The 142,450-nt window shown below is 46.9% G+C and overlaps 4 protein-coding genes and 1 long non-coding RNA gene across 11 annotated transcripts; 3 read left to right on the plus strand and 2 right to left on the minus strand.

Annotated features, from left to right (window-relative positions):
- The first annotated feature begins 4,249 nt into the window (after window positions 1-4,249).
- On the plus strand, window positions 4,250-13,385 carry LOC311217646. The gene is made up of 3 exons (XR_014619054.1): window positions 4,250-4,342; window positions 12,971-13,112; window positions 13,249-13,385. It is a non-coding gene; the product is annotated as an uncharacterized lncRNA (long non-coding RNA).
- On the minus strand, window positions 9,459-26,710 carry TEF (TEF transcription factor, PAR bZIP family member). Its single transcript, XM_084299870.1, has 5 exons — window positions 26,498-26,710; window positions 21,038-21,361; window positions 19,364-19,584; window positions 18,584-18,795; window positions 9,459-16,621 (listed from the first exon to the last, which is right to left on the minus strand). The coding sequence occupies exons 1-5, from the start codon at window positions 26,685-26,687 to the stop codon at window positions 16,600-16,602; spliced, it is 969 nt and encodes a 322-aa protein (XP_084155996.1). The 5' UTR covers window positions 26,688-26,710; the 3' UTR covers window positions 9,459-16,599.
- A 12,180-nt stretch (window positions 26,711-38,890) lies between these two features.
- ZC3H7B (zinc finger CCCH-type containing 7B) lies at window positions 38,891-81,487 on the minus strand. Of its 6 annotated transcripts, none has more exons than XM_084298043.1 (23): window positions 81,282-81,487; window positions 75,509-75,569; window positions 73,886-73,919; window positions 73,314-73,511; window positions 72,294-72,452; window positions 69,195-69,275; window positions 67,739-67,795; window positions 66,266-66,308; window positions 62,305-62,564; window positions 61,628-61,976; window positions 61,013-61,122; window positions 60,054-60,216; window positions 59,806-59,967; window positions 58,849-59,054; window positions 58,010-58,110; window positions 57,103-57,284; window positions 53,480-53,565; window positions 48,629-48,762; window positions 47,262-47,367; window positions 46,034-46,142; window positions 44,367-44,500; window positions 43,522-43,685; window positions 38,891-42,749 (listed from the first exon to the last, which is right to left on the minus strand). In XM_084298043.1, the coding sequence occupies exons 2-23, from the start codon at window positions 75,559-75,561 to the stop codon at window positions 42,557-42,559; spliced, it is 3,084 nt and encodes a 1,027-aa protein (XP_084154169.1). In that variant the 5' UTR covers window positions 75,562-75,569; window positions 81,282-81,487; the 3' UTR covers window positions 38,891-42,556. The 6 variants fall into 6 exon arrangements, with proteins under 6 accessions (XP_084154169.1, XP_084154172.1, XP_084154170.1 ...); XM_084298046.1 differs by having other exon boundaries at window positions 61,064-61,119; window positions 67,739-67,798; XM_084298044.1 differs by having other exon boundaries at window positions 61,013-61,119; window positions 67,739-67,798.
- Window positions 81,488-84,018: 2,531 nt separating this feature from the next.
- RANGAP1 (Ran GTPase activating protein 1) lies at window positions 84,019-103,122 on the plus strand. Of its 2 annotated transcripts, XM_084301875.1 has the most exons (17): window positions 84,019-84,124; window positions 84,243-84,281; window positions 85,795-85,931; window positions 87,155-87,282; window positions 88,216-88,275; window positions 88,950-89,129; window positions 90,145-90,279; window positions 91,127-91,285; window positions 91,450-91,563; window positions 93,054-93,153; window positions 93,870-93,954; window positions 94,381-94,534; window positions 95,002-95,115; window positions 95,476-95,578; window positions 97,109-97,197; window positions 99,029-99,150; window positions 101,629-103,122. In XM_084301875.1, the coding sequence occupies exons 3-17, from the start codon at window positions 85,820-85,822 to the stop codon at window positions 101,696-101,698; spliced, it is 1,725 nt and encodes a 574-aa protein (XP_084158001.1). In that variant the 5' UTR covers window positions 84,019-84,124; window positions 84,243-84,281; window positions 85,795-85,819; the 3' UTR covers window positions 101,699-103,122. The 2 variants fall into 2 exon arrangements, with proteins under 2 accessions (XP_084158001.1, XP_084158002.1); XM_084301876.1 differs by lacking the exon at window positions 84,243-84,281 and having other exon boundaries at window positions 84,075-84,124.
- A 2,403-nt stretch (window positions 103,123-105,525) lies between these two features.
- CHADL (chondroadherin like) lies at window positions 105,526-108,277 on the plus strand (the record flags this gene model as incomplete). The annotated part of the gene is made up of 4 exons (XM_084306009.1): window positions 105,526-105,672; window positions 105,755-107,419; window positions 107,631-107,797; window positions 108,067-108,277. 4 exons carry the CDS (start codon window positions 105,526-105,528, stop codon window positions 108,275-108,277), a joined length of 2,190 nt encoding a protein of 729 aa, XP_084162135.1.
- Between the last annotated feature and the right edge of the window lie 34,173 nt (window positions 108,278-142,450).

A 142,450-nucleotide genomic window follows, 5' to 3' on the forward strand; every position in this document is an offset into this window, starting at 1 on the left:
TGACTAAACTCTTTTTTTCCCTGTTGTGTCTCAACCCCCCTGCAATCATTTACCTGAAGCCTGCAGCACCTCTTGCCCTTGGACACGTTTCTGGAAAGAGGAACCCGCGGCTGTGCCCGCCCCATCCCTGCCCCGTGTTTGCTCGGCTGGGCCGTGGGTCTGGCCGGGAGCTCGACACCGGCCAAAGTCGATTCCCCCTTTCCCCTCGTGGCTTCTCCTGGTCCCGTTTGCCCCTCGTGCCCTCTCTGGCTGCCCATGGCAGCTGCTGCAGGAGCCCAATTAGGCACTCAGGTGTTGCCACAGCCACTGGCAGCGGCCCAGGGGCTAATGACAGAGCAGGTGACAGAGGCGAGGGTTGCAGAAGCGTGGCTGGAGCCGAGGGGAGCTGGCTCCAACAGCTTGTTCAGGCCAGTCCCCGCTGGCCGCCCGGGACCGTGGGTTTTGCAAGGTGGATTCCTGCTTTGTTGGAAGTCTCCAGAACACCCCGCTGCCTTTGAAGGGTGCCTGCAGCTGCGTTCGGCTCTGCCGCCCCTCCCAGGACGCCCCAAATTACCCCGGGATTCCCGGGGTGACCGTACCCATGCCCACTGGTTTAGAGAAGGAGGAAAACCCATTACGCTCCAGAAGGGTTTAATCAGAAGCAAGGCGGCAACAGGGCATCGCCACGTGGCGGGTGCTGATGCAACGCGATGACAGAGGGGCACAAATGGCCTGGCCTGATGAAAGCTGGGTTTGTCCTGCTCAATTCCTGCGCTGCGACTGCTGCAAACGGCCTGAGGCGCTTGGGAGCCACTGACCAGAGGCGAAGCTATGCAGGGGAGCTGGCAGGGAGGAGAGGAGAGGAGAGGCTGCAGGGTGGCAGCAGAAGCTGCAGAAGCACAGGAAGAGCTCAGCAAGAGGCCTGCGAGATGACAAGCAGGAAAAGCTTGGCCAGACTCCTGAGCGGGCTGCAGAACTGGTTAAAAAGAGGCGCAGGGCTCCGAGCAGAGCTGCTGGTGCAGCCTGACTCCGGCTGTGCTTACAGAAGCGGGAGGTTGCGTGCTCTTTGTAGGCAAACAGGATTATCTCGAGCCAGCTAACGCCAGCAGTGGGTTCGCTTGCCAATGGAAACGTTGGGCACGGGCGAATTGCTCAAGCCGAAGGGGAGGCAGGTTTCTGGGATCAGCAGGCTGCGTTGGCTGCGGGCACTCAGAGCTCCTGCCGTGCGCTGGGTAAAGCAGGGGCCGGGTGCAGCTCAGTTTGCTTATGCTCAGAGCAGCCGGGATGCTTGAAACCTCCAAATCTTCTCTGTCCCGAGCTCTTGTCCTTGCTGCCCTTCACCAGGCCTGCGTCTCCCCTTGCACTCAACACCCACCTGAGTTGCCTTCGATGGGAGCACCACAGGCCCTTGGGCGCCAGCCCCCACGCAGGCTGCGAAGAAAAGGGGCGAAAGCTCTGCTCCCGGGTCTGTTTCACCACCTGGATGCTTCTTCCTCCAGTGGCTCCAAAAATGTCTTCAGGAGCGCCCCTTGTCACGGCAGTACAGCCCCGGCCTGAAGAAGCTGCGTGGCTGGGGGCGTGAGGGCCGCGGCGCTGCGCTAATAACCATAATTCTGCGCTAATGCCGTGCCGCGGGAGGGAAGGCAGAAATGAGTAATTAACGTGGTGGGGAGATAGGCAAGTCAGGAGAGCATTACTCAGGCGCAATTGAGCCGGGAAGCTGCGATTCACGGCTCCGCTATGACAAAAATACCTCGGGACTGAGCTCACCCGGCTTCGCCGCCGAGGTGCCAGGCTGTCGGCCCACCTGGACACGGGCTGCCCGCCGCCGGGCTTCGTCTCACGGCCAGGAAACAGCTTCAGGGTGGAGAGGACTTTGGGGTGCTTGTTAGCTTTTTAGTATTTTTTTACTGACAGCTCCAGCACTGCTCTGGCCAGCGGCCGCCACAAGTGGTGAGCGCAGGGCAGAGAGATGAGGCAACGTGGGGAGAGGGGAAAGGACAAGGACAGAGCAAAAGAAATGCTAAGAGCAAAGTCTACCCAGGAGAAAAACTGCACGGAGAAAGCAAAGGAGATGGAAGGAAGGGAAATCCCAGGGGGAGAGCTGGAGGAGCAACAGCAGCCCTCTGGCACCGTGGGGCAGAAAAGGGGTGCAGGAAGGAGCAGGGCCTGGGAGGGGAACAGCTCCCACACCGGGCACACCTCCCTCCTGCTGTTACTGTCATGTCTTGGAAAAGATGAGCCTGGCTTTTTCTGGAAATGCTTATTGAGCAATTAGCACAGGTATCTTCCCTGGCACCTTTGTGACCCTTTCAAATGAGATGTTTTATGTTACCAACGAGAAAGGCGGTCCTGTGAGGGTTTGAAGAGGGAGAAAACTCTCCTGGTGGCCTCAAGGGACGAGAAGATCCCCCTGGAGGGGCGAGTGGACCAGGGGAAACCCCTTTTACAGGGAGACACAGCTGAGATCATCCATATCGCTGCTCCGCAGGTGATCCCCGTGCAAAGCCCTGCTCCTTCAGCTCCGCTCCCTGCCAGGCAGGACACCACACTCACTGGTGAGCTGCTTTCTCCATACCCTGGCAGCGCCTGCTCTCGCCTCAGCAGGGCAGGACGGTGGTGACGCTCAGCCTAACCCCGGCGTGTCCCCGGGACCTCGAGTACCTGAGGCTTGTGTGGCGCAGCCCTGCCACTGTCGGTGCCAGGGGGAGAGGAATTTCCCCAAGCCTGTGCTCATTCACAGGCCAGGCCCCTTGGCAGGCCGGGCTGAGTGATGCTGAGCCAGGAAGGGCATTTGCTGGGGCTTACTCATTGCTCTGGGATGTCGGTCCTAATGGAAAACATCAGGGAGTAGTTAGAATATGCCATAAATATTTACTAGTGAAGACATCCATTTCCTAACAGTTGCTGGAAGCCTGCAGCTGCCTGAGGTTTCAGGAGGAGGTTCTGGCTCCCGCTCCGGCACCGGGAGAAGCTGAGCACACCCCAGTGCCAGCAGCGGCTGCAGGTGATGCCTCCCCCGCTCTGCCTGACAGACCATGGGGAGCAATACGGGCACCTCCTGGGCAGCACGGTGGGCTCGTGGTTTTGGAAACAATTCGGGTGGCTCGGCCCTCCAGGTGTCAACTCCAGGCCCCGATGGCGCTTTCCGCCTCAGCCCGCAGCGCGCAGGCACGTGGCTGGCACTCGGGAGACACGCTTTAAGCAACCGGCCTGCAGTGACTCACGCGCTACCCAAGGCGGCCTGGCTGCCGGCTCGTGCAGCGTGAAAGCCGGCGATCCTTGGAAGCAGAAGAGGATCCCGCAGCGAGCAGACATACGGCTCAGTTCCTGGCCAGAAGGTGGGAGGGGTGGAGGTGTTTCTGCAGGAGATAGGCTGGGAGGCTGAGGCGCTGCCCTCCTGACCTGCCACCGCACGCACGCACAGCCCTGTTTGCTCTGGAATTGCCCCAAGTCAGCAGTATTCGTGGCTCTGGGCTGCCCCAGAGCTAGGGACAAGGCATGTGGAGCAGCGCCAAGCCCAGACAGGGCCAGCCTGGGGACAAGGCGTGATATTTTGCCCTCTGACACCCCAGCCCTTCCCACAGCCCACTCCCCTCAAGCAGCACAGCCAGCTCGGCGGCTCCGATCTGCTCCTGGCTTTGGCAGGGCTGGGGGCTGGGATGCGCCAGGTAAATGTCACGTCGCTCCCAGCCTGCAGACATGCCTGCGTGTCTCCTGTTATGTATCTTGCAGTGCAAACGGGAGCTGGGAGGCCTCGGGTCATGCACACATGGTGTATGACAGCTGAAAAAAATGAGAAGGGGACTTTTTTTTCATCTCCTTTCCATCCTTTCCCAGCTCTTCCTTCAGCCCCAGCCTCAGTCCAGGCTAGCCATGCAGGGGCAATTGGTGCCGGTGGCTCTGCTAAGCCACTCCTGAGCAAGGCCTCCCGTTGCCACAAAGGAATGAGCAGAGGGTTGGTGGTACCTGGCAGAAGCATCCTCCCCCAGCCCTTCTGTACTGCACACTTCCACCTCCCTCATGCTATGTCCCTTCCTCTCCAGCCCCTCTCCTCACCCATAAATATTCCCCTGCCTTCCCACCTCTCCTTCAGCCCCCATGCTCCTTCTTGCCTCCCCTGCCTTGTTCTCTCCCTGTAACTTTAGAAAGGTCACTCCCTCCTCCTCCAGCTGCCAGGTTATCGCAATCCCTCCAAGCAAAGTGGAGGGGATCTCAAGGGGAAAAAAAAAAATCTTGTCATGTGGAAATGTGAGACCCCAGTGCCACCCTTTCCATCAGAGAGAGGGCAAGAGACAGACAGCCCAGAGCAGGGGCGTACGGCGCCTGACACAGCCCTGTGGGTTGTCTCCTGCCGACTGTGGTAGGCAATGTTAATGGGCAATATTGGTGGGAGGTGGATGGTTGGACCAGATGGACAAGAGGTAGAAGCTACTGTGTATGCAACTTGGGCTCCGCATGGAGGTACTAAGTTCAAGGACGTGCCTAGCAAAGAATTTTCTGGTGAGACAAACCACTTCAGACAGTATTGCAGAGGCTGGGCTAACCATCCGTCTTCAGGAAGGGTGGATTTAACCCGTGACAGGTACCGAGCCCAACCATTAGGGGAAGGGGAATTTGGCAAGCAGCCATTGTGCATGCATGGCTTGCTTAGTCTAAAACAGGAAAGGCTGAGATGGGATATGCTCTGTGCATCATAAATACATGCTAGGACAACAGTCTCACCCATACTCCTAGAAGCTCATGTGGATCATAAATACATTGAGACTTAAAATTAGAAAGAAGTTCCTAGCCAGCCACGGTATAAAATCCTGTGACAGCCTGGCAGGCTGGAAGGTGGGCAGAAGCCTAGTTAAGAAACGCGGCTGGCTGGTAGTGACTGCATGGCAGGGGGAGAGAGATTCCTCTTGAGGAATGAGCCATCCACGTCTGAAATTCTGAAATAAAGCCTGCAGTTGTGTCCCCAGGCCGGTCCCCAGAGGGCCAGGTACAGAGCTGAAACCTCGGTGTGTAACATCCTCTTCAGGTGATGTGTGACTCTGCTTCCGTGTCCGCCTGGATCCTTGAGGAGGCAAAGAGGAGGTCACCTCTCTGCCTTTTGGGTTTTTAGGAAACTGTTTCATTTCCTTCACCTCTGTAACCTCCCCGGCCAGGGCTAGCCACAGGGGTTGGGTGAGGCACGGGGAAGGAGCAGGGCTGCTGCCGAGGGCTCTTAGTCACGCGCTGGGTGTGTTGGTTTGTTTTGCCCACGGGCTCAAGACAAAGCCAGCTGGAGGGCCAGGAAGGCATTTCCCTCGGGCTTGGTGTGCTGGGGCTGCCTGGGGAGCTTGGGCAGTTGCTCACTGCGGGGAGCAGAGCCCTTCTGCGAGCCCGTGGCTGCCTCGTCCCCGCTGCGGGACCGGGGTCGCTGCAGACACCTTTGCTCTCCCCTGCGCCACGTTCGCACCCTGCAGCGCGAAGCGTGACGGTGGGCAGCAAGGGCTGCGTTCAGGACAAAGTGGCCAAGCGTGCCCTGTGCCCGGACACGGGCAGCGAGCCCACAGATGAGGGCAGGGCTCCCAGCAGAGCCGCCCCGAGCTGCGAGCCCCGGCGCTGCCCGCAGCCGCCCGGCTCCCCTCGGCTCCTGACGGGGCCCTGCGCGCTGCCCCATCGCCACCTGCCGGCGGGCCGCCATCATGGCGCCACCCCGCCGCCATTTGGCAGCGCCCGCTCCCTCGCGGCCGGGGTGCTCTAGGGGATCTCTTGCCACCTCTTGTCATGGGAAGGGACACCAGGGGGATGTTAAAATGCGTTAACCTATGGCTCAGGCCTGGCCTTGCTGGATAACAACGCAGGAGATGCCCTGAAAAACAAGTCTAAGCTCTGGTTCTTCCTCGCTGCCCGTGAAGACGTGGACAGGGGTGAAAACACCACACCTGGGCACATCTCAGGATAGCTGTATTTGACAGCGGAGCTCTGGAAGGGCTGAAGATACCAATTCCCCCTGTCATCAAACAGATGGGCACAGGCAGAGGAAGCAGCTCTGCTTTTTTTGAGCAATTCTGCACTGTCAATGAGGGTGGCAAGCCCACAGCGTGCAGTGGCTGCTGCAGACCATGCTGTGTCCCAGCCCACAGGGCACTCAGAGGCCCTCACCAGGTCTGGCACCCCCACGCCAGGCTCTGATGGACACTTTCTGCCCCCCCAAATGGTGGCACACCACAACAATGTGATATTCATCCATTCCCAGGAACCATTTTGGGTCAGCAGGCCTCGGGAGTACTAAAAGTAGTGAGCTCTCCGTGTGGTGAAGCTACTTGTATGGCACACGTCCTTGGCTCTGCAAATTGTCCTGATCTCACAGATTTTGGGGGGACTTGTGCTATGTGAGGCAGCAAGCACATAAGACAGGTCCTAGCCACCTGGAAGGCACATGCAGCAAGGCCAAAAACCTCATGTCCCACAGGAGGCCTGTAGGCTTGTACTTTGACCGAGTCAAGCTTAGCTTCAGCGCGAGATGGCTTTGCAAGTGGTACCTTTTCCTGGGCTGTAGCAGTGTCCCAAAGAGGAGTGTTGCACTGGAGCACCCACTGCTTGCTTAATTGAGGCCGCGTATCAGTCTATGAGAATGCTAAGGAAGCTACTTCTCCTCAGTTTAAGCATTTCACATATATATAGATAACATAATGCTTTAGGAGCAAACAAGCAGCCAGCAGGATAAAATTAATGTGCTGACTACAAAGACTGAAGCTGGCTGAAGCAGCTGCTCCTTGGGAGGAAGCAGCTTTTCACAGGCAGCTTTCTCAAGCACAAGCTGGCTGAGAAGCATAGTGGCATGGGTGTGCACAAAAGTCTGGAGTGGGGCAGTGCAGACATCTGGCCCCTCACTATTGCTGGCTACAAGGCTTCCTGCCACAGCACACTGCTTCTGTGGGGCTCACTCAAAGGCTTGCTGCTCCAGGGCTCAAGCAGGACTGGGTTGCTGAGCCTGTTTTCTCACAGGCTGGAAGCAAATTTCAGGATTAAGGCATTCAAGAGTCAGCTTTGACCTTATTAAACTTGTGAGCAAGCACAAGAGGGAAAAGGTACATGAACTCACTTCTTGCCACATCTGGAATACCGCCAGTGCATTTCCTTCTACTCTGCATAACAACCCATGTTGCCTTTTTGCTATTATTTCCTGGGACAGCCCTGCTCCACACACCAACATAAACGGCCAACTTCTGGCTTGAATCTCTCCTGACTGGTTCACTCCATTTCCTTCCATTGCCTTTTCATTCCTCAACCCTGTTCGGGTCTCCCACGCAGCACTGATCTCCCTCCCCACTTCTCTCAACTGCCTTCTCCTCCTGGCATCTCGGGCAGGGCAAACAACAGCGTCCTGCTCTGAGGCCTCTTTCCACAACCGTGTCACCATCCCCTCTGTTTCCCCTTCCAGGACAGGTGAGGGGCTGTGCTGTCATACCACAGGTAGCGTTGGCTGGGGAGCCTGGTATATACACAGAGTCTCCAACAATGTTCCACCTAGCAGCTGGGATGCCCACCCTGCTGCAGGTCCTGCTACTTCTCCGCACAGTGGGCTGCCTCCCAGCTTTGGATATCAGCAGGGAAGGTCTCAGCCTGGTCTTGGTTGATTCCATTCTTCTTGTTTGAACAGGGCTACAATGCCATAAAACGACTGAAGGGGAATTCAGGGGCAAGTGGAAGTTGAAATCACTTTTGCTGCCTAGGCACTTTTGCCTCTCACAGCCCAACAGGCGTCCCAGCTTTAAGAGTTTTATTATTTGAAAGCCACGGAAGATACTTAAAATGTTTTCTTTGCTGGACACATCTAACCATGTGCCACAACCAAGAGCAAGTAGGAGCAGAGCAGGACAGAAGGAACAAAAAGGAACACGGTTTGAGGCCTGAGGTCTGCAGCTTCCCCTCAGCACAGGACAGGAAGGAGGCTAAGTAAGATGTTGCCTTTTTTCCATCTTTCAGATCACTAACAGCTACAAACAAGAGAAAGCACTTTCATTTCCTGAAGGGAACTAGCAATACAATGTGCAGAGTTGGCACATTCATCAACTCACCCCCCACCCACCCTAGAGAACATACAATCTCCCCGAAAAGAAGGCACTGCATAATGCACAACATTCATGCTGCTGCCAGCTGTTCTCATAACAGAGAACAAACACTGAATATCTTCCACTGATTCTAGTATTAAGGCCAAGAAACGCCAGAAGGATACATCCAACACACCGTTGTATCCACTCAGTTTCTGCTGCAATTCCTTGATTTGGCCAGGTCACGTCCTTGACCTTCGGTACATGGTACAGGTCAGGCTCCTCCCTCTAAACAGCTTTTAGCTTTTATGCACAAAAGGCCTGAGTCACTAATCATTCCGTGGCTCTGGAAAATAGCCAGAGAGCAGCAACTCATTTGCACTTTCTTCCCACTCCGAAATTATATGAACTTATTTGCTAATCCACCACGGTAGGTTGCAGGTAGTCATCTTCACGTATACATTTCAAGATTATCCTGACGAACAAGAGGCCGAACCAGTCTTCATGGACCTTACACAATGCCTTGACTAGATACCTCTTCCCTCCCTCAAATGTCAGAAAATTATCAGTGATGAACACCCATGTGGATTAAATCCCTGCCTGCACGGTTGGATCAGAAATCCCATCTCCCCCCTTTCGTCCTTCCTGTTTGAAATACGACTGCCTTCTTACCTGTGCCCCCCATCACTAACCATAAAAAAAATACTTTTAACAAAAGCAAAGAACCAAACTATCTTGCTGTATTTTCTCGATACGCTAAAACACTCCAGATGCACTACAATGCCAGTGGTCTCATCTTCCCTGAGTGCGTAAATCTCAGGTAGAATTATTACAGACCATAAGAGGCCAAGGAAACTGAATACATCTTTCTCTGGAAGCTGCCCTTTCCAGTCAGACACCGAGCATATAGAAGGCATTTCTTACTCCTCCTTTCCACTAGGTTAAAAAGGGAAGGAATGAAAAAAACTGTCCTCATATTCAAGATTTATTTACTCTAAACTCCGCTTTTTCCCATGAAAGAAAGAAAACTAAACTCTGATTATTTCAAGGCTGTAGTCAGCCCCAAAGTAACAGACAACACAAGGACAAAGTTTCTGCAGCTAACTACTAGTTGGGATTTCTCCCCCTGCCTGTAAGAGCTCAACATAGAGTCACTACAGGAGGACCGAAAATGGGGTGGGGGGGGGATAATAATAAACATTGCAATGTTTTTGAAATCAATTCATTCGGAAAAAAAAAAAAAAAAAAAAAAAAAAAAAAGAGGTGGAATGGTATACCTGTTACTTTCACATCTACTAGTTAACACATGGGAAATAGCAAGAGACTAAACACAGAAAGTGGTAGACATGACACAGCTGATCAATTTTAATGTGAATTGCAGGTGTAATGCTGGCAGGTTGAGGTGTACAGCACACAGTACGCTATCTAGAGAACAAAACTACTGAATCTCAGTGTAGTGGAATATACATTTTATTTCTTAAAAAGGAAGGGTACTAACAGAATTTAATACAGTCAAAATTTTACAATTTTAAACAAAAGCTTTTCTTTTTCTTAAAAACCAGTTATGAGCAGAGAGGTGAGAGGATTTAAACTACTCACAAAATCCAAGCTGAAGACTTTGAGAATTCAAATCTGTGGTTTATACATTTAAAAAAGTGTAATAAATGGAAATATAAAATAATATCAACTCTGCAACAGTGAAATGCCCTTTCCTCATTAGACTGCTGTTTAAGCACCTTTATTTTCACCTATCAGCTGCCAGGAGTGCGTAGGTTTATGTACAAAATAAGCAGTTTGGGACAAGAGATTCATATATAAATTAAAATCACTTACGGCAATACAGTTTTACCCAGCCACTACACAATCTTTATTATCTCTTTCATTCCTATAGAATCTTTCAGTCAGAATGATCTCAAATGCACTTTATGGACTGCTTTGAAGAGCAGCTACATTTGTAGGAATTTAGACAACCTCAAGGAGTAAATACCCAAGAGATTAAGCAACTTAACACGCAGTAAAATTAAGATTAATTTATTATCTTTATATAAATACTGTGCACATTTATCATCCCACTGAATGACTGGGACAGATCAGTGTCACGTCCGAAGCCAAATGCAGTATTTCTATCCAAGAGGAAACAGAATTTCAGGCCAAATCTAGCAGGTAGGAGTTCCCTCAGACTATTGAGTTCAAAACTGAATGCCTCTGAAAAAGCTTTACAGGAACAGAATTTTCTGAATAACCTGCATATACGTTTAGCTATTTTATAGCCTAGAAACATGGGTGGGTGGGGGGAAGGAAGATGTCATCATCTCTGCCCACTACAAAAGGTGCTGTAGCTTTGTCATTTATGGAATGCTGCAGAAGCAGCTGACACCAGATAGGAGACTGCTCCAGTGCAGCATTAGAGACGAAGAAGTTATGTTATGGCTGGAGAAGGCATTACCACAGGCTGATCTCCTAGCTGAAGGCCAACGGACCAGTCTCCTCGCCACCTCCTCCACAACCAAGCGTTCATACTTCCTAGCAGACTGCTCACGATTCTCACTCCACTGTTGTTTTTTTCTTTTAACACAAGATAGAACAGGTCATGAAAGCTGATGAAAGTTCCAGCTGTGCAGCACCCAGTGAACATGCACTCAGCAAAACCTCAGGTCATTAATCACTTTCTCTCTCCAAACCAAGACAGGATACCTGTGTCAGCTGTGCACATAATACAACTAATGTATGTAAGATGTAGACCATCTAGGCTACAAATGAGCTCCAGTAACAGTCACTCTCACTGTTTCACTGCAACTTGCTGCAGTCTGAAGGATGGAGACAGAGCTGTTTAAGCCAAAAGAGAAAATACTTTAAAAAAACACTTTACTTTTCCTCAATCACTAAGTGTTATGAGTCACTTAATATTGCCACTTTCCAAATGCTACTCACAAACAACAAAATTAATTGGTCAGCTAATGGGGTGGGAAGAATAGTTATCAGTGTCATCAGTGACTACCATTAAAGAAAGACTGGACGAGAATCAGTTCCCTCAAATTCTCAGTTTCTCTGCTTAAGTAGCTCATTTTTTAAAACATGTTTTTCTCGATAGAAAGAATCACAACTAGACTAGAATTCCACAACATCAATCTTGGTTTTGATTTCTGTAGTTCTCTAGGAAAAAAAAGTAATCCCAAATCAAGCTACATGAAGCATTAACAATATTCAGGTATTACAATGGAAGCACTTATTTATTACTTCATAGAACAGATCAGTTTTAAAAGTGTATTTACATGTTCTAAGTTATACAAAATACAGTATTTCAATAATCATGTTAATCACCATATTTTAGACAACTTCACATAAAAGTGCAAGAGGATGCATCCTTCCATGATCCTGGCCAGTAGCAAGCAGCCACCTGCAGTGTTACAGATGAGAGCTGCTCTTGTGCTCCCTCGGGAAAACAAATCCCAGCATACCTTCTCACTGAGACATAGCTGCAGATCTAAGGAAACATTCAGGCAGGTACACAAGCAAAGTTTGTTGAGACCCACAGACCAAAATCACATGCCTTAATTTACTAGATGTATGTGAAGTACATTTTTTTTTTTTTACAGATGTTGTACAGCAAAGGGCTTCTGCTCATGCCTTAGTTGGGAAAATGAAGTAACAAGGGTTTTGGCTATGTAACAGGCACCCAACTTACATTTAATATGAACAGCCTTATAACTACAACTGACAGTGTGTTAAGGACACAATTCTGCAGCTGACTGCCTGGGCAGAGCTTCACGTTCAAGAACAGATCCTGTGAAATCCACATGGCTCTCTACTGATATCGGGCTCATCCCATGCAGAACTGATACCAGAATTGAGGCCTTAAAATATTGGGGCCTCAGATAGTAACTCCCTCATGACACAGCACTATCAGTTCACATGGGCAGCTCAAGTCCCAGTGCAACAGCACACTTCGCTCAAGCAACAGCAATTTTTTTCATGCCTTTCTGCAGTAACTCTCCTCCCTATCTATATATTCCTTTCACTTTCTTCTGAACTGTGGAAATGAGATCAAGAAAAGGAGATTCCAAAACCTCAGCAAGTACTTCTCTCCTCTATGATGCTAAACTCAGGGGACCCAAATTGCTATAGAATTGTAAACAGCAAGGCTTCCGTTTTAGCAATCTGATTCAGGTCAGTATCTTGCAGTACTCTTATTTTCCTGCTTTCATTCTTTGCTGCACTTGCCAGGTATACTTATGGTTATCTCTATGTGTATCTTCCTCAAATGATTCCGTTTCCCCTGTGGCTGCTTCAATGTTAAGAAGTCTGCATTCCAAAAGGGACTTACTAGGGGACAGTATACTACCAAACTAAAAATAACATTCTGTATGACAAATCTGCATTATCAAAAATTAAAATATAATTTCTCAGTTAGCATTATATTAGCATCTCCACAGAAGCTTAGTTAAGCTTATTCTTTCTACCCTTTTCCTAGTCTTTTGTTGCACGTTTATCCATCTTCACTGTGTTACAGTGGCAGATATACACGTCAGAGTAATTACCTGAAAATCTAGAAAGCTGGCCAGTATCTTGTAGTAATGCAAAGGCATTAATTACTAGCATTAATTATTTTGCTGCTTATGGATTTAGATGCGATTTACTAAAAAAAGATTTATGCATTAAGATTTGCATTTCTCATCTTGTGCTTATTAGCAGAAACAGTAAGGATGAACAAAATCCTATCTGGGTTTTTATAAAGGTCCAAGATGCCTTCACTCTCACTAAAAATGAAGGCATCTGATCACAAGGAAGAAAGCCATGTTATGCTGAAGAGGTTTGCAAGGCTAAGCAGCAATATTGTCTTCTGTGCAAGTCCATTATTTCTACTGTCTTAAAAAAATATATATAGTCCACTATTTCTGCTGTCTTAAAAATATATATATTTCCCCTCCACACACATAAGTAGGCTTTTTTTTTTTTTTTTACAGTATTCCCAAAGCTGTTGCTGTTAGCCTTCCACTATACCTCGCGACTTGAAATAAATTTGGTAAGATTAGTAGCAAACCTGCAGGTAACACTGGAAGTGATTTCTACAGCTATGATACCTTGGGCTTTCAAAAAGCACAGCAGGTAAGTGGAAAATTGTCCAGAATTACAGAAAGTGTTACCCAAAAAACCTGCAAAAAGCCATACAACGTTCTTAAAAAAATAACAAGCATTCCTTCTCCCAGCACAAGCTTATAATACATTTTTTTTTTCCACCCAGTCCACGCAGGAGTGAGGAAACAGATTTCAGATTGTCTGAACACCAAAACTCTATGAATGAACAAGTGACAGGATCAGTTTACCAACATTACACCTGCAATCTGACGTACATCCATCTGATCCCAGCACACAATGCTCCAGAGTAAAGCAAAGATATCCATAACTCCAGTGCTTGCTACAACTTCATGTTCACCACAATGGAATAAAGCTTTTTTTTCCCCCCCAGTAGGAGTTAACGAGATCTTTGTTACTAGCTTCAGTAGGAGCAGATTGTGGCAACAGGTAAAAGATTTAACTCTTTGGGAATTTTTAAGTACAAAAATGCATTATTACAAGGAAATCTAACTGTGTAGATTAGAAGACTGTGTATGAAAACAATACTGCATCAAGTGTATTCATCACTTATTCATAGTCAATTTCTTCTGTAAAATAAGACAACACATTGCCAACATCTCATCAATGGTTTATGAATTTTGAAAGCTAGTGCTGTGCAATGGCTGCTTGGTATGAATGTACACGTGTGAAAACTGCTCCCTTTAATGGCAATCCCTGCAGTGATGCCAAAAGGTGCATTCCCTTTATTCCCTCCCCTTGGAGATGGTCCCTTTGATGGATGGAATGGGGTACACTGGCATCAGGCACACTTGCAGCCTCAGAGCACGTCCCAAGGTTAGAGAACTTCAGACTAACGGTGCCAATTCAGCATCTTTTAACACAAACTGAGCTAAAAGAATATTGGTCTTACGATCACTGTGAGAAATGCATCCCAGTTATCACTTACAAACAGGATAGCCATCCTAGTCAAAGAAACATGATTATTAGATAATAATTCTGAAAGGAGCAGCATGCTCTGAAGCAGTAAGCTTGACTTCCTGAGACTGCAAAAACTGAGAAAGGAAATCAGCACTGCACATTATTATTATTATTTTTTTTTGTCTGGAAATACCTACGCTCCTTTTGTAGTTACTATCTTCTCATCTACCATTGAAGATCCTTCTTAAAAAAATCTCCCACTATAGGAGTTAAACCACACACTGAAGTGTTATTTTCCAGTTTTGCAACTTGTAGAGACAATCACAGAATGTGCAGATTTGTACTGTTCTACAGGGAAGTACAATAATTTGCTAACAGTCTTCTGTGAAAGAAAAAAAACATCTAATGAACATCCACTGGTGGTTTCCATTGTATAAACTTTTGATACAACAGGAAAAAAACAATAGAATTGCACATACTACTCTCACCAAATATTTTGCTGTTAAAATAGCATAGTATACCGCAAAGCCAAATCCCGTATACAATATATGTGTTTAAAAGATGTTCCTAAAGCAGTAAGACAGCAAGACCCAACTGAAGGACTAGCAACTCCTTGCCCAGTTACAATATACCTTAACTTTGATTTAAGCAGGAAGCATGACTTTTAAGAATAGCCAAAGCCAACTGAAAATTTAGAAGTGATAAATGGAAAAAGAGTTGCTATATTTACATGCTGTCAGTATTTTTAAAAAAGATTCATGGCATGGCCTTTACCACCAAAATAAAAAAAAAAAAAAGGTACTACCAGAAGTATCAGTTCAAATTTGCAATATTTGCTACAGGTAGTTATATATGCTGACATTTCAGCAACATGGAGTTAACTATTCACCTGTCTGAGGATGATACCCAAAGATCACCTCAGAACTTTAGAATTGCAAGTTATGACTGTACACTTAATATAATTTTGTAACTAACAAAAAAGTTAAAAATACTTTCTTGACGTCAGAACATGGTCCATTAAAAATAATAAGTCAGTAAGTACATTTAACGTAGATGCCTTTTACAAAGGTTATACCTTCAAAAAACTAGTTATGAATTCTGGATTTTGATTTTTTTTTTTTTTTCAAATGAAGTTCACAACATTATTTGCTGTTTTCCATCTTTTTCTCATTGCCTTTCTGCTCTGAAAAGAAGGGTGGAATCTCTTGGGTAAATGCTAATTCAGAATACTTGTTCAATTCGATAGTGTCAAGCTTTGCTGGTAACTAGCTGTGCCTCAGTAACTTGGGCACTTGTGCTTCTGAAAGCTTTTAGGATTCTTCTTCATGAGATGTATTCTGTTTATCGATCTCCAGGCATAAATACACTGTACTTTCACTCCCATCTTACAAGCTTCATCTTAGCTACGAGCAGGGCCCCATACCATCCCAGAAATGCAAAGTTATTGCTCTTAACCTTCCTAGATATAAATGTAGGTTGTTGTTAGGCTGATGAAGCTCTTAGAAAGGAACCTCCACCTACTTTCTCCATCTTCTACACACAGCAAACATCCCCATCAGCTGCTCAAGCTTTCGTCTACTCCTGCACACCAGCACAAGGGCCCTGATACTTCAGCTGGGCATTGTAACGCTGTGAAATCAGTGGCTGTTTTGGATTTATCAAACAGATGAAGTACTCTTTCACCATTGCACTTCTCATGTAGTCAGGAGACGGAAAACTGTAGCATGGCAGCTAATAGCCACTGTTTTGCTGGAGCTAATACTCATTTGGTAGTCTCAGACTGCCAAAAGACATGGGGATCAGCAGCTCAGACTAGCACCTTTTCCGTGATTGCTAAATCATTACAGAGAAATAGATTTTCTTTTAGCAAGAGACTATTAAAGAAATTGAGCCTTGAAAAAAGGGAAAGGCGGGTTACAGCAGTGTTTTTACTGTTACACAGGTCATTAGATATAGGTTAATTACCCCTCTTTGTATGGCACACTGGGGTGCTTTCTGGATTGTTTCAGTACATCTGCTGTATTTTTCTGCACTGGAAGTCTTACACATCACAGACTGCTGTTTTCTTGGTGTCTTTGATTCTGCACTCACAGTACTCCACAAGATGCTACGCTGTACCAGAAGTGAGCTGCAGTATTAGGTACAACTTACTCTACTGCAGAGGAAAAAAAAAAAAAAAAAAAAAGTCTTAAAATATAGCAGTTCTTAATATATACAGACACTTCCATTTAAAACTCTCTATTTTCTTCCACTCAAGTGCCAAAACAGAGTCACTATTCACATAGGCTGTCAACAGACTTTGAGACATGAACTTTGAGCATCTTGACAAAACCCCAGTAAGCTAGCTTATTGTTGTAGTTCATAGTTACAGTGAGAAAGACAGATAAGAAAGCCATATACAGAATTAAAGAGACTTTGCACTTTTCATCATGCCCAGCCCTGGGTAGTTCGGATGGGGTACTTGCAGGAAAGCAGGCAGGCAGGGTCATCGTCAGTTGTTTGTGTTGGGACACCTCATAGATTTCACTGCTCACTCTGAAGACTGGCGATTCATGTGTGCTTTTTAGTTTCTTTGTTTTTAAAAGTCTTTAAAGTTGCATCACTCGGAATCAGATAAGTCACTTTAAACAAAGCAAAGTGTTAAGTGTGACAATTTATTTATAACATACTTCCCACCATCACCACCACACACCACCCTGTGAAAGAAAAACCCCTGCTGAAAGGGTGACAATTTTTCATACGTTTCAAAGAAATTAGACCAACGCTGCATGAAGAGCCACTCTGGTCAAATTAGAACATAACAGAGGGGGAGACAGATCAAAGCATACATTTACTTTAAGTGTTCTGGATTAGCCTGCTTCTCCACTTCTTAAAGAAGTCAACACACAATTGGTCTAAATTCATAACAATTTCCCCATTATGTTTAAAAGACAAGCTAGGCAAAAAGTCTTTAGAACCAAAAAACAACCCTCTTTTTTTTTCTTAGTATTCTTTTCAGATTTCAAGAAGGGAACTGGAAAACTACCCTCAACATCTTCTACCCCATGTTTACTCCCTAATGCAAGCATCAGCCCAGGAAGCATAGCCTAAAAGTTCTGACATAGCCACTATCTTAAATCTTAAGATAGCTTTCCTTATTAAGAGGACTTCTAGACAAATACTTCTTTTTAAGGCTTCTGGTTCTTGCAGTTGGAGGTCATGGAGAAGGTCCCACCATCACACAACATATTTTTCTTTTAACACCACATACTGTTGAAGCAGCGCTTGGTGCTGAGAATGGATTACTTCCAAGAGGGCAAGTCTTGTATGCTAATTTTGTAACAAGAAGCATGCTGGAGAGAGTACCAGCAGGCATGGAGAGTCCAGATATGTTGCTACACAGGAGATAGTGAGGTAAATTGTTCCTGTTTAGAGTGGGCGTAGCTTGTTCCATAGTGTATTCATGAGGCAAAGGACCGAAACAACAAAAAAACAAAAGCCTTTGTACAACAGGTAAGGTGCAGTAAAGTAACAGTGGCTGGTTTCTGTTTCTTATGCTTTGGAAAAAGATGGTTTAGTCCCTTTTTTAATTTAAAAAGGTACTAGCAATTCCTTAACAGATAGGCCTCAAGGTTCACACCAATGAGCCAGACCTCTTTTTCTAAATGGCATCATCTCTGTTACTCCTCAGCCAGGATGCACATGCTGCTTCATCAGCAGTTCAAGAATGAAGTCCCTCTTCAGGGGAAAAAGAAGGGGTGATGTAGGAACACAGCCTAAAACCTACAGCAAATTATTTTGTCCATATCTGTCAAGTGAGAGATGCCCTACTGTTCTCTATCCTAGGTTTCTGGAATTTATCAAGAATTAGAACCTACAAAGAGGTTTGAGCAGTATTTTATCAACACTGCACTAACTCTGGTCTACATAACACATTCATTACGGTAGAGATATCTCAATTTCCACAAGAGATCAAATATTTCCCTGTCCTAAAGACTCCTCCATCCCTCTTCAACAGGGACGGAGTTCTACACAACAGGTGCTTTCTAGTGCCTCTAAATGGGAGAGGAAACAATTTCATGATGCTGCCCAGCAACATCTATTTGTATCTTAAAATTATATTTTACAATTTGACTGGGGAGAGGGGCACACAGGTAGAAAAGAGCAGGAGGTGTTTTTTTTCTGATTAAAAAAAAAAAAAAAAGAAAAAAAAAAAAAAAGAAGCAAGGACCAGAATCCCTTAGGCTCTTTCTCCATTTAAAAAAAGGAGATTAGAACAGAAAGCAAAAGCCCTGTCCCGTCAGGAGGGATCCACATATATTCCTCCAGACAGGTGAATCTGTTCTCTTGTACGACATCAGAAAGTGCTCTATCAGTGTTAAAAAAAAAAAAAAAAAAAAGTTGTAACTATGGACACTAAGATTTTGGGCAACATGATCAGGAAAGGGCCTGAACAAGTTGTGCCAACAGATTTTTTTTTTTTTTTTTTTTGTATATAAGCAAAATGGCAAAGCCTCCAAAACTTTATTTGAGTCTCTACAGAAAGCAGAGAAGTCTAAGAGGCTAAAACAAGGAGCCCTAACAATGAAAAGGGGTGTGCTTACAAGGGTCCGTATCTGGTCTCGTATTTAGAAACAATGTTCTTGCATCGCCCCACTTCCTTGCGCAGCTCTGCAACCTCCGTCCTCAGGGCTGTATTTTCTTTCTCAAGAAAGGCTGCACGGATTGTTATTTGATTCTCCTTTAATCGCCGAGCATCACGGGAACGCTTTGCTGCCACATTGTTCTTCTTTCGCCTTGTCCAGTATTTTTCATCCTGTAACAAAAATAAAAAAAGGAAAAAGATGCCAACCTGACATTTTATATCAGTTATAAAACCTGACATTACGTATCAGTTTATGTAAGATTTCATCCCCACACAAGTCTTGCTTTAAGACAAACAAAATTAACTCTTAGAACTAGGGAGATTAAGACTTGGCTACTGAGCTGTCCAACTGAAACGCACCCTTTACTTAGTTTCAATTCATGAATGAGCTTCCATGCAAAGCATATCCTGTTGTCTGGGCTGCTTACAGCTGGATCACGCATAATGCTGGTCAGATACATACACTGGCCTTCAAAAGTGCAGCTGATGAGTTTGCGACTTGATAGTTCTTCTAACTCCTGTGTACAGCACTTTAAGTTGCTCCTGCCCAGTAATTATCTCACGATATTAAGCCAGCAAAACAGCAAGAACAGCAGCTGACTTGCCAGTTCTATTCTTGGCAATGCTTCTGTCCGATCAGGTAGGTATAGCACATTACCTTTGTATGTCAAAGTGTTTGGTCAAAGAGTGAAAAACTTTGATCAAGCCCTAGAGAAGTCTGCAGTAATAAATCTGTTACCTTTTGCTCATCTGGGACAAAAACCTTCTTTGCTTTTTTAATCATCGGTTGTGGTTTCAGGTCCTCTTCAGTGAACTTGTGCTTGCGAGGATTGAAGAGCTCACCACCAGGCACACTGGACAGCACTAAATCAGCAGGGTCAGGGTTAAAATTCACCTCAACTTCTACACAGTCAGGATCAATGGGGCTGGGTGTATTTCGCTCATTCTGCAGTGGGGATTCTGGCAAAAACAGGAGAAGTTACAACACGTTCAGCAGGGTGAAGAGAATTAACTCAGAAACCAAGTTGGGCATCTACTATTTGCTAGTATGTAGTGGCATTTAGTAGTATTATTACTCAGTATTTCTCTAACAGGTGCTCTCTTACAGAGAGAAATTACACGGTCCACGTAAGAATAAGCTCCAGGAACATTTGCCAGACTAACAGACATGAGTAGACAGATGTGGGACAAGATCTAAGACTTCCTCAGCATGCTTTGTGTACTTGAGCACACATTAACATTGCTGTGGCAAGCTTTAAGTAAGAAATTTGTATCAGCCCGAGTTTAGTGCCTTAGAAAACATCATGGAAACAAGCTCGCCCAAAACCTGCAGTCCCTCGGACCTTCAAAGGTCAGATAACTGCATTTCTAAAGGACTAAACAAAAGTAGGTTTGCTAAAAATGCCATAGTATGCTATTTCCTTGCCGCATGGAAACAGAAACATCCCCAACAAGTTGCCTGACACAGCATTCATATGAACTTTATCATATTTATATATCACTTACAAACTTCGTAAATGTGAACTGCAATTGTCAGTGCAATTTGAAGTAGGGATCAATGAATAAGTCTTTTCATACACCACCTGGAAAAAACCCACACCTTACGTCTTACTGAAGGAGTACCACAGTTTGCTCTTCTCACAGGTTCTGAAGAAGGGGCCCTCAGCAAAATGCTTTCTGTAAACCCTGCTCATGAAGTAGCACTGTGCACATTTACAGGCTATGATGTTTAAACTTCGGGTCTGGAGCAAACTGAGCCGTTAAATTCTTTAATAGGAAAGATCTCCATACTGCTCACGAAAAGTAGAAGTTTCCTAGTACCATTTAAGTACATAGTTTTGTTTCTCCCTTCCCTCTTCAAAGCAACACAGAACACCAAACTGCATCATTAACAAACCTTTTCCAAAAGTCAGTTCTCCTGTTTCACAGGCTAGCAAAGAACTGCTTTGTTATTTTTTCTAAGCATTGTTATTTGAAATACATTGTTAGCACAAGTTTACCCAAGCAAACCAAGCCAAAGCAGTACAAATGACCTGTCACAAACTCTCAACTCTGTTACAACATAACCTGAGCAACTACATTCACCACAGACCCAGCTTCCCACCAAATGAGCAACACCAAAAAAAGTAAATTCCTTATGCTGGCATTCCAGTTCTTCTGATTTCAAAAAGAGAATGAGACTGCAGAATCACAGACACTAATTCACTTTTCCAGGAGGGAGACTGAGGAAGAAGAGAGGCAGCATCTTCATGAATTGACAGACGGACTGAGCTCTAAATTGAGCACATTTTGAGCTACATAACCTGCTACAGCTAACACCGATGGGTTAGCACATCTCCTCTTTGATCCAATGAGGTACCTTTCGACAGCAGAACAACAAATATCCCTCAAAGCCCCACATTATTCCATCTACCTGTGCTGGAGGCTGCTTCAGATTGCTGGTAAACTGCAGTGGAAGAGGATGATGCAGGAGAACCAGTGGAAGCACTGGCAGACTCCTTTCCTTCCAGCTCAGCCACAGGCAAGAGTGGATTCTGGTTCAAATCCAGGTGAGTAGGGCTGGAAGGAATTCCGTTCTCCAGGAGGAACTCATCCAGATCCATGTACTCCAGGTGGAAAGACTCTCCATCATAAGGAATAGTTTTGTCCCAAATGGGCGGCATAAGGGAAGCCGAGACTGCCATAGTGCTGGCAGCTGCTGCCTCATCTTCCTCAAGCTTTATCTTCTTCTCTTTATCTGAAAGATACAAGTAGGTCACTGTACAAGCTGCAACACAGGACAGACCCAAGGTTTAAGAGTCAAACAAAAATCCCAGGAAAGGAAATTCAGTAAACTGTGGGTCACGAGGCAGAAATAATCTGAAAATGCAGATGTTGAAAGGCAACATTCCTTTCTGCTCAGTATGCAGCGCTCTGGCTCCCTGCGATGGCTGGACCACAGATATTTGAGTAGCCTTACAGATTGATTATCATTGCTGTGATAACTTACCCAAGTGTGATATAACGCTGCATCTAGCTTATTATTCACTAGTCACTGCAAAATAGCTTTTGTTTTTAGAAACAGACTTGTCCTGGAAGATGGGGAAGTGAATGTCTGTAAGTAGGATTACAGTGGAAGCCATTAAGAGGACTCCGAGGAAGCAGAACAGTTTATTCTATACACAAGAGAAAGAAGATGCAGAAGAATAATTTAGATACAAAAAAGAGCAAAATATGGATTTTCAAATTACATTTGAAAATTAGTTCAAATGCCCACAGCACAGCAGAGACCCGGACCACTATTGTTCAGGATTTTAGATGCATTTCTTTCCCAAATGACTCAGCATGTCCACACAAAGTAATAGCTCCAAATGCTGTTCGCTATAGATAGCTCAGAGTACACACAATTTTTACTCTTTGGGGAGATGTCTAATAAGGCATACTCCCACACCCCACCCCCAAGCCACAAAAGACTGATGAAATTCTCCATTTACTATGCTACAGGGCACAAAACACAGAAAAATGGCTGTTTCTACGTTCCCCATAGCTACTGAATCTTAACAATCGTCTGGGACAGCCTCCAAGCAGAAAACTCAAGTTATAGAATAATTACATAATTTAAGAGACAAAAATAAGCTGGCAAAAAAAAAAAAAATCCAAGTCGTTTTCCTGATCCAGTTCTCCGTGTAGCCATGCAGTTCTACCAGCACTGCAAGGAGGCACTGCAGCAGCAGCGCCAGGGCTGGGACTACTCGAGCCAGCACTGCCATCAAAAGGAGTGGCCACCAGTTGCACCCACAGCAGCTGGGAATGGTGCCTTATCCCAGAAATGGACAGCTATCCGGTTTGAGGGATCAAGGGCTGCAGGGATGCACAGCGGACCAGTTGGGATCTCCAGTTTTCCTGACAAAACGCATAATCCTTTGGCAATAGGGCAGCGTATTGCAGCCAGCCTAGACCAAAGGAGTATTCTACTTTATTGGGGGTGGGAGAGAGGTGAAACTCTGCTCTAAATCAGAAAATCCTATTTATATAAAACCTGTTCTGATGGAATTGGCATTCCCTCTGCTGTTGCCTTAGCTGGTATAGAACTGAAACTGAAAGAGCTTTTTATGGCTTAAAGAACAGCACTGCCACACAAAGTAAATTATCATGTTAATCTACCATACTCTGAACATTTTATACAATAGAAGATTCATAAATTAAACTAAAGCATCTGAGAAAATACTTACCAGCCACAGGCTTGAGACTAACAGCAAGTGCCTAAAGAGCACGTTAAATTCAGACCAGCAGCTTCTGGATCTGAGCTCTGTTAACATCATGTCCTTGCAGCTGTGGGTCTTCCCCCTTGTAATTCCACACTGCTGCCTCCCAACTTTTATCTCCCAAAGCCTATCCCTGCCATAAACCTCTTTTTATTAACCCTCCTACCTTTTGCTTGTGCACAGCAAATGTGTAGGTTAACGGTCACAATCCAAATCAACTAAATGCTTCTAAATAGCTTCTACTTGAAGCTAGCAAGGAAATGGTGTCTGCTCTGCTTCACGCACAAAGATGATGTCACTTACTAGTGAAGCACACCCCACCAGATCACAATAGCCATTTTACATCAAGCTTCTCATTCTGGGATTGTGCATTTCCATAAGGTTTGCATACTGCCCAGCAAAACAACTGAGATTTGCACTGGGGATTGTGGACAGTATCCTAATAAGGGCATCACCAAAAGAAATGCAAGTGACAGTAACTTCTTTGTAAATCACTTTATTTTTTAATCAACGTGATAAACAACTTGTGAATGTTGAGTCAAAATGTCAACTAAAAAAAAAATCGCTGCTTAGTCTTAAAAACAACAGTACTCCATTATAAACTATGCAAGTTTTAATACAAGCCAGCAGTGCTTTTGTTTTGCAACATCTCTGTTTGAGGCATTGCATTAGAAAAGAAACTTTTGGTAATTAGTAGACACAACATAAAGCTGGTAAGTGTTTTTCGGAAGATGGATGCCCATAGACTATACCGCTGGCACGTGTGGCTCTTAGATCTTTCGGCACGTTTTAGATGTGCACCATCATCCTGCTGTACTTCAGTACCCTGAAAAAAAACCCTGTGGTCCTTCCAACTTCCTCCTGCTCTTGTCCCTAGCTCACACCAAATTAGACCCTTTCTTCACATGAGACCATCATTTTTTCCCCCCTTTTGCTACACATTGAGAACTGGGCAAATACCAGGTCCCCAGTGCTGTCTTTGTTTAGTTGTGCTGACTCTCTCTCCCCCCTCACTTCTAACAGCAATATCTGAAACAAAATTAAAATAGCAGCTGTTAGCAGGTGTATCAAGTGCCCATGTATTTCAAACACAACACACAAAAAGATAAAACTGTCACATCATCTTTTTTACAGTAACATTTTCCCACTGGCTTTCTTTCAATTCATTTAATTTTTATTTCTGCTGCACACCATCCTGCTGGATACACAATATCTAATGAAACACTAATTAACTTCTTGCATCTTGAGGGGGAAGTCCCCACCTGCCCCAGCGCAGGGACCTGAAACATTAATTCTCTGAAGATATTTATAGGGTAAACAGGTATTACCTGACAGCAGAGCTGCAGTATCCTAAGAGGCTCCATTTGCAGTGATTCAAGGTCACCCTGGTAAATCTGGACTGTAGTTCTACAGCTGGTAGCTCATGTCCAATTTAGCCCCCTCATTCTGCTACCGTGACCTATTAACTAGCCCATATGTCTGCTGTTAAAAGAGAGGTTACTAGTTTATGTGAAGTCATTTCAGCAACGAAAACTGAAGGTTTCAAACGGTTGGAAATGCTGGTATTTTGGCCAAAAGCAGCAACCTGCAAAGAGCTTTTTTTTCTACATCCTCGATTCTCCTCAAGGAAAGGCATGGCGTTTTGGCCACTACTATCAAGTGCCACCCAGCCACAAACAATACACAAGCTTTTTTGACAAACTTCCCCTTCCTCGACAATATATCGTCAAATTATCCTGCAAACACTGTACAGACTAAGGCTGCTGCTTCCATAGACCTTCAGCCCCATTTGTGACAGTGCAACAAGCTGGGTTATAGGGTCACGTATTCCTGATGCCCATTATGTGACGGTTGTTGAGGCACTCCTGCCACAGCAGCAGGCAACTGGTGATTAAGGCATCCTTTGGACTGGAGAGCATGCAGCAGCTCGTTATTAACAGGAAAGATCTACACTCCTGCTCCAGAGCATTAATTTCTTCCCTTACCCCACAGATTTTTGTTTTTATTGTTATTACTTTTATTTAACTCGTGCACTACACATGAGAACAATCTGCAGCAAGCACTGTCAGATATACTCAGTGCATGGCAGAGTATTCAAGACGATGGCATTCATTTGGAACTGGATGCCCTCCTCTGTTGCTCAGAAGGATTAGAAAGCCTGCTTGCTTACTGGGTAGTCAAATTACCCAAGGCAGTTGGAAAACCCATAGGTAGCTTGTGCAGACTATAAATGGACACAACTGCAGCTAGTTGATACCGTTTCTCTCAAAATAATATAGAAAAATTGGATTTTGTCAACAGGCATGTCAGGTAAGTGGCACAGGGCCCTTTCTCAGAAAGCCTGCTGAAAACACACCGCTTTTAAGCAAATCATTAAGCCTTTAAAATGTATTGCAAAGGAGCAAAAACCACAAGGAGGATCCTCTGAAGTCAGTAATCCCAGTTTTATTTACAAGGCTCTTATAAAATTAAGAGTGTCTTCCTGCTAACACAGGTGTCTCCCCCTAAGTCTTGCAAATACACAAACAAGAAAAGCACCAAGAGATCAAAAAAACAGAAGGCAATGAGTCTTAAGCGTGAAATGTTATAGTACAAGCTGGACTTAAAGAAGTCCCCAGAGAAGTTTTAAGAATGAGCACAGTCTGAACTTCACCACAGCGTGAATGGAAAGGGGTAATCAAAATGCAACAGACCCACTAGCGAACTTGAGAGAGTCACGCTGTGCACCTCCCCAAGCTGGAATGGGGTCATCTGGTAAAAGGAAAAGTATCGGATGTTTCTAACTTCAAAACAATGCAAGACATGAAACTTGTGTTAACATTTTACACCTGCATACACTAGATGACATGATGCTGGACAAGTCCCCCTGTCCCAGCCAGCTACCGCCGCAGCTTCCAGACACTAACTTCAGATATTCCTGCTAGCGCTGTCACCTCTGAAAAGGACTGGGTGAAGCCAATAACCTCGGCACCCCCATAATATTGTAGATTCAAGGTTCTGTGCACTGCAGCATCCCATGCCATAGCAACAGGGCCAAGCCTTTACCAGCTGCTGACTATATATATATATATATATATATATGTATATATTAGGCAGAAATGAGAAAAATATTTGATGGAGCCAGAAGATGAGCACGTTTACATGGTGCTGGGTAATGTTAGGCATACAGTCAATGGATCTTGGTTGGGATCCTGACTAGGAAAGATCTCACCAACCTTGCTGGCGCTAGGGTCTGTGCTGGATGTGATGTGCTGAGGCTCCCCCAAACTACTGCCAGCCCTAAAACTCCTCACTGCAAGGCCTCATTTTTACGAGACGCCAGCACGCTGGGCCTGACAGCCACGGAGACAGCCCCGACCCCCCCTCGGGACCGAAACGAGGCTCGGAAAGGCCCCGCCGCTGCCGGGCGAGAAACCACACGGCACCGAGACACGCAGGGCAGCCCCCGGGCCCCGCGGCCGGCACTTCCACGGCGGCCGCCCCGGTACCGGCGGGGCCCGCCCCTGAGGCGCGGGGCGGGAAGGGAAGGGAAGGGGGGGGGGGAACCGGGAGGGGGAGGAGGAGGAGGAGGAGGAGGAGGAGGAGGGGAAGGGGGGCGCCGCGCGCTCCCGCCGCCCCCGCGCGCTCACCCAGGCGCGCGTCCCGCGGCGGGTTCTCCATCAGCTTCTTCAGCACCAGCGGGAAGGCCCCGGGCAGGCCCCGCTGCTCCTGCCGCCCGCCGGCCCCCGCGCTGCCCCCGGCTGCCGTGGGCTCCGCTCCCCCCCCAGCCGCCGCCGCAGCCGCCGCCGCCGCCTCCTGGTGCGGGGCGCGGCCGGGCATACTCCCCGTGAGGCGGCGGGCGCCTGCCGGGCTGCCAACGGCTGCCAACGGTCGCCAACGGTCGCGGCGCGCGGCGGCTCCCCGGGCCCCGACGACGAGCGCCGAGCGCCGAGCCGGAGCGGAGACGGCGCGCGAGCCGCGCACTGCGCACGCGCGCCGCCCGCCTGCTTCAATATTCATGAGCGCCGCCGCCTCGCCCCGCCGGGATTGGTCCCCCGGCGGCAGGCCCCGCCCACCCCGCCCCTCCGAGGCCGGCGCGGGCACGCGCCCCCCGCCCGCCGGGGCACGTGCGAGGGCAGGCTCCGCGCGGCTCATTTGCATGCGGGGCCCCGCCCCTCGCACCGCCTCCCGGGGCGCTGCGTCACCGCCAGCTGCTCCTCGGGGAGGGGGGGGGGAGCGGGGCGGGGGGTGCGCGCGTGGGAGGGGAGCGCCGGGGCCGGTGGCGCATGCGCAGAAGCGATCGTGCCCCCCCTGAGGAGACCGTTAACGGCCGGGGGCTGAGGGGAGGGAGGCGGCGGCTCCTCAGCGCTCCCGTCAGCGGCTCTGGGGGCCCTGTCACGGCAGCCGCCCCGCTGCTCCCGGCCGGGGTTTAATCTCCCGCTGCCCTACATAGCGGTGAGAGGCGAGGAGGGGCCGGGCGGGCTCCCAGCTCTCGTGATCCGCCGGTTCTCCTCAGCACCTCAGCGCTGGGCGTTCAGCCCCCCCCCCCCGCCCCAGCCGCGCTGGGATTTAAGCTGCACACACGCAGTACATTTGGCCGAGTCCAGCCCCGAGAGTGCAGGCAGATGCAGAGGAGCTCCTGCAGAAGGAACGAGCTGACAGAAGTGGCTGGCACCGCAGCTGCAAGGCTTCTCCCGGCGGCAGCCGCTGCCTCTTGCCGCAGCAGGGCTGGCCACAGCAAGCCTGCTGCAGAGCGGTGCGTGAGGCCAGAGGAAAGGGTGCGCAGCCTCCCTCTGAAAGCCCAGCAGGGCCACGCATGCCAAGGCAGGGACATGCCCCTCATGCGGTGGCAGAAAGGGGCCCGCTTCCTCCCACGAGACGCTCCGATGTTGGCTTGGTTCAGCTGCCCCTCTGCAAACCTCCCTGGCAAAGGCTCCAGAAATAACTCGGGACATTTTGTTTCAGTTGCACGGTACAATGTGATCTGCCCCTTGCTAATAAACCCCACTGGTCGCTGAGCCACAAAATCAGGACTGAATTCCTCTTCGCGTGCCCCAGAGAAAAACCGCTTGGAAGTCGCATGTGGTAGGTGCTTCCCCCGTCACCTTTTTGCAGCGAGGACCAGGGGATGCCTCCATCCAACCCGGGCAGACAAGGAACCCATGCTATTTGTGTGGATGAGGCTGAATTTGCTGCCTCCTTGGCAGGGAATGGGTGACGCAATGCCTGGGCACATGCTGCTTGGAAAGAGCCACCTTGCCAAGTAGGAGGCTGGAACAGCACAGGTTAACGCATCATTGCAAGGGGGTTTGGATGATAAATCCAGCTGCAAGCAGCACGCCGAACAGGTCATGCTCCACTGCCCGGTGTGCTCCGGGGCTGCCACGTGCCTTCAGCAGGCTCCTTCTGCCTTGCCAAGCTCAGCTGGCAGAAGGAAGGAGCACATGCGTGGGGGAGAGATGCCACTTCACACGGGGCAATGAAAGGCAGATGTCAGACCACACATGGCAGAGGCAGCGCACACAGCTCGGCGAGGGGCTCGCAGCGAAGCTTTTATCCAGCGAGCAGCTAAATGGTAGGTGGTAACGAGGACGCGACCTAGCCAGGCTGGGAGGGAGCAGCTTCTAGGAACAGGGTGAGGGGACTTGGCCAGAGCAGGGCGGGCTGTGGGCTCCCCACTCAGCTGCAGCTCTCTTGGTTGCTTTGTTCCATTGTTGTTGATGCTGGAGGCCCCCGGGGGTGGTTGGGGCCGTGCCTCAGTGCTTTACAGAGCTCCTTCAAGGAACAGGCTCCGTGTGCATCCCCCTTGCACATGGCAACGGCTTTGCTGGGTAATGTCCATGTGAATGGAGGTTGTTACCACGCTCAGCGGCCTTTCCTCCAGGGCTTTTCCCTTCAGACCGACCGTGTTCTTTCCCCAGCCCGTTTCCACCCCGGCTCAGTAGGTGCTGAACGCTGAGTTCACGCCACACCGCCCCTGCCTTGTGACTCTGCCTGGCGAGGGTTTGGCCTGCAGAGTGTTAGCTGCTCGGCCTGAAGGCAGGAGTTCCTGGGGTGCATTCCTGTGGGTTTCCTCTCACAGCACCCTGCCCGGGCACCATCTGCCCCGCCAGCAAGGAGGGAGGCTGCTCGAAGAGCTTTTCCTCGCTGCCTCAGGCTGGGACTAGGGATTTGAGTCACTGCCAGCACAAAGTGGACGTTGCACCATCAGCTAATACCTTCTTGAGTTGGGATCTGCCTGGTTTTTTACACTTTTTATTGTGCTCTGCAGCTGAGAAGGAAGAGAGGAGGACAATGTGAGGAGAGGAATGCAGCAGCCGTGGCTGTTGCTGCTGTTTTTGTTTTCTTTTTGGGGGGCGTTGGGACAGATGATGCAGAACAGCCCAGCTTTGATGCAGCAGGGAGGCAAGCAAGAAGCAGCCCAGCACTAGGCATGAGGGGAGGGGGGAGGGACGCGTACAGCAAGCCCCGCTGGGAGGTTTGAATAGCAGAACGCATTTCTGGGAGCCAGCAAGCCCAGAAGAGGGGTGTGTAGGTACGGAGACCCAGGAGGTGAGCGCTCAGCTCTGCGGGAGGAGGGCCACAACGGGAACACCGGCCTCGGCAGGGAGGCGGCATCATAAGGACAATGCCGAGGGTTACGGGAGGTGATGCTAAGAGGCAGGGTGGTCCTGGAACCGAGGAAGAAAGCTGCCACAAAACAGCAGCCTCAGCTGCCAAACAAGCCACATTCAGTTAAAACTAAATCATTCCTTCTGCAAATCATTGATCCCCCCAGCCCCCACGCCAGCTCGCCAGACAGATCAATCTCGCCAGCGCTCCTCCCTTGGATTAATTCAAGCCACTTGGCTGTGGAGACCAGAGGTCCCGGAGAGCCAGCCAAACTTCAGCTCAGCCACAGCAAGGCTCTGCGCCACGTGAGCCTCCCTTGGCCATCACCACCTCCTCCCCGCCAGGTCCGCTTTCCACCTGGGCACCAGTGAGCCCTGCAATCACGCCCTGGTCCCGACACCGGTCACACTGAGTGATCCGCAAGCACGGCGGGTAACGGGCAAATTCTCGGCGAAGGGGGGAGCCAGCTCGCAGGTGGCAGCAGCAGAGCGACGGGACAAAATAAGCCTCTGGGAGGCGTGGGTATTTCCCCTTCCCCTTTCCCACAGGGAGCCGTGTGGGCACCACAGGGCTTGCTGTGTTCCAGCAGGTGTTGGCAGCTCCTTCACCACCACAGCAGCATCCTCCTCTCCCATTGGCGCCCTGGGGGAAAAGCAGGGCTCCCCTCCGCACCGCGGGTCTGGCTCTCTGCTCCCACCCTGGGTCACGCTGTGCCTCGAGACTGCCGAGCTGGCCACGTGTCCTGCCGGCACTTCCCTACCCACCAGCCAGCTCGGCGCGTGTTCGTTTCTCTGAGTCCGACTCGCTCATGCCTAGACATGAGCTTGTTGTGCCAAGGTGTTCCCACACACCGCACGACAGCCAAAAAGCAGCTTGCCAAGGGCATGTGGCATCCTATCCAAAACCGGCGAGTTACGTGATGGGCGCCTGGAGCGCGCCCAGCAAGAGAGAATCGGTCAGCCCAGCCTGAAAAACCTCCTGGGTCATTTCCACTTGTTTTCTCAGCGGCTGCACGGAGAGCGGGAGTGCCTAGGAGCACAGAAGTGCTCCTGCAAAGCAAACACAACATTCACTTTGTTTTGTTCCCCAGCTTCCCACGGAGAACCAACTGCAGCATCAAGAACAAGGTCTGCACGCAATCAGCCTGCTCCACGCCAGCCGGGCTCCCTGGGCAGCCCACGTCTGGGGAGCTGCAGCGTCTGCGGGCTGAGCCATTGGGCAGCGTGGATGGAAATCCTGGAAGTTGCTCCTAGGCGAGCGCAGAGGTCTGTGCCCAAGCCTGCTCTGCACACAACACTCTGAGGGTTTCCAAGAAGTAGCTGAGCGGAGAGATTTAGAGGATCAGGAGCTCAGCACTCCCGCCTGATCTGTAATCAATCCATCGCTGCTGCTTTTCCTCCTAGCTGCACCACACGCTCCGTGCCAGCGCTCCCCGACTCACTCGGGCTCTCAGAGGAAACACACCCTTGAAAAACTTGCAGCAAACGAGCTCTTCTGCCCCCTCCTCGCCCCGCAACTTGACGAGGGGAAGCAGAAAGCAAAGCAGACACCCGAGCACGTGTTCCCTCCATCCTACCTGTCATTTTGTTGGTCCAGGGTAAGGAGTACTCCAGCAGGGACTTCAGGACTTCCAGAAAGTCCAGGGCAGCGGGGCCCCCAGCGCTGTTGCAGCTTGACATGTCCTGTCCCGGGACTGATTTGCGCGGGTGAGGGAGGGCCGGGAGCGGGGCCGCCAACGCCGCAACCCGCTCGCCTGGGCGTTGCAAGAGGGGTTCGGAGGCGCCCGGAGCGGGCTTGCCAAACAACTCCTCCTGAGAAAACCCAAGGAGGAAGGGAAGCAGCCTGGCAGAGATGCAGTTTGCCCAGCTGTCTTCACCTCCCCCACTCCCGCTCTGAAGTGGCCAATTGTGGAAATAGCTTGCAGCCTAGCAGGGCTGGGCCGGGCTGCTGGCCAGCATGGTTTTACAGGGCCCCTCGCAGCCAATCCGACTGCGAAGAACTGGGCCAGTTATCTAACTTTGCAAAGGCAGCACCCTTTTCCTTCCCAAGGTGTTATAACAAATACACACGTTGTGGAAAGGGGGAAAAAAAAGTGCGCACACAGTCAGGGGTACGCACATAGGCTGCGAATGCAGCAGCGAACGGATCCTCTCCCCCAAAAGGGCTCTCGGGAGGCTCCGAGGAGCTCCGAGCTGTGCAGACCGCCTCCCAGAGACGCACACGCAGTGCCTGCATCTGCCTGCTAACTTTCCAGCTCTCTGAGAGGCAGCCAGCGAGCGTGTTTGTATGATGTAGCACTTACTGCGTGCCCCCGCTAAGTCCCTGCTGATTAGTAGCTTAACGCATCTTTCTTAAGCCTGTGGCAGCCCCAAAATGCAGGATTTCTCCTCAGAAGCGACAGGGTCTTTTTCAGAAATCCAGCAGCCTCCTCTCGGAGCGGTGATGTAACGCCGGCGAGTTCATGCACCCTGCAAACACTCCGATAACAGCTGGTTAAGTAAGATCTTGAGCGTGGAAAGCCCCTCCTCTTAGCGAGGGGTTTTAGCAGGGAGGGATGGACTGAAGACAGGATAACAAAGGTATGCTCTTCCTTCTAGGGGTCTGCCTTGGGAAAGAGCATTTTACGCGTGCTGGGGTTTTCTCTTTTCCCGATAATTAGAACAGAAGTGCCTTCATTTCTCGCCTCGCAGTGGTCTGAGTCACAGCGATCGGGCACAGTCCAGCAAAACCCTGCAAAGCTAAGCATGGAGGTAGCCTGAGCGAAGTCACTGGGCTTTTTCTCAGTGCTTAAAATGAAGCGTTTCACTGGTCCAACATTTGGAGTGCTAAAAAGCGATAGGGTTTTCAAACTCTCAACAGCCCAGTGTTTCTGTTTTGTCCCATAATGAAGTGCATTTGATTTAACTCAATAGAAACCAAAAAGAATCACCTAGCCAGGCCGGGTGGCTGGGAATTTCAAATTAGCTGGGGAGGTTTCATGATCCAGATCCCAATCTAACCAGGCTCAGAAATTACAAGGTAGATTCTTTGCTAGAATTCTTAATTACGATACAATTACATTATAACCTCTTGGGATTTTCCCCGTGGTCTGCTCTTCCCACTTCCACAAAAGAATGGAAGAAACCAGCCAGACAGCGATAACCACTGGCGATGAAGCCAGGGAGCATATTCCCCTTCCAGCCCACACCCATCACAGTGTCCTCTACCCACCCAAAGCAGGAGCCAGCAGACAGCCCCTGCAGATGTTTTCGAAGGTCAGTGGATTCTGGCTGCAGGGAGCAAGAGAAATGATCGCATCTCTTCCTCCTGGAGCACAGCCTGGCTGTCAGGAGGTCTGTGTCCTGTCCTGGAGCCTTCTGGCTCGTTCTGGCGGCTCCAGGCAAAGTGAGGGGGGTCACTTGATACCGCCAGGCATTGCTAACATTTAAGGAGAGCTACTGCCATATCTGCCTGGGCCTGCTCCTCATCACAAGGTGGCAAGGTCATGTAGCTGCCCAGTGCCAGGGGCAGCTGGACCTCCTCGTTTTGCCCCAGGCTCAAGCTTGTCTTTAAAGCCGGACAGACATCTGACCACGTATCTGGAGGCACCCGTAAACTTCACATCAGCTGCGACTGACTGACGGTTATTGCTTTGGCAAATGAGGTTTGTTGGGAGGAAATTGTCACTTAGGATTTTGAATTATTAGTGGCTATTTACAAGTTATTGTGCGCAGAGCTGCGAACATACATCTCATGTATCTTGTGTTTGCCATATCCACAAACTCTTCTTGATGCATAGTCTCCAGAAACTGAGCTCTCACCCGGGAGAAGAACTGGGGCAGCATCACCAGCAGGATGCATCAACACCGCCCTGCCCTCCAGCCTTGGGGAAGCAGAAACTACGCTGGGGAGCAGAGGCAGAGGAGGGGAGCATCCATCTGCGCTTGTGTCCCCACCACGAAGAGTCCTTGGGCTGCGTTAGTGAATGGAGTTGGAATGCTGGCCCTGTGTCACCACGGAAAGCTGCAGGCACGGCCATAGATTGCATCATTTGTGCTGGCTGCACCGTTATCAGATCACCGAGTTATTTATTTTCATCGTAATGCCATGTCAGCAAAGGTCTCAGCAGCTCTGCTCCATCACTCAGAAGCCCGGGCAGCCCCTAACAGCACATTTTTCTCACAGACTTGACCAGCCACTGTCAGCTTGCTTTGGCCCTAAATGGGTGGCACACAGAAGGGTACACTGAGGTGGGCCAAACTCCAGGAAGACCTATTTAAATTGTGGTCCTTCAGAGCCACCTGCAGCCCCAAAACACGAGATGGTGACACACCTGGGTGCTTTCTTGGGCAGAAACTCCTGCAAATTGTCACTGTGGGCCTTGTACTAGGTGGTGGCACCTGGCTGCAGACTGATTTCTGGGGCTGATGCTTCCTAAGGAAGCTTAGCTGTGTGTTACATGTAGCCGAAAGCACAGCTCGTGGGGAGCCCACCCGCAGCGGGGACGCTCAACCGAAGAAAGGCATTTGAGGTTATTACTACTAATTGCTATCTCAGCTTCCTCAGATGAGATGAAAGCGTGGCTCAATAATCCAATGGAACGTTTCCTTTTAGAAAGTAAAAAAAAAAACACATTTTTGTCTGATTTTCCAAGGACACAAAGCTTACACAACAGTATTATCTACCCATCCATCTATCCACCCCTCCCTTACCCAGAACACACTACCCACTTTGACAAAGGGATAAATAGGTTTAAATATATTTTTCTACCTGGCAGCTAAGCTAGGAAGAAGAGAGAGTCAAATTAATGGCTCCTCAGTGAGAAAAACCTGCTGGTTTTTGTTCTGTTTGATCTGGGGCACGTGCATTGGTAGCTGAGACCCCAAAGCACGTGCTGCTCCTGGCAGGCAATAGTGAAGAGAAGCCAGCAGAACTGAGGGGACTTTGAAGGGACAGACAAGGTAGGCTACTCCCCTGAGGAAATAAGGACAAAAATCTGTGGAAACCTTTAGAAGCTTTACAAACCACGCTGCTCTCAAAACAGCTTTCTTTCTTTTTTTATTTCAGTCACCTGAGACCATTCACTTCAGCAGCACAACCATTGTTTGGAAATTTCCTTACAACCTCACACGGGGATGTCTTCTGCTGCAGGTCCTACAGATCGAGCCTGCCCCTCACGGTCTGGGTGGTCCCAGTTCTTGCACCAACCATAGCTTGGTGGGTGGGTTCCTCTTTCTTCTTTTGTCCAAGCAAACCCTTTGCCAGAGGTCACATAATTTTATTTTTTCTTTTCCTAGCTCCTAGGACAAATAAACACCACACTCCAGTGACAGCTTCCACTGTGGGAACTTACCTATTTATTTGCATAATGTGTAGGGCTTAATAGCATTTTTCTTTTCACCTTGGCAGAGGCTGGCAGGTTGAATTTCACCAGGACCTTTCCGAAAGAACACCTGACCACTTCCTGGCACCTCTTCTATGGGGTTGAGATGCTGCTGGAGGTGATGGGCATCTGCGGAGCTGCAAGGACACCCAGAATGGCAGCAGCAAGGAAGGCTGTGGCCAAACCAGGTGGGGCTGCATCCACAACAGAATACTTTGAAAGGAAAGGAGGTGGGAAAAGGCATGAAGAAGCCAGCACAGGAAACGGGATAGCTGAGGGTGGTAGAAGCAGCACTGGGGCTCTGCATTGGCCAAGGTGCTAAAGACAACCTGGTGCCTGAAATATGGCCGTGACCCTTTTTCATGGCAGCACTGAGGCACGGACACGCTGTTACGCTGAGCCCCCTTCCCACCTCCAGCCCCTCCCCAGGCAGGGCATCACACGCGAACACACCTAGGCGTACGTGCACATGATGCCTCTGTCCCTGCATGGAGGAGGGCAGCGAGCTCCTCCGTCCTCACTCCTCACTGCTGGCCCTGGCGTGGCCTTTGGCACCCACATCTCCCCGTTGCAGGGATACGGCCCTTGGAGAGAGGCAGTCAGTGGCTTTGCTTGCTCTGTGGGCCAGGGCTGGCAGCAGGACAGGTGCCTCCCGCAGCCCCGTTGGCACTGCTGGGATCCCCCAAGTGACTGGCACGGCTCAGCAGAAGGACCCACCTGCACCTCCTGCCTGAGGCGAAAGGATTTCTAAAAACTAATTCCCCCCCCCCAAACGAGTGCCAAAAGCTAATGAGCTTTTCCTTCCCACCTCGCTGCCAAGACATGCCTCCCTCCTGGCGTGCTCACATGGCAGCCAGCTTCATGGCAGCTCTGCAGTTCAGCACGTGGCCTTCCCTGTGAGGTGTCTTTTTGCCAGAAAACGAGGTGTTTAGGCAGGCAGATAACGTGAGAAAGATGGGATCACCAGAAGTTGTGCCGCCCTGGGCAGGAAGGAAACCTACAGCTCTTTCTGCATTTCCCTGCTCCGGAAATGCTCTGGGAGCCTGGGCAGAGCCGGCTTTGGGAGCTCTCCGTGCAAGCCTTTGCTTTATCAGACCCTTGGCAGCAGGCAGAGCCCCCGAGATGCCAAGAGCAGCAATAAACCGAGGTGTTTAAAGCAGGCTGGGGAAACCCAAGGACAGCAATTGCTGGCCCTCTGCCAGGGAAAAGGGCTGTGTGGAGCAGCAAGAAGATGCATGCTCCTGCAGCCATTTCCTTCTCAAAACGAAGAGGCTGCCACCAAAATGAGCTCAGCCAGCCCTCAGCGAGCCCTTCCCAGGCTCACTCACCTGCCCCAGGAACGATGTGGCTCCTGGCAGGAGCAGGGACCCTGCAGCACTGAGGTCGAAGAGGTCAGAGCCCCATGGACTGACAGAAGAGACAACAGTGTGGGGAAAGGATAGGAGCTGAAAGAAAACAAGCGAGAAGCCTGGGCAGGCTGGCTGCAGCTGATCCCCAAAAGCCAAGATAGGAATGCTGGGGTCTTAAACAGGAGACAGTCCAGGCTGCTGAAAGTCTCTTTCAAAGAGGCTGCTTCTGTATTGAAAATCCAGCTCAGCTCTCCAGGGCAGTGTCCAGTGCAGTTATCCTCAAGCCGTTTGGCTGAGGAAAATTGAGGCCATCTCCCTCCCGTGGAACCAGGACTCTCCCTCTCTGCTGCTGAACTTTGCTGGGGTACAAACAGGGGAGCGTGCCTTGGTGTTCATTTAGAGAAACTATGCAGCTTTTTTCATCCTTCCTGAGCGTCTGCCTCGAGGGCCCCAGCACTACCGAAGGCCCACAACTAAAGCAGACAGAGGAAATCCACAGAGAAATGCACGAAAAAGCACCTCCAGCACTGAGTATTTTTCCGGTTCCCAGCAAGCCAAATCCACTCTGGCATCTGGGTTTAGAGATTTCCATCTCAGCCCTGGGTAAATGTCGTTTTTGGGAGGATTAAGCCAGATGGTGACAAATAACCCGCTTTCCTGGGACTCTCAGCTATGTCCGTACTTCCCAAGGCTCTCGGGGGAAAAGAAAGAAAAAAAAAAAGTTTTCTGGGACGCTGCCATCCCTAAGCTAAAATGCAGAGAGGAGCATCCGTGAAAGGGGCAGTCTCGGGAGCTGCTGCAGTGGAGAACGAGTCAATCAGAGCTGTCTGTTCCCTGCTCTCATCCTTGCTGCACCTGGATCTGCTTTCAGGAAACAACACCCCTGCCCTGGGGGCACCAGGACCTGTTGCTCCTGCCTCCAGCAGGCTGCAGAGAAGCAGGAAACAAGAATCCAGCCAGAGAGGGAGAGAGGTTATTGGCAACGGGTGGGCCCCGGCCCTTCCCCTGCCATCCTGGGGAGAAAGGGGTGAGGCTGGACAAGACAGGACAGAGCTGCTGAGCAGCATCCACAGCTTTTCAGGAAGCCCCAAGAAGCCCCATGCCCAGAGCCACCCCATAGGTGCCCTGCCGTCTGTTCAGCACCTTCCTCTGCCCTGCACGAACTGTTTGCTGCTCTCCTCGCACACAGCATGATGCAACACAGCCCTGCTCTGAGCACAACGGCTGCAGCAAACAATTAGCAGCGATGACCACGCTTGCCTCACCTGCTGTCCCTGCCCAGAAATGCTTCTCTGCGGTGTGGGAAGGCAGACTCAGCCACAAAACTGCTTAGGAATCCCAGCTGCAGCTTACAGGCTTGGCGAGGCAAACTGCCTCCACTGGGCTGCTGCAGGGTGGCATTAAAGGCCTTCAGTGTGCAGCCTTCCTCCTGCCTTGCAGCCTTCCTCCCATCTCTCAGGGGGCTCTTCCTCTGCTCCTTTCATTCTTCCCCAGGACCCGAATCCTTCCTGGCTGACCTTGTGCTCTGCCCCTTGCCTTAATGTCTGCCCGGGTTCCCAGGAGGGTATGAATACTGAGCTCACCACTCCTCTCCCTCTCTCTTCAAAATATGAGATTCTTTTCTTCAGTGGAGAAACAGTGGTGAGTGTGCCAGGAAACCACTGCCATGTTCGTGTTGTTTTCCTCCCCATGCTTTGTCTGCCCTGCAGTTTGACAGTTTTGGTCTCCATTGGACGGGGAAAACTACACTTGGTCTTGTCAGCAGGGTCTCAATAACCCGTGGAGGGTAAAACTGATGCCTCTTGTGTTGCACGTACTCAGTTTAGCACCTTAGAAGTGCACCCATCTCATTCCCTCTGCACTACAAGCTTGTGTTCAGGCCTCTCCTCCTTTGACCAGAAGGACACGAGTTGTGTTTGCATCCAGGCGCATTGGGAAGATACCCATCAAGCCTCCCCAAATCAGATCTCACTGGGTATGACCTTCTGGTCTGATTGTACAGCAGTACTGGGGTGTCTCCATGGCACCCCCCTGTCTTTGCCACATCTTCAGCTTTGGCTTGATCAAGAATCCCAGATTGAATCTGCATCGTGATGGATTGGCAAAGGAAGACAAACAGAAAGGTTTTTATTAGTAAATGTTTTCACACTGACATCGTCCCCCAGGTGTGATCTTCACCACATGGCACCATGCCAGATCTGCGCAGATGCTTGTCATAGCTCGAGCTGCACGCGACTCGGGGGTGGGAGTAAGGGCATTTTCCCTGGCAGGGCGCTCACTGGCAGGCGAGAGAACTGGCTGACCCAGTTGAACAGAGCAGTCTACAGAGCAGAACAACTTCCAGATTATCGAGGCGATTAGGAGACCTGGATACTGGAGGTTTCAAAACACAGGTTATCCCAAACATCTGAAAGTACGTGGTAATGCAGAGCATGTACATTCTTGGGGCTTAGGGGAAAGGACAAAAACACAACAACAACAACAAAACATTTTAAACACATCTAAAGTTCACAAGAAGTGAGTGTCTGATGAAAAACTGCAGAATCTGTTAATATGTATGTATGTTAATATGTATATGTGCAATTTTCCACTCAGCAAGAAGAGCAGCAGATTATACTGAAGGATGGCAGAAAGCACAAACAACCCAGTGCCAGAAGTCCTCCCTTTGCTTCCCCCGATACGGTAAGGAAAAAAGGCTTTGTGGGCTATTTGAAAAACGCACACACACACTGTGTCAGGAGAGGGTTTAAAGTGCACACTTTTATTTTCTATTACAAAGGCTAAAAGAAGCAAGTTTGTTTGTCTGTTTTTTTATTTAAGAACAAAACCAAAAATGTTGTTAAAACATCTACATTATTATCCTGATACTATACCTTATGAAAGATACTAAGTTCTTTTTTAATAGTAAAGCGTGGTATTCTTAAATTATATTAATACAAAGACATATTAAAGGACTCGAAATCATTACTACCCAGCTCAGAACTGCAGCATCCCCTTGCTATCTTTTCCTTTCACTTGCTAAAACCCATCCGTTTTTGACATACAGTTTCATACAAGCTAAGTAGGGTATTTTATTTGTTTTATTTTTCTTCCCCCTGCAAAGGTCAGGTTCACTCCAACAGCAGCGTGACTTAAATCCCTGCCCTTACCAAAGGATTTGGGCAAAGATTTTCACCAAGTCCTTCAGCATTTAACAAGCTGATCTAAATGAAAGCCTCTGCTCTGTGCGTATGTGTGGTTATTGTACAGGATATGAGATTTTCTTCTAATGTTATGAAGTTAAAGCATCACTTCTGTTAATAACCCTTGGACTTGGTTCTGTGCTTCAAAATTTTCTTCTTCCCTCACGTGGATTATTGAACAAAAGAGGGAGCTATCAAAGGGTCTTGTGAATGCACCACTAAAGCAGCCCTACAACTTACTCGTGGTTTAACTGCTGCAGAGCCATGAGCGCTGAGCATTTCTGCTGAGAGTACGTAACATGCTGAAGAAAACCCTCTTGATGTGATAAAGTGAGCCTGGGAAGCCAAGTGTGAAGCTTCCTGCCTTTTTCAATGTCCCCTTAAATAATATAAGCAAAGCCTTATTATTAAAACTTTACTCGCTAGTTAGCACTATAATACTCTTTCACTGAGATGGGACTGCAAGGACATCATAGGGGGTTTTAAAAGCATCACCAGGGAAACCTGTCCCATCTCAGAATTTATACCTATCTATATAAAACCCTCCCCTCTGCTATTTCCCTTTCCCAAACCCAAATAAAAGTCTTCATATTTAAAACTGGAGATGCTGCGTTTCCTGGCCCGAGTCCTTTTTCCTTTACCCTCATTAAAAAGATTCTTTCGATACCACACACATATAATATTATATAGAGCGATATATTTAATACCTGTGTATATATGCTTCATGGGAGGGGTCACATATATACACACTAAAACAAGTCTGGTGACAAAGTACTGCAACACCACAGACCAGGTTATCATATCAGGGAAAACAAAAAGAGATACTCAACGCAACACCCGTGACCGTGGGCCTCCCTCCCCTCACGCATGCTTGCCCTCTCCCTGCCTCAGCCCTGCCAAGTAGCTCAGCTCTCCTCGCAGAGGCAGGGAGAGGGGACAGCGACCCACTCTGTAACCTAAAACAAGTTATTGTATGAGAAATCATGGCGCAGCGAACACTTGAGTCACACAGAGATGCAGGTTTGCTTAAAAACAAAAACATTTGCCAACATTCCCCAATCCAGATTCGCTCCTTGGCATCTCAGCCCAGGAACAGCAGAACGAGATAACCCAGGAGCCTGTGCCTACCTCCTCCCCGGGCTCTCTCTGTTTATCAGGTTGACCATTTTGACACAAGGAGCACCAGCAGCAAGTACGATCCGGACAGCTACAGCAAAGAGCAGAGGAGAAAACACAGCACCTGACCACTCAAACACGGCCGTGCGTGACATTGCATAGGCCACTCTTCTTCTCCATAGCACAGATCCTTCTGCCTCTCCTTCTCCCCTCACAGGGGCAGAGCTGGAAATTATCACTTCCCCCTTCTCCCAGATCTACCATAAGCCACCCGGCTGTCCTCAGGTGCTACAATCCTGGCTGGCCCCTTCCAGGCCAGATCTCAAGGTGCTGTACGGCCAGGAAGGGAAGCTCATATGAAACCGCTGATCGCCATCCCCATTTTACAGGCAAGGAAAGAAGCTCAGAGGCACGTTTGGCTTATTTGGGGCACATCATACCACCGGGAAGACCCAAGGCCAGCATGCAGCACATGCTCCTGGGCCACAACTGCCTCAGTGTTGCTGAGGCAGCTTCCTGGAGGCTGGTTTGGGAAGGTGCCAGCTGTCCCTACAGCATCTCCTGCATATTTCCATCTCTCCTGAAGCTGGGAGCCCCGAGGATATGGGAACAGGCAGGGAAAAGAGGGACCCTACAGTGCCAAAGCACCCTGTGGTACATGGCTAGATTGTATTTACCAGGGATACCATGCTGCCTGCCAGCCCTGAGGGCCCTGAGCCTGCTGTCCTGGGAGATTCTGTACAAAAAAGACCTCGCCCTTAAAGGCAGGGAGGGAGATGCATTGGTGTTTGAGAGGATGGTGCATATAAAACTGCAGAGTGCAGCTGGACTGCGAGAGGAGCGGGGAGCTCCAGGCAGGATGTGTTTACTGCTTGCAGGATGAGACCTGTGCTCGTAGCGTGCTTCCAGCTGGATTCCCAGCAGCAACACGCCACCAGAACCAGGCCTGCTGCATTGGACCCACGCTGCACGATGGTGTCCTCTGAATTCAGTCCCCACCTGATTCCTCTGGTGGTGCAGGAATAAACAGCTCTAAGTAACGACTGACTTACGTCAGTTAAAGAGCAAGAAGGGAACCCCATTACCTCTCTCTCTTCAGGACACAAGCGGACAGAGGAATCCAGGCTCCTTTTGGTTACAGCCTTCTGGCCACCTGACCCTGCTGCGTGGAGTGCAGTGATAGATGGTGTGTCACCGTCCCCACTACACCTTCTAGATGGCTTCAGTCCTACCTGTACCAGTTGCACCAGCCAAAAAAAAAAACAACCCAAAACTTCCCACCCCAAAAACCTGCTGCACACTTGAGAAAGATGTCTAATGAGGCGTCACCAAGTTGCTTCCTGGGTGCTGTCAGTCAAAACAGTCTAAAGTCACACAGTTCAGTTCCCAATACTGCAAGCAGTTTTGTTACATTGCTGCTTTTAGCTACGCTGTTAATACCAAAGGGCTGTTCTCCTCTTCAACTCCAGCTGATGCCTCAGGGGCATACACTCACCAGGGGTCTAAGCCCGGATGTTTAAGTCAGATCTAGTGGTTTTCCTTCTTTGCATCTCAGTTCCCAATTCTTCTGGTACTGAACTCCCAGAAAAGCAGGCCAACTGCAGCAGTGTAAGCCGGGCTTGCTCTTGCAGCACTGAGAAAAGGAGCACATGAACTTCATGGTCCCCTTTTCACCAGACGTCTAGCTCTTTCTCTCAGCTTCGTCTTCCTGATCTCTGCAACCACACTCCCAACTGAAGGGCAAGGGAATGACAAGGGGAAATTCTCCCATTTGCCTCCCGGTACAGACTAGGTTCGTTCATTTAAACAATGGACAGCAAAAACAAGAAGATGGAGAGGAAGGAGAATTTGGGGGAAAGAACAGAGAGAAGACAGATCACAAACTCAGTGAGCATGGCGTTCGCTGGCCAAGGAGAATCAAATTCACGTTTTCATTCACCACTAATAAATCATCGTCTCAAAATCTTAAAACGAAAAGAAAAGAAAGAGTTCTCTTTGCGAGACACGGATCTCGCTCGCCCTGCTACCGCCGCTCTCGGAAAACCCACCCCGCGTTTCTCCAGCCGACAGGCTCCCCCCGGCCCCTTACTATACGCCGTCCCGCAATAGGAAGTTGTATTTCCCGAAGTCGTCGTCCCGGGGGCAGAGCAGCATGTCCTTGCGGGCTTTGGCCAGTTTCTGTTTCAGCACCTCCCTCCGGTCTAGCCACTCCGTCAGCTCGTCCTGGCCGTGGGCATAGCGACACTCCTCTCCTTCGGGGCAGGCCTTGTTCTTCTGGAACCTGCCAGCGCAAGGAGCACCATCAGCGGGGTTCCCCCACCGGGGCAGGGTTTTGAGCTCCCCACCTGCGAGACTCCATGGGGGCCCAGCAAAACTTGCCGCAAGCTCTCCCTTCTGAGGGCGAGATGATTCCCCTACAAGCTGCATGCAGCCAAGGGGAGGCAACACGCAGGCTGGGCACAGACATGGAGCAGCGCCTGTGAGGGGGTTTAGGCCGCAGAATGAAACGGTTTGAGCTAGAAATGGACCAGGGATGAGCAGAAATAACCACACAAGAGAGGAAATGCCAGGTACCTCTGGACAGCCACAAGAGGCACAGCCTTCTCTCTACCCAAAACAGCATTTCTAACCATCACAGGCCTTCTGAAGACACCTCGAGGCGCTGATTCAGAGGGCGTGAGACATTCAAACCATTTAATAAAGCACCTGGGATTCCCCCCAGAACTGGGCCAAGCAGACTCTGTTTAGCAGCCTGAGAGCTGAGCGCAGCCTGGCCACACAGGGCACGGGTGCAGACACGAAGCTCGCTCTCGTTTTCTGAAGTCACATGCCCGGGAATGTGTTTTTACCACTAAATTGTGTGGTTGAACACCCCTGGGATCCAACACCGCCCCACCATCACCCAGAACTGTCAGCTCCTTCCACTGCCCCTCCAAGTGGAAGCCCCTGGGGACTCCGGGCGAGGAAGAGGAGGAGGAGGATGGATGAGGGAGTCCCTGGGCCCATCCCCGCTGCAGCAGGGCAGGAGGGAGACGAGGCCGTGCGCACGGTACCTTTCGCAGAGCTGGAACTCGCCCATGGGGAAGCGGTAGCTCCAGCAGCTGGAGTCGCTGTCCGAGGTGAAGACCTTCTCCTTGTGCTTCTCCGACTGGATGTGCTGCTGCCACTGCTTCTTGCTGTTGCTGTTCTTCCCGCAGAGCCAGCAGTGGTAGCCCATCTAACCGGTGCAGAGAGAGGGCAAAGGGCCGGTCAGGGCATGAATATCCACAGCCACCGGCCTTCCCCGCACCAGCAGTGCTTCTCCCCATGTCACTGCACAACCTCCCACACTTCCCTGCCACGTCATCTTCAGGGCACCACGCTGCCACGACGGGGGAGCAGAGGAGATGCTCTGCCCCGGTGGCAACCTACAGCTCAAAGTCGGGCTCAAAGTAAGGCACTCAGGCAGTGCAGGAGCCCTCAGGACACGAATCCTTCCTCTAGATGCCATCCCTGGGCTAAGGTGGCACATCTGCCTCTGTTTTTTTTTCTGTGCCTTTGTGCTCCAGACCCAGCTCCTCTCCAAGCTTCTCCCTCTTCTCCTCCAGGCCAGCAGCAGCTTGCCCAGGAGCAGGCAGGAACCCTGGGGAGAGGCTGAGCCCACGCGAGCGGCAGCCTGAGGCAGACTCCTACTGACTTGGCGATTAACAGAAAAGCCTTCGCTGACCCTGGGTCGATCCCCTCCCACCTGACCTGTGCTGCTCTTGCTGCGCTGCTCCAAGCCGTCCACTTAACCTACATCAGCACGGCTCTTTCCAACGAGAGCAATTCAGCCCCTGCTAGCTCACACCCGGAGCAGAGGAGAGGCTGCCAGCACTGAGGAGGGATAAAGACGAAGAAGGAGAGAGTGGCTGCTTACCATGATGTCAGCGTAGTCGGTGGGCATCTGGATCTGTTTCTCCCCTTCTCGCGAGGTGAGCGGCGTCCCCTCTCCAGGCTTCCCAGGATTGTGTTTCTTTAGCCACATGTCGTAGGTCTGCTGCATATCTAGTACTGCACAAAGGCCACCCGGGAAGTCACTCAGACAACCTCCCGCACCCTGCACAGACTACGAGAAAAGGACGAGCGCTGGGGCAGCCCTTCCCTCCCCTCCCCACTGCAGCACCTGCCGTCAGCGTGAAGGCCAGCGCTCGGCCAGGCCCGAGGTCACCTCCCTGGGTGAGAGACAGCCCTGGGGAGAGCAGCCAAATCCACCTCCCCCCTGCCTGGCAAGGGGCACACCACCACCGACTGTCCTGCTGTTGAGGGACAACCGGGACAGCAGCTCCAGGAAGTATTCAGCAAGGAGGGAAGCTGCCCTGAGATCTCCACGGACTTCACCCCACAAGGAGATTCTTCTCCCACCAGGAGGGGAGGAAGACCTAATGATGGCCTGTCCCGAGTCCAAAACCTGCCCAGAGGAGTGCAGTTAATGTCTCTTGGTGCTTTTGGTTTAAAACCCAGTTGGGACGCTAGTGGGAAGGGAAATTTTGGCTGGAAGCTTTGACGGCACCCCTGCCTTTCCAAGATCAACTCGGGAGAGAGGAAACATAAACGTTGCACGCAGCAACGTGACGCTCCAAGTGCGGTGCGTTAGTGATTTACTGCTCGCTAAGTGGGTAATTGAGGAATTCGAGGCAGTGGGGGATAATTAATGTAAATTCCCCCAAACTGAAACAACACTGTCATTTGAAGATTTACCTTCATGCTTGAGCAAACACACCCAGACTGGTCTGATGCGCTTTCAAAGGCCCCAGCAACAAAAGGACCTGAGCTGTAGCAAACAGCAGTGCGCGGCACGGCACAGAAAGACCCTCCATCCAAGCACAAAGGCTGAACGACCTCCAAGCTTTCCAGCATCTCCCACCAGAGCTAGGTGAGCACCTGGACAACTGGGCATTGCAAAGACAGCCTGAGTAAGCAATGATTGCTGCCAGAGGGCTGGTGGTCCCTCCGGCAGCCCCATCACTGTCCCCGTGGGCACAGAACCGTGCAGGGCTCAGCTGGTGTCGGCCCAGCTGAAGCAATTTCAGGGAGCTGCCAGGGGAACAGCTTGCAGCCCTGCTGACGCTGAGGAGGGTGACTGGTGAAGGACTGACGGGTGAGCTGTGCATCCCTCCAAGGTTTCCCCCAGAAAGTAAACTGGGAGCCCACATAATTAATTCCAGACCGGCTCCTCTGCAAAGGCACCACCCGGTGATGTTCTCATTCGGGAGCTCAGTTCCACTCCTTTGCATACAATGCTACGAACAGGGAGCGCCACAGCCCAGGAGCACGGGGGATGAGCAGAACCGGGCAAGAAAGCCAAGGCAGATGCAAGACAGACAAGAAAGATACGGGAGCAGCTACAGGTCAGGACTGGTGCTCTGGCAGAGCTCCATACAGGGCCAGGCCTGGGACAGCACAGGCACCTGGAGGGACACCGTAGATAAATCTACCCCATAACCCCATAAGCTCATGGTACCAGGAGCTTTGTCTGCTCCACCTCTGCTGCCAGGAGTGTGCCTTAACAGACCTGCATCCACTGCCCACATTTCCCCCACTCACTTTTATTTTCCTTCATGAAGGTCCACATGTCTCTCTCCTCAGGGCTGTGGGCGAAGGAGCAGTTGCCCACATACTGGCATTTCCTGCCGTTTTGTGCATGGATACACAACTGTTAAGAGACAGAGAGCAAAATGTAGCATCTGCACAAACACTCCTTGCTAGAGGGGAAAGCGGGCTCAAAAAAAACGACAAGGGCATTAAATCGCACCCGGGAAAGGTCACAGAACAGGACACATCACACATGGTTAACTCACGCTCCTTTTCCTCAAGCCCTTGATGACATGAAAGGTAAGATTTCCCTACAAACACACAGGCAGCTCAGCTCAGCACCTGCCTTCTCTCTCCCATTCCCATATGCAACTGGTCAAGGGGCAAGGCAGCAGGGAGCGGCCCGGACTGACCCGACAGTGTCTCCTGCTGGTCACACTGCTGGGCCCCAAAGGTGATGCATTCTCCAGCCAAAGAGTGGCATTAGGAGCAACCTGCCTCTATTCCATGACCCCCGACTCACCTGCTGGCCTCATCTCCTACTGGCACAGCCATAAATAACTTATCCCCCACAGCTTCTAGCAACAGGCCCGCAACTGGAAAGCGCCCAAGACCTCACAGATGGCCTTGCACCTGCCCACGGATTAAGGGGCAGCAGATCCCATGAGGCAGGAGGGAGAGGAGCTTTCTAATTCAGGGATAAGAGAGGGAGAGAGAGATTATCAATTGCCATATTCAGGGCTGGGGATGGAGGCTGGATATCCGTAGTTTTCCTCACAACACATGGCTTTCTAGCCGAGTTCCTAGTTTTGCTTCCAAAACACATCTTGGGCAAGTTTCACAACAGACAGCAGTCCAGCCACAGCAAAGACAGGGACAGGCTTCTCCCAAATACTCCTTCTCACCCACATTGAGAAACCCTGACCTAAGGGGAGACTTAAATCTCATCTCCAAACCCCATGCCAGCCAGTCCTTGAGACGCTGACTGCATTAACAGCAGCGTTAGAGCCTTGCATACGTGTGTAATAGCGTGGTTTAAACGAGTGCCTCTCCTTTTTCTGCTCCACCCTTTTGCTGGACGTGTCTGAGATCTCTCCGCTCTCAGTTTGTGCCGCCCTCCCACCTCATCCAACACGTGACTGCTTCCCTGCCAGCTCTGCAACGGGCCAGGCCTCAAAGCACTGCACAAACCGGGAGGGAAGGGGAAGGGGCACCTGGCTGAGCCAGCTGTGGGGCTTACATCGTATTGCTGTGGGAAGTTGCGGATGGAAGGCAGTGGTCGGACAGACACCCACTTCTTCTTTGCTTTGGACATCACCAGCAGAACACGACGTTCCTTTGTCCAACTAAGGAAGAGAGAATAAATCAACAGAGGCAAAAGGAAGAACAGAACGAGGTTTTGTTTTCCTCAGAAATCCTCGAATATTGACAGATGACCAGATCCTACAGTCCAGCTCATCCCTGCCACTATCTGGCTGCTCCTAGATATGCGCATCTGTGGCAGAGAAGGCAGAAGAAGGGTGTTTAGGATTTCTCCCTGTATTTCTTACATGTTTTCTGGCATGTATCCTTTCGTAAAGCCACAAAAGTCTCCCCCAAGTCTTGCGTGGCATCACCATGGATTACTAAACATCTGCGTTCCACCCTTTGACACAGCCAATTCTTGTGCAATCAGATCCATGAAAAACATTTGGGAATATTTTCTGCTTGAAAGGTGCAGCGTAAATGCAAGTCATTACAAGCACTCTCTTACAAACAGGTGCCAGTAGGTACTAAGTCTCCTGCAGCACCAGGAGGTACCCTGAGCAAAAGCCCCCGCTCTGTTCAGCAGCTGCACAGAGGTGTTATCCTCCCATCCCAGGGAGCGATCCTCTCCTGCTCGCTTCCTCCAGCAATGCTGCTTCTGTGTCTTCTTCATCTAAGGTCTTATATTTATAATAGCATGCTGGACTGCGCCTTTGTGGCTTGTGTTTGGGGAACTGATGTGCTATAAACCGCTCCATCCTATGCTGCTAGGTTGCCTGGGTGAGAGAGGCCACAATTTCCATGTCCCAGTGGCTCCCTCCCTGCTGATACTCGCTTTCTATCAAAACAAACATCCTTATGGGCCCCAAGGAACTCGGAGGTGCAAACAGACAAGACATGCATCGGAGGAGAGCAACAAAAACAATGCAAGGGCCAAGGAAACTAATTTAAAAGGAAGTAGAACTCCTTGAATCATTGCTAACAGTGACCTGGCAGGCATCTTCAAACAGCACAGAGCACAAACAAGTGCAGAGGAGAAGTATCTTAGTGACCTCATTAAGGGGAAATAATAACAACTGGAGAAGGGAATTGCAAAAACTGGACTGCAAGCACCAGGATTATGAGCCTGGCTGTGATGCACCAAGCACAGTGCTGGCTGCAAGTCCTAACAGTAGCGAAGAGAGCTGGAAACTGGAAAACAGTTACCTGCAAAGCTCACTATAAAACACCCCGAGGAGCAAGAGGCTGCTAGGAAGCCTCGTAGGCTCTTCCAGCAAAGCCAAATGAAGCCCTTGAGGAGGTAAGGGGAGAAATTCTTGCCTTTCAGGAGGGGTGGGGGAAAGAGAAGGTTGCATTGCTCACCAGTGGCGGGCTTTGGCACTACAGTACTTGAGGTCTTTATCTGGCTCCACCAGCTGCCCGTTCCTCCAGCACTGGCCACACACAAATTTCATCTGGAGGTCAAAGGTGCTCGACGTGGGAGCCCGGGGAGAAGCCTGGAGAAGAGAACCAGCACCTCAGGCAAACAGAGCCGGACGCACCCCCCTTGCAATGCCGCAGAGGCTCTGGCAGCTCCCTGCACGCCTGCGTGCCAGTGACAAGCTGGATTAAATCAGAGACAGCCCAACTCTCCTTTGCCAGTGCTAGCTGGTGGCCTGTCGAGATACCAGACAGGAGCAAAACCGCTGCTTGCTTCAGCACGATTCCCTGGGTTTTGACGTCTGGCCAAGAGCGCAGCCAGCCTGGCAGCCTCCAGCGCTGACCAGGCCTGGCTGCCAAAGCCCCGCGGCGTATCGCCGTGTACAGACAAGCTCTGCAGGACCTGCCCCAGCGCTTAATCCCCACTTCCCCGCAGGGAAGGCAATCCGTGTGTCCCTTGCTATCCACGGAGGGAGCTCGGTCATGCAGCTGGAGGAGCCCCTGGGGGGAAGCCAGAGCGTGACACAAGACAGGACCTGCTTTTGGACCAAGAGGCTCGTGTTACATCCAGCATTCGGCACACTGAAGTCAGAACTGGATCCTCTTGTTAATACCCTTCAAAGCCATTTCTGGGCAGGTTTCCATCCCTCACAGTTCCTTTGCTCTGGGTTTCGCAGGCAGTTAAGCGCGATCTCTGGTCAGAGGTACAGCGGTTAACACACGTACTTACATCCTCTCAGCCACTGCACTTTGTTGGCCTCCCACCTGGCACTGCGAGGCAGCTGCTTTGGGATTATGACTAACAGGTTGTGTGTGTGTGGGGGAAATGGAGCGAATCCCATATCACCATTGCCTCGTATTTTCTGAGCAAATCTCTAAAAAGTCATTTAAATTGTATACCATCACTGGAAGGCTTGAGGCTGGTGTCTCCAGCTCACTTCCAAACCAAAGAGCAAACCTGACTGCACGCCAGGAGCTCCTGGCACGGGCACGTGTGAGGGTACAAGCAAGAACCTCCAAGAACAGCCCGGCGATGGAGCCGCCCGTGAAGCACAAAGGTCACATAGCAGTGAGCAGCTCACTGCCTGCCCACTGCAGCCCTGACTTCTAACTCTGAGCATCTCACAAGGAGCAGACAGGCAGGCCATGTCCCTGAGGAGCCAGCAAGAGCAGGAGCGTGGATCCGATCTGCATCACCTCTCAAAGGGAAAATAGCAAGCACAGGATGGTGCGGAATCAAAGCATCTCCCAGGAACACTACATCAGCTATTGACTACCGCTCTGCACCCTCCAGACCCAGTCTTTTGAAGCAGATCTGACAGACAAAGATCCTCCAGCACCGTGACAAGCTAACGAGAGAGCTGACCTTTGCCTGTGCTGACTACAAGAGGCTCTCACTGCTGCCGACGTCCCAGAAAATGGACTCTTCTGGAGAACCCCCATCTCTCTTGAAAAGCGGCGGTGTTTCTGGCCTGCTTGCCTGCAAGGCAGCCTTCCTGGCGGCATCGGGCACGAGACCTTTTCATCTGTCAGCCCTCACAAACGCTGCTGACCACCAAATCACGTCAGAGTGGCCTGCTGTGGAATGCGCAGGGCTGAGACCCAGGCTATCACAGAAGGCAGTGTTGTACCTCTCTCTCAAACGAGGCCTTTGATCAGTAGTTTTGATCTCCACCTGGTGTCCAAAGAGAATCACTTTACAGCTTGCCGATGACCCACCAAAACTACAGAGCTGAAATAACAAATTAGCCCTGAGGGGATGCTCTCTTTTACCAGCCCAGCGCTGTCTGCCATGTAACCCACCAGGAGACAGATTCCACAGTGCAGTCAGGAAGCTTGGCTCAGATCTACTGACCCAACAAAAAGAAAAACCTGAGTGGTTCCAGAAGGCACGGAACATCAGAAATAGAGAACACGTTTCTCAGGTAATTCCAGTGCTCTGGGCTGCTTTTTCAGAAATTCTTGACCAAAAGAAGTCCCATGCCTTTCTTCACGAGAATCGCGCAAACTGCTGGTCAATGCAGCGGGCATGTGTGCTCCCAGGGGATTAGGAGGAAAGCGAAAATCAAAGCTGCTGGTGCTGTTGCTACATGACTGTGTTTGTAAAGGCAAGACACATACCTGGCAGGCTGCTGATAACCAACAGTGTGGAAATTAGTATCACATGAGGCTCCAGCAGACCAAGCCAGGCAAAAGTGCCTTCGGCTGTGGCACCACCCCTTGTTACGAAGCCAGACAATATAGTGTTAGCTCTGCACCATGGCAACCAAATAAATAAAAGTCTTTGGCACGACAGCTCCCCTCTTCAGGCTCTGCAGAAAGCAAAGCCCCAGCACGGCCACTCATGGCTCCCAGCTCCAGGAACTCCTTTTGGTCATCCTGAAGTGCTCCCTGGAGGATCCGTGTGCCCCTTGGGGGATTATTCAGGGGGTCTGGGTTACTCAGCCACCTGAGTGAGCTGTACTTAGGTGCAAGTACTCCTTCTGAGACAGGGAAGGATGTTCCTTTCCTCTCCCTAAGCTGCTAATTCTGAGGGCAGTTTTTATGGTGGTTCTGCAGCTGGCTGGTGGGGTAAAACAGAAAAGCCCCCAAGAAACAGAAGAACTGAAGGCTAAACCCCTTAGTTCCAAAGGATGCCGTGGGAGTTGAGGGCACCCAGCTACCTACAGCTCTCACTCCCGACGACTGCCTCTTCCATCTGCAGCCCCAGGGTTTACTCCTACGTCAGCCTGTGTGGGATCGAACACGTGGGCCCACGTACCAGATCCCTGGCAGGTGTTGAGCAAGTGGTGTATCGTCATCTTCCATTTCTTGCTAAGTCTCCTGACCCGTGTCACCACGGCTGCCAGGTGTCTGCGTGCCGCCTGCTTCTCTTCTCCGCAACTGCATGGCCCCAGCTGCTAACGTCAGCCCAGCTGGCAGCTGGGACCAAACTGCAGCAAAATCCCTGGGAACAACTTTGCTTCCGCTGACCAGAGGGCGCCGGGGCAAGCACAGATCACGCTGGGCGGTGAGATGGACAGTTCTGCTTTTACAGCACTCCTGGGAAGTTGTCTTTGCCAGGCAGCCAACTTCGAAAGCTGGGAGGACGCTGAGCAAACTCTGAGTCACGATAGGCTGCTTGGACTGAGGAGCATAATGGCAAAAGTAAACAGCTCTCAACAGATACATTAGTCCTGCCCCCAGGGTCTTCAGCAGCAAGCCCATGTCTCATCACAGACACTTTCTGACTGTACCAACAAGGCTCCTGCTTTGCCGCTGCACAAACTGAGGCCCTGGGAGGGCTGAGCTGCAAATCAGCTTTGTGCCAGGCATTTCTGGGGTGCAAACAGACTTTGCCATTGGCCATCAGCTGCGAACATTGCCCAGCGGACCCTGAAATTATAGCTCTCTGCCCATCTCCTGATGGCTGATGTAGCAGGCGCTGGCATTTTTCTTCCTCATCCTCTGTCCCCGGCAAGCTGTAACAGCTGGAAATGAAACCCCTGCTCAGCATCCAGATCCCACGTGCTTCCACGGACATCTCTGACCGTGCCTGACAAGCAGCTCAGTCTTCCAATGGCAGCACCTCCAGGCAAAGGCGAACTCGAAGCTGCAAGGCTCACAAGAACACAGCCATCCATCTATCTTGTTTTATCCCCACGTTATGCACAGAGAACAAGACAGAGCTTTCTGGAAAATGCAGGCAGATCCATCGCAGGCAGGACAGAACCAGTCACGACTTCAGTCTCCGTGGGGCAGGGACTGTTGGTATAAATCCAACCACTGTCATGAACTGCTGCAGATTCACAGTTAGTTTCCTCCCCTGCAGAGATGCAGGTAGCTGTCTCTGCCCCCGTGGCAGGCTAGAAGGAGAGCCTAGCCAGCTCTGTCTGAAGGGACCATCCAGATCATCTGGGCTCACTTCTCGTATAATACAGGCTATAAAAACTTGTCCCATACCTTCGGGACCAAACCTATAGCTTCCTGAGAGGTTAAAACAAATTGCTGAGACAACTCAGACAGCTTTGGGAACTAGAGACCTCGGTTACTCTGGACCTTTCCTTCCCATTCCTCAGCCAGCACCCTCTCCCCCAACCACTTCTGCCCACCACAGCAGAACACGCATGTACGTTGCTGAGCATTTCCTCCAAGATGACTCCACCTCATGCACCATAACCAGCAGACTGCTGGGCACAGCCCACTGAGAGCATCAGTGAAAGTCACCTGAGCCTGTCCTGGTGGGCTGACCCATGGTGATCACACCTGCTTTCCTCAGCAGCAGCACCCTACAGCCTCCAGAATATTGCCTTACTGCTGGAGCAAGGGCACTTCACCTTCGTTTGGGAGCTCTCATCCAGGAGACCTCAACCTCAGCAACACCTGAGCTGCCAGTTCCACCCACTCTGGTGTTCAGAGTAGTCCCACGGGTCATGAGTCGTTTCTTGAGTCCTTCCAACTTGCCATATCATCCGTCGGCCACTAAAGGGCAGCAGGACCCCTTTGATCCCTACCCTGTGTGGCCAGGATCCTCCAGGTCTCCTGGTTTCACCAGCAAGGTGTTGCTGGAAGCACCAGCAGGATTGCCCTCCCTGCTATGAAGGCTTCTCCCCACCACTGAACTGAGCAGATACAATGCTGCAAAACAAGGTGCAAACATCATCACTGGCACTGCAAACAGGAAAGCTCTCAGCTGCCTCAGTGGCCAGCCTGGTCTGCCTGGGACCTGTGAGGCACAGCAGGGGGGAGGAGAAGAGAAAATGTGCTGGAGCAGCCAGAGGAAAACCCAGGCTGTGAGCCCGAGATGCACCTTACCATGCTGTTGGCTGGTTTGCTGGCATGTGCCTCCATCTGTTGCCAGTACTTCTTGGATTCCTGCACGATATCTTCGTGGGTCATTCCTGGGAATGAGAAGGAGGAGATGGGACTGAGCTACCCCTCTTCGACCAACAGAAGAGAGAGAGGAGGGAGGGTTTGCAGCTCTTCCCACACTGTGGCTTAGGAATCCCCGTGTGACTGATGTCCCACCAGGAACATCAGAACATGGGCTGTGAGGGGACCCAACGCCACCCCAGAACCTGTTCAGGCACAGGCTAAGGAGGTAACTCTCCAGTGCTCCTGCTCAAGCCAGATGAAAGGGGAAGAGTTTGGTCTCCTGGGCTCATTCAGACCTGGTGTTCTGCTGAGGGTGTGCGCAGAGGACCCTGATGCTGACCCTGATTCCTGACCAGGCATTGAGACCTTGACCAAGGCTCTCCCCCGACACCTTATCAACAGATCCTACTCAAGGCCCCGAAGACAATGTTTTGTTATTGGAGTTTTGCCACTAGCTGAGAAGATTTGAGCTATCTCACTGTCTCAGACATCTAGCATCTCCAAAAACCCAGAAGTCTCATCTAATCCCTGCTGTTACACTCTTCAAGTTGTTGGAGGTGCTCATCAATCAACAGATGAAACAGAAAGTTGAATTTCAACACAAACACCAAGTCCACCCGAGGCAGCAAGACCAGAAGTGCTGTACCAACCAAGGAACAGCTGCTTCTATGTAACCAGCAAAGAAAGATCTGCAAGGTTTCAGGAATCAGAAACACATCAGTCAGCGAGAAAAAAAGGTTGGTCAGAGCTTATCTAAGGAATTATCTCCTGACCAACTCAAGTGGTGAAGGAACAGCCGCTGCCAGCACCAAGCAGCCAGATGGGTGCTGCAATTCTGAGTACTAGATGTCAAGAGAAAGGTATGTAAGAGTAGGAATTGGTCAGTGTGAGGACTGACTCTGTTAGAGACAAGCCAAAGTTTTTTTTTTTAAGTCCTATAAAGACCTGAGATACTTGCCAAAACAAGCAAAAGAAGCATCTTACAACTGCCAGTTGACAGGAAAAAGTGGGGTGCTGAGGATGGCCTTGGTGCAGCATGCCCAGCACAAAGAGGTCACAACATTCCTTGTTTTGCTTTTGCCAGTGGTCTTTATTATTGAAGTGTGGTGTTCCCCAGGCATGCCGCCTCTCTGGTCTGGGAGCCAGCACGTTCCTGAACATGAGGGCCAGCAAACACAAGTTTTCCTCTCAGTTTAGGCTGCGTGCAACTTCAGTAAGCCACAGCATTCCTGACCTCAGTTTCCCCATTTGTGATTTCAGCTGTCCAAGTGCCTGCCAGACAACAATACTGCTGTTTGTACGGGGCTTGGACAGGATGAAAAGAATTTCTTCAAGAAGTTTTGCTTAGGTTTCCAAAATGGCAGCTGCTGCCTAGCCAGTACTCCCAAATCAGAGCTCTTTGCAGATTTTCTTCTTCTTGACAACTAATCCCAGAGGACACTGTGCAGAGTTAGGAAAACTGCAATTCCCTCTCCCAGGTTCAAGTATTCCAGGGCTGGACACAGCCCTGATCCATTCTTTGGGGGCAAACCCTAAAAAGCTGGGAAAATCACAGCAGAGAGTTAATGCACTGCACTGGATCTGGCAGAGCAAATGCAAAATGACCAAAAATGACCAAAGCAATCTCCATCTTCACTATTCTGCACACCTGCACTGTGAGGCTGGGCATGCAAGGCTCTTGTCAGAAGACTGAATTTCAAATGAAGTCCTTAGCAAGCGACTGCCTTCTCCCACTCCCAGAAATCTGAACTAACTCAATAATATGGTCTAGAAATGTAGTGGTCAGAAAAAAACCCTCCCAGATATGAAAGGATGTTTTCCGATATACCAGCTCTACAAAGCAGGAACTGTCCCAAACACACTCTGGGAAGCAAAAGGCCGATATGCTGGTCACTTTGTAACACTTCAGCATCTTTTGCAACATCACTAGTGAGGACAAAGACCCTGCGATTTCCACCCATGGAAGAAGGTAGCAAGATGTCTGTGAATAGCCACGGTGAGGAAGGAAACAGTCCTGCCCGCACTGGTTTCACACGCAAGCTACTATGAATGATGGATGCCCCCTTCCTATTTTTGCAGAGCAAACGGTACCTAAATCAAGCTCTCTGCTCCAAAGCTAAAGCCTTCCCAGAGACTGGTGACAGCTACCTTTCATCTCTGTTGCCTTAACAAGGGCTACACCTAAGAGAAGTGATAATCTACCACTCCAGAAAAGAAAGCTCAAAAGGAGACCAGGCTCATATATACAACAGCCTTGCAGAAAAATCAAAAAGATGATGGCTCTCCCATTGTTGGAAAAGATGGGAATAAGCAGAAGATGTACTGACCACTTTTGCAGCTAAACTCATGGCTTGTTTCAGCTCCTCGTTTTCCCTTTGGAAGTCACTCCTTCAGGGAAAGAAGCCATGAAGCAAAAATCGGTTTACCTATTTCATTTACAGGCAGAAAAGGAAGAAAGAAGGAGAGAAAAGAAACTTTTCCTAAAAATAAAAAAAACAAACAAATATGGAGTGAGGAAAAGAACAAGCTGCTTGAATACTAGAGTGCCCAGAGTACTACAGGCAGTATCATTAACATTTAGGGCAGCAATCCTTGCCTATGGCTCACAAGCAACATGTTGTCTTAGAAGCTCCAGTGCTGTAATTTTTTGATTTCCTGTGGCCGCAAGTGAGTGAGGCCAACTGAGAAGAATACAGATGGCATCTGCCATCTTGTTCATCGCTGTCCCTCGTCAGCCGAGCCAAGCCAAGGCTCAGGACTGCATGAGCTACACTGACAGGCACTTGAATAGTAAATTAAATTTGTTGCTCCCAATTACATCAAAGAATGGTAAGAAAAATCTAAACCATATTTTCTCTCTGAAGTACTCCCATTAACCAGGCTGGGTCCTGCGCTAAACAAGACCCCGTGGTGAAAAACCATCCTGGCAACGTTTTGGGGGGACCACCATCCATGCAGTTAACAGGAGAGCAGCAAGGCAAACCAGTGCTGTCAGAGGGAGAAAGGAGTGCAAGGCCAGATGTGGCAGTGTTGTTGTATGAGTGACCCAAATGCAATTCCTGTAATAGCCTCTTCAGCGGCACGCCATCAAAGCCTTTTTGGAAAACACCAAGTATCTTGTCATTTCCCACTGTTGCTGAATTTGTTCAGAGAAAATGAAGACACACGGTCTTTCTTTTTATAACTGCTTTGTCACCTGCGTGTGCTGCTATTCTCACTGCATCAGCTGTTCATTCAGGGACCCAATTGCTATTTAGGGTCTTCTACAGGATTTAAGCATCAAAACACGTCCAGGGATTCAGCCCTACCTAACAATTATTTCAGCTTATGCAGCTGCTCCCAAAGGAAAAGCTTCCTGGTCTGCAATTTACAGTAGCACCTGTAAAGGGACAAGATCCAAATCACCTCACAGAACACCTTGGCGCTATTTTCTGTGTCTCCAAGGAGAGAGATCAAGTGAGCAACAACTTCTCAGCTCTCCCAGATCACCCCCTTTCCCTCCCAGCTGGCCCCAGGCATGTGCTGCAGGAAACTCGGGTGCATGCATTGCCAGCCACGCTCACCTGAATATTGCTGCAGCAGCCAGACCTTGAGCTCGATGAAACTGTGAGCGAAGTGGCAGCTGTCCTCGCGCAGGCAGCCGTAGCGCACCTCGTGCCGGCACACGTCAAACTGAAAGTGCTCCTGGAACTGGCGGATCTTGGAGTACTTCAGGGAGGTGGAACGCACGATGTGGACCAGACACCTGCAGCCAGGCCGGGGACATTTTAATCACCGGAGGACCAAATCTTCAGCCCTCCTCCTTACATCTTTGATTGATTTTCATACAATTGACTGGGAAGGCAGATGATCAGCTCTGAGAGAGGCAAACTCCCACTGGGAAAACCAACCACCCGTCCTCCCACTCTGGTAGGTGTTTGCAGTCTCTTCAGCCCATGGGTGATGCCCTGCTCAAGATCAGAGGTCAGACACATTTTAAAACATGCAGCAAATACAACAACTCCTCTGGCTCAGCAAGTCTCTAAGTCTCAGGCTGCCAAGAGCCAGGAGGGGTTGTATTACTGTGTACTTGACATGTTTCTTACACTTGTTTTCCTAAACATTCATTATCAGCCAGTCAGAGGCAGGATCCCGAGCTAAAGGATCTTTGGATTGACCTTTACATAAAGGCCAAACTCAAAGGCAAATTAAGTCAATGGAAAACTTAAGGTGATTCCAAAAGGGCTTTGCTTATGCCTGAAATCCCTCAGCACCAGAAGCAAACACGCAGAGAGAAGCATACAGCACTACTGATCATGTCTTTAAGCTACTCTGTGATTGGAACCCATGGGAGGGAGAGAGGAAAAGAGAGAGGGAGAGGGAGAAAGAGAGGGAGAAAGAGAGAGGGAAAGATAGAGACCAGGGGCTTGGAGTTAAACTGGCTGGACGTGTGAGAGACTGCTCCTATCAGCACAACCAACATTCACTCACTTGTTGTCATGGAAACTGTGTTTGGCAGAAAGGTTGGAGCAGACAGCTGGTGTGTCCTTGGTCCCTTTGCTGATAATACGGGGTTTGCTGTCAAAGCAAATCTGAGAAGAGAAGAATTAGCATGCTGGGAAAATCTTAGACAGAAGTGAACCAGAGCCATTTCGCTTGGAAGGAGAAGAAGAAGCTGAGCCAGCCTATTCTAATGTTCAAAGTTAGAACAAGCTTGGTGAAAACTTTGTGGTAGGGCTTTAAAATAAAGTAAGTGAACTTTTGGAAAGGCTTCAGGACAACATTTTTGGCTCATTCTCAACAGTATTTTCCACTGCGGTTGGAAAAATTTTGGTCAGAGCCACATATTCTTTCCCAGTTGGGCAACAGAGCAAGAACAAGGGGGAAACGATGGGGAAAAATAAAAAGAAAAGCCAGTTCACAGCTAAGAACATCTCTCTTCGCTTGTAACACTGCCAACCTGGGGAACTCTCTGCTGCAGTGCGTCAAGAGGGTAGGAGCTAATCCTTAAGTGGCTGAGTCAGTGGTTCAGCACGGGCAGCAGGCGGGAAGCTGCTTCCTTACGGGATTGTGATTTTTAAAGCAGCTGGAGCCAAATCACACTTCAAAACAACACCTCAAGGCAGAAGAAGAGGAGGGTGGTCCCCTGTGGCTGTGTGCACCTCATGCAGCTGGAGGAGCGAGGAGAACTACCTCGCCTTCCTCCTGCGTGGCTGCATCCATCGCTCGCTGTCCTTCTGGGCACAGGGCACTGGCTGGGGCACAACGTCCCAGCAGAGGCACGCGGAGGAGATGCTGAAGGCTCCCACTCCCCCTCCCAAGTCCTGTACCTCACAGAGGAAGGTGAAGATGCCCTGATGTTCCTTCAGGAGCTTGGCAATGGTGAGGCTGCTCTGCTTGATGCCACCTAACGGGTCAAAGAGGAGGTCGCGGTTGAGGGTCCCCTTCCTCTCCTCAGTCCACACGTCGATCTCTTCCTGGTGGTACGCGAAGGTGCAGTTATCCCCGTACTTACAGTCCTGCTTGTTAAGCATATCTACAAAGCAACAAACAGCACACACCACCACACAGGGAGGGCGGCCCAGTCAGAAACTAAGCTCTCTTTCGTCTCCTCCCACTGCCCACACCTCACAAGGAGCTGAAAGCAAGAAAACACAGAGTCAAAGAAAAAGAAGAGACATCTCCCCCCCCCAGGTTTGAGTACGCCAGGGCATTCAGCGAGGTTAATGCAAACCACTAAGTGGTGACAACCTGACGTAGATGCCATCTGTTGGGGAAACTGCTTCACTACGGAGGCCTGCTTTAATGCAGTGCTCACCCAGGGACAGGCTGCCACTTAACCACCCCCTTTTAAAGCCAATCCAGATTAAGTTCTCCTGGCAGCTCAGCACTAAGCTGGGACCGTTACCTTGGCTATTCCTCCCTCCCCACCTCAGCAGGAGCTTTGCAGTGACACTGCCTCAGGGACCTGTCTGGTCACGTTGCACGTACGAGCAAAGGAGCAGGCCTTGAGAGCTTTACCCCAGACAGAGCCACAGACCTGCTGCGTGGCTGCTGGGTGGAGCAGGGCTAACGCAGGCACGTGTACAGCAGGCAGATGCTCAGCAAAGCATTTATCAACTGCCTTGGCTATAATTGCACCAGGTGTCACAACCCACAGGCTGTTGTTGGGACAGGAAGACCCCAAAGACAGGAAGCAAGACCAACAGAAGACCTCTCCCAGCCGCCCCGGCACACAAATTACAACCCCTTCCCAGCCACCCGCAGCCTTATCCCCTCCAGATCACCTTTGCACAGGTAATACGATCCCACAAAGTTGGTTTTCGTTGGGCGAGGACGGATCCTCTTCCAGGTCTTGTCTTCCGAGTTCTTCAGCCTGCCCAGCAGGATGTCTCGCTTGCATTTGTGCTCCAAGCCTTCCCGATAGGTGTAATCACCAGCCTTGGGCCCTGCAGCAGGGAAGAACCCCATCAGCCAGGGGAGAGGCAAACCCTAGCGCGAGCCAACGCTCCAGGTGGCAGAACAAACGCATCACCTGTTTTGGGGTAGCAGACGTGACAGGCTTGTTTGAAGACATGAGTGGACGCCAGGGGGTTCTTCACCAGCAGGGCTGTGTTGGGCATTACTGGTTCTGGCTGGGACAGCAGGTGCTCGGTGACTTTGGGCACAGCTGGGTGACTCACTCCGCCGAGGCTGACCTGTGCAAAACCACACGGACATCACTTCTGAGCTCTGCAACCGCGCGGGGAAGAAAACTCCGCAACCCCACATCCCGCTCCAGTCTCCCCCCAAACTTCCTCATTTTCTCCCTCATGGAAGCATTCAAATCTGCAATGACATTGCCAAAAAAGCTGCATGCATTTTTTAAAAAAATAACCAAGTGTTGTATGTTCACTTCAAGGACAGGTCTCCTTCACTCGTGGTAAGGAGACGCCAATTTTCTATCACGAGACACAGAACAAAATGCCCCCCTCACTCCTTCCCGTTCCTTCCATCACAACCAACTCTCAAATCAACCCCACTGCTACCCGGGAGGACAAACAACCACTTATCAGTCTTCAGGCAGCAGATTAATCTGAGGATAGAGACTTTCTGCTGCAGTGACGTAACAGGGACAGCAGGACAACAGGAACTTGAGAAGAACAATTTGTGTTCCAGACTTGCTGGCCAGAGATAACCCTACCCCGTTCCCCCACCACTGGAGACACGGGACAGGAGCGGAACATTTTATCTGGAAAAGCCTCCTGAGAGGGGCAGGGAGGAGCAAAGAAGTTCACTAGTCTTAAGACAAACCTGGCTTACTCTGCCCCACCCTTCAGTGTTATGTGGCTGCTAGATACAGTGGCCACATTGGATAAAAATGATGGAACAAATGTCTTCCTGCTGACTCTGGGGAAACCTTTACCTGCCTCACCAAAAGGCTGGGGAGAGCGCTGACCGGGGCAGGTTAAGAAGAGGGGCCCAAATTACCTACAGCACCCAAGTCACCACTACCTTGGCTCCAGAGCACCTTGGGGCATCAGCATGGGGGAGCGGCTCACTCACCACGGGGGATGGTTTTTGGCTGCCAGGTGGGTGTCGCAGTTCCTGAGGGCTGGTTTCTTCTGGGCAAAAGAAAGGGGAAAAACACAAAACAAAACGATCATCTCACATTCAGAAGTGGTTCTGCTCACAAAAAGACAAATAAGTGCTTGTGAAATCCATTTGCTTTATTTATTTCATACCATTTTAGTACTTTTTACTTAAACCACCCATCTAAGTCTTGGGAAGACTCTAGGAAAGGCCTTCTTGTCCCCAAAACCACACTGAACCCATGTATGCCACTGAGTTCTGGCATTCCAAAGGTGGCAGCGCTGAGGCAGCCCAATGCTGAGGTGAATCTGAGTGCTGATGTGCTGACTGGTCAGCCTCTGTTCTTCTCAAAATATTTGTGCTGCCTACATACTGCAATCCAGGGGACAACCTGTCCCAGAAGAAGCCTGCCTTCACTCATGGGACAGGTGGGAACCAGCTTTTTGCACACCAACAGACCTCTTCAGACCTGAAGGAAACAGCCTTGGCAGACTTTCCCAGGTAAAACAGAATAAAACCCTGTCACCCCACACCTACCAATGGCAAAGGAATCCAAGGCATCCAGTGACCCTCTGCTTGTCCCGAAGGAGTCCAGGGCATCAAGCCGTGAATCTGTGTAGGGGAGCAGATCCAGGGAATCCAACGAATCCAAGGTGGAGCCACCACTTCCCCCCGGCGGGGGCTCGAAGGCGTCCAGCACGGAGGAGGAGGAGAGCTGCTTGGTGGGATCCATCACCAGGCCGAAGGAGGCAGGCGGCAGCGGGGTGGAGACGGGGATGCTGGCTGTCACGACCGGGGGCAGCAGCGGAGTTCCCCCCGGGAACACGGGGATCAGCTGGGGCATCTCCGTCGGCAGGTTGGTGGGAATGGTGCCCTGGACCAGAGACTTTGGGGAGTTGGGCAAGAGGAAGAGAAGCAGCACGTTAGAAACAAGGAGCAGGGAGCGAGTGAAGGCAAAGAGAGCCACAGGCTTCCAGCCAGGTGTGTGCTGAATTATCTGAGTGGAAGGGACACCCGGCAGCCCCATACACCGGCAGACTTCCCCCAGACCTTCCCACCCCATCTGTCTGCACCACACACAGCCCGGAATGAATGAGTTCTGCCAGAGGAAGAGCTAGGACGAAAGACTGACAGAAAGAGAGAGGCAGCACGCATACCCTTCAGCTCCAAAAACCGATTTGGAACAAGAAGCAGGGGACCCGTGCAGCTCTTACTAGAGGGTAGGGTGACCCCTCAGCGAGGGAGTCCAGGAGGGAGTCCAGTTCTTCCCCGATGATGTCCCCATCTGTGAAGTCCTCCACGCTCTCAGGCACTGGCAGGGGCACGCAGTCCGGAGACGGGAGCAAGCTGGCAGCAGGGAGCGAGGTAGGCAGGCCCTTTGCATCCGAGTCTGAGGGCAAAGGGGCCAGCCCCTCGCTCCCAGGGATGGAGGTGGCCACGGGAGCCGGGAGGCACTGCAGGTCCATAGAGCAGTCTGTGACGGGGGAGAAACAGAGCCAGTCACCCAAGAGAGCCTCTTGCAAGGGGCAAGCAGAGCACAGCCTGGAAGAAAACAGCACTGTACAGCTCCATCAAATCACAAACACCGAGTACATCGAGTTTCCAGAGGAGGGCTCTGGTCTGAAGAGTTCTTGCCCTTTGATATTTGTTCCCGATCTCCAGTGGCTCACTGATAGCTGAAGCATGCTCTAAAGGCCAGCGCACAGACCGACTGTCCGGATCTGGCAAGCAGGAACCAGAACAATACAAAGCCTGTGGCTGATCCCTTACTGAATTTGCTGCGGCCAGGACTGAGGGCCAGGGGCACGTAATCCCATTTCTATACAACCCACCACCTGGTGTTTTCTTTAATGTTTCTCATTAATGCACTTGGCAGAGATCGCTGCCTCCTCTGCTCCTTGGAGCTTCGATATCCCAGCTGAAAGCTTGCTTACTCGCACCCCCTCTCTAAGCCCTCAGGCATTCTGGATGGCAAAAGATAAAAACACATGGCCCTGCTGGGAAGAGTCAGAGATGAGGGGCTCGGACCAGGCTGTGCTAACAACGTGTCCCCAAAAAACCCCATCAGACTCACTCAGCTGTTTTTACCCAAGAAAATTTCCTGCTCGAGTGCTTCCTGATGTCTGCAGGTGGGAGGATGCTCCCCATGTTCCCCCTCAACACTTCAGCACCAAACATCCCCTTAGAAACTTCTGTGAGCAAGGGTTGGGGCATGAGAGGAGCAGGGATTTTTCCTAAGGTTTCCTTACCCTTCCGGTATGCTACAGAAAAGCTAAGATGTTCCCATCATGCAAAATAAACCTCTGTTAAGTGAAGTTAAGGTTACAAGCACAGATTCCTCACAAAAGAGCATTTTATTCTCAAAAAAAAAAAAATTAAAGGTTAAAAAAAAAGTTAGAAATTCAGGAAATGCAGCATTACATTTGCAGTTCTCAAACCAAGCACCCAAACTACCTTAATTCTGCCCCTGTGAAGATGTCCTGGAATGAAAGAAAAGAAATCAGAAAAAAAGGTGCTACTTTCTCCGTCCACACAGCAGTGGCTGCACTGTACCTGTGGCAGGCTAAGGCTGTAAGCAAGGCTCAGTTTGGAGGGAGAGGCAACAGCTTTTATTAGAAGGGCTGATAATGGAAAGAGACTAGACAAGCTTCTGAGATGCAAATCTTCACCCAAGGAGAGAAACTGCTTCTTGTCTGTACGAGCCCTGTGCACCCAGCCTCCACGAGACCTCAGCCGTCCCTTTCTACGTGGGGCTGTAACGCCACGTCGCTGCCCGGGGACTGTGTGGACGCCTTCCTCACAGCCAGCTCAGCAAACCAGCAATTCCTGCAACCCCCTGAGTCCCGAACAGAACAACAGCAGAGCTGACACACACGCACACAGGCCCCTTTATCTCCGGCCACCGCCCCCTGCAACCTTTCCTCCTGCATTTTTGTCGGGAGCAGGACGGCCGCCGAGGTCGCTGTGCAAAGCGCTGGAGGCCAAGCCATGGCAGAAGGCAAGGGAAAGAAGGGAAACAGCAAGGAACAGACACCGCTTCCCCTTCACAACCTTACACATCCTTCCAAAGCCGTCCCTCAGATCAGGCCCAGCCCTAACCCCATGTCCCCTTTGCACGGGCTTCTCTCAGCTCACCTCCCTCCGTCGCGGACCCTCCAGCCAGCCATTCAGCTTCCCCTCGGTGCTGGCCTCACCACTGGTAGCTCAGCCAGATTTCCCTCAGTACAAAGGGACTGCTTGTCCCTTCCCATTTTTTCAGATGTTTAAATCTGGAGTACTGTCAAGATCCCTCCGAGGGCCAACGAGGAGTTCAGGACACGCTGGAGGGGCCGGGGACACGTGCAGGGGGGAGCAGAAGGGTTCCCAACGATACGGCCTCGAGGGATCCAGAAGCACAAACCTCTGAGGAATGAGTGAGGCCTCCCGTTCCCAGTTGGACTGGGAAGCAGAGAAATGTCCTCAAATGCCCTAAGAGGCCCAAACCCATGAAAAGCTGAAGGCAGAGAAAGAGAAGGGATGCCCCACAGCTCAGTGCAAGAGAAGGGCGAGGAGAAGACAAGGGAACCATGAGATCCCGCTGCCTGCACACAGAAGAAACCCTGCTCCCCTCCCCCTGGCCCCCAAACCTTGCCCTCCTTCCAGCCACCCGCTCCCCTTCCCCTCTATCCTCTCTCCTCCCCTACCTCTACTTTCCCAATCCTGCTTTCCCCAGGATGCCCCCATCTGCTGAGCCTGACCATCAGCCACTGTGCTCAGTGAGGTGAATGCAGTGCCCTTAAAAGCCCCGCTTCTCGCTCCGAGTCCCCAAAAAACGGTTGTTCCCCCTGTGTGTTTGCTGGCCAAAGGCCATACTGAGCCCTGTCTGAGCCATGATCTGTGCGGGGCAGGGTTGAATTAATCAGATGACTTCAAGCAAAGCATGAAGGAAGCGGCTGCAGGAGTTTGCATCTCAAAACAAAACCAAAAACCACCACCAAAAGCCCACAACAACCTTACTGAAAAAGCTTTTAAGTTGAAATGCTCAAGGTAGCTGGCACCCAGAGCTCGCCTCACGGCGTGCCAGTCTCAGGGCAAGGGGTAACTTATCATTTCAGGGGCTTTGAAAAGGTCTAGCAGAAAATGTTCTCTCTGCCTGAACTGCAGCAAAGCTGGCGTGCTGCTCTGACAACAAATCCTGACTAGACAAAGAGCCTCCTGGATGCAGGCGCTCTTCGCGCTGCAGTCAGAGTCCGGTTCATCTCAGCGCAGCAAGATAAGAAGAAAAACTCTCTTTGTTTTGTGGAAGTGGGTCTCATGATTGCATGCAGCATGCGGTTATCCCACTGGCATTCAACGGAGAATGAACGTGTTTTCCAAAGCAGACACCAAATTATCATCACAGATCATGAAATTAGTGTCTTTCTATAAAAAGAGCAACGGCCAACTGCAAGCCATCACGCTCAGCACTGCAGCTACCTTTTGAAGGAGCAGAGACTGACACACTCAGAGGCACGACTTCAATGCTCCAGCACACGACGGAGGGCAAAGCACCCAGCTAGCCTTTCCACAGGGGCAGAGTTAAGGTCACTTGATTCCCAGCATGAGAAAAGCAACCCTGTGGCCCTCACTCTGCTCCTCCCAGGTGCCTAACACAGAGCGAGGCTCTCCTGGGGCCCTCCCAGCTCCTTTTGTTTTCAACTCCTCCATCTCAGCGGCCTGGAGGACCACACGTGCTCAAGGCACAGACAGTTGCCTACAACCTTAACTTCACTTTATCTAGGCTGTTTTGTCTGGGAGCTTACAGAAGAATTTCAGCAGCTTTGCCAAGCCCAACTTTAAGAAAGCACAACTGGAGGAGGTTGTGAGCCTCAGCAGATCCTTTTAATTCCCAGAGATGTCCCTCACTGGGCCCGGACAAAAAGCTTTTCTGTAGGAGGTACTAGCAGGTAAGCACCTGCTCTGCCTCATTTTCCCCTCAGCCAGTGCCTCAGCAGCTGACTGCAAATCTCAAGGTGCAAGGAGAAACCAGTTAAGGTAATAATCTCACACACTCCTGCTTCCCACCATCTTTTCCTTCTCCTTGTCATCAAAGTACACAGAAGAGCCACAAATGAAGATGATGAACCTCTCAGGCCCACCAGCCTGGTCAGATACCTTGCTGACAACACAAAAATCAGAGAAGAGAAATGTCTTTACCTGTGTCAATGTCATCAATCGAACCCAAACCATTGGAAGTGGTCTGCAAAGAGGGCATAGGAAAGAGGAGAGAAATTATCACCACAAATTCATCTCTAAAAAGATATTCACACTTCACAGATGAGACCCTTTACTACTCCTAAGTGTATGTGGCCCTTTCTTTTCCTTTATTGCCTCTTTCAGTGCCAGAGCAGTAAAACCACTGAACTTTAAGAGGCCATTCATCCAAAGAGCCTCTTCATTTTCACCTTCAGCACCGGACTAATCCTGTTTCTGCAGAGGGTACCAGCTCTGCATAACGCCCAACCATGTGAGCAAATCTGTACACAGACAGGGCTTTTTCCTGTGTGGATGAGAATGCTGTGTCCCACGTCTCAGGACGAACCAGTCGGTCAGCCCCGTGCAGCGCGAGATCTGATTAGCCCGATCTTACACAACATTCCTTTTCGGAGTTCACATATTTTGCAATCTAATAACCGCAAACTTTTACAGCAAACTCAAAACAGGAAAAGGTTTCCGCCAAGACAACTGCTGACTTGGAGCTTCAGACAAGGAATAAAAAAAGCCCATATTTTACAGAAACATAAACAGAGGCAAGTATGTGCGCTCTCAGCTTAAACTTATAAAGGTACTAGGAGAGCATTACATTGGAGATACTGCATCTACTGCAACAGTTTTTGCAACTTCTACTGTTTGCAGTACTATAATTTCTTGCAAAATGGAAGATTTTCAAATCAAGAACTAGATACAGCTATAAAAGACAGCTGACCTGCCCCCCTAGAAAGATGTGAAGGCAAGTCACTGAGCAGTGGCAGGTAAACTGATTCTTTCGTAACCCCTCTTGCCACATCAAATGTCAATTTTCATGGTTTTACGGTTTGCTTGCTTTAAGGAGTTGTGTGAAGTACCAAACAGCCTGTAAAAGCATCAGGGCTTTTTTTCTTTTTTCTTCCCCTTGGTAGCCAGTGGTGGCACGCAGAAATTGGCAATTTCAGATATTTTGCTTTATTATTTGTACAGAGCCCTGCCTGAGATGGACCTTCCAGTTCAAAGAACAACACAAAGAATACGTAAACCGTGTATGTACCTTGCTCAATTCTGGACAATGAAACTACGTTGCATGATTTAATTTCTAATGTTTTTTCAGCAGTTGCATTTTCCGATTTTCACTTACTGTTGTCCTAACCACGTAAAAACTTGAAAACTGAAACATCTTTAAAATGCACAGGAAAACAAACATTCACAGTAACCACAAAAAGCAATCACCTTCAGTGGTCTGTTGATAGCAAAAGTGCTTTCACCAGAAATATTTTCAAAGAAATGAATTTCCTTGACAATATTTCTTAAAAGGGGAACACGCTAATTAGAACATTTAAATCCTAGGAGACAGCTATAATTGTGCATGTAAATAAAGCTCATAAGCATTCCAGTTGCAATCCACGAACAGTAACAACCACAGGGTGCAAACTATACCTGATTTGACAAATTGATTGATGTGCCATTACTGAGTAGAGAGAACGTTTCCAATTCCTGCTGCAAGGAAGAGAGATGTCTTAGAACAAAGGCAACTCATGAATGCTTATAAAGAAGGTAGGTAAAGCTGGGTACAATACAGTTTTCCTTTCAGGCACTGTCCGTAAATAAAAGGTACCCCAAAAGGCATACCTCTGTGTACGAGGGTACAGTTTTCTGAACGCTGGCAGTGCCAGGTATTTATCATGGACACCTTACTGCAGAACACCCAACACCCAATGCACAATCAAGAAGTGAAAATGGTCCCTAAGTAACAAAAGTTTTTTCCTTTTCTTTAAAACATTACTGCTCTGGGAGGGCTTTACAACACTGGAATGAAAGCTGGAAGTCAACACAAGAGATAGCAAGGCATTACCAAAATATCAATCAACAAATTTCAAGTAATAAAATCATTTTGGATTTTCTGATCTTTGTTTTTCTAACTTTTCTACAAAAAAAAAAATAATATCAGAGTAAAACTTCCCTTCCTTTGAGACAGAACCGTCTCAGAGTGCTGAGAGTTGCTACAACATCAAGGGCTTTTGGGGGGGGCCTATCACACGTGAGGCTTGTTGCGGAGGGGAATATGATGCTAGAGGAACATTTTCCCAAAAAGCTCTCTGCAGACAGACTGGATGCCCGGGGATCACATCACCAAATACTGCAAAGGTGCTCCCCTGGTGGTGCTCCACACACTACTGTGCACGGGGCTGAGGCTGCAGCTGGGCAGAGCTGGCTCAGAGAGGCGCTGTCAGTCGTTCAGTGAACACGCAGTGAACACTGGCTGATGCTGCTTACTCCTGAAAACGCACCCCGGGATTTTACATGAGCGAGGCAGGTTTATCCACGAGGGCCAGCAGTGGCTTAACGCCCTCTAGCTCCATCCCGGAGTATAGATTTCCATACCAACAGAGCACGCCAGTTACTGCAGCACTTTCTTTTAGAGACAGGTTATGGATACAGCCACTGGGGTCAATTAACTGGACCCACGGCTTGCTTTTGGCTGCCTTCTTACCTAGCATCTGCCCAGCTCTGCACCTGCCATGTTCCCCTAAGAAGGAAAGGACTGTGAGGCAAAATCTCCTTTGGGATCAGGCCACATGTTCCCCTCCTCACGGAGGCACAAGCTCCCAAATACATCAGAAGCTTCTCCTGTGGCACCGGGTGGATTAGCTGGAGGCACGGGAAATATCCCAGCAGTAGACCCAGGGCAGCAGTGGGGTTAGAAATGGATTCAGGCGAAGGTGAGTCAGAGGGTTAAGGGCAAGCAGGGTAGCCAGCAGCCCGCTGGAGGGACTGCAGGGCAGTCTGTGTGTGCCTACAGCTGCAGAGCAGCACCTACCACTTCTGCAGAAGTAAACCTGAAAGAGTCGAAGGACGTTCTCTAGGAAAACAAAACGAAACAAAAAAGTCATACCTGAGGCCTTTTGTACGCTTTCCGAACCCTCAGTCCCAGCTTCTGGGCAAGCTCCTGTCCCAGCTGCGTGACACTCTCATCCTGGGGACAGAAGCATTGCAAGGACACTTTCAGTTCAGCGTCTTTGTGGCAGACAAAACAAACCAAACAGGAATGCAGCGCTTCACACAGGGCTGTGCCAAGAAGCCTCACTCGGAGACAGCAGGAGGTGGACAATTGCCAGAGCAGCCCTAGGAGAGAGCCCACGCGGACCAGAGTGTTCTTGCTCCTGCTGAGACACTGGGGTTGCACCAGGACCTCACCCCACGCTCTTTTGATGCTGCAGAAAATGGGAAGCAATTATCTGCTCGCAGGAAAGCACCCGCTCTCTGAAGGCAGGGTTCCTGACTGCCATCGACAATACGGCTGAGGGGGCTGCCACAGGTGGCAGGGGGCTGCTCCAGCTTCCGCAAGGTCCCCATGGCTGGGAAGAAGGAGCCTGCAGGCCTTCCTGCATGCACAGGCTGCGTGCCTTCCCTTTCTGCCAGCCACAGAGCTAACAAACAGTTCTGATACGCAGACAATATTTACTAGCCTGGTTGGTTTGTTTGTACAGCTGAAAGCAAGTCTCAGTTTCCAACTTAGTAGCTACCAGGCCCTTTCACCAACTCCACCTCTGGTTAAACAACCTCAGCTTAGCCAAGAGATCCTTCTGCTTCCCGCCCTGCATGCCATTAACCACCCCCCCTCTCTACTTACTATGTAATTCTGTTTTTTTCTTTTTCCAGCTTCCTTCTCTCTGAAGATTCATCCTTTCTCTTTCAGCCCCTCACTAGCCTCTGGGTCTTCTATCCCCCAGTCTCAGCAACTTTTCCCTTCAATTTGGAGTGCTACATTTTGATTATACTTGCTCCCCCACATCCTCAACATTGATCAGGTCTTTGAACTCAGTGAAGAAAAAATCTAGTCTGCCCATGTTCTCTTCTCTCTCCATCTTACATCTCTTCAGTATGTACCTTCCTCTCCTGAAACTGTTCCCATACACTCCAGAAACCTACTCCTGGTCAAATCTTATGGTTGCTTGTCCCTCCTCACTTTCTTCCAACTCTCCGATCTTTCTGACACCGCCATCGCTCTGTCTTTATTAACACAGGACCCCAACCACGTTTTCAGTTCTCTGTTTGCCTCTGGTTCTTCTGCCTTTCCAAGCACTCTCTCAGGTGTTTTCTGAAGTCTGCTTCGTGTGGAAAATTCACCAGGAAGACCTCCAGCATAATCACTTTTCATTGATCTGACGCTGATACCTACCAGGTTCACCCTACCCAACTCCACATTCCATCGTCACTCTGACGTGTTCTCTCTGATGCTTGGCTAAGATCAAGAATGTGTTTTTCTCTGGACTACCTCCACCTCCCAGCAGCATGTAGTTAATTGTGGTCCTTTTTGTCAAGAAAGCCTGAGGGCTTACTTTCTCTTTGTCATCTTCTAGATCTTTCTTTAGCCTTCTCAGCCAAATACCACCATCAGGCGCTTCCTACCTCCCTCCTAAACAAGGGGATGCTCAACAAGGGCATGCAAAATGCTCTCCTCCAACATCCTAAAAAAATAAAACATAAATAAAAACATGCTGCTGCCTCCCTTTGTGCCACACAAAAAGCAGACCACAGAGGAGTATCAGCCTCACCACGCTGGGAACCTCTGCAAACTATCAGTGCTGAATATCTGCACCCGGTTAACTCTGCTAGACAATGAGTCAACTGCGTGGCAGTGCCTTCATCACTGCAAGCTTTAATACTTCCTCTGCTTTGACCACAACAAAGTTCCCAACTGTTACAGCAACGCAAGCTGGAAGCACCTGGTTGCTCCAGAGGCCTAGCAACTGGTGTAATGGCAGGAGAACGGAGATGATGGATAGCATGACTTGCCTTTGATGCAGAGAAGGTGTGTGATTTCTGTCAAACAGGCAATAAGGCAATGGGGTACTTTAATTTACAAGACTGAACTGTTTAGAGCCAGGAATGCAGATGTCTTGATATAGAATTCATAAGGTTGAGTTATCCTGACCCAGAAAAGTTTGATAAAATGTTTGTAGACCACCATGACCGTAGTGTTTTAACCATACACTGAAGTGGCTCAATTGCATTGTGAGATATAGCCACATGGAGCTTTACATGAACAGATCTATGAGATGCCTTTGTTTATAAAACTATTTAAGAACTAACATAATACCTCCAGTGGTTTTGGTCACCTTGTTCTGCCAAGTCAAGGAAACCATGAATACAAAAGGAGCAACTAACTGCTAACGTGGCTTTGCTTTCAAAGATTGCTTCTGTAATTCTAATAAAAAGGAAAAATTAACTTCTGCTGAAACAATTGCATTTTTCTTGTAATAGCATTACTATGATGGATCAGAATCAAATTTAGCAAAGACAACCAGTACCCAGTAGTATCTAATCACAGTCTATTTATCTGTTCAATTATCTGGCCTAAAAGAAGGCTCAATAAAACCATTATTAGGAAAATATCTAGGGCCTAATACATGGAGATAGTCCCCTCTGAAGGCAAAAAAAAATTACACACCTGTGAACATACCAATAATAATCTAGGACTCCTTCACATGTCTCTCAAGAAATAATGAAAAAAAAAACACCTTTGTCAGCTTGCCTTAGCAATTATTAACTAAAACGTCAGACATTTTTATTCCAAACAGGAAAAGAATACATGTTTTCCTTACAGGGCTCCAGTTCCTATTTGTGCCATTCTCATAGTATTCTCATCAGGCATATAAAACCAGCTGTTTAAAACAACCTTATGGCCCTAGATCCTATTCTGCTAGGGCAAGTTCTTGCTCCTCACAGATAGGCCAGCTAACCTGCTGGAACTGACCAGTGTCTCTGGCTGGCATTGTGTAGATGGTGACTTGGATTGAAGAAATTTATGAATTCAGACATCCTCTCCAAGTGAGAGAGAGGGAGAGAAGCTTCCTGGGCATAAGCACATCACCAGGAATAGACAACTTTCCCCTTCCTCTATCCTCAGGTGTCACACTAAACGCTATGTGATGGAAGAGCAAGGTGGTGAGCCACAGAAATTGAGAAGAGGTATGAGACAAAAACTTACATGGGGGAGAGACAGCAAGCACCGGCTATTACACTCATATGCTTCTTTGTGTCTTCCAAGTTCATTTAGAGAGCGGGCTTTCCGGAAGAGCGCTCGGATGTTCTCCTTGTCGAGACCTAAAGCCTTCTCGCTGTCTTCCAGTGCCTTCTCATACTTCCCCTGCATGGAAGAAACCACCTCGAGTCAGCACAGCAAACTAACCCCTCTCTGTCTGAATCCAAGTGTTGTATCTCTCAGCAGAAATATAAAAGCACGTAAAAGGCAGTTGGAAATACGGACATTACATCACATGCAAACAGAAAAACTTCAGTAATAGAAGGTTTTGTTAAGTCTTCAAACCAAAAAGCACTTCAAAGTTTGTGAATGCTAGAATTTAGGCTGCTTGAGCAACCTTATCTTACTTCCCCCTCTACCTGGGCATGTTACATTTGACAGTCTTTAATTACTTGACTGCCTGCTAACTTTGAGTCCCATGAAAAAATCTCATTATGAACAGGATGGACCTGCTTTGGGGTTGTGCCATAAAGGAAAGCTGTTGCATTCCTGAGGAAGATGGAAGAACACAGCCTTTTAGAGCCTGAGTATTTCAGAATCATTTTCCGTATGTGTACTGAAAGCTCTGCCACGACCCAAAGCCTTCTTTCTCACCGTGTTCCAGTACCTCATAGATTTGAAGAGGCAAACTTCCAGAACAACACTCGAAGACTCAGTACGGGAAGGCACTGGCTCTTTACAATCTGATCTCCAGACTGTGAAGAACTCCAGAACTCCTCACCAACACAGACCTGAACTGCTTTCTCAGTACCTTAAGCCTGACCAACAAAAGCAGGCCCCCTCTCCTTCACAGCCTTCCTCTGGTCTTGCAGTGTACAATGAGGAGGTATCAAAGTTCTCAACGTGTCACCATCTCCTCCAGTGCTGGGGTTGAATCCCCTCCTGACACCTTTTCCAATCGCATGGCACCCAAAGCACTCCAGATGTCCACCCTGGCTCTTGGGGGTGACCCGGGAAGGCGCTCACCATGGCGAAGTAGCAGGCAGCTCGGTTGACATGCAGCTTGCACAGGAGTTCCTTTGGGATGGTCACCTCGTCAGAGGCTGCGTAATCCGCCACATTCAGCCCTTCCACATACTGCACCAGTGAAAGCTTGAAATCTTTCTCTCGAAACAAATCATTGCCCTCTGCAAACAGGTTTCTCACCAACTTCTGCAAAAAGGCCTGGGTAGTAGGGAGAGAACAAACAGACTGAAACGGATACCCAGAGACAGGCGCAGTTTCCCAATTTCCCATTTCCTTCCGTATGTTTTAGCAACCTTCCTGCCCACTAAGACTTTCCTGCCTCCCTACTCTCCTCTAATAAACATCAGTCTTTTGGTAGATATGAATAATTCAGTCAAATGTCCTTCTTTCTTGAACACTCAAGCACCTTCCTCTTTCCCTGAAAGTTGTCCTTGTCAGAATCCTTAAAACTTTAAGTTTTATACAGACCACCCCATGCTCTCCACTTCTGGTATGTAAACTAATAGCTGTGCAATAGAACAAATTTTATTAACCAAAGGCTTGCTAACATCAGGAAACAAACTTTTAATTACCTCATAATCTTCTTGGCTTAAGGGTAATGTGGACCTGAAAAAAAAAAAGAGGAAAAAAGCTTATGACACAGGCATCCATGCAAACACTTTTGTTTGGTGAAGAAATTGTCCTTCCAGTCCTGTTTTGATGATCTCAGTGAGTCACCAAACATTTTATCACTTCAAAGGCAGCTGGGGTGAAGAGAACACAATTATGGAGCATTATGTTCAGTGATGGCCACTGTGGTACCAAGAGAGGGTCAGGTATCAGAAGATTTGAGACTAGGGAATCTTATTCTCAGCTTTCTGTGCATATATGATCCTTGGTAATGTTGCCTTCAGCCACCTATAAAAAACATCTTTAAGAAAGTCCCATGAAAGATTGTCATGGAGAATATGAGAATATTTTAAGAGAGGCAACAGACTCCAAGAACTCCTCAAATCCTCTGTGTGATTACAGAAAAGCCACACAGTGGTAAATGCAATCACTTTGCTCTGTGTTACCTCAGCCACACGCCTTTAGGCTTACACCACAAACAGAAGGAAAGGAGAAAATGGTCCAAGTGCAGGAGGTCAGTGACTTCTGGCTGTCTTGGCCAAGACTGCCAGGCTGTGCCACAAAACTGGCAGTGCTTGTGCAGACAACACCCATCCCACAACAGCACTGAGACCTAGGCAAAAGGTTCCATTCCTCAAGTCAGACCCCCTAGGTCATCCAGGTTTGGTCTACACATAATTTTTTCTCTTCAAATGGGTAACATTAAGCTCTATAGAAATCCTTAGCAACTTTTATGTCCCTCCTGACCTTTGAAATACAGCGCTGTATACATGACCTTACTGGTCAGAGACTAAACATTTTTAGATTTCATCAGTACCAAAAGGAAATGCTATGGCATTCTAAGAAACATTCATGCTGCATATAAAATTGGACTACTCCTCTTTCAAATCAAAATAAGCCAATAAGCAACACTTGCCCTGGTTCAAAGTTCAAGATGCATTCCAGAGGCACAGTCAACATCCCGTATTTCTAAACGGCTTTATTTCTGGGAACCTTATGCACTTACATAAATGGTATCAGAATAAACCTCACAACTGCCTGTCTGAGACTGTGTTATCAGCCAGGTTTAGTCTCTGACTGGGGTAAAAATAGGATTGTCATGCCACAGGACGTAAGTATGTAACACGGGAAACTGCAGGACTCAAAGCAAATCGTAAGAAAACAAAACGAAACAAAAACCTGATTACTGTCTCACTGCTTCCCTACTCACTATGCAACTTGGACCTTAGTGCTTTTGCTAGCTCAGCCACTGTAGGGACAGCAGTCCTGTACTTCATCAGGAAGTATTTGGTCTCATACTTACCACGCAAGTAATCCCCAAGCTCTAGAAGGCCACAGATATTCAGAGAAGAGTGACAGGAGGCAACAACTACACTGGCAACTGTAAAAGACCCAGGCCATCTCTTCCTGCTACCGGCAGCACGTGGGGCACCTGGCAATTCCTTTGCTCTGCTTTCCCTACCTACCAAGTGGGAACGCTATGTTCCTCCCTGCGAAAGGTGAACAGGAAGAACTCGGTTCCTACAGCCCGCGATCTAACGACAGCCAACTCCAAAGCCACAGAAACAATGAAGCTGTGCACTTACTGAATGAACTGAAGTCCTTTCTCTATTTCTTGTTTTCTCTTCTGTCTCTCCATTATAGTTGCTGCAGAGGAAGAAGGAAAAAACAACAAAATGAGTCATTACAGGTCTCACTGGCAATTAAGCAGCACGGTATTTTGTGTGTGCCTGAATTCACCACTAACAAAATGTTCCAGACCAGATGCCCAGAACACCGAAGTCCACGATTTATCCACACAGCAGACAAAGGACAGCCAGCAGCTCACTTCCCTGTATCTGCTTTTTCTCACATGCCATTGCCAGGATACACAGGCAAAGAGGAATCGCTTCAATTTGAGCTCTAAACTTCAGACTCCCGGTAAATAAAGCAATGGGAACCAACTGTAATCATGCCTGCCTTCTAGGAAAGGAGGAAAAAAACCAATCAGCTTTTTCCCTGCACCGGCAGTGGTATCAGGAATTTGTGCAGGGGCCCTCCCACGATAAACAATTTTGACTGCTAGACCAGACTTAAGCTGGTTTACATCATGGAATACAAAACAAGTAATTTCTGTAAGGTGTCTGGAAACACAGAGCAAAGAGGGACGCTAGGAAGGTGACGGAATTGCTTGCTGTGGTACATGCAAAAGGACAAGAACGGATCTCAGCAACAGAAATTTCATGCTGAAAATCAGCTGGCAAGAGCAGCAGAGACTTGGGAAAGTTCCTTGGGATTGAAGCTTCCCTCTCCCCAGATGCTCCAGGTCAGAGTGCAGACAAGCAAGGAGTATGTTGGAACCATTTTGGAGTAATGTCCCTTTTCTCAGTTCAAATGGGTTTGAAGCACATCATTAGATACCGAAGTTTCATCCCCTGCAGTCTGAGGGCAAATATGGGAATAGCTCCTGCCTGACCTTGCCCCCAGGTCTGCCACACAAGAGAATAAAAAGGGGGAGAAGAGATGGCACATTTTGTGGCCAAAAAAAAAGAGTTGCTGATGACCACAAATTTCCCTGCCTTGACATCAACCAGCTGTGATTACAAATGATGTTCAGCATTTGAGGGACAAAGCCAGCAAGCATGGAAACACTGAGCTGAGATGGAGCTGAAGACAACATGCTCTCAGCCTGGGATTGCCTCTGAAGAGATCAGGAGAAAAACAGAAGTCATTTCTCAACACTGCAACAGCTTGAAGAGCATTATCACCTGGCTTCCTTTTATCTTAAGGCCATCCTTACCATTCTAAGGTATCTTATGGTACCTAGGGCACATCCAGTCCAGAACAGCTTGAAGGAACCTTTAAGGTACATGAAAATCAATCCTGACAACTCAGCAAGCCCTTATTGATTGTGCTGTGCACTATGCAAAATGTAAAACTGGTAGCTGCCCTTCACCAAGCAGGGCAGCTGGGGGAGAAAAATAAAGATAGGGTGAGATAAAGACCGGGAAGAAAAGGTAGCAGCAGTAAGCAAGGGCTTGAAAGAGATACAGTGCAGTTTGCAAGTCATCAGACATTAAATTTGAAAGCAATCTGGTCCAAACAGCAGGTAGGAGATTTTAAGCAGCTGCATGTGGAACAGGATGAGCAGCACAGCAAGGAGAGGAAAGCCAGAATGCCAGCAGACAAGGTGAGTGATAATCAGCGTCTCTGGAAAGGTTTTTAACAGAAGCGATGGAGAAGAGCAGGTAGACTTCAGCACAACACCACCAGAAGGCCTGCAATGATTTATAAATAACCTGGATAATGAGCAATCAGTTAGAATAACAAGGAGACTGTGAGGTTAATATTATCGCTGAAGCTACAAGCAGACAGGCTTGAGGGGCAGAAAAAGACACAGTCACTTCATTTCACATTTCTTCTCACATGAAACTCTGAAAAGACAGAAGTAAGAGAGAAAAGACGAAGAGAAGCAGAAGGAGCTATTTGCACACAAACAGCAGCGAAGGCCGAGGAAGAGGACAGAGCAACCCCAGAGGAACATAGGAGAGAACTGTGAGGGACATCAGAGACGCAGATGGGGAAAAGGCCACCACGGGAAATGACAAGAGAGAAATTTGGAGCCGGAAGGGGAAGAGTAAAAGAGCCAAGGGACCCTTAAAAAAGCTCATGAGGGAAAGTACAGGAAGGAAGGGAGAATTTCTAGCTGCCCATGCTCTGAGCTTTAAATGCCCCGTTTGGCCTCACCCAGCCATGCGCACGCTCTGCCTGCTCTGTGCAGATGCGGTGGGGCTGTGCCCTGGTTAGCGAGGTCACTGCTGGTGGCTGCCATCACTTCGTGCTCCTAGCCTGTCCTCCCTGGGGGAGCAGCCTTGCTCTCGCCGGTCCCTGACAGGAGCCAGGCTGGAGGGAACAAAAGGAACAGAAGCGAAGTGGTGCCCCACGGGTCTGATGGAAAGGGAGATTATTGGCGACTGCGGAGAGAGCCGCTGAACACTGGCTGTTCCTCACAAAGTCAGTGGCTGCACTCCAGAAACGCTGTGGCACACCTTCACCATTGTGTTTATCCACACAACGGATGCATCACCTTGAAAAACTTCTGATATGCACAGCCTGCTTCAACCACTGCTACCGAGCTCAGCTCTTTTCTTAAAATACTACTGCAAGGAGCGAGGAAGAGAAGACCCGTACGTGTTCTCATGGCTACTCTGATCCCACTGCTAAACACCCTCCACAACAGGATGTGGGCACGTGTTATAACCCAAGCTGTTTGCTGCTGCTTGCCCGCAGGGAATGGCATTCAAATTATTACTGACCAAAAGCTGGAGTGGAGCCAAAGGACTACAGGGAAGGGCTCCAAAACATCTCCTTCCCACAGTTATCCAACTCCTCTTGCATCCTGCAGCTTCCCTTCTGTTTTGTCTCTCCTCACCACCACTGCCACCACATCCAACGTGCCCATCTCCATCCTCGCTTCATTTAGATGGCTTGATCATCTTCAAATCCCACAATACCCAGCTGCAGTTTTGATCCTTGCTACAAAACCCTTGTAAAAAAAAAAACTCTGGGCTTTGCATGCTGTTTCCTCTCTGCAGCCCCAGCCTCATCTTCCACAGCAAGTGCTCCCCAACACAAGACCCCACACTGCTTCCTTTAGACACAAACCGCAGGCCTGACCTCCCCTCCACACTGCTGCACCCTGGGGCTGCCCCACATTCCCCTCTCCTTCCAAGTGGGTGACCAGCCTCCTCTGCTAGCTCTCCACCCCACCTTCACACTTCTGTCACGACTTTACACATAAGACTCATCTTCTCGTGGCAACACCCTCAAAATGCACACCACATGTTGCTGCCCTAACAGCCTATTTTATACTTCTTGGAAACAACCCCCCTTCCCGTTCGATCCGGCTTCACACCAGCACCTTCTTCCATGTGTTCTCCTCCTCTGTTATGCCTGCCCCACTGCCCCTGGAGGCTACCACTCAGATTCCTCGTGCCCCTTTTGCTCTTCACACCTCCCCTGCCGCTTTCCAGGCAAACTCGGTCACTTCTGTCTCCCCTTGTCACTCCAGGCTCTTCATCGTGTTTCATTCTAGCTTTGGACCAAGCCACACACCCGTTACACCCGCAAACCCAACACGCAGTCAGCCACCAACACGTGCAACATTTTGGTTCTGCTGCAACCACATCGTGGTTGATGCATAACTAATTTTAAGCACAGAGCTTGCTTAGCTTTTTTTTTTCTCGGTCTTGTAAATATTTTTAGAAACACAGTGGAAAACATTTCATCAAGCAATGTGCCTAAATGTCTTTGTTTCCCCCTAAATCTGTCTGTCCAGACTTGTCTGCTCAAATCGCTAGCAGGATTCGAATCCAGGATATTTATATCCCCACCACAAAGCTCTTATCGTTTCAGTCCAGAGATGTTTATCCTCTCTGGTCCAGCATCTAGAGAGGACTTTATTCATGTTTTGTCAATGAGTTACAAACTATTTGCCAGACAGAAATAAAATATTGCAGATCGGCAAAACGGTTTTCTTGCCTTCAAAAGGAAGCATGAGCCAGTAAACAGGGTGACTCAATCACAAACCGGGTAGATTCACTCTACCAGACAACACAAGATGAACAGGAATACTTTAATTTACCTTATCAGGGACCCTGCCAGAGCTGAATGTGGGCAAAGTTTTTCATAATGCATTTCTGGGATGGCAATGAGTTCACACTTGTCTGACTTCCAGGCTTCGACCATAACATTTCAGCCAGAAACAAGCACACTGAGATGCAACTGACAGGTTGTAAAGCCGAGACAGGAGCTCAGCCCCAGGCTCTGTGCTCTCTCCTCCCTGCAAAAGGCTCCACAATTTGCTAACCTGCAAACAGGGAGCCTTTGGCTGCAGACTGGCCACCTCAGTGGTGCAGCAAAACAGGTCAAGCCCTGCAGACCACCGCAAACAAGGTCTCCTGCCCACTCCTGGGGCCAATCCCTGGGTTTGAACGCTTCTTACAGACACCAACTTTTGGAGTCCCCAGACCCACCAGGTCTAACAACCCCATCCCCTCATCCCCTGGTCCCAGTGAATGTGGGACAAGTCTGCGATGACACCCCAGCCCCAAAAGAAAATAACAGCAGCCATCCAACATATCCCTTGGAGGGCAGGCAAAGCCTCAGGAGATCATTCTGGCCCTCCTCATCCCCTTTTCGTCTTCCTCCAGCCTCACACTAACACCCCATTTACTGCAGGTCACCTTCCTCCTGCCCCCAGCTGGGACAGCAGGGTGACATTGCCATCCCTTGCCCACTTGCTCCGGGGTCTCCTGCCCACCCAGCTCGCCCTCCCCTGCCTCATTTTAAAAATTCAGTGCGGGAGCTGGCTCACACACGGGCAAAGCGACAGCCCCCCCCATCCCCAGCACTAGGCCGCCGATCCCCGGCCTCGCCTAGCGGCCACCGCGGGCGGAAGCGCCACCTTGGCCGGCCGGGGCGGAGAGGGGCCGGCGGTGCCTCCCGTGCCCCGCTCGGCTCTGCCGGGCCCCGGCACCCCGGCATGATGTCCCCCCCACCCCAGGTCCTGCCGAGAGGGGTCTCCCCCGGCAGGAACTGGCTAGGTTTCCAGGAAAACGGCAAACAAACCCAAACATACTCTTCATCCTTCCCCACCCCCCATCCGCTTAAATAAAAATCACGGATCGCCGGGAGTCTGGGAGGCGACTCTATGAAGAGAAAAAAATATATATAAAAAATAAAAATAAAAAAGATAACCTTCCCTGTTACCCGGAAACTGTCTAAAGCATCAATATTTTTAAAAAATAAAAATACAAAAACACAACCTTCTGATTTGATAAACTTTACAAGCCCCTAAGGAAGGTACATCTGAAAAGCTATTCCAGCTGGGCTCCTCTGCTCCTTCGCGGGGTTTATACCAAACAAGAAGGGGAAGCTGCAGCCAAAATACAGACCCGAACACGGCTCTCAAAGCTACAAACCACAAACACAACTAATCCTAAGTTTTTCATATAAACGCAGGGGCTTTTTCCCTAGCTATTCAATTTTAGACTACTACCACATTTTTTCCAGGGGGTGGGATTAGGATCTCTGACAATTATTTTTTTTTTACAAGCCCCACATTTTTGGCAGAAGGGGGGGTTAGCTTCGAAATCTCGCCAATATTATTTTTCTCCACTTTTTTTTTTTTTTTTAATTGCAATTACACAACGTTTCATCTATGCAGTTCGTATTTGAAACCTTCACTTTTTAATGAACCAACATCGAGATTTTCTTGTTTCTCAAGTCCACCCCTTTCTACATACATAAACACACACACATATACATTAGGATTAAGGAAAAAATATCCCCCCAAAATAATAATAATAAAGGACTCACCTCTTCTTGGGTTCTCCCCCCCACGCTATGTATAACTTTCCTTGATAAATGGTATTATATTACTAGAGGTATTATTAATGTATTATTACTATAAGTAATAATAATAGTAAGTGCTATTTAATTATAGAAGGGAGCATTCTGCTTCTGGATCGGCTGCCCCTGCAGCTCCCTCCATGTGCCTCCTGAGCTCTTTACTTTCATTTCCAGGTCTCTCGCTCGCCGCTCGTTCTCAGCCGCACCAGCAAGAGAAAATGCCTCCCGCATATCCTCTGGGCCCTAGAGGCTACCGCTTCCCACGGCAAACACGCACGCATCTTTCCCTCCCGGCCAGTTTTGAGATTCTTTAAGGTGAAACGGGCTTAAAAAGAAATACTAATAGTAAAAAATAAAGCTCTGGAATGTTCGAAGCTCCGATCTTATTTTAATACATTTTTTTTTTCCTTTCCGGTTGTCTTTAGCAATATATCGAATATACCCCAGAAGAAAGCCAAGCTGCCTCTGCAGAGTGCCTGTCTGCACGTGAAGTGCAGCAATGAACTAAACTGCAAGACCCCCCCCCGGGGGGAGGGAAGGGGTATCACATGCATGAAGCGACCCTTTTGCTCGAACACATATGTTTGCTGGGAGGGGGGGCATCGCAATTACGCATTCTGAAAAATTATTTATTCTGGCCAGAAAACGCTTATTCCATCCCACACTGATGAGCAGCTTCCCTGTAAATAAGATCTAAAAACACCAACCTTCCTGTGCAGAAAGGAAGATACTGTGTGTATATATAAAATGATATTATTATTATATGCCATTCTATGTTATATAATATACATATGTTATACATAATATACATACACATACATACATATTTATATTTATACATATGAGCTTAGGCACTTCTTGGGAATGAGATGTTGGCTTATTCTCATTTCAAATCTTTCAGTATTTCCAGAAAGTGGATTGTACCGCCACAATACCCCACGCTGGAGAACCCCAGGAGGTGAGTTATCGGGGGAAGCAGGAGATGGGCACCACAAGTTATGTTGTCACGGGAAAAGGCTGTGAACACAGAGGTACACAGATCACCTTAAAAAAAGGTTTCATGCATCCCCGCCCAGCTGCAATGCCATCAACTTCAAATATCCTTCTGAAATGAGCTTTATGCTCAGCTCCCAACGCAGACTCCCTTGATAGGATAGGTTCTCCTCTCCCTGAAGGCTTCTGTCTCCTGTCAGATCATAGTTTCCAGACTGACACTCGTTTAAATTATCCCCTCTTTTTAAATGTAACCAAGATCCTGTTTACTCTTCAGCATCTCAATCCTGTATTTACCATGACCCAAAACAGTGTCACTTATGATTTGCAGCTAAGCAACTCAGACAATATTCAGATGCAGGTAGAAGGTATCATCTAAAATGTATTAAAATTCCTTAGTACTTAAAACATTTTAATCAGAAAAGGAAATACTTGATTATACTGAGTAGGATTGACTTCTGGCAGCCCTGTCAACACAATAAACTGATAATTCATGACATATAGGCTGTAAATCGTATAATGTACCATATGACATTGGAGAATATTGTCCTACTTATTTTCACAATATTTAATCACAATAATATACTTTTTTTTTTTTTTTTTTTTTTTAAGGTATTCATTATGCTCTCTGGTACGATCCAAAGATTACTGTTATTTGTGGATACAACTGTGTTCATTTTTATTACCTGTTCAGTGAATTTGTTACTACTTATTTTTAGATATTGACACCATGACAATGGGTAGAGTCCAAGCAAGCTGGGCCTCCACTGTAGAAGCTGCTGGGCAAAATGTTCATTAAACGACAATCCCAGTTTGAGGGGTGGCTTTGGGCAGAAGAAAGGTGGGGCTAGCCTGGTGGGAAAAATAAACCCAGAGAGACCTGATGTTGGATCACGCAGGGCTGGCAGCATCACAGAGCCATGAAGCATCAAGTGAGTCAGAGAACCCAAGAAGCCTCCAACCCTGCTCTTGGAGTTCAACATCTGAGAGACTAGAAAAACACTGCAGCTGGATGAGAACAAGAAGGCTTAGGAGAAGCCAAGGAGAAAGAGGAACAAAACCAAACCCTATACACAATCAGGAGTTATACTGGAATAAGCACTATTTTTTAATTCAAGAGCATTAATTTTCAAGACTGAATTTCCCCATGGAATGTCACATTATACTTCCCCCTGCCCCAATTTCCTTTGCCTGTTGTACTGAGGGCTGACCTGTAAGGTCATAACCCAGCAGATGTTGCCCCGCTCATAAAATGACACCTTTCCTCTGTGGCTAACATGAAGATTCTCATAATTTGGAAGCACAGATATCTAGGTCCTGGGTGCACATATTCAGCAGAGTCAAAATGCCAAAAATCTGTTTTACAAAATATCTTCAGTGTCATAAAATTGACTTTAATTTCTAAAGCTATTCTTTTAGGGAGAATTAATGTATCAATCTATGCTGTAATGGTAAAGTACACTTTCATTCCAGTACAGCTGCATCTACAATTAAAGGCTTTATTCTTGCCCCTTTGGCTCAGCTGATATTTGGGAGAAAGACAGAGAAGGGAATTGGATATATTTGATATGATCCTGTTTATTTCTCCAAAGAGATGGAGAAATGTCCCCCCCCCGAACTACACATCCCAGCGTGCCCCGCGGCCCCGCGCAGGCGCCGGGCGAGGGGCGGGCCGTTGCGACGCGGCGGCGCGGGCGGCCAACGGCGGCGGCGGGGCCCCAACTGCCGGCTTTCAAATCCTCCGCCTCCCCCCGCCCCCGCCCTCTCCGGCAACGGCAGCGGCGGCGCGAGGGGGCCTGGGCCGGCGGCGCGCGGAGGTGACGGGGCGTGGGGGGGGGCCGTGAGGGGAGATGGGGCTCCTCGGGTCGCGTTTGTAGCGCCCGGTGAGCTAATTGGCTTTTTGTCTCTTTTTTTTTTTTTTTTTCTTTTTTCAAGGTTTTTCTCGTGGGAGAGGCGGCGGCGGGCCGGGCGCTGGTAGGTTCGCCTGGTTGGGGCCGGCGGGGTGCGGTAACGCGCGCCTCAGGATGTGGCGGCGAGCCGGTGTGGTGAAATGAGGACGGGAAATAGGCAGAGCCTAAGGGGAAAGTGCGCGGGGGTTTAAGGGAAGGAGGAGCCGAGGGTGTGAGCGCACCTGCAGGGCGCCCAGGATCCTCACAGGAGGGCCATGAGCTGCTCTGAGGTTGAGAAATGAGCCAGGTGGACGGATCTCTGGACCTTATCCATCGTTTATTCCCATAACGTAAGGACTTCGTGGACAGGAGGACATCCTTTCCTCCTTGATGGACTATCAGGGGTCAGGAGTGTCCATCAGCACGGTGTCTGTGACCTAGAAGAAGTGCAGTAAGTTACTGGAGCATCTTCTGGTTGGTAGCACCTACCTGAGAGAGCAGCCAACCTAAAAAGGTGGCGTTGGCGGACTGTGGAGATGGCTTTTACTGTGTCCAGAAGCAATACGAGGGTTAATGAAAGCTGAAGAGAAGCTCTACCCTGGGGGAACTGAAGGCAAATTCTTCACAGCTAGGTAGCAGGAGTAACGGGTGGATGTACAGCTTTCATTTAGGGGGTGTTTTAAAACCAGTGCTGTTGAGCGTAAAGAGCTGCGTAATTATGGGTCCGCTTTGAAGTCTGACAAGAATGGAAGGGTCCAGTCTTGTGTTGTTGTAGGAAAAGGATTTTCATCCCTTTCTGACACATGAAGCCTGTTTTTATGTCACTTCTAAGCAGTAGTTGCATGTAGGCCCTTATCCCACTGGAGGCGCAACCAAAAACTGTGCTCTGTTTGTCCTGCTGGGTGAATGGAGGCCAGACACTTCACACAGTGGATGGTGTTCGTTAAATAATGGTGCAACTACGTATGGGTGGCCTCAAAGTGGAACATTCAGTAATCTGTCGTCATTCAGTAATCTGTCGTCAGTGCAGGATCATCCTGCATGTGATAAAACTGTGGGGCATCTGCAGAGAAAGAGAACCCATAAGAGAGCTTAGTGTACAACGCTCGTGATTTTTCAGCAGCTAAGTGGTTGTGGAACTGCTGATGTGGGCACTGCGGGGTTTATCGCTGAAAAGGAAAAACTGTTGTGTTTGCTCTAGCTTGGTTTAGAGAACAGGAGAAACGTGCAGCATGTATAATTAAGGGATGTGGTTTGGGGAGAGAGAGGAATGTTACATTTTAATTGTGGAAGTGTTGCACGCAAGACTCGCGTCTTAATGTGGTCATAGTCAGTGGTTTTAGCTACTGGTTATTTATGAAGTGTAACAACTCCAACAAAACCCAAGTCACTTCAGTATTGGAAGAATCAACACTGTCTGGTGGGCTTTGAAATGCTAATCTAGCCTGGCTGTTGAGAGCTTTGGGGAAAACACTAACGATGCTGAAAGCTCACTTAGATATCTCGGGAACAAAAAACACATTAATGTTTAAATACGGATGATTATTAATGCAGATTATGTTTTCTAGTTTGTGTTGACAGTTTCTTTTAATTGACAGCTCTTAACATTGGGAAAGCAGAAAAATGGCATCCGAAGACATCACCAAGCTAGCGGAGTCACTTGCCAAAACCAAAGTGGGTGGCGGACAGTTGAGCTTCAAAGGCCAGAGCCTTAAACTGAATACAGCTGAAGATGGTAAGAGAAAATATCTTTGTGTTTGGGAAGTGTCTCCCTGCCATTCTAAAGTCTTGTGGTAAACCTCCCACTTGTCCTGCGTGGCCAAGTTGTCATAATATTAGGTGTGATGCAAGGGTTATGTGGCTACAGCTGCTTCTGATAGAGACGTTTCCTTCCCTTCTTGTACCCTGCTTTGACCTGGTACCCTGGCAGCGCTACAGCTGAGGGAATTGGGGTTTGGCTTTTTCACGTGTAGTTATTTTCTTGATGCTCTCTCCCAGTGCTTTTGACAATCACTGTGCATTAAGAGTTAGTGTTCCTTTTACACACAGTAAGCAGGTGCATGATAGCACTCAGAGCAAGTAGATGTTTCAAAGACCTGCATCAAGGAATGGGCTGATACACTAGTCTTCTGCTGTAGTCCCTTATCTTTCCAAATTCTGGTCTGTTAGGCTTGTTATTGTGGTGTTGTCACGTTTGTTTTATTTTTCCTGGGATGTTTCTCTGGCTGGTGTGTGTGTTTCCCAGTTAAAAATGTCTTACAGTGACAGGCAGTGTGGTAAATATCAGTAGAATAAGTGTATATATTTAGAGCAGCGTTTCTGCCACGTGAAGAAACAGCATGTTCTTCAGAGATATTATTTGTTGTGCCGTGTACCTCTGCTATCGACTCCGAAGGTGGTGCTTTTTATATGCCATTCTAATAGTGCGGAGCCACTGAGCTGTGGGGAAAGGATTTGGAGTTTGAGAATGACAACAAGTGCCAGTGACAGGGGAGAGCCTTTTCCCTTGTCTTGCATAGGAAGACTTCAGTCAAATTGTTCTGCCTTGCAATGTTTGCTGACCAGACATGTATTTTTCCAGTCAGTGCAAACCTGATCCTGTTGATGGGGTGCTGATTGCTGTTAGCTTTTAGCTTAGTCCTCATGTCTTAGTTTGGGAGTGCATACATCTATAATGTGCTGAATGGCAGAGGAATCAAACTTTTGCAAATATGAGAATGGCTGTGTGATAATAGAACTAGTAATAAATTATGAAGAAGGATGGTGAACAGAGAACTCTCTCTCTAGTGACCTGACACTTTAGTTCAGTTCTCCGTTGCTGTCTCGGGATTCTTTCAGATAGTGTTGCTCAGCTCTTTTTGCTAAGGGTAGAACTGACCAAGTATTGCTGCATCAGTGTGTTACTGTGGCACCTAAGATGGTAGTTAAAAAGCCAACAAGACTTTGTGCTCTTTCTAGCCGAAGAAGTGATCAAACAAATTGAGGAATTTGATGGCCTGGAAGCACTGCGTCTGGAAGGCAACACGGTGGGTGTGGAGGCAGCAAAGGTTATTGCCAAAGCCCTGGAGAAGAAATCAGAGCTCAAGGTGAGACCCTCATGTGGGTGGTGGTGGAAGGGGAAGAAGTGCTGTAGAAATAGCAAAGGCCTATCTGTACTCTTGCCATAGCCTGCCTTGAGTTAGCACAAAAGCTTGCTTCGTTCTTCCAGTGTTAGGAACAACCATATGGAAATGGCAGAACTTGAAGACTTTAGGATAGTGGGAGCACTTCCTGCATTCCTAACGCTTCCTGTTCAGAAGGCTTCCAATCTTAAAGCTGGGAAGCTGTGCAAGGAAGAGTCTCTTTGCAGAGGCAGCATCTACAGATCTTATTTACAAACAAAGACCTGTGGCAACAAAACTTAAGTTCTAATGGAAAAGCTGGCTCAGATATTTTGGACAACAAGGCTTCATATAATGCCTGAATAATGAAGAAATAATGGAGGAAATGCACCAGGAGGTTTTTTGGTGTTAAAGCTATGTTTCCCCACTACTGTCCCAGCCTAAAGTTAGGAGGATGCTGTGCTGCTAGAGGCACTGTTCTTTGTAGGAGAGGAATATGAAACACTGATTCACGTTAATCACCCAAGTGTGGCTTTTCAAGTAAGTCCAGCTTGTTGAGCCACGTACCTTAGTAAACTCTACGTTCCTAATGGTTCCTAATGTATCCTTCAGTTTCCTGCTGTTTTTTCCTTTGGTAATTTTCTCAGCGGAAAAGAATTCCAGCTCAAATGCAAGCAACAATCCTTGTATAATGTTATTTACAGTATGCATTTTGGTGGCTTTACGTCCTTCTAAGAGAAGTAATTGTAACATCAGTTCTCATAGCTCCTTAGCACAACCAAATGACAAGCTCAGAGGAAGGCAGACAAAATTAAGGTGTTCACGGTGATGTAATGCAGCTTGTATGTGTAAACCTCTGTACAACTGTGTTGTCCTACATATTTTTAATGGTTTCCATCTGTATGTTTCTTATTTTAGAGGTGTCATTGGAGTGACATGTTCACTGGGAGGCTAAGATCTGAGATCCCTCCTGCTTTGGTAAGTAAAAACTAGATCTGAGACTTCTGACTAATATAACTTTTCTCACCTGTCATGTTTTTTGTGGGAGTATGCTTTTGAGACTTTGTTAGCACAGAGTTTTTCCTCTATCCTGTTAACACTAAGTGTCTCAGAATACATAAGCGATTTTTTTCTCTGCTTCTGTATAAGGTGGGGAAGAGCTGATAAAAGGCCAAATGCAGTTCTCTATCAGTGAAGAAGCTTGTCCCTGGGGAAGATATCTTCATGATCTGATAGGCAGTATGGGAGCTAAGCTTTCTAAATAAAACCATATGGCTGTCTCTTCCAGGAGCATTACAGAGCTCAACCCCCGAGCCTTGAGCTCTGTGGAGCAAGAACATGAGGCACTTAACAGAATGAGAAAATACTTCTTTAAGCAGCGTAGAGGGGAAACTTGCTTTGAAAATTGCGTATTTGACCTGAAGAGATGGGATACTTCTTGATGACTGCCTTGCAGTTATCTTCAGCTTCATTTGCAGAGCTCCTGCTCTGGCTTTAGCTGTGAAGTTTTATTTCCCCATGCAGCTTTGCAGAATGTCTTCAAAGTGGAATTTTTTTGCAGCATCACTGGCTCACCTTACCGCTGCAGTGCTGCTGTCAGGAAGAGTCAATCCGCTCCCTCCCTCCCACCCCCGCCATCTGTTTCCTTGCAGATCTCTTTGGGGGACGCGCTCATCACTGCTGGAGCCCAGCTGGTGGAGCTTGACCTGAGTGACAATGCCTTTGGGCCAGATGGTGTGCGTGGCTTCGAGGCGCTGCTGAAGAGCCCTGCGTGTTACACCCTGCAGGAACTCAAGCTCAATAACTGTGGCATGGGCATTGGTGGTGGCAAGGTGAGGGCTGTCTTCTTATTGGGAATGAGGTCAGAGCCAGGACTTGGCTGCAGACTTGTCTACACAGAATCACAGGATGGTTGAGGCTGAAAGGGATCTTTGGTGATTGTCTAGTCCAGCTCTCCTGTCCCAAGCAATCGGAACAAGTTGCTCAGGGCTGTGTCTAGTCAGGATTTGAACATCTCAAAAGAAGGAGACTTTGCAGACTCTCTGGATAACCTAACCCAGTGTTTAACAACCCTCAAAATAAAAAGGGGTTGTGTGCATTTATCTGTGTTTAAGTGGAATTTCCTCTGCATCTATCTGATACGTTTGTGTCTGACAGTCTTCTTTACACCACCTTCTCCCAAAGCCTGCCAGTAGGCTTTCTTGGCTGCAAGTACATATTGCTAGCTCATGGTCAACTCCTCTCCCACCAGGACTCCCAGGTTTTTCTCTGCCAAGCTATTTTGCCACCATTTGGCCCCCAGCATATACTGTTGCATAGTGCTATTCCTCCCCAGGACGTGGCATTTCCCTTTCAAGTTGGTGAGATTCTTGTGGGCTCACTTCTCCAGTCTGTCAAGATCCCTTCCCTCTGTGTTTATATTGATAAATTCCTGAAATGGAAAAACAGATGAGCTTATCCTAGGGTAGGAAAACAGGTCTATCCTAAACCTTAGATTTCATGTCAAGAGATCTAATGTCCTTGGATGTGAGAGAGCAGGATTGCGAAGCCTAGCACTGAAGGATGCCTGTTGGATGAAGCAGGAAAACCAGGACTGACTGTCATTGTCATTATCACTAAGACCCTCTATGTTTACCTATTCACAAATGGAATGTTAGTAGATATAGCTCAATGCGTTACCTGTTCATGAATCAAGTGTTGTAGTAACAGTTTTATTGTATACCCTACTGTAGAAGCAAGTTTATTTCAGCATGTCTGAAGTATTGCATGAGAGCTGGATATAGAAAACATTTGGATTCCTTCAGAATGAGATGCTGAGGTAGGATAAACTACTTGTGCTTCCTGTAGATACTGGCAGCTGCTCTGAAAGAGTGTCACAGGAAATCGAGTGCCCAGGGCAAGCCTCTTGCTTTGAAAATATTTGTGGCTGGCAGAAATCGTCTGGAGAATGATGGTGCCACTGCTCTGGCTGAAGCTTTTGGGGTAAGTACCAAACCAGAGCTTTGTGACAGCAAGTTGGAGCAAGGTGTGCTTAAGTGCTAATGTCAAAGAGAACATGCACAGTGCTTGCAGTGACTTGGAGGCAGTGGCAGGCTGTCCGTTCACTGACTTTGACTGTCAATCACAATGCTGTTTGCTGCAGAAACTGCAGTCTTTGAGTGTGATTAGAATTGGTGACTGAATGTTTCTGTGACCTAAGTTTCCAAACACACAACTAGCTGCTGTGTAAAGCTGAGGGAGGAATAGGCATCTCCTGAGTAATTTACCGTTGGTCCTGTTGCTTCTCCTTCTGTGCTCATGGAGGTTATCTGGCACTGTGGTAGGAATAACAGGTGATCAGGTACCAGTTGTTTTTCTGGCTAGTTGTTCAGTCATCTGGCAGAAGAAACCTGTTTATTTTGCCAAGATCATCCTGTGAGGGCTCTAAATGGTGCTTAGCTTTCTCTAGCTGACACTGTCAACTTACACTTTTGTGTCAGGGGAAAGTATAGATCTTAATGAGGTAAGTATCATATCTAGTGATGTTTCTTGGTTTGTCTGAGGGTTGTTACACCACAGATAGGGAACTCTTGTTTTGAGGTACCTAGAGCAGATATGCTAGCAGGACCCTTGGAATCACAGCTTTGTATTAATCTGACACTTGCTGTGAGCCTGCAGTTTCACTTAAACTTGTGGCATAATTGCTGATAAATAATTCTGTGCAGAAGAGCTAATGGACTTTTACGTTGCAAGAAAACAATTCTGAGCAAATCCTAAAGAATGGAACGCTATACTCTTGAGCTGAAGTATGTCTCCTAACAGTCTTTTATTCATCTTCATCCTTTCCCAGATCATTGGGACTCTGGAAGAGGTCCATATGCCACAGAATGGAATCAACCATCCTGGCATCACAGCACTGGCCCAGGCCTTTGCTATCAACTCACTGCTTAAGGTTATAAATTTGAATGACAACACCTTCACAGAGAAAGGAGCTGTGGCCATGGCAGAGGTGGGTTGTTATGAACAATTAATTTGTTTGTCACTTGCCTCCTGGTCTCTTCAGATACAGTTAGTTAGCATCTACATGTGGGTTGGTGGGGAAGTTGGCCTTCCAGGAATGATATGACACTTGATTACTTGCATGTCTATACCTCCAAATTTGTGCTGTTGCAGACTTTGAAGTCGCTACGGCAGATTGAAGTGATCAACTTTGGAGACTGCCTGGTGCGTTCGAAGGGTGCTGTTGCTATTGCGGATGCTGTTAAAGAAGGGCTTCATAAATTAAAGGTACTGCCTTCTGCTGTTTAGCTTTGAATTTTTTGAAAATGCTGTGTTTCCAGTTCCCTGGTTTTCTGTCCATTCTCCTACTGCTACTGATTATTTTAAGGTGAGATTCAACTCAGTGCCACTCTATGCTCATAACCAAAACCAATAACCTGTAGGTCAGAGGCATTAGCAAACCCAGCTAAGACTATTCTACACAGAGGCATACCAAGGATCTGCTTAGGCTCCACTTGATGTTTTTGAAGCCGCTGCTGTTCAAGCAAGTGCTGTTCAAGAAGTCTGATAATGCAAATATCTGCTTTGAGAATCTCAGAGGGGCACGAGAACACACTGAAAAGTCCCTCCTCATAAACATCCTGTAATCTCTTAATCATTTCATTATTTATACATTTGTTGCCTTTCTATGTTAGGGTATGTATCAAAGATCCAAATGTTTTCAGTTTTTTTGGCAGTACCATAGCCTTCCCTATCAGTATTTGCACATTACTGGCATTTGACAACATTCTAGACAGGCCTAAGTCCAGTCAGTAGTATAAGTAAACTAGAATCTCTAGAAACACCTCTCACAGGTCACCACTGCCCTGGGACAGATGCTGAACACAATTCCTACTCTTATAAGCTTACAGTCAGAAACAAAAATCTAGCTGAGTGCTAACATTTATCTACGTATGTGAATCTGGTACAGAAAGTCGTAGGTACTTTGTGGTGTGAGATCCTTTGCTCAGGCCTCTTCTGGTTCCACTGGAATTTATTTCTGAATCTCCCAGGAAAACTTAAGTAAGATTTCTATTGGGAGTGTTTATGTGAACAGTCACAAATCAAATCCTTTTTTTTTTTTTTTCCAGAGCAGAAGTGGTTAAGGGAGAGTAGTATGAGGCAATAGTAGCTGATTCATTCTGTTCAAGGACTACTTCCCTTTTGTTAATATTAAATCTCATCTCAGGAAAGGATTGATGGAACTCAGTGTGGAATGGTGGGGGATGGTGCTTGGCAGTTGATTAACTGTGCTCTTACTCATCTGTCCACACTGTTTCTATGCTGTCTGTCTTTATCAGATGTAGTACCAGTTGTAGCTTCTTTTGAAGGTCTTAATGTGCAGTGTAAGTGTTGAAAGGCAAATGTGCAGTTCATTTAGTGCAGTAGCTACCCTTCTTCAGCAAGACTTGCTGGTGTGTAAATGCTGACTTAGTCATGTGACTGGCAGCAGGGCTTTGCTGGTGTAGTGTACTCGTAATGGCACGGTCTTCGTGACTTTTTTTAGTTAAACACTTAACTTCAGTAGTGCTGCTTTTAATGATGGTATGTCTCAAAACACTACTCTTAAGAGGCAGAGATACCTATTGTTTTATTTCCAATGAAAAATCTTTTTTTTTTTTTTTTTCTGAGAACCTCTTCAAATGAGAATCTTTCCAGAAAGCTTGTGAGCATGTGAAACTTACGGGGATAATAGGTATTACAGGAATTTGGTAAACAAAGGTTCTCCTGCTTCTTAGGAACTGAATTTGTCCTTCTGTGAGATCAAACGAGATGCGGCTCTGACTGTTGCTGAAGCTATTGAAGATAAGGCAGAGCTGGAGAAGCTGGATCTCAATGGTAAGTAAATTTGCTAGGTAAAAGCACGTCTAGTCTGATCCCCAACTAGAAACCACTAGGAAAAGTGTTGACAGTATTACCTATGCTAGTCTTGCAATTTTCAGCATTTAAAAAATGAAACGTGAGAGTAGCTGAACTTAGATGACGCAGGGACAGGAAGCGATTAGATCCTGGAAGCTTTGTTATGCCATGAACTCAGTCAGTTATGAAAGGTAAAAAGTTTCAGTATGCCTTGTAAGGGAGAGACTGAATTGATACCCATAACTCTTTTCAATAAAATGTTAAATTGTTCAATGTGATCTCAGGTATTTCAGAAATGTAATTAAAAACCTCGGTGTGCATCTCTGCGGAAGAATAGGAGACTTTGATCACTGTTGGCTTTTTGCCATTCATACCTTAGGTCTCTGCATTTCAGTGGTGCTGGGCCATGGATTGCTGAGACCGAGAACTGTTTATAGACCTAGAAGGAAGTTTCTCAAAGACATACTGAGTAATTAAGGCTTTTGCCTGTCTCCAAACATTGTGTAATGCCTCTGAAATCTGTTTAACAGCTGTTTGATAATGACCTCTGCATTGCTGCCTCCAAGGGGTTGTGTAGAAATGACTGATAACTGTTCAATTTCAGAAATAAGATAGACAAGAATCAATAACAATTTCCCCCAGAACAAAATTGTGTGCATCTCTTAAGTCTACTCCCTTTCCCCCCACAAATCTAGGTAACTGCCTGGGAGAAGAGGGATGTGAGCAACTGCAGGAGATCCTTGAAGGCTTTAATATGGCATCTGTGCTGGGATCTTTGAGGTAAGCAGGGCACCAGTGTTTAAATTAGAAGTGTTCCATTAATTTTCATTAGTATTTTCATTCACCTTCCTAGTTTACAGTAAGAACTGTAACATTGCACATGGATGTTGGCTTGAGTGCAGTGTCGAGTACCGTTAAGGGATTCCCGAAGCAGGATAAGTGTCATACCCCATTTTCATCAATGGAATTATCTCAGTGTTGTTTATTGACCGCGTTCTTGGCTCTTTGCTCATCATTGTCAAGTGGGTGACTGAAGCCTGAGGTGGCCTCATAATCTGTTGTAGGTGGAGATGTACTTCTTGCAGCAAGACTTGAGGGGGGGGAGGCTGCTTTTTAGTCCTTTAAGGGAAAAAAAAATAGATGGGTTCTAGTGTATAGGCATTGCAAGTATGTAATTGCTGTAACATGTAAACTCTCAAACCTTAGTGATGATGAAGGGGAAGAGGAGGATGATGAAGAGGAGGAAGAAGAGGAAGAAGAAGAAGAGGAGGAAGAGGAGGAGGAAGAACAGCAACAGCTTAAGGAGAGAGGACAGGGAGAACAGGACTCACTGACTCCTAAGAAGATAATTGAATCACAGGTAAGCTATCTTCAGTCTCCTCGCCTGGTGGAGAATGAAGGAGGAAATGAGATCTAGAGTGAGTTTGAACTTGAAGTGCTGGCAGGAGTTCGCATGCCTGCCTGTGTGGACTGGCTCTGTGGTAACAAGCAGGAGGATAACATACAGGAAATAAAGAAAATGGGTGACTTGGAAACTTGTTTAATTAAACTGTCCATGTGCACATGTGTGGAGGGAAAGGCTGGGCAGCCATTGTGACAAACATGGGCAGAGTCTCCCCATCTCCAGAAAATGGTGGGAACCTTGTATATGCAATGCCATACAGTCATGAGAGCATATTGTGGCTGTTGCAATTAGACTCATTCCAGCTTCAAATAGTTCTCAAATTTAGACCTGATGTGCCTTTGTGAGTCAGACATGTACCTTTGGTACTGTACCAATTTATTTGCTTCTAAGAGTAAGCTTGAGATGGATTCTGCCTGTTTCAGGATTCAACTCCAGTGCCATCTCCCCCTGTGGATGTTGCCACGTTCCTTGCTTTCCCGTCACCCGAGAAGCTGCTGCGACTGGGACCAAAGTGTTCTGTGCTGATAGCTCAGCAGGTTGGTGAGACAGTGCTTTGCTCTACTTGATTCTCTCTTGGCGTCATTTAATTCCCAGAGGTGATAACCTTCTCCTGAGTCCTAGCTTTGCATTTTCTTGCCAGTGATCCTGAAGAGCATTAAGGAAGCTGTTGATGTGGTTAATGCTTATACTGGCACCAGAGGTTCTACACAGTAACTTTGTTTCGTAGTTTCATAGTGTTGCTTATGCTTTGTAGTATGGCCAAGAAAAAAACAACTGATATCGGTCAGCTGGAAGCCATAATTCTTGTCACTGCCTTGCAGAGACCTATCTTCTGTATCTGGCTAGCAGCTAACTTAATGGCTCCTGACTTATTTCTATTTTTCTTTGTCTTTCAGACAGATACATCTGATGTAGAGAAAGTAGTTACAGCTCTCTTAAGGATATCTTCAGTCTTCAAAGATGAAGCCCCAGTAAAAACAGCTGTGCATGAAACAACAGGTGACTGGGCCTTTCTCCACTTCATGATGCAATGCAAGGGAAGGCCTCTGAGGGCCAGGCCACTTGATTTTTGTGACCCTGGCAGCAAGAAAGCCCAGATAACACAGTACCAAGTTGTGCCATGCTATTGTACAGAGTGAAAGTAGAAGCTCATTCTGACCTTAGCAGCTTTTGTGCTTCCAAAGCCTAGTGAAGACTGTCTCTTGTAGTTGCTGTCTTATTGGACCTTTGCTGCCCTTACCTGCATCTTCTTGATGCTGTCCTGTCAATAGCCATTAGCTTTGTGTCCCATGGTCAGCATTTTTTCAGGACTGTTCATTGAAAAAGTATTTTGCAGGAAATAGCTTTCCAGTTTCTTATTAAGATAGTATAAAGAGAGGCCTCTTATTTAGTGTCATTTCTTATCAGTCTGAAATCTCTTTAATCTCTTCAGGAAGCAAAGATTTGCATTACAACATGGGACAAGGCACAGAGGTTGACATACAGCAAGGGACTGTTCCTCACTGTATATTACAACCCAGTTAGGTCTGATTTTTTGCACGGACTAATAATATCCCTTCATGTTCTCACTTAGAAATGGAAATTCTTAACAACTCCTGGGCAAGTTACCACTGTCTTTCATCTTTTTTAAAATCCCCCCAGTAGTACGGTTTTCCTGTACATGAGTTACCTATCAGTACTGTGCAAAAGAACTGGATTAATTATCTTTAAGGCCATTTAGCCTGAATTATTGCAAAAAAATAAAGTGCTTAATTAGCAATTTATTCATTTGGAATACATAAACATGGTGAAACTGTATTGTCTATACAACAGTAATATAATAGAGTTCCGTGGAGTTGTGTGTGGGTCCAACCAGCCAAAACTAATCAGTTGGCATTTCACTGAGCGAGTGCTGGCCTTGTCTGATGCCTGTTATGAGTTGTCTCCAACAAAAAAATGGAGCACAGGATGTACACCTTGTCTGAAGTCTGCTGCAGTGGGTTCTGTCATTCCAAGACACCAGAACAGTCAGAAGTCAAGATGTGTGCCTTGTCTACCTTGTAGACAAGAGAGGATAGAGCACTGGTTTGCCCATAGCTAACAGCAGAATATAGGCCCAAGAGAGCCCATAAAGGAACTGAACAACTTACTTCTCTCATTCCTTGTGATTCCTAGTGAGAGGTGAAACCTTGCTGGCCTTAAATTTTCAAGGCTTTAGCACTTGCTGCTCTATTTCAGCTAATTGTTTGTGTATGTATGCATATGTGCATGCAAGTTCAAAGGCACTGAGAGTGTTTTGTGGTGCATGAGACTGAGGTCGCATTGCATTAGAAGCTTAACAGTGTGGGGTTTATTTTTTTTCCTGTGTAGGCCTTTGTATTGGGCCTTATATTAAAGCACCGGGTTTTACCTGTCTGAATTTCAGAGGTTCTACCTAGTCCTGTAGAGACAACTAGGTTCTTAAGGCAGGTTACCTCCCAAAAATCCTTCAACAGCTTGTATTCCCTGAGGTCCCATATGTTTACCACAACGCATTTGTTTCTCCTTCAGATGCCTTGATGAGGAAAGCCTTCACTTCTGCCACATTTAATTCGGATGCGTTTGTCACAAGACTCTTGATCCACATGGGACTCCTTAAGGTGAGGAAGCAGGAAAGAGTTAAATTATGGTCTGCTTGGGCTGTTGAGGACCAGACTGGCTGGGTTGTGGGTAATTATGTTGCCATGGAAGCAGCTGGGTGCCTGTGCATGCCTGATGCCCAGGGACAATAGAAGTCTGCAGGACCAGCAAAAATTGCAAATTGCAAGATCACATTAGGATGAAGGTGGTGTCAGCTCGTTTTACCTCTTCTGCTTAATGTGCTCTGCAATCTCAATCATCCCCTGGAGGTAGGGAGGGTCATGTGAGAGTCTGTGCTGCTGGACTGTGGATTCTTACAGATGTCTGTGATAATATTGCACGTTAGACTCCTAGACATATTTTTAATTAGCATGGTTCTTTAGAGTATCTTCTGGTAGCATGACTGAAAACCAAATACCCAGCTACTCATGTTTGATTGGTGGCATTAAACTTTATCCTTTGGAGTGTCTTTGCTCCTCACCAGTGTCAAATACATCTTCGTATGGAATAAACTTCCTCATGAGAAAGGGTGGAAGGGTCAGTAGAAAACCTGAAAACTGTGTCAGACTGCCCGTAGCTTTACTTCCAGTGAGATGACTTGGGGAGAGGTTCTGTCTGCAGATTTAAGAAGTACTTTTGCCAACTTGTACTATGAGGTCAATGTTTCTGAAGTCCTAGAAACTGAGAATGGAAGTTTGGACCAAGACACTTTTAAACAGCAGAATATCTATAACTTATGTTATAGCAGCCTACTCTTAATTAGGTTATGGATTTCCTTCCAGTAATATTCAGTTTAGGGAGCAGAAAGTTGTTGACATGCTGGATATGTGTGTTCCAGTTCTCACGTCTACAGAACCCAAGATGGCTTTCTGCTCTGCAGAATGCTTGTTTTGGGGCCTACCATCTACCTCTTACCCTGTATGGAAAATAACATGAAGCACAAAACACAGACTTCTGTTCCAGAATTTGCAGACCAGGAAGTGATATTGATAGTAATGCCCTTGAGGATCAGCCAACCAGTTATTTGTCCTCTGTGGTACTGAGGACTGTTGATAAGTTAGGCATATTTGGAGCAGGAGCAGCTTCCAGGACTTCATCCCACATAGGTGGAAGCACATGAGCAACAGCTGTTATTAGCACCGTGAAATATAAGGTCATATGCCTAGGAATTCAGGTCTAGATCCTGTTTATGGAGCGGAGGGCTTTAGTGGGATGGTACTGGAGAAATAAATGAAAACAACTTCAGAAGTAGGGCATGTAGGTTAGCATCATGTTAGGAGCAAGAAGAGCTTGCTTATCGCGTAAGCAGGGGAACAGCAATGGGACTGACAATAACTTTGCCTTATTTGTAATTGTGAAACCAGTTCTGGGGATACTGCATCAAGTTCTGGAGGCAGACTGACAAAGAACTGGAAGTGGTGTAAAAAATGAACTGTGGAATAATGCAGGAGAAAAATAATGTAATTAAGGCAACTCAATTCTTGATGAAGTCAAGTCAAATTCCACAGAAGAACATTTTGATAGAGCCTCTGAGACTTGTCTGTTTTACTTGTGAATGTGTTACTTCCTTTTCTCCGTTGCTGATGCTATTAATGATTAATATCTAATTGATACATACTAAAATATTCTGGATCCTGCTGTATTTCAGATGCTGTTGCTGGGAGGTTATAGAGTTGGTTACCTTTTGTCTTGAGGAACACTGTACAATTTTATTTCCTACAGTGTATGGGAGCACTTTATTCTACAGAGGATTCATTGCCTTTCTCAGCTATAGTGAATTAGATAAAATAGTGATTATCCGATGCTTGATTTCTGTCTTCTCATCCTTTTTTTTTTTTTTTTTTTTTCCAGAGTGAAGAGAAGATCAAAACTGTCCCAAGCCTCTATGGTATTCTTATGACTTTGAACCATATGGTCCAGCAAGATTATTTCCCCAAATCCCTGGCTCCAGTTCTCACAGCTTTTGTCACAAAGTGAGTATCATACCTGTCAATGCAGTCTTCTCCATGGGAGTCAGTGGGAATTAATAGTTAGTTCACAGGTCAACTGTTCTGTTAGAACCTAGGAAATATCTATTCTGAAAAAAAGGGTTAATTTTTTCATAGGTTTCTACTTTTGTCTTGCTTACTGAAGTTTGCAAGGTTTAGAGCAACACATCTTGATGGAATGAGCCAGGCAAGCTACCTGACTAAGAAGCAGTAGGCACCTGGGGTGGAACAGTTCATCTCATGTCCCCTCTTTGGCTTGAGCAGACTAGCAATTAGGCATTGTACCCGCCCATGGTCCTGTGCTTTAGCAACTGAACAAATACACCTCCAGCTTGATCTTTGTACGCTTCAGCAAGAAGCATCGAGTTGCCATGTGGAGTTGTCCAGCTAACAGGATTTCTGCTGTTTCCTTTGCTGCTAATAGTGGCATTGCTGACCAAATGTATACCTACAGCATAAGGATCCAATACCAGCCTTAAAATAAAAAGGCTGAGGAAGACAATGGCTTACTTCTTTATCAAGTGCTAATTATGAAGAGCCAGCTTGATCAAAACTAGTTCTGCTTACTGCCTATCAGACCTAACCACTTCAAACAGGATTTAAATCCCTTGAAGTGGAGAATACACTAAAGGGGGCTCTGCTTCACTGCTTGTGGCCCTTCTAATGCTTATGTCAGACTGCAGTGCCTGGAGTAGCCTTGCAGCTCAGCTTATGCAACCTTTAGAAAAAAATCTGCACGCAATGGACACTGTCCCCCTGTGTTTGTGTGTGTAAACTGGTCCAAGGCTCCAGGCCTGCAAAATACCAATAAATGTTTTTCATCTGTATGTGGAGGAGTAAAGTAAGTGAGTTGGACAGGGTGTGATGATATCACAAGGAAACTTACATCCTGTGCAGTGTAATGAAGCAACAGTAGGTGTATACAAGCAATATACCTTTTGTGTTTTATAAATTCTTAAAATGCTTTCCCTGAGGGAACAAGGAGAAGAGCTGTTAAATCCTTTGCACTTGTCTGCTCAGGATCGCCAAAGTCCAATTAAAATAGCTTCTTGATTAACCTGTGCCCTCTTGTTGTTGATTGGAATTGAATCAGAACAAATGACATCCGAACTATAAATGAGACCTCTGGTTAATCTAGTAATCTGCTGAGCTCCCGTGGGCTCCATTCCTACAGCAAATCTACATCCACACTGTCAAACCCATGAGTCAGTTGGCTGCAGTTAGCCGGTACGCATTCCTGTGATATTTTCTAGGTATTTCCTTTAGGGTTGCCATTAGATAGTGTGAACTTGTTGAGCTGGGAGGTTCTCACAGATGCCAAGGCTAGAGCGCTCCTGCTTTTTGCTGCAAGTGGCTTACTTCTGGAGTAGTTGTTCTCTTCTGTTCTTCGCAGCAGTTTGTGGTGGTGGTCTCTACTCAAAAAATAACAAGGTCATGGGTACAGGCTGTAAGCAGTATCCATCTTCTCTGCTGTCTCTCCTCATTTTCTTTTCTCGGACACAAGAGGGAGCTGTGAATCCACGTGTGCCTTCCTACAGTTCTTTAGGAGGAAATGCTGAATGTATGTGCACTTCTGTTCTCATGTGACAGAGGTTGCATTGGTTTGAGGGGAGTTTTTTTATTTCTCAGAGCAGCGGAAGACATTGGATTACGATTCTTTAGTGGAAACTCCCTGATGGGTGGGTGCTGATGGTTAGAAGTTTGTGCTGCTCATGGAAACAGGAGCTGGTGGGAATGCTGGGGAGATTTAACCCCACCTTTACCCCGATGTGACCGTGTAGCTCCCTCGTCTAGTTTCAAGGATCAGTTTATTCTCTCTGAGGTGGACCTCACTACTGCACGCTCCGTGCCAGGCGCTTTCTGCCCATGGGCTGCAGTTTCTGGCAGCTGTTTCTAAGGTGCCGTGAGAGGCAGCCCAGTCAAGTTTCTTGGCTTAAGGGGCAGGGACAGCAGGAGGTTACACTGCCTCTTTGTGAAGACTTAAAAAATTCCGGAGACTGAGTTGCTGTTGGATCAAAGGTAGCAGAGGACTTGGTGAGTAAATATTCAAATATGAGCAGGCACGTCTTGTGTGTTTTGGGGGCCCTAAATGATTGATGTGTATGGAAAGTTCCATCGCAAGGAGGGAAGGCGGGGGTTCCTTTCCCAGCCACTTCCTGCTGCCAAACATGAGACACTGGGCTGCACAGATGAGCAGACTGCTGCCTATTTTTGTACCCGTGGAAATAAATTCTGGTTCTTGGACGCTGTCTTCCTGACTGCAACAGGAGAGAGAATTTCCTACACCGTGCTCTGAATGGGAGGCAGTGATCTGTGTAGAGGTCAGGGAGTGGTTTAAGAAGAGAGAACTGAGGGGAAAAGATGTAGCTTTTGGAGCGTGCAAGCCCAATGCATTTGAAATTGTGTCTGATACAAAACAATTTCTAAACTTTGCTGTTTTAAATAATTCTCTTCTTTCCACAGACCAAACCGTGCTCTTGACTCCTGTTCGTTTGCTCGCCACATGCTTTTGCAAACCCTCCACCAGCTGTGAGAGGCAAGAGATGCTGCTGTGCCCTTCCCTCCTCATAGGACTGTCATCAGCAGAGAACTTGGAGCTGCATAGTGGGAGAAGATCCTGGAGCCCATGCAGACATGCTGTCCTTTTTTTTTTTTTTTTATTCTCCCTGTAGGAGGTGTGTCCTTCCTTCTGCTTTCATAAACTTGGACAAATCCTGCTGAATTTTTTTTTTCTTATTCCACTCCTCGTGAAGTGACTCCCTGCTCTGCAGGGCAGATGCTTACGCTAGACTAAGTCAGTGCTGCTCTGAGCTTGGCATGAATTGAAAAGAAGAATCCTTTTCCACTTCCGTAGCATTGGCAAGGGTGTGCCAAGCCTAACAAAGAGCCCAGGAGCGCTCTCATCAGGATCAACCCTGTTGTCCATTCAACTTTATTAGACTGTGACTCCTGCCTGACAGCATCCAGCACTGTGCAGGGGGGAGGCTACGCTGCTACTGCTGCCCTTGCTTCTCCAGGCCAGGGGAGTGCTTGACCCCCTTCTGCTGCTGCCAGGTCACAGAGGGGCAAGGTGTGCTCCCCTTTGCTTCTTCTTCCGAGTCCATTTCTTGAAGGCACCGTGTGGCCGACGCGTATTTCAATATCCTACTCCCCTGCTGCCGTGGCTTGGAATGTCTGTGTCGTGTGGCTGACCCTGGTGGCCATTGCTTAAGGGAGCAAGCATATTTTTATTGTAACTTTTCTGTCACTGCCTGTGTAGTTTCCCTCTTTCCCTCCCTTTCCCTGTCCCTTTCCCTTCTCTTCCTAGTCAAATAGGCTGGGTTTGGAAATGAATACAATCCATGAAGTCTCCGTGGAATATGTGTTCCCTTTCTCCTCCCTCCTCTCCTCCCTTTGGTAAAACAGTGCACTGTTCACGTGTTTGAAGGCTGTGCACATGTATGAGCACAAACAACTGGGGCTGTGCTGAATTCTTGCCATGGAGGAGTAGCAGCAGGTGCCCCTAAACCTCTCTATGGGGGACTGTTCATCTGTATGCATGCTCGTGGCACCTGTCTGCGCTGCTTCTGAGCACAGAAGCTGGTTCTGCTCCTTCTTTCAAGCCTCTGAGAATCAACACATCTCTTTTTAGGTCATAAAAAAAAAAAAAAAGTTTTCCTTCTACTAAGGCTGATCATTCCCTACCTGCTCTTACCTGAAGGAGACTTCATCATTCATCCTTCCTCACCAGACCTCACACTTGACTACACCATAAATAGTGCCAGTGTCAGGAGAAGTTAATGATGTGGAGTTAGTCTAATACTAATTAATTAATTGGGGGGAGGGGTGGGGGGAAGCAATCTGCCACAGCTGGCAGAGGCCTTCATGCTTGCCATAAATGCAGGAAAAGCTGGTGTTTACTCGCAGGATTTGCAGGCAGCGTTGATGGAAAAGAAAGGGTGTGGGGCACTGGATGAAATAAACTGTGGTATGTGCAAGACCAATGTGCCTGTGCTCTCTGCTTAAATTCCTCCAGGTTCTGGGCTGAGGTGAGATAACAGTGAGCGGAGAGAAGGGGGGGGCTGGGGGAGGTGGTGTGGCCGGCTCTGGCAGACTCAGGAAAGCAGCACTCTGGGGGGAGAGGTGCTGGCCTTTGGGTACAAGCTGTTCATGTATGTAGGTATGTTTACTCAGCGCTGGGCAGCACGGGGGAGGGAAGGGAGTCCTGGTGAAGTTGTGTGCAGCTGATGTGGCAACTTGCCTTGGTTTTATGCAGTAATGAGTTACATATTGAAGTTTCACAATTCGCCTATACATACATGTATTCATAACCTGTCCCTGCTTTGTATTAAGATTAGTTCCAAGGAGTCATTTCCATAAACTCCTCCCACGGGGTCATGGGGATGAAGATTGACTCTTCCTCGTCACTGCTAGTTGACCTCTTGTCTTTGCACAGACTCAGTTGCTCCTTGGCTCTTGTCCATCCCTAGGACCAGTTTCTGCCCGGTTCTTAAGATAGGCTCACACTCTTATTAGGAGACTGACCTTGGTAAAGGGGCCCAAGGCTTCTTACTTTAACTAATTTGTTCATGCTGTCAGCACTCTCTCTACTTCCCTCTAACTCCCCCTTTCACTTCCCCCTTTTCTAGAAGTTAGCAAATTCTTTTCTAAAAGGTTAGTGAGTTATTGTATTCTCCTAACTCCCTCTCTCGGCTGGCCTGCTGGAGGGTGAGGACAAGCTCAGCAGCATGCTGAGACTCACGGGGCTGCTTACGTGGGTGCTGTGGGGCTCCTTGGTGCAGGGGATGGAGGGCCTTCAGCTGCCCATGTAGCTGTGGTGATCATCGTTCTCCGTGCTGGGCAGCCAGTTGCTCAGCCTTGTCCACCCCCAGGAGCAAACTGCTCCAGCACGGGTCCCCCACGGGTGGGCAGCAGCTCCCCCCAGACCCCTGCTCCTGCGTGGGCTCCTCTCCACGGGCTGCAGCTCCGGCCCGGGGCCTGCTCCTGCGGGGGCTCTCCATGGGCCGCAGCCTCCTCCAGGCCACATCCACCTGCTCCAACAGGGGCTCCTCCACGGGCTGCAGCGTGGAGATCTGCTCTGTGTGGGACCCGTGGGCTGCAGGGTCAAATGCATAGCCAAAAAATGAAATAATGAGTCATACAGGAAAATGAAAGCCCTCCCCATAGCCGCATGCAAGCAAATGACACTTCACACAGGCACTGTCGCCCCTGGCCTCTTCAAAAACAGAAAAAAATAAATAGAATTGGGGATGGCAAATGTGGCAGCTTTCCTTTCTCTCGGCCTCACTGCTGTGCCCACACCAGTGGCTGGATGTCACCTTTTGGCACCACGCACACACATTTATGGTGCTGTAAGCAGACGGCGACAGAAAATGGCAAGTTCAAATTTCCCACTCGCTTCAGCTGCTCAACATTGGTCGTCCTGCGACAGAGGTGATGCAATGCCTGGACGGCTTCCCTACTCCAGCGATATTTTCCCATTCCTCCCCCTCCTCCTCCTGTACTTCTGGCATTCAGCCAGCCCTGAGGGGAAAAAAGTGCCACAAAGGGGCCCAGTGCTTACTCTTGGAGTGCTCGCTCCTATAAATACTGGTGCAGGCACAGGGAAGGCGCAGAAGCTGGGCAGCCAGTGGACCAAGCAGCAGCTTTCCCTCCTCCTTTGCCATCTCCTGAGGACCAGGAACCCACAGCGGGACCCCCCCAAGGTGCGTGGGACTGGGACATGCCAGGCAGCAGCAACAGTTTCCAGCTGCGGGCAGCGCTGGGGACATCGTCTTGGTCAGAGGTGATCCCGGTGTGAGCTGGAGGGGGGGTGGGAACAAGTGGACAGGCACCCATGCGTTTGAGTCTTGCTAGACCCCGCTGCTGCTGCTCCCCAGACCGTGGGGGTGCTAGGACACCGCTGCCTCCCCCTGTGCTCACCCCAGCCTCGGCCCCTCTCCGGTACCCCCTCCCCTAGGGGCTCGCTCCCTCCTGGCCAAAATCAACCAGCTCCTTCCTGCAGCTTAACAGTGGCGATCATTGTCCCACAAAACGCCAGGAACTGCTAGCTCCAGGCGCGGCGTGGCAGCTCAGGGAGCCGTGGGTAGCTAAACCTGTGTGCCTTATGAGACCTGAGCTTTGGATGTGGAAGGACTGAGATCGGCAGAGATCGAGACGATTCAATGCTAACAGTAAGGGGGGGGTGCCTGCTCAAAGCCAATTCCCCGTGAGTGCTAGAAGAAGAGGCTATTCCGGCTTGTGGCTACGGTCCCTATACCCCAGTGTCACCAGCAGATGCCATCAGGGAGAGCGCAGGAGCCTGGCCCCTCACCATGGCCCCTCACTGCTGCCTCTCCCCAGCTGCAGGTGCCCCCCGCCATGGGGCTGTTCCTGCTCGCCGTGGCCTTGGTGCTGGGGGGGGCGGCTGCCACCCGCTGTCCTGCAGCCTGCGTCTGTGACAACCTCCGCGCCCACGTCCTGTGCCTCAACAGGAACCTCACGGCTGTGCCTGGCAGCGTCCCTGAGGTGGGTGAGGAGCCGGGGGAGGACAGGGATGGGGAGGGGTTGCAGCCCCTGAGGTTAATGTGGTGCTTTGCGTGACCTGCAGCTCACCAAGAAACTGGACCTTCGGGGCAACAGCTTCACGGTGGTCCCGGTGGGAGCCTTCCTCCCCACCCCATACCTCACGCACTTGGACCTGCAGCGCTGCAAGGTGGAGAGGTTGGAGGAAGGGGCTTTCCGGGGGCTGGGGCGGCTGCTCTACCTCAACCTGGCCTCCAACAGCATCACCGTCCTCTACCAGGAGTCCCTGGACGGGCTGTCCTCCCTCCAGCAGCTCATCCTGAAGAAGAACCGCATTGAGGAGATCCAGCTGGGTGCTTTCAGCCGGCTGGGGTCCCTCACTCTCCTCGACCTGAGGGAGAATGCCCTGGTTTACCTCCCAGACATGGTCTTCCAGGGCTTGCAGGTCCTCAGGTGGCTCCGGCTGTCCCATAACACCCTCCACGTCCTGGGCAGTGAGGCCTTCACCGCCCTGCCCGCCCTGCACCGGCTGAGCCTGGACCACAATGAGCTGCAGGCGCTGCCCAGCGAAGCCCTGGCGCGGCTGAGCGAGGCCACCCGGCTGGACCTGGGCCACAACCCCATCACCTACCTGTCCGAGGAGGCCGTGGCCATGGCCTCCCTGAAGCACCTCTTCCTGGACCACGCAGCCCTCCAGGATGTGGCGCCCGATGCCTTCACCCGCAGCCCCCAGCTGCGGGCGCTGGATCTGTCCCACAACCAGCTGCGGGGCTTACCCGCCTTGGCTGGGGTCAAGCAGCTGGCGAAGGTCAACCTGGCTGGGAACCCCTTGCTCTGCTCCTGCCTCCTGCTCCCCTTTCACCGCTGGTTGGGGCGAGCATGGGTGCAGGCAGAGGGGACCTGCACCGAGCCCCCTGCCCTCCGTGGCCGGTCCCTTGACTCCCTGCGGCCCCCCGAGATGAGGTGTGGCCTCCCCCAGCCACCTTCCCCCAGTCCCACCATGCCCTCAGTGAGGCTGGGGGTACCTCGGAGCAGGCAGTGCCCCCTGGGCTGCTCCTGCTCCCCTGACTTCCACCACGCCAACTGCGAGAACCAAGCCCTGCGGGAAATCCCCCGTGGCTTCCCCGGGGACACCCGTCTCCTTGACCTGCGCCGAAATGCCTTCAGGACGGTGCCCCCGGGCGCCTTCCCCGACCTGGAAGAGCTGGTGTCCCTCCACCTGCAGCACTGTGGCATCGAGGAGCTGCGCCCCAGGGCACTGCTGGGGCTGAAGAACTTAGTCTACCTCTACCTCTCCGACAACCGCCTCTCCGCCCTGGCGCCTGCTGCCTTCCAGGGGGCCCCACGGCTTGCCTACCTGCACCTGGACCGCAACGCCTTCACACGGGTGCCCCCAGGAGCCTTCCGGCTCCTGCCCAACCTCTTCTCCCTCTACCTGCAGCACAACACCATCAGGGAGCTGGCTGAGGGTGACCTGGCCGGCCTGGTGGGGCTGCGTGAGCTCTACCTTGCTGGGAACGCCATCAGGAGCGTTGCCCCCGGTGCCCTGGCTCCCACCAAGATGCTGGCGAAGCTGCACCTGGAGAGGAACCTTCTGGCAGAGGTGCCCACGGCCTCCCTGAGGGGCCTGCCTGCCCTGAGCGAGCTGAAGCTGTCCCAGAACCCCATCAGGCACATAGGGGACAGTGCCTTCTTGCCCGTGGCCAGCACCCTGCAGCACCTCTACCTGGACAACATGGGTCTGAAGCAGGTATGTGTGACCATGGCCAAGGCCCTGGTAGGGATGTTTGTCCCCTGGGTGTCCCTGAGCTCCCAAAGCTTCGGGAGATGCTCCACAGCCCGAGTGGGACCAGAAAGTTCCTCAGGCTTGGCTGGAGCTTGCTCCAAGCTGTCCCCAGTTCCCAGCAGTGGTTTGCTCCCCTCCACAAGGACCCTCTTGACTCGCCCTTGCTTCGTTGCAGGTCTCCCCTGGTGCCTTTGCTGGCCTTGGAGCCAAGATCAAAAGCCTCCACCTGGAGAACAACACCATGAGCAACATCCCCGCCATGAGCAACTTCACGGGGCTGGAAATCCTCAACCTGAGGGACGTGCCTTTCCACTGCAACTGCCAGCTCCTTCCCCTGCGCCGGTGAGTGTTGCAGGGGGACAGCCAGCCCTGCCACACTGGGGACACAGGGACATCAGAGGCATTAAGAGGGAAATAGAGGTGCAAAGAGGAAAATAGCCTGGGCCTGCTTGGCATAAGGAAAGCGGTGAGGAGCTGGGGTGGGCAGGTATTCAAAGCCCACTCATGTGAAGCCCTGAGCAACCTGGCTGGGCTTTAAAGCAACCCACACCCACATGGTTTTGCCTTTTTCCTCACCCCTTCCCTTCTCTGGCCTTCTGCTTCTTTTCCAGGTGGATTGAGAAGCTCAACCTGCGTGTAGGAGCCACCTGTGGGTCCCCTCCAGAAGCCCAGGGTCAGAAAGTGAAATTTTCCACCGCTTTCCAAAGCTGCCCTGGCTGGGGAGCCAGAAGAGCCAGTCTTGACCAAGCCAAGGCTTCAGGAAAGCCCAGCAAGAAAAAGAGGTCAGGAAAACTGGTGCTCAGAGGCTCCATAGAATCATAGAATCTCCCGAGCTGGAAGGGACCCATAAGGATCATCGAGTCCAATTCCTGGCACCACACAAGTCTACCCAAAAATTCAAACTACGTGACTAAGTGCACAGTCCAAACGCTTATTAAACTCTGACAGGCTTGGTGCAGTGACTGCTTCCCTGGGAAGCCTGTTCCAGTGCGTGACAACCCTCTCAGTGAAGAACCTCTTCCTGATGTCTAGCCTTAACCTCTCCTGCCTCAGCTTAACACCATTCCCATGGGTCCTATCACTGGTGATTAAAGAGAAGAGATCAGTGCCTGCCCCTCCGCTCCCCATCGTGAGGAAGATGTAGACTGCAATGAGGTCTCCCCTCAGCCTTCTCTTTTCCAGGCAGAACAGGCCCAGTGACCTCAGCCACTTCTAATACATCTTCCCCTCTAGGCCCTTCACCATCTTTGTAGCCCTCCTTTGGATGCTCTCCAACAGTTTCATGTCCTTTTTGCACTGTGGTGCTCAGAACTGCACGAACAGTGCTCGAAGTGAGGCTGCACAGAGGCTCAGAGAAGGACAATCACCTCCCTCGATCGACTAGTGATGCTGTGCTTGATGTACCCCAGGATACAGTTGGCCCTCCTGGCTGCCAGGGCACACTGCTGGCTCATATTCAACTTGCTGTCAACCACAACCCCCAGATCCCTCTCTGCAGGGCTGCTCTCCAGCATCTTGTCACCCAGTCTGCACATTTAGCCAGGGTTGCCCAATCCCAGGTGCAGGGCCTGGCACTTGCTCTTGTTAAACTTCATGTGGTTGGTGATTGCCAAGCTCTCCAATCTGTCCAGATCTCTCGGCAAGGCCTTTCTACCCTCAAAGAGTCCACGACTCCTCCAAGTTTAGTGTCATCGGCAAATTTGCTCAGAACACCTTCTAGTCCTACAGCCAAATCATTTACAAAACATTGAAGAGAGCTAGCCCTAAAATGGAGCCTTGGGAGACCACACTGGTAATCATCTGTTAGCCTGATGTGGCTCCATTTACCAAAACTCTTTGAGCTCTGCCCTTCAGCCAATTGGTCACCCATCCTGTAATGTTTTTGTTCAGCTGTGTGCTGGAAATTTTGTCCACTTGAATCCTATGGGAAACTGTGTCAAAAGTTCTACTGAAGTCCAAAAAACAACAAAAAAAGTCAGCTGTTTTCCCTTGACACCTCCCCCCCAACAAGCTTGCTATATAGCAAAGGTCAAATGATCCCCACCTGGCAGATTTCACTTCACAAGGGTGGAGCCAAGAGACCTTGTGGAATAGGCTCATCTACCTGGCTTCAATGTTTTAAGGTCAATTGCTCCTTATCACTAATAGAAATAACCTGACAAGGGGCTTAGTGGTTAGAGTTGACCTAATGAATTAATTACAAAAGGCGCATAAGGGTCATATTTCTGCTAGTCATTCTGTGAGGAAAATTAGTACAGAGCCTGTTAAAATAAGATAAATAAACATAAATAAAAGAAAAAGACCTAAAAGGCAAAATTGCTGTCATAGATTTTCATCTGTCTAGTCACAACAGATAGAGAATATAGCGATCAGAAAGACTTTTCTTGACATTGATGTTGTTTAAATTTGCTTTTCTGAGATCTCTTCTTTATGCCGGACTTTTCAAACTCTAGCGCCATGACCTCTGACTGCACAGGCTACTTTTCAGCCTGCAGCAGACTATAGGTATATCATACCTATATCATATATCAAGGTATCATAGCAGGAAACATAGAAGCCTGCCTGTTGCTTCTCAGGTTTAAAGTTTTCCCTTAAAAGGTGCATGCAAAGGTGTAATCAGCTGTTTGAGTACAATCCTCACATATACACGAACATTTTCCTCTCCCCTTTCCAACTTGGAGCACAACATTTTTCATCATACTGTTATAAATTCTGACTCAACTTAGCTTTATGAGATTTATTTATGGGGTTCGTAAAAGGCAAGTAAAGAGCGCTGGGCTCCTCCAACATGTGCACACATTACATCAGGCAGCTGCTTTTTATGCTCCTAGGCTAATACATGTTCATTACTACTTCTAGAAAAGGCAGGGTTATTATAATTAGTTCCCGGATTCTGAACCCTTCCACTGGTGTATGTGTATCAGTCACCGGTGGTCCCTCTGGGGGTCTCTTGAGCTGAAGGCTCATAAGTCTTCCTCCCAGGCTTTGTCCTTCTCCTTTGTCCATCTTGGCCGGATATCAGAGACTTGCCTGGTGTCCCATGCAATAGTCACAATAGTTAGCAGTTCTTCGGAGACCCCTTTGTTCTCTTATCCCCACATATCAGAGTCTCAGGGTTTACCCTTCAAGCCCTCTATTGACAGTGTTATAAATGAAGTCTCAACTCAGTCTGAATTTAGTAATATTTATAAACGAAATATTCATAAAAAGTATAACAGCTATAAAGGGTATAAAAGGCAAGTAAACAGCGCTGGGTGTGAGGGGAGTCTACGCTCCACCAACACACACACGAACATCAAACATTCTAAATATACAGAACATTGCTTTACATACTAAACCCAAGTATGCCTATACATACGTACAATCAGGAGAGGTAACAAACAATCCTCTAAGTACCATAACTTACTAAAATTGAGTACGCCTATACATATTCACGATCAGAAAAGGTAATAAACAATCCTTTAAGTTCCATGACTTAACAGCCTCCATTTTCCATTCCTTTTGAACAATATGTCTCGCTTTAAATTGTCAAGCAACTTGGTCTTCAGGCCTTATGTATCCCATTCCTCCCGGGTCAAAGAAAAGCATATCCATCTCCTTTTCAAGGCCAATGAGGCATGGGTCAAAAGGCATGTCCAGGTCAGCACAGGGGCGGAACAGCAAAAGCCTTCGATGGCTGTAGCAGCAGAGGGGCCCATGGCGTAGCAGTTGGATCAGTAAAGGAGCCCGCAGCTCCCTCACTGTCTGGCAAGCCACATGTTTGTGATTGTGGTCCCACAAGGCTCTTTAAGGCCTCAGAGATTGCTCTCCAGGTGACGAGCAATCCCACTGCAGCCTTGTCGTATCTAGTTGCAGAGTCCCACACCTTGACCTCAGTTTGGTCCCATATTTCAGGCTCATGAATTGTCCGATTGTTAATGAGGAGAATTAGCTGTAAGGCTACCAGGACAGTCTTTGTTCCTAAGGATGTATGATTCCCCACAATGTGCAACTGCTTACCAGCGAGAGGCAGTTGTGTGCACAGGTCCGCTTCTCTCAGCTTGAGCTTCTCTCCAGCTCCAGTGCGCCTGTTTCCAGCGACTTTCTGTACGAGCTTCTCTGAGCTGTTTGCTGAGTCTGGCCGAATCTGTCTTCGTGAGGCAATCAATGTGCCTGCTCCCGTCCTGGTCTCCATTCTGCCAGCCTGTTCTTCTTCACTTCTTTTTCCTGCTTCTTTATTGATGTAATTTCATCGTGTTGCCTTTTTATATATTTATTTATTTTTTACCTTGAGGGCAGGCTCCCCTCTTATACACTTATCTCCACAGCAGTTATTTTCAAAAGAAATTTTCATTGGTCAAGCCATGACCAGCTTCCCCTGACCTGAGCCACTCTCAAGCCACAAACAGCTCCCCTGAGGTGAGCCTCTCTCAAGCCACGACCAGCTTCCCCTGAGCTCAGCCTGCCTCAAGCCACGACCAGCTTCCCCTGAGCTCAGCCTGCCTCAAGCCACGACCAGCTTCCCCTGAGCTGAGCCTGCCCCTAAGGCACTAACCGTTTCCCCTAAGCTGAGTCTGCCCCTATGCCACGACCCGCTTCCCCTGAGCTGTGCCTGCCCCTATGCCACGATCCGCTTCCCCTGAGCTGTGGCTGCCTCAAGCCACGAACCGTTTCCCCTGAGCTGAATCTGCCCCTAAGCCACAATCGGCTTCCCCTAAGCTGAGCCTGCCTTTAAGCCAAGACCCGTCTTCCCCTGAGCTGAGCCTGCCCCTATGCCACGACCTGCTTCCCCTGAGCTGAGCATGCCCCTAAGCCACGACTGTCTTCCCGTGAGCTCAGCCTGCCTCAAGCCACAACCCGCTTTGCTGAGCTCAGCCTGCCTCAAGCCACGATCGGCTTCCCCTGAGCTGAGCCTGCCTCAAGCCACAACCTGCTTCCCATGAGCTGAGCCTACCCATATGCCACGATCCGCTTCCCCTGAGCTGAGCCTGCCCCTAAGGCACAATCTGCTTCCCCTGAGCTGAGCCTGCCCCTAAGCCACGACCCGCTTCCCCTGAGCTCAGCCTGCCCCTGTGCCACGACCTGGCTTCCCCTGAGCTGAGCATGCCCCTATGTCACGACCGGCTTCCCCTAAGCTGAGCCTGCCCCTATGCCACGACCGGCTTCCCCTGAGCTGAGCATGCCCCTATGTCACGACCGGCTTCCCCTGAGCTGAGCCTGCCTTTAAGCCACGACCAGCTTCCCCTTAGCTGAGCCTGCCTCTAAGCCATGATCAGCTTCCCTTGAGCTGATCCTGCCCCTAAGCCACGATTGACTTCCCCTGAGCTGAGCCTGCCCCTATGCCACGACCGGCTTCTCCTGAGCTGAGCCTGACCCTATGCCACGACCCGCTTCCCCTGAGCTGAGCCTGCCCCTAAGTCACGACCCGCTTCAGCTGAACTGAACCTGCCCCTAAGCCACGACTGTCTTCCCCTGAGCTCAGCCTTCCTCAAGGCACGACCCGCTTCCCCTGAGCTGAGCCTGCCCCTAAGCCATGACCAACTTCCTCTGAGCAGAGCCTGCCCCAAATCCATAAACCGTTTACCCTGAGCTTAGCCTGCCTCGAAGCCACGAACCGTTTCCCCTGAGCTGAGCCTGCCCCTAATCCACAATCGGCTTCCCCTGAGCTGAACCTGCCCCTAAGCCACGAAATGTTTCTCCTGAGCTGAGCCTGCCTCTAAGCCACGACCGGCTTCCCCTGAGCTGAGCCTGCCTTTAAGCCACAAACCGTTTCCCCTGAGCTGAGCTTGCCTCAAGCCACGATCGGCTTCCCTTGAGTTGAGCCTGCCCCTAAGCCACGGTCAGCTTCCCCTGAGCTGAGCCTGCCCCTAAGCCACAACCCGATTCCCCTGAGTTCAGCCTGCCTCAAGCCACAACCCGCTTTCCCTGAGCTGAGCCTGCCTCAAGCCACAACCCACTTCCCCTCAGCTGAGCCTTCCCCTAAGCTACGATCGGCTTCCCATGAGCTGAGCCTGCCTCTAAGCCACGTTCGGCTTCCCCTGAGCTGATCCTGCCCCTATGCCACGACCGGCTTCCCCTGAGCTGATCCTGCCCCTATGCCATGACTGTCTTCTCCTGAGCTCAGTCTGCCTCAAGCCACAACCTGCTTCCCCCGAGCTGAGCCTGCCTCAATCCGCAACCCGCTTCCCCTGAGCTGAGCCTGCCCCTAAAGCACGATCGGCTTCCACTGAGCTGAGCCTGCCCCTAAGCCACGAACTGTTTCTCCTGAGCTGAGCCTGCCCCTAAGCCACGACCAACTTCCCCTGAGCTGAGCCTGCCTCAGAAGCTATTAGCATTGACACCTGTCACGCTTTGAAGTCAGGGAGCCCAGCTATGGAGGTGTCAGGGGGAGATGGCCAATCTTGTTTTTTTTTTTTCCTCTCATCATGTTCTTAAACTCTAACTTTTAGAGTTTAAAGGCTTTTGACTTGCATATGGTGAAAACAGCATTTATTTTACATACAGCACATTTTCACCATTGACACTTTGCAAAAGTAACAAGAACACCATTAGGATCTACCTGAATCTGTTTCTTCTTACCACAAAGCAAGATTTGAATTCACAGTAAGTCACCTTTTTCATACAGCCTGTTGTTCAATCTTAACAAATATTTGAAAACATTCTTCAAAGTCACCTGAATGCGCTTGAGCTTCTGAGAAATTTTCTTTTTTTTAAAAACAAACAAACAAACAAACAAACAAAAAACTATTTTTTTCTTTTAGGGCTGGGAAGGAAGCTTAGAATCCATGTAAGTAATGTAAATGAAAACAGACAACGTGAAGGAAGCAATCAAACTCCTCAACACAAAACAACTGTAGAACCCAGCAACACTTGCCTTCCAGCTTCTGAAATTGAGTCACTGCTAAACTGCTTTACAGGGAAGTAGCACCACCAGGATTTTTCTGTACTGAGAAGGCACCACCAACGTAACTAGGTCATAGAGTCTCTAAAACTATTTCACAGAGATGGTAGGAAACATGAAGAAAAAGCAGCCTACTGGGGAAATACTGAGTCCATTTCACCAGTACAGTAGAAAAGCACCCTAGGTAACCTGAACCTCAAACTCCCCTAGAGAGGCAATTCTTCCCATAAGTCCTCATGCTTCCTATATAGCAAAGGTCAAATGATCCCCACCTAGTAGATTTCACTTCACAAGGGTGGAGCCAAGAGACCTTGTGGAATAGGCTCATCTACCTGGCTTCAATGTTTTAAGGTCAATTGCTCCTTATCACTAATAGAAATAACCTGACAAGGGGCATAGTGGTTAGAGTTGACCTAATGAATTAATTACAAAAGGCGCATAAGGGTCATATTTCTGCTAGTCATTCTGTGAGGAAAATTAATATAGAGCCTGTTAAAATAAGATAAACAAACATAAATAAAAGAAATAAATAAAAGAAAAAAGAAAATGACCTAAAAGACAAAATTGCTGTCATAGATTTTCATCTGTCTAGTCACAACAGATAGAGAATATAGCGATCAGAAAGACTTTTCTTGACATTGATGTTGTTTAAATTTGCTTTTCTGAGATCTCTTCTTTATGCAGGACTTCTCAAACTCTAGTGCCATGACCTCTAACTGCAGTATTTACTTAGGCTGCATATAAACTATCACGTATAAATGGATAAGCTATGCTAGGAAAAGCTAGATAAACTTTAGTAAAGCTGTCAAGCATTTGTAGTATTACATATTACTACAGCAGCAACGTAGAAACTAAAGCAGCTGTCTTTGTATTAATACACAGAATGAGGGATTTAAACACGTATGCAGAAATGCTATTTGAGTTCCATGTTTTACTGAAGCTAAATCTCTCTCTGGTCCCTTGTCAGTGCAAAAATCCCCAAAGCAGTACTCCTTATGAGAAAGATCACTCCATCGCTTTTATTTGCTGTGGTTTTGTAATACATATACTGGAAAGGCTGCTAATGCAGTGAAGAATTGCCAAGGGATAATTGAACCACAAAGGCTGTAGTAATAAAGGAGGAAGGAGCAAAACTGAAGCTGTAATTCCAAGATTTCCTTGTTGTGTGGGAATGTAAGCAAATTTTAATACTCCATTAGCATTGTCCCTATGTAATTTCATTTACACTACCGCTTGTTGCCGAGAGCATTCTTTTGTGTTTCACTCAGTAGAAGGCTGCAGAACCTATGTTGTTAAATATCAGGAAAAAAAAAAAAAGACTCTTGAAGGACTGCTTTTTCTATGCCACCACCACAGATGAGTCTTTAGTCCTGTTACAAAATACAACAAAAAAAGGCAACATGAGGAAGTTACGTCATCAATAAAGAAGCAGGAAAAAGAAGTGAAGAGGAACCGGCTGGCAGAATGGAGACCAGGACGGGAGCAGGCACATTGATTGCCTCACGAAGACAGATTAAGCCAGACTCAGCAAATAGCTCAGAGAAGCTCGTACAGAAAGTCGCTGGAAACAGGCGCACTGGAGCTGGAGAGAAGCTCAAGCTGAGAGAAGCGGACCTGTGCACACAACTGCCTCTCGCTGGTAAGCAGTTGCACATTGTGGGGAATCATACATCCTTAGGAACAAAGACTGTCCTGGTAGCCTTACAGCTAATTCTCCTTATTAACTATTGGACAATTAATGAGCCTGAAATATGGGACCAAACTGAGGTCAAGGTGTGGGACTCTGCAACTAGATACGACAAGTCTGCAGTGGGATTGCTCGTCACCTGGAGAGCAATCTCTGAGGCCTTAAAGAGCCTTGTGGGACCACAATCACGAACGTGTGGCTTGCCAGATAGTGAGGGAGCTGCGGGCTCCTTTACTGATCCAACTGCTACGCCATGGGCCCCTCTGCTGCTACAGCCATCGAAGGCTTTTGCTGTTCCGCCCCTGTGCTGACCTGGACATGCCTTTTGACCCATGCCTCATTGGCCTTGAAAAGGAGATGGATATGCTTTTCTTCAATCTGGGAAGAACGGGGTACATAAGGCCTGAAGACCAAGTTGCCTGACAACTTAAAGCGAGACATATTGTTCAAAAGGAATGGAAAATGGAGGCTGTTAAGTCAGGGAACTTAAAGGATTGTTTGTTACCTTTTCTGATTGTATAGGTATACTTGGGTTTAGTATGTAAAAGCAATGTTCTGTTTATTTAGAATGTTTGATGTTCATGTGTGCGTGTTGGTGGAGCATAGACTCCCCGCACACCCAGTGCTTTTTACTTGCCTTTTATACCTTTTATACTTTTTAAGTATAAATATTACTAAATTCAGATTGAGTTGAGATTTCATTTATAACACCTAACAAGCAGCAAACATATCAGTCTATTTCTGCAAGGTGAATAACTCCCAATGTTTATGCTTTCCTGCTTTTCAAGTGCATTTATGAAAAAAATATATCAAATTTATTGTGAATATTAAATACATTTGCATAGTTTCCACATGGGGCTTTGTTTAAGCACAGCTGGATGTAATCTATGTAATTTTTGTTTTCATTTTTTGACTTTCTAGAGACTTTGTATTTCATTGCAGTTAGTTGGGATTAGAGCATATTTTTCAGGTTCAGACTTGCATTGGATGGGGTGCAGTTGCTCATCCATCAGCGGAAAGGGCTGTTCGAGACGTGATACAGTCATTCCTCAAGCTTACTGATATATCAGAAGAGTCAGTAGCCTGTCTGAGCTCTTTTGAAATCTGACATTCCACTCTGTTTTCTCTGTCATAAAAGTGATCTAATAGCTGTCTTTTAAGTACATGTTTCCCAGGTAAGTTGTAGATTTGTTATCAGCCACACAGTACTTCAGCGCAGTTAGAAATTAAACACAGTGCTGCTGCTGACCTAGGCTACTAAGTCTAACATAAGAAAAAAATCTTCAAGTGGCAAGTACATATCTTCTGTAGCTGTGTTCACACTTTGCTGTGACTTCTTACCAATATTTCCAGCAGCAGTGTGACACCGTATCAGCCGAGCCCAGTCCTCACCAGGTTATCCACACTGTGCTTGGAAAAAATGAGCTGAGAAGGGTAAGATTGTGCCCACAAGCACACCTTAAAGCCATTTTAGTAGAAAAGGGGAAAAATTACTTAATAAATTCTTATTAGATTGTTTTCTGTATACGATAAGACTATCAAGCTGCCAGTAATACTGACTTGTGCCACGATTTGCTTGTAAAAGGCACAGGAAAGGAGTAGCCCAGGTGATGGAGAAACATAGCTGTAAAAATAATCCAAAGCAACCCTTACATTCTGGCTTATAATAAAATCAACAAAAAGAGTTCATGTGAAGCCATGGCAATGGTTCTAAAACAATTTAATTTTAATAAAAAGTATTACTGTTATACTAATTTATGTGTATTACCATGCTTATTCAGGCTGACAGATAAATGATAGATTTTGTGACAGAAATTAAGCTCTGCCTTGAACAAATGTGTACTTTATCTCAACAGCTCTGGCTAGGAATGCTGCCTTCCATGCCAATGTGAAATGAGGAGCTATTATGTCTGCTTTGTCTGATACAGAGATTCAAAGAAAAATTGGAATCAGCAATCCCCTTCATCGCTTAAAACTCTGATCAGCAATCCAGGAGATGGTATCACCCACAAGTCCATCAGCACCTCCAACATCCAGAACAGTGAGTCCTGTTCAGCTAGCTTCTTCTTTCCCACTTCACTGTGCAGGTGTCTGCAGAAAGGCTTTTGCAGTTAGAGAGTGACTCTGGTAACATACAATTCACAATCAGTGTGAACAGTCCTCTGAAGAGCTGGAAGTACTTGTTCATCATTCACTCAATTGTTGATCGCTGATATTTTTCCTTCAGTGGATACTTTTTTTAAAGATGTGCTTTTGAATAACCTTGATGTTATTTAAATGATCAGTGATGAGCACTTTATTTGTAATTTTACCTGTCTTTCTCTTCCTTCAGGATAAATCTCCCAACCAAATAAGACTGTGTTTCTCTTTTGTTGTTTATCAAATTTTTGTTTGAGGGGTGGGCTAAGGCAGGAGAGGAAAGAGGTTATTTAGGAATACAACTATTACGAATCTTGTTCATTTTACCCCTTTTGGATCCTTTCAAACGTTTTCCAGTCTGAGTTGGCTGCTTTTAGGTTCTTCATGCTTCTAAGAGAAGCAGTGATAGGAAGTGTGAGGGCAGAGCACGGAAGGGAGAAGTGGGGCATGTGTGTTTGGTGGAGAAAGGGGAGAGAGTGGAGCAGACAAGACGCAAGTAGAGAAGAAACAGGTTTTAAAGGAAAGAGGGGAGTGTATAAAAAAAAGCATGAAAGTACACTGGGGCAGAGCAAGAATCTCCTAATGGAAAGCAAAGAAAAACAGGCCAAACTGATGAGGGAAAAAATAAAAAAGATAACAAGACGGGAGTTTCATGCTGAGAGGCTGATGATGACGGCTATGAAAGAAGCAACAAAGACTGAAACAAAACAAAACAACAAGAAGTTAAAAAATGAGGCTTGATTATTGGAAAACATGTTGCAGAAGTGAAGGACAAAGACTACTACTGAAGTAGTGCAGCCCAGACTTATAAATAATAATAATATGATAAGTAATGATGTTAAAACAATGTTAATACTACTACTACTACTAATATTTATATTTTGTAATCTCTAATCTTCATGGAATTCATCAAGAATCTTTTGGTTGAATTGAGAATTGAGATACATTTGAGGGGTTTAACAATTGATCCAGAACCACTGAGCTATTTAAGCGGTAGAGAAACTGGGCAAAAGGATACAAATGTTCTCATTGACAGGCCTTTCATCTTAACGCTGCTAAGAACCGTTAAAAATTATAGTTCCCCATCTAATTTTTTCTCTGCACAGAACAGCTATACATGTCCTAACCATGCTAATATCATGAATTGTAATGCAGATGTATGTAATAGACTCAACACAGTGTTGAATTACTAAAAAATCAAAAAATGGATTTTGACTAAAGTCCATTTTGACTTTATGTTATTTCAAAGCATAAGAGAATTGTCACTTATTTCATAAGAATACAGAACATTTGAGCTAGAAGCACTGGGAATAATTTTGCTTTGCTCTTGACTTCTCATTAAGTAATTGGCAGCATGATGCTGCCCTGGACTGTGCATTTCTGAATCCCAAGTCTTTCAGCCTCTCTTCTTTCTCAGGAAAGGAGTTAATTTACTACAGCTCTCCAGAAAGCGCAGCACATTTCACCTTATGCACAGCAGGCTTCCACACCCCCTCCCTGCCTCATGTCATTGCCCTAGTAATGATCTGACTGAAAACAATACAATGAGGAAAAACAGTCTAACAAATGTATTCTCTTGATGCTTTTGATTCACCGAAATGTGGGGGAAGCAATCATTATCTAGATTACAATACAAGCATGTGATGTGTGCAGAATATTTAGGCTGGAAAATCTTTGAGAAATGAAGCTTATCTCCAGACAGCTATGACCTAAAGGTTGTATTTGCCCCTTGTACATGAAATGCAGCTTTAATTCTTCTTTCCCTTGGGACTGCATTCATCCATCAGTCCTAGCTGAAATATTCCATCATGTCTGTTCAGGCTCAGGTGTGTTCTCTAACAAAGACGCAAAACAAATTGTCTAAAGTTGTCTCTAGTTGCAGCTTGGTAGAGGCAAGATCATGGTTGTGCTGCTGGTGATGCTATACGCTGTTAACTTACAGTGGTGCTGCCTTTCTTCTTTACCACTGCTTACCTAATGTGGATCCCTCCTGCTTACCTAATGTGGATCCCTCCTGCTTCCCTGTGGGCCTTGTTCATAGCCCTTAGGCAATGTTTGGGTAACCCATGAAGAAATGGGAAATCTTGCTGCTCCAGGTAAAACTGTTAGTCTTTCCATTCACATTTATTTGTTGTTTCAGTGCTCAGAAAAGAACTAGGATGCATCTGCTTTAACACAGATGCCATAGCCTCTGTAGGTCACTTCCCAAGCGTGACATGAGAAAGAACAATTCCACCATTTCTCAGAAAAAGAAATTACAAACTGTGTTACAATCACAAATGTTGTTTGAAGGTAAAAACAGCTTTGGAGTTTTACATTGCTTTTTCCTGCCAATGTGAAACCTCATTTAGTGAAATGAAATCATCACAGTTTCAGGTGCAACATTTCCTTGGTACCCCTTCTAAACATAATTTTGTATCCGATGAACCAGAACAAATAAGAAAAGTCTTGAGAAAGGTGCATAACACAACTTGGAGTTTTCATGAACGCCAAGTCTTTCACGTCCATACTACTATAGTTGTGGTCTTTTATTTAGGGTGCATGGAGTGTGTCATTTCTTTATTTAGTTTTATCAAACATCTCCCTGCTTCAGGGGACACACAAACATGAATACATTTTATTTGATTGTTCTTTTTTCTTTTCCTTGAAATATACGTTATTTTAGGTCTCATTTTTAGCAGTCCATTAGTCCATAACAACTACATAATAGTGTTTATAAAACATGATGCAATGTAATCCAAAAATGAGCTGTTTGAAAAAAATCTTTAATTTGGAAAACTTGACAGTCAACCTAACCCATAAACGGTGAGAGAGGTACTAACGCTAAATTCTGCTGCAGTAAAGACTACTTCGTAGAAATGTATGCTTGCTGTATTTTCTTTTTCCTTCTATATTTTCTCATGAACATTCATGAAGGAGATTTTCTTTTTTTCTTTTTTCTTTTTCTTTTTTTTTTTTTTTTACAGCCAAGGTACTTTTCAGTTTCATTGTTGCTGGTAAAAAACAAATATAACAACACTCAGTCAGCCGGGAGTAGAGTTGATCCTGTTTAACTGGTCAGCCAGAGCAATTTAGGAATAGCTCCTAACAGAACTGACCTTATTGGAAAATCTAGCAGCTGGTTTAAAAGTATGTTCTGTGCAAAGCTCCCTAAAGCAGTTGCAGCCTCACTGCACTGTTCATTTTTAATGTAGCAATTAGGGTTGTTTTCTCCCACTGTCAGAAACAAATCCTTTGATTCCTTTAAGCATTTCCAGCTCTTGAGACTGACAGTTAACACCTTTCAGGCACAATGATGGATAGAAGAGCTTAAAAAAAAAAAAAAAAAAAAAAGAGAGAAAATAGAAGGGTGAATGGGTGAATGGCTGCAGGAGCAGGCAGGGCTGGAGGCTCCTGCGGGGATTTGGTTATTGGTCTCGGGTCCTGGTGGTGCCTCAGTTGCTTCAGGAGAAGGGTAATAACCCTCATCTAGTCCACCCTGCCAGGCATCAGTCAGCTAGACATGGTCCCAAACAAGATTTGTTCTCACTGGTCCCTGGCTGCCACACTGTGTTTCAGCACATCCTGACCCCAAAGTTTGGGATGCTCTTGGCCAAGCGATGGAGAATGCTGCTCCCAGGAAATGCTACCTTAGCTGTACTTCTGCAAAGGGTTCAGGAACAATCCCCATCACTTACCAACACAAAACACAGCACTGCATTTCCCACTCACCAGTAGAGAGATAGTGTGAGTGATTTTCTTTCAATCTAACAAACAGGGTGTCCTGGTTTCATTTTTTTTTTTTTTTTTTAAGAGAAAAATCCTCAAAAATTATTTCCAAGCTCATTTTGTTGCCTTAGCTTTATAATTGGCATGGACCTGAACAGCTCTACCAGCTTTCAGAACTAAAAAGAGTTTTAGTCTCTAAAATTGTGAACTCCTCGTTTGCTTTCTGGCAAGTTATAAAATGGTAGGTGCTGACCTAACTCTCAAAAAGTTTAATACAAAACTCTCAGGTGAAGCCTTGAGGAATTGTTATTTCTCCAGTGCCCTTGCACTGTTAAACTGTAAAATCTTACCTAAGAATTGAAAAGAGTTTGGGGGGTGTTAATTTCACCACTGTCAATTCTCAGGCTTCTTACTTTCTGTTACTCTTTTGCCTTAAGTTCATCTGTCTGAAAGTAGGGTGCTTTTCTCAGCAAGTGACAGAGGCTATCTTACACCTGATAAACAAACGGAGACGAAGTATCTATAAGAGGTGGGAGGAATTGTGTTCTTCAGATGCCCTCTGGTGGCACCTTGGAACCAATTCAGAATAAACGTTCAACATGAAGGTAGCTAAAACCACAGTTACTCCCACTCTTGGGAAGTCATTAAAACTATATGAATAGTTGCCTGGTATTCCTCATATTAAGTTAAAGCAGTATGAATGCGTGCAAGTGTACAGTTTGGACGCTGTCAGTGACCAGGAGACCAGTGACCAGTGTTGTGTCCTTTCAGATGTGCTGGCGTGGAGCAACGATTGAGTTATACGCTGGGTACAAGCTACTGGCCTGTGAGAATATACAAATAATATTCTAGAAAGTGGTGTACACTGCTTCATGAGAGAGTTTAGGTCTATGAATAAATTTATATTACAGTAATGTAATGCACAGTAGTGATTACATTTTGTAATTTGTTAACAAACTTGGCAGAAAAATACAACCATCTAAATTCCATTAAAGCATCCAGCCTTTTAAAAAATATTAATTTATAATTGCAGATACAGATTGAATAATTTACTGTATTTACTACATCACTATATTCCATTGACTCCACTGCTCATGTGCACACTTTGCTTTTAATCCTGCACTTTCTGGCAGTTTTGAAGTCATAAGACAAGAACCCATTCCAAGGCAGAATCCATGCACAAATAAAGGTGCAATCTTCCTTGGCATTTCCATGGCCCACATTACTGTAGTAGCTAAGAACATTACAAACATTTATAGACTTCACCTTTTAGCCTTACTATAAAGTAGAAAGTACTATTCCCATTTTACAGATGGGGAACTAAGGTGCAGATGAGATTTAGTGATTTACTGCAGATCTTCCAGACGGTTTATTATTGAGCTGCATCCAGTACTCAGTAGACTTAAAAGTAGGTAGCTTTGAAGACATACATCTTCATCCAGAATTTGGCTTCCTATCTTCCAGTGATGAGAACACTGTGGTATTTAAACATCATGACAAGTACATTGTTAGGACTTCTGATAAAATAAATTTTTAAACTGTACTTAAGGAAGGCAGATTCAATAGTAGACTAGACATGAAGAGTCTGAATGAAGAGACTGAATTTATCTGAAATTGGTGAAGGACCACAGAAGCCTTTTCAGAATTTGTAATCACATTTCCTGAGCAACAGTTTCTTCAGGGAAGGAACTGATTAATACTTTTAGAAAAGAGATCATTCATTATAGCGTCTCCTGAAATTTTTCAGATCCAGGTCAGAGTGAGAAGCAGGTTTGCAATATCTCACCTAAAATACATCAGTAGGCCTGTTACTACTGTGTCCAAAGTATTTGCATGTGGGACTGATTCTAACCAGGCAGCAGAGGAGATGGCTAGTGTGATGAGCTGTTGCACAATGGCAATATAAAGGAACGCTTAGAATAGTAAAAAAAAAACATGCATGTGTAGAGAAGATTAAAAAGAGAGCTGCAAATAGGTTGCATGTAAAACAAATGAGATCATCTATGATGACAGGCTGCAGAATTCTTATATTTTGCTACTCACATTTCTTGCAGAAAATGTCAAAGCTTCATATTTCAAAATAGCTTATTCCAACAATACCAACCAGGTACAATCTTACAGTGTCTCGGGATGTTTCTTCACAACAACTGGTTTCAATCCACATGCTTTAAGGTCATATTTCATGTATTTTTTAAACATCTGTTGAAACCACCCTGATGAGTTTACATAAAACATGAACTGACATTTTCAGAACAGTTATATGAACATAGTCCACACAGCCCAGTTTGAGTATACTCTCAAGATCATAAATATAAGAACACTCAATATCATTGTTGCCTAGCCATTTAATTTTGCAAAGAAGTTTAAGACAGCACACATTGGATGGTCCAGCTTTCTGTTGCACTGGCTTCTTACTTCTCACTTCTGTCTTACGAAATACTTGTCACCAACACATCAGAAGGCTCAACCAGGACAGTTTCATTGCCATGGGCTGGTGCAATAGCACATGCTACAGTTTCACATTTCTTCTAATGAAATGTCAAGGGAGATTTGGTAAACCAACTGTGTACTTCATCAATGAAGGATTCCAAAGAGGATTTGTAAAGACAGATGGGGAAGAAGTGTTTCAAAAAGATGTGAATGGTAATCTGGAAACGGCTAGTCCACAGCAAAGAAATCATCAGGGTAAAAAAGGTAAATGCTGTCAAGCTGCAGTGAACAAGGAGAATCACAGAATATATCAATACAGTCTATACACTTAAAATGTGTGTTTGACCTTGTGCCAAAGAGGTAAAGGTCTAAAGATGCAGGAAAATCTAACCACCAATACAGAATCAACAAAAAACATAAAGAAAACAAAATCAAAACATAAAGAAAACAGCTGTAAAATGAACATATACAAGAGTTTGTTTTGACTAATAATTAGTATACATTACTAAAAAATCAAGATGCATAACTAATAGATTAATATTATAGATCTAAAATTAAAGAACAAATACATGTCTCCCTCAGATGCTTAATTTTCAGTAAAATATGAAACAGCTTAGTTAGTGCTATAATATTTTCTAGCGTCCTTGCATCCTGGATCCAATTACAATGAAAAAACCTTACTAATTAATGTCTATTTTTTCCTCTAGATGTCATCTCTTTCTTCTGCTTTACCTGAAGTGCACTACCACTACTTATGAAAAAGAGCATTAAAACTCTCTGCATGAACAGGGTAATAGGGAAGAGAACACAAAAGGTTTATCAGACAAACAGATCTGATGTTTCTTTCATGTATTTGTTAATTTAAAATAAAAATTAAAATTAAAAAAAAAAAAGTTGCTTAAAAAAAAAAGACAAAACAACTTCCCCCTTTCCTCCCAGCATCTCTGTCAAGAGAAATTTGACAGTAGTGCACATCCAAAGCTTTTATCAAATGAGACCACTCACTTTTACATTGTTTCATCTGTTTTATTGTAAAATACTAGACAGCTATGTATTTATTGTGTATGTATTTCTTTTAAAATGTGTATGTCTTATGTAAATGGATATAAACAGGATTTTTTACAAATAAAATCTATGGTACATGGGGTTTCAGTGCAAGCATTTGACAATACAGTATCTATAATACTGTGTGTAACTTTCCATTCCACCATTTTTACAGTTTTTGGATCGTAACAGTGAAATGAATATGTTTAGCAGAGGTAGAAGCTTCAACGTGTTCCTACTGTAAAATCTGTCAATATTTAAAGCTGAACACCTGCTTCTGATGATGTATAATAGAATGATGTAACCTGGAAATGGAGCCAAAATGGACCTCTAAAGACAAAATGGAAATGTTAGATATCTATAGAGAAGCACGATGATGGCTCAGGCTTACCTCTTAAAAACACACAAATAAACCCAGAACTGTTTACAAACAACAAACAAACAAAAAAAGTACAATTTAATACAACAGGATTTATACACAAACAAACAAACAAAAACACAAAAAAACCCAAAACTTTCTTCCTTCTTACCTGTGGACCAAGAAGAATCTTGGTTTACCAAGAGCCACTTTTTTGTTCCAGGATCTTCAGACACCAGCCAGAATTGGAAAATTAAATCTAATAGTTGCATGAATAGAATAGAGTGACAGAATGAATAGAGTGAGATTCTCAAGTTCCCAAATATATTCCACAAAGAAAATGAAAGAAAAGAGAAGCCAAACCCCACCACTTCATCGTAACAGGGCATTAGACAGGCTCCTGTCTCATGTTCTGCTTTTAGCCAAGAGGGCCTTGCTGAGACTTCACACAAGTCTGTTTCATCAGAGGAAATAACTGAAAGACAGAGTGATTAATATATAGTGTATAAAAGTTTAGAAGAGCAAATATTACCTGCTGAGGCTTTATTTAGTGGTGTTATTGTTGTTTATTTGTTTAAATGTGAAGTTTCAAAGTAAGACCTACTTAATAGTTATTTACCTATTTGCTATTTTTCTGTTGCTTGATCTTAGCTCAAGACCTCTCTTTTAGTCATTTCTTTTAGCAGTTTGACCTGCCATGCTTGCACGTACATAAACATTTGTTTTGTCTATTTTCATTTGGCAAACTTCAGTCAATCAGATGGTGAAAGATTTTTCTCCCCCAATGTCAATAAAAAAGAATTCAGTGCTATTTGTGTTTATAAGTCTATTAAGCTTGGTACGTAGTAGCATTAAAATAGTTTGGATGTCATGTACTTGTCATAGCTAAGCAGAAGCACATTTTGCCACTAACAGGTACGAGTTACGATGAATTTTCTGGTCAGAATTTGCCACGAGAGGGAGCACGGAACTTGCTGATGCATCCGCTCTGATAGCTTTGGGTAGAATAGAGCTGTACAGAGACACCAGACACAGCTCTTCTACATACAGCTTCTGGGGCTTACCTGACCTTGCTGCTGATGCTCCTTCTTTTCCACCCTCAGCCCTACTTTGGATTAGTTTATTCCAGGATTTCCCCAAGTAAAACAATGCAAACACCCTTTGCATGTTTGTAGTATCATTTACATCATAAACTCAAGCTCCAGTTTTCCAGAATTTCTTTTCCAGCATACATTTCCAGTCACAGCCCACACTCAAATTTGGTGGCGTGGGGGATAGGGGCCAGAAGGAAATGAGCTGTGTTAGGGAAAAGAGCGAGCAAGATCTGCAAATGAAGCTCTAGGAATACTGCCTTGGGAGTACCCCCTATTTATTTCCACAGTGGAAAAAACAGGCCAGAAGGGTTAAAAATATATTGAATAATAATGATAATAATAAAAAGTGCTACTGTGACTTCATTTTTGATCTCAGGCTAACATATCAAAACTCCTAGTAACAGCCACAGCTGTTGAGATATCTATCTCAACAGATAGAAATTGTGGCTATGCTAGGTTATGATCCACAATTGGTGAATAATTATTGTATCAAACTCTTCCAGCCAAATTTCAGTATCTCACTGGCCATTCAGATCTACCCACATTACCCATATGCTTCTTCTCTATTAAAAAAAAAAACAAACAAAAACAACAACACAAAACAAACAAACAAAAAAAAAACCACCAAGTGCTCTCCTATCACTTGTTAAATAGGATTGTTCTTTCTTGATTGTACAACCAGGTTGCAGTGCAGCAATGGACCTGGGTACAAGAATAATTACCTCTTTCCCTTTCCACAGCTTGGCACAAAACTAAAGCTGTAACCAAAAAATTCTGCAATCACAGGTCCTCAGAAAAAGACTTTTTTGGAAACAAAAGCAATACTCATGAAAACAAAACAAAACAAAACAACCCACACCTGTTTTTCCATACTGCATCACTGCTATGATGTGGCTCTCTTTATCTGGGTTTTCTCAGTGCTGATGAATGAGCCCTTTGGCTTTTCTGGAATCCTCCACATTATCATGGCAGTAGCAGGGAGTGCACCTGACCACTCTGCCCCTCTCTTATCTCTGTTTTTATCTTGAATGTTTTCCAGCAGACAGGAAAAAAAAAATCTTAAAATATGCTCACAACTTCTGAATTTTCCAATTGCTTATTGTTTATTCCTCTGAATAGCAATGCTGCATTTGAGTAACCTTTCTTCTTTTAAACTTTTCATTTATTTTTTACATGTATTTCAATGTATTTAATATATTTTTACATTTCAGGATTTTTACATTTCTTGTACAGTCAAAATCTGTGGCTTAAGAAGTAATGCATTTAGAGTAAAGCATTTAGATCCTCCACTTCCTGATATGTTAAGAACTCTGAAAGTATTTTGAAAATGCCTACACCCTCAAGGAGGAGTTGTCTAGTATGTATTTCTTAGTGATATGTATCTCAGCAAGCCTGAAACATCTAATTATGTCAGTGAAAGCACATCCTGGTTTATCCTTTTCATAAGAGTGATAAAAAAACACAACAACAAAATTATCAGAAAATGCAAGGGGTAAATGCTTGAATTTATTTAAAATACTTATCACAGAATCACAGAATTTCTAGGTTGGAAGAGACCTCAAGGTCATCGAGTCCAACCTCCAACCTAACGCTAACAGCCCTCCACTAAACCATATCCCTAAGCTCTACATCTAAACGTCTTTTGAAGACTTCTAGGGATGGTGACTCCACCACTTCCCTGGGCAGCCTGTTCCAATGTCTAACAACCCTTTCAGTGAAGAAGTTCTTCCTAACATCTAACCTAAAACTCCCCTGGCTCAACTTAAGCCCATTCCCCCTCGTCCTGTCACCAGGCACATGGGAGAACAGGCCAACCCCCACCTCGCTACAGCCTCCCTTGAGGTACCTAAAAAGAGCGATAAGGTCACCCCTGAGCCTCCTCTTCTCCAGGCTGAACAAGCCCAGCTCCCTCAGCCGCTCCTCGTAGGACTTGTTCTCCAGGCCCCTCACCAGCTTCGTCGCCCTTCTCTGCACCCGCTCAAGCACCTCGATGTCCTTCTTGTAGCGAGGGGCCCAAAACTGAACACAGTACTCGAGGTGCGGCCTCACCAGAGCCGAGTACAGGGGGATGATCACCTCCCTCGCCCTGCTGGTCACGCTGTTCCTGATACAAGCCAGGATGCCGTTGGCCTTCTTGGCCACCTGAGCACACTGCTGGCTCATATTCAGCTGACTATCCACCATCACTCCCAGGTCCTTCTCTGCCTGGCAGCTCTCCAACCATTCCTCTCCCAGTCTGTAGCTCTGCTTGGGGTTATTGCGCCCCAGGTGCAGGACCCGGCACTTGGCTTTGTTGAACTTCATGCAGTTGACCTCAGCCCATCGGTGCAGCCTATCCAGATCCTCCTGCAGAGCTTTCCTACCCTCGAGCAGATCAACACACGCACCTAACTTGGTGTCATCTGCGAACTTACTGAGGGTGCACTCGATGCCCTCGTCCAGATCATCGATGAAGATATTAAAGAGGACCGGCCCCAGCACCGAGCCCTGGGGGACGCCACTAGTGACTGGCCTCCAACTGGACTTGGCTCCATTCACCACGACTCTTTGGGCCCGGCTATCCAGCCAGTTTCTAACCCAGCGAAGCGTGCGCCAGTCCAAGCCAAGAGCAGCCAGTTTCTTGAGGAGAATGCTGTGGGAGACGGTGTCAAAAGCCTTGCTGAAGTCAAGGTAGACCACATCCACAGCCTTTCCCTCATCCACCCAGCGCGTCACTCTGTCATAGAAGGAGATCAGGTTCGTCAGGCATGACCTGCCTTTCATAAAGCCATGCTGACTGGGCCTGATCGCCTGCTTCCCCTGCAATTGCTGCATGATGACTCTCAGGAGGATCTGCTCCATGAGCTTTCCTGGCACTGAGGTCAAACTGACAGGCCTGTAGTTTCCCGGGTCTGCCCTCCGGCCCTTCTTGTAGATGGGCGTCACGTTTGCTAGCCGCCAGTCGATTGGAACCTCCCCTGATAGCCAGGACTGTTGATAAATGATGGAAAGTGGCTTGGCCAGCTCCTCTGCCAGTTCCCTCAGTACCCTTGGGTGGATCCCATCCGGCCCCATCGACTTGTGCACATCTAAGTGCCGTAGCAGGTCACCAACCAGTTCTTCATGGATAATGAGGGCCACATCCTGCTCCCCATCGCCTTCCACCAGCTCAGGGTACTGAGTATCCAGAGAACATCCGGTATTGCCGCTAAAGACTGAGGCAAAGAAGGCATTGAGCACCTCCGCCTTTTCCTCATCTCTTGTAACTAAGTTTCCCCCCGCATCCAGTAAAGGATGGAGATTCTCCTTAGTCCTCCTTTTTGTGTTGATGTATTTATAGAAACGTTTTTTGTTATCTTTAACGGCAGTAGCCAGATTGAGCTCCAGATGAGCTTTGGCCTTCCTAATTTTGTCCCTGCACAGCCTCGCTACTTCTTTAAAGTCCTCCTTAGTGGCCTGCCCACTTTTCCAAAGCTTATAAACCCTCTTTTTCCTCCTAAGATCAAGCCACAATTCTCTGTTGAGCCAGGCCGGTCTTCTTCCCCGCCAGCTCGTCTTTGGGCACGTGGGGACAGACCGTTCCTGCGCCATTAAGACTTCCCTCTTGAAGAGCGCCCAGCCTTCCTGGACCCCTCTGCCCTTCAGAACCACCTCCCAAGGGACTCTACCAACCAGTGTCCTGAGCAGCTCAAAGTCAGCCCTTCGAAAGTCCAATACAGCGGTTTTACTGGTCCCCTTCCTGGCCTCGCCAAGAATAGTGAACTCCACCATTGCGTGGTCACTCTGCCCAAGACAGCTCCCGACGATCACGTCCTCCACCAGTCCTTCTCTGTTTGTGAAGAGAAGGTCTAGCAGGGCACCACCCCTGGTAGGTTCACTAACCAGCTGCGTCAGGAAGCTATCTTCCACGCTCTCCAGAAACCTCCTAGACTGCTTTCTCAGGGCTGTGTTGTGCTTCCAGGATATGTCAGGGAAGTTGAAGTCCCCCACGAGTACAAGAGCTGATGATTTAGCAACCTCTGTCAGCTGCCTGTAGAATTCCTCATCCGTCTCCTCATCCTGGTTCGGCGGTCTATAGCAGACCCCGACCAGGACACTAGCCTTGTTGTCCCTGCCGATCCTAACCCAAAGGGACTCGACCTTGTCATTCCCAACCTCGAGTTCTACAACCTCGAAAGACTCTCTAATATAGAGAGCCACACCACCACCCCTTCTATGCTGCCTGTCCCTTCTATAGAGCTTATAGCCAGGCATTGCAGCACTCCAGTCATGAGACTGGTCCCACCACGTCTCCGTGATGGCAACCAAGTCGTAGCCTGCCTGCCGCACGATGGCTTCCAGCTCCTCCTGTTTGTTACCCATGCTGCGTGCATTGGTGTAGATGCACTTCAGCTGGGCCATAGCCTTATCCTCCAGCCTTGCCATTGTTCCCCCTGGCACAGCCCCAACAATCCTAGCCTCAGCCCCATTCTCAGCCCCAACAATCCTAGCCTCAGCCCCATTATTTTCTATTCAACATTATTATAGATAAATTAAGATTTTAACAGACTTGAAAGACAGAAATCACCTATTATTTTACAAAAAAAAAAAAAAAAAGGCACTTCAAAAAGTCATTGAATAAAGCAATTAGAGGAATTTATAGCATCAGGATTTAGGAAAAATCTGTGGAATAGAGAAAACTAATTTAAAACAATAAAAATAATAAAAAAGAATTATCTAGGCTTGAACAAAGCAAAGGTGATTTCCTTATAGTTTTGGGAAAACAAGACTGTCACATCTGTTTTTGTTAGTTTGATTTTTTGCTGGGAAAAATAATGCTAGTCTAACACTACAAATATTGTGAAGCTAAGTGAGTAAGGACCAAAACCACAGAAGCACTTCTATTACGGGGCTATCAAGTTGTATTTATTTATTCTTGTTCTCTCTGATGCCTTGTATCTTTTTCATTCCTTGCCAAATACAAGCCCTGGCTCAGCTTGCAGCCAACCTAGCGTTCAGCTGATCCTCTTGGAAATGTGGGGTCTCAACATTCTTAGACAAAAAATGGAGTTAAACTGAAGTCCCTTCTTTCCTATTGCACACGTACACAATTACACAAGTGATGGGCACTACCTCAAAATCTCTTTCAGGAAAACAAAATGTGAGAGACTCGACTCTTGTTTCCAGTTAGCTAACTGAGGTTCTTACTTCCTGGAAGAAAAATGACCAAGATGTCTTAATACATACTGAGATATGCATCACTAAGTCTGGGACAGTCGGACTTAAGAAATCAGCAGTTGTGAAGCCACTTCCAAAGCACCTAGCTCTTTTCATGCAACTTCAAATCCTGGTGATATTTGTCTGCATCACATACACCTATGAGCTTGGGTCACCTCTAGTCCAGAGAGCAATAATGCATTCTATTTCATGCTTAAATACCCATTATGCTTAAATACCTATTATTTACTGCTCGGACTTCTTGATCCTGGCCACAGAAACTTGATTGTCATAGAATTAAGAAAGAAAGAAAAAGATGGAACTATTTTTCATTTACTTTTCAATGAATTATACAGAAGTAGACTAGTAAGGTCTATGACCAGAGGTGCTGAGGCCTTTCCTCAAAATCATACGAATAATATCTTCAGTAATGTGACATTACCATCAATTCGATAATTATCCATCAGGATCCAACAGGACCCCTAACGTGAAGATGTAAAGTGTACCCAGCTTCATTTTGTAGAAGCTTGTTTGCATTATTCCAGTCTGTCACTTGTTCAGAAAAGTCTTACGTTGAGCTGGAATATTCCAATCACTGCAATATTTTCCTTCACTAATCTATCAAAAAAAAAATCTCAAAAGCATGCCTTTGACATTTGAAGAGCTAGTTTCATACGACTGAAAATGTAAATACTAAGTTAAAGGTTATCAAACTTTGTAAGACAGGCTGAAAAGATGATCAGAGAACAGAATCAATACTAGCCATCTAAAAACTGCTTACAAGTAAGAAACAGAGAAAGTGAAGGGGAATTCCTTGACTGTGATCAGTGGGCACAAGGATGTACTTCTAATGTAGCAGCAGACAGAAACCCCATTGTCACTAGAGGAATTTTTCATGTTAAATTCCTTAACATCAGAGCAATTTTAGAAAAAGTCTAGACAAGCACTGAACCATTGATGTACAGAGATAGATGGTTCAACACAAGCTGAGGTTACCAAAATGGCTAACATTCAGTGATTGGCAAGGTAAACAGTAACTCCTACTGCATCTCAGTAAAGATGGAGCCCTGATGATACTAATAGACAAAGAAACTAATTGTTTGGAACATAATGAAGCTGAAATGCCAAAGCACTAAGGAAAAACTTGTTAAGCTTGTAATGCAGCTATAATGTAAATGCAGTTAATATACTTGCTCAACAAGGTGACTGTCACTTAATTAGAAGGCTATTCAATGAACCTCTAATTCTGTATTTACTGATCTTACTGAAAAGCTAATTGTGTTCTTGTTAATGCTTTCCCATTTAACTAGCAATTTGCTGTGCATGTATTAAGAACACTGTTTTTTAGCTTTGTTCAGAAGGTGAATAGAGAAGCATCTAGAAGTCTGTAGTGACAAAACACCATTTCTTGGGAAAGCTCTAACAGGGAGAAAAACAGCAACACTGAGCTCCTGACCTGTTTCAGATGGATACAAAGATGATACAAATGTCATCTTTGAGATAATTCAGTTCTTTATTTGCTGTGCTAGCTTCAGATCTAGCTTGATGCCAGGAAACAGTGCCCTTGTAGTAGCAGAGTAATAATGGGTGGGGATGAGTTTCCCTGTTGTAGAGCAACACAAGACACTCACTTCAAAGGGGAAATAGGTTTAAGCAGACTGAAAGACACCCTACTGTCTTCACAGACCTGTCAGTACAGCAGTGGATCCAACTTCCTGGCTTGAAGGACTGCCTACATTTATCAGGATTTGTTCACTTGCGTGAAACCAGAGTTTCTTCTATTTTATTTTTTTTAAAGTCTTTAAGAAAATACAGTCACTAAAACATACTAGTTAACATATTGCTAATACAAATATTAGAAAGGAAAAAAATAGACAAATTAGTTTGTGATTTGGTGAACAGTTAAATTCAGAATTTTAAATGTATTTTTCCCTTGTACTTACCTAGCACACCTTTTCCTAGCCTCCCTGAGAAGGCAGCTGATCAGGGAAATTTATAACAGGCAATCACAGCAGTTGTGAAGGGGTAAGTGAGCAAAGACATGAAATTAAGATACTATTATGAACTGCAGTATTTGCAACTTTTTGAGTTTCATGGGAATTACATTAATAATTTTCAATTTAGCAGTAGGATTTTTTTTAAAGAAAATGTTATTGTTCATTTAGCACTGCTCTTACAGTAAGAGAGAGACCAAAAACAGGTCTCGAGGAACTGAGAAGGACATTCTTCAAAACAAGAAAAAGCACCAAATGTGGATCTATGCAAAAAGAATTCAGATAACACCTAACACTAAAAAAAAATAAATAATAAAAAAACAAAACAAAACAACAACAACAAAAAACACTAATAAAAAGTTTCTACTCCTAAGTGATTTCAGTAGCTAATGCAATGACTTGACACACTGAGCCTACACTACCTTGAAGTATTCCCAAGTAAATATGTTAGAGCTTCAGGAATGCTTTCCATGCTACCACACTGCCCCTTACCTCCATCTGCATAGGTCAAATCATGCCTGTTTTCCCAAGCCTATGATACAAATTGCTTATTATTGTCCTGGAACACACCTTAATAGGAAGCACCTTAAACAATTAATGTTTTTCCTAAAAGTACCAGTGCAAATGCAAGCAAGATAAGCAGAATGAAAATAGATTTTTGGGAGATTTTTAGTCTTCATGAACTCAGCTTGAGACAGGACATATAAATTGCCATTTTCATCCGTATAACCTGCATTCATAGTATCATAATATCCCTAAACACAACAGAACCCAAAATAAAAATGCTCCAGGAGGCAAAGACAACCTTAAATTAAAAAGAGCAGAGTGAAGTAGTTAGAAACACAAATATAACAAGTACAGCTCATGCTCTCCATTCATACTTTATATTCAGATAACAGTCATTGAGTAGGAATAAGAAAACAGTTTGTTTAATAACATGTTGATAACAGATCAACAAGACTGTGCATTTGTTGTGATCACATGCATATGTCTCTGTACTGTATCCAGTCCATACCTTGTATATAATATAAGTGTGTCTAACATTCAACAAAATGGTGTTTGGTCTACATGTACTATATGCTACACTACAAATATGTTACCGGTATTCAGCTTTCAACATTTTGATGAATTAAGTATCTCTCAAAAAAGTGTGCATGTAAGTTGTGATTCAGACAACTTCATTATTATAGCTGTCTATTTATCTAACACATACAAGCTTGTGTATAGGCAAACAGATTATCAGGCACACAAATCTTCATTTTCTGTAAAAAGATATAATGATTTCAGTCACAATAATCCGAATAAAAATGTTTTCCTTCCTTTATTTTATTTTATTTTTTTTTTATTTTCCACATAATATTATAAAAAAAAAGTCAATTTTAAAAATTTTAAAATAACTGGAGTTATATATATGCATTTTAAGAAGTAAAGCTGCAAAATTCTGGAATGATTTATTAGTTGAGTTTTTAATGCATACTATATATCCATTCTTCAGTCAAGAATAGGGACATGACAAAAGACAGGACATTGCACCTATCTGCCAGAATAGGAGAAGCTAGACAAGACAGCTAAGAGAGAAGTGGTCATTTTTGTTCTTCAAAGGCAGGAAGCTATGTTTAACCCTAAAAGACACATATTCAGGCACAGGACATCCAACGCAAATTTTATAAAGCTTACCCCTAAGTAGCAGAGAGAGAATGATCAGGCATATTTATACTGGTAAAACTGTAAATACCTCCTACAGAATGCATTCCTTACAAAAAAATCTTTATCCAGGGCATTTTATTTTTTAACAATGGTAGTGTCCCTATGAGCCCAAAAGGCAACATCTCTAGCAGCAAAACACCCCTCTGTATGGCAGCAACACTGATATCATTACAAGTCTTCTATGATGTTCAGGTTCCAGGAACAGATGCTACCATCTCTGTTGATACATGCACAATTCTCATGTTACAATCATAAAAATTATATATATATATTAATTTATTTTTGTCTAAGGCCACATCATATAACAATGATTTAAATTAATGACTTTTAACAATCCCAGGTATCTCCAGGCTAATTCAGCTCAAGTAGCATAATAGAATATACTACTATAAATACTACTGTTAATTCTAAGTGTTTTGGCTCAACACATCCTTTAAATCACATTTCCTGAAAGTATGGTTAAGGCAAGGCCACAAATGCCAGACACTTTCCAGTTAGGTACCCAGGTTTCAGGAGAGCAGGCTGGCTTCTGCCCCTCTGGCAGGAATTCACTGGCCTACCATGAGACCTACCAGCTTAGTAAGCACCCTTATGATACACAAACATGACAGAGTATTTGCCTTGAAAGAAATAAATTAGAAAAGCAATATATCAATCCCCATGTTTGTGTATGTATGAGTTTAAAATGAAAAACCTCTTGTTCAGATTAAAGAAAAATCACCTGAGAATGGTAGTTACTATGGTTGTTGCTTGGTTGCAAATAGCGTAGCAGTTCATAACAGCCTGAATCATTGCAAATTCTGAACTTTCAATTTATTTAACAGTCTTAAACATTCTTGTAATGGGAAAGGAAGGACAATTCACATCGACAAAATCCTTAATAAATTTCCCAAGGCTCTATTCAGTGGTTTCCAGTTAGCCATTAAATGGAAGAACCAAATTTGTTGCAGAAACCAGAAAAACATTTTGCTTTCTGTAATTACAATTGTTTAGAAATCTAAACCAAGAACTGTGGAACATATCATCAAAAATATAATCCCTGCCTCCAGCGTTTTTGTTTGCCTGGTCAGTTAGTTTGTTTTGTGTTAAGAAAAACTGCAATGATTAGTACATCCACAGTGCATATTGCTGAGAAGCAAGAGAAATAATCTTCCTCAGTCTATGGAAACCAGGCTGCTAAACTATTGGCTACCACAGCTATTTCCACAGCACAAAACATAGCACAATACAGACACAATCTGAAAATACTCCTCCTTTTTTTTTCTATAAAACACTATTTGTAGTTAGGACTCCATTCCATCTTCCTCTGCAAAAAACAAATGCCATCTTCTATATCGGTCTTTCGGGCAAAATAATTACACAGTGATGGGCACATACAATTCTTCAGTGATAGCAAAGTGCTTAGGATCACAACTGACTAGAATTTGTAGGTGCTGGGAAAACACAAATTGCTAATAAAATTAATAAAATGTGGAATGCAGCTTGCCAGAAAATAATTCAGTGTACTGGAATTTTGCCAAGACATCAGGATTAAAATATCCAGAGCCAAAAGTATCTCCATCCCACTGCTGTCCACGGGAACGCTACCATGAATTCTAAAGGGAGTAGTGCTAAAACATAATGATGTGAGAGGAGACAGAAGGCTGAAATGTAACACTCTGGTTGCATTTTATAAAAATAAGGTAATTTTATTACAAAGAGAGATATTAAGATTAGGTGAGTTTGGCAGCATAACAAAAGCCTCTGAAGTACTCTCACAATAACTGTTTTCTAGTAGCCAATTTTAAACTACAATCATTAGCTGTTTTTTGAGCATTGTTTCACAGTTCATTTGTTTTTCATGCAACAGTGGCTGACCCACCTGGGCCAACCCACAGCCCAGGAAAAGCTGACTGTGTCACATCCTTTCAGGATGCCACTTGGCAAAATGATGCAAGATTTCTTGCTGCTGGAACAAATTATTGACACAGCACTCAGAATATAATTTATAGAAAAAAAACCCACAAACACAAACACAACAGCTTTCTGAAAGTACAACTGAAAGTCAAAACTATTAGAGGTGCTACCTTGCTGACTTTCAGAAAAGAGAAAAGTCATCCCTTTATTTTATGGTAGACAATGGCAGTCACAGGCTGTTCATTACAGCCAGTCAAAGCAAGGATAAGCCATTGTTACATGAGTTAGGCCTGTGAATGGAACTAAGTCATGCTGATTGGCAGCTATATTATTACTCAGCATTTATGTGGTGCTGTGTGTAAACACAGCAAGTGTTTTTTTGATTGCAAGTTTGAAAACCATCTCCAATCTTGAAGCTTTTTCAGACACAAAGAACAACAGTACTGGAACAAGGGTGGAGAAGGGGTAAGAGAAGGGAGGATCTCGAGAATTTACAATTCTGCATGAAATGCCCCCTTAGTTAATTGAAAAAGGTCACAGAAGGAGTTGGCTTCAGTGTGGATTTTGCAGGAAAAAAACCCTACAGTTTAATGGGGAAGAGAAAAAGCATCAAAAATTGTTAAAATTACTGGAAAGAGTAGAAGTAAAAAAGTTCAAATGCTACCCATAGTATTCAGCTCATTTTTGGACAAATTACTCCTACTCATTATTTCACTTATAAAGAGAAAAGACAAAGCTGATAAACCAAACCAAAACCAAAACCAGAATCATTATACAGTCTTTCATTTTACAGATTTAGCAAATTGTTCTTAGGTGTATGGCTGTTAATTACAAAAATGCATTGTGAGTAGTCTAAGCAGGATGACACACTTTCTTTAAAGGGTTCTAAAAGCAACACTTTTGTATCTGCATCAGTCTTCAGGAAGTGTTTGGAGAACACTCTCAGACACATGGTCTGGTGGTTTGGGGTGTTTTTTTTTGGGGGGTGGTCCTTTGGAGACTCAAGAGTTGGACTTAATGATCCTTGTGGGTCCCTTCTGACTCGGATATTCTATGATTCTAATCTTAAATGCAGTTTAACTAATGTAACACTTATCAGTTGTCCACTCCAACTTAAAAAACATTTCAGAATTACTATACATGTAATGCATTGTCTCTCCTCTTTCTGAATCGGGAACTTCTGTGATTCTATGCAGTGGAGAATGGTAAAGCTAAGTTTTAAATACTTATCACATAAAGCCCCATTACAGTGGAACAAAATTAACTAAACAAAACACTAGAGGAAGTGTATCATGGTTATGGACATTCCTAAAAGGATCTAGAGTGAAATTTACTGGTAGACATTACTCTCTTGATAGAATGAATATATGGCAAATGTAGTCCTCTTTCTTTTGTGAATGAACGTAAAGAACGAGACAATGCCGACAACTGTCTCATTAAATAAAAATAATAGATCTGAAATGTCCATAATAAAAAAGAGCAAAATTGAATTTCCCACTGCACTGGAATTTAAATAGTATTTCTCTTTGCTAACATTCCTTTGAAAATTCTCATTGCTAATCATGATTACACATATATACACATACACAGCTTCTCTGTTTTGGTATTAATTATAGGCAGGTCAGAACAAAGCAAGCCCAAGTGTGTCACTAAATCAGACTGGTCTTGCTAAAGGAAGTGGAGGTCATCGCTGCTACGATTTTCACTTCAGAATGAATTCTTGGTTAATTACCCTTCATGTCCAAAGATTCTAGCTCAAAAAAATGTAAACGTGGAAACAATTCATATAAACCCATTCTTATGAGCTGCAGTAATCTTCATTTTCCTTTGCCCTTTCATCATAAATGTTGTGACACTGCATTTGATTACTCTATCCCAAAAGACTTGTGAAGTCAAAAATATTATTGCATATCCAGGTAAATTATCCTCTGTGAGAGTTCTCATCAGTAAAAAATCTTTCCAAAGGGCACAAAGATAATGATTATATGAAAAAACATCTGGTAGGTATGAGTAAAGAAAATAACATACTTGGTGCAGGGAGATGGAGCAATGAGGTGTAAGAATGACCTTTCTAAACTATTTGACTCCTTCAGGATAAAATTAAATTTTAAAACTCTATTTCAAGAACAGGTATTTTAAATACTATATTTTTGAGCACTGCAGGCCTCAAGCAGCCCCCAACAGTCCTTACTAGCAGTAAGAGTAGGCTAAAAATAACCAAGAGCTGCATCATACCACTTTTGCACAGCTTGTATTGTAGGCAGTGTGTGGTCATACTCCATTCCCAGAAATACTGAAGAATATTTCTCAATTCACGTATGCTGCAGATAAAGCAAATACCTGTGTTTTGTTGTGTTTTGCTTTGTTTTTCTAAAGCAGTAGACCATATTTTGCTGCTGACTGTATGACAGAGTAAGAGTCAAAACTATTCTGATCCCCCCACTTCATCACCTCTAGATGCCTGAGGATCCTGGGGTGATAAACAAACCCTGCTAGTAACAAGGATCATCGCCACTATTTTTAAAGGGTCTGTATGTGTAGAGGTCTGCTAAAGAAACAAAGATGGGAAAGGCTTCCTTTGCAGGAGGGCTTTATGAAAACTGGTCCTAATCTAATAATTAAGGAAAAAAAAAAGGAGAAAGGAAAAAGTTTTACAGATAAAAAAACAACAATTGAGCTGAATACAACAGAAGATAGAAAATGTGATATCTTAACCTAACAGCCACAGATTTTTATGAACAAAATAACCAACGAAACACTGTCAGGAAATTGTCACTTATTAGAATAAAACCTGGAACAAAATTATTAAGACACTTCAAACCATAATATCATAAATATCCTAAAAACAACGAACAATCTATAGATTCAAACATAGGACATGTTAAAAACACTCAGAATTGGTCTCCTAAAGTTCATCAAAACCTTTGCCTTGTTTTTTTTTTTTTTTTTTTTTTTTTTGGTTTGTTTGTCTGTATTTTACAGTTAAGCTGCAGAATGAATTTTAAGAGGTCCTAGTGTCTTGAAACATTGTCAGAAAAGATGCTGAAACAGAAAGATGTGTGACAATTAACCTACACAAAATTGGTTTCATAATGACTTTGAAACAGTTTAATTTTGTCCTTACTACTCTTTCCCCTATTTCAGAATGGATATTATAATAAATAAGGACATGATAATAAATTAATAGTAATGGTACAGGGACACTACTCATTGAGTGATCCAATAAAAAAAATAAATAAAAGGAGGAAAATCTCCCCACTATTTCCCTATCAGTTTATTTGGCTGCAGCAAAAAGCATGCTGGGAAAGATAAAACAACAAATCAATACACAAACACACTTGTAATCCCTTAAGAAAAAGGCTTAAATATGGGGCAGTGTTAGGGAAGATAAATCTTGGCTTTAAAACTTTGACAACAGCCCCAACAGATCTCCTAACAACAATATCCACTTCTGACAGGCATGTAAATGCCAAGATAGTTCTGACTCAGAAATGTTATCTACCTGTTTGTAGATATAATTCAGATTATTTGGCAGAGTGTTACTAAGGATGAAATTAATTTTGCTTAGCTTTAGGTAGCTAATGTTAAGCACCTATTCTAAGCTGTCTGTGTCACCCCTACAGCCAGTGAAGAGACATAAGCACATTTAGAAGGTGATTTCTTCCATCCTAGCTGAATGCCTACGATAGCTAGGGGCAAATTTCTTCAAAATACCTTTGTCTATCCATTAATTACAAAGCTCGATTTTATTATGGTAACAGTTATGCACTAAAGAGGCAGAAGTTTCAAAAATATTTAGTTTGCTTACTTTACCACAATATTTCCTGAAGTGAAGTCTGATTCCTTATTTTCATCCAGAATCATCACTGTAAAGAAAAAAAAAAAAAAAAAAAGTAATATAGAAAGAGAACTCCTGTTAAGTAGAGCATTTTTAGGTGGAGGACAGTGTCTTTGTTCAAGGATATCAATTTATGTCACAGTTGAGAACAGCAATACACCAAGCAACAAAAGGTATTAAGTAATTTGAGTGTACAAAACTGGATAATCCTATGACCTTATTAACATTCAGCCTTAAGTCCAAGAAGTCTTGAATAACACTTGTGCTATGGGAGTAGACAGCACAAAGTCAAAAAGGGAAAAATATAGAACCGAAAATTAAGACACCTTCATATTGGAAATTCTAAGAATTCTAAGCTTGTAAATAATGAAGGATTTTTCAGATATATTACAAGAAAAAGTGTTCAGATAACATGAGTAAGAAATAATAACTACGATTACTGGAGGCTCATCTAGCTGATGTGAGAAGTGCTATTAGCAGTAAGTAAATATGCCTGGTTTTCAAAGGCTCTCAGGAGACTCAGAAAGATGGTCCCCAACTGACAAGGTTATCAAGGTTATCAAGGTTATACAAGGTCTAACGCAAAGATATATTTTAACTTGTGAATTACCCAAAGCAGTCCAGCAGTGTAATGCTAGAGAACACCAAAAAATCCGGACCTTTGAACAAAAGACTTTTCCCCAGATGACAATGACCCATCACCTTCAGATCATATTTTGGTATGAAGTATGTAGGCTTCTGAGGAAAACCACCTGAAATGGCCTCCCCAGGTCAGTCAGCTGGGAAATCCACTACAACCACCCTTTTCATCAGAAGGCATAGGGATAAGGAAGAATGGTAGATAGGCCACAGTACTTCTTAACTAGAGTATCAACTTGGCCTATGATAAATGGAATTAAACAAAATGAAATGACTACACTATGGAAAAACAGGGAGGAATGGTTTTGACAGACTAAGCTGACACAGATTTAAAAACATGCTTTTTGAAGTCTGCCCAAGCAAAGAAAGCTATGTTCAGCTGGAATTAAACTAATACAAATAATCT

This window comes from Netta rufina (assembly GCF_964035555.1).
Source record: "Netta rufina genome assembly, chromosome: 1".
NCBI classification, from domain to species: Eukaryota; Metazoa; Chordata; class Aves; order Anseriformes; family Anatidae; genus Netta; species Netta rufina.

Coding starts and splice junctions, on each gene's coding strand:
- TEF (XM_084299870.1), bottom strand. CDS start 26,687: ATGCCCGGCCGCGCCCCGCACCAGGAGGCGGCGGCGGCGGCTGCGGCG. Junction 19,585..21,037: donor TGAAGCAGCCTCCAGCACAG/GTAGATGGAATA, acceptor TGTTTTTGCCAG/AATCCCCACTGCAGAATGAG. Junction 16,622..18,583: donor GAGACCAGATACGGACCCTT/GTAAGCACACCC, acceptor CTTTGTTTAAAG/TGACTTATCTGATTCCGAGT.
- ZC3H7B (XM_084298042.1), bottom strand. CDS start 75,561: ATGGAGAGACAGAAGAGAAAACAAGAAATAGAGAAAGGACTTCAGTTC. Junction 73,920..75,508: donor AAAGGACTTCAGTTCATTCA/GTAAGTGCACAG, acceptor TTTTTTTTTCAG/GTCCACATTACCCTTAAGCC. Junction 72,453..73,313: donor CTGCCTGCTACTTCGCCATG/GTGAGCGCCTTC, acceptor TCTTCCATGCAG/GGGAAGTATGAGAAGGCACT.
- RANGAP1 (XM_084301875.1), top strand. CDS start 85,820: ATGGCATCCGAAGACATCACCAAGCTAGCGGAGTCACTTGCCAAAACC. Junction 90,280..91,126: donor CTCTGGCTGAAGCTTTTGGG/GTAAGTACCAAA, acceptor ATCCTTTCCCAG/ATCATTGGGACTCTGGAAGA. Junction 93,154..93,869: donor GGAGAAGCTGGATCTCAATG/GTAAGTAAATTT, acceptor CCACAAATCTAG/GTAACTGCCTGGGAGAAGAG.